The sequence below is a fragment of the Miscanthus floridulus genome, chromosome 2 (assembly GCF_019320115.1).
Source record: "Miscanthus floridulus cultivar M001 chromosome 2, ASM1932011v1, whole genome shotgun sequence".
In the NCBI taxonomy this organism is placed as follows: domain Eukaryota; kingdom Viridiplantae; phylum Streptophyta; class Magnoliopsida; order Poales; family Poaceae; genus Miscanthus; species Miscanthus floridulus.
Genome location: NC_089581.1, coordinates 182,456,570 through 182,594,055, shown reverse-complemented (window position 1 = coordinate 182,594,055; position 137,486 = coordinate 182,456,570). Strand labels below are relative to the sequence as shown.

Sequence of the window (137,486 nt, the reverse complement as noted above, 5' to 3'; positions counted from 1 at the left end):
GGTCTCATGGAGCATCACCTTTGATCGGGATGACCACCCCGATTATGTTCCAAACCCCGGGCAGTACCTGCTTGTCGTCGACCCAATCGTCGGCAACACCTGGCTCACCAAAGTGCTCATGGACGGAGGCAGCGGCCTCAACATCCTCTACGTCAACACTCTGGAGCTCCTGGAGCTCGACCAGTCACGGCTCTGAGGCGGTTCCGCACCCTTCCACGGCGTCGTGCCAGGAAAGCGCACATGACCCCTTGGGCGCATCGACTTACCCGTCTGCTTTGGCACTCCCTCCAACTACCGCAAGGAGGTCCTCACCTTTGAGGTGGTTGGATTCAAGGGGCTTACCACGCCATCTTGGGGCGCCCGTGCTACGCCAAGTTCATGGCGATCCCCAACTACACCTACCTCAAGCTCAAGATGCCAGGCCCCAACGGCATCATCACCGTCGAGTCCACGTACGAACATGCATACGACTGTGACGTCGAGTGCATCGAGTACGCCGAGGCCATCATGGAGGCCGAGACCCTCATCGCCGATCTCGACCAGCTTGGTAGCGAGGTTCTCGATGCCAAGCGGCGCGCCGGGACCTTCGAGCCCGCGGAGGCCGTCAAGCTCGTCCCCGTCGATCCCGCCGTCCCCGACGGCCGAGGACTGAAGATCAGCGCCACCCTCGATGGCAAATAGGAGGCCGTGCTCATCGACTTTCTCCGTGCGAACGTCGATATGTTCGCGTGGAGTCCCTCGGACATGCCGGGCATACCAAGGGAGGTCGCCGAGCACGCCTTAGATATCCGGGCAGGCTCTAGGCCGGTAAAGCAGTGCCTGCACCGATTTGACGAGGAGAAGCGCAGGGCCATCGGCGAAGAAGTGCAGAATCTCATGGCAGACGGGTTCATCAAGGAAGTATTCCATCCAGAGTGGTTGGCTAACCCTGTATTAGTTAGAAAAAAAAGTGGCAAGTGGAGGATGTGCGTGGACTACACTGGTCTAAATAAAGCGTGCCCGAAAGTCCCATTCCCACTACCACGAATTGACCAAATCGTCGACTCCACTGCGGGATGCGAAACCCTCTCCTTCCTTGATGCATATTCCGGTTACCACCAAATCAAGATGAAAGAGTCCGACCAGCTCGCGACTTCTTTCATCACTCCATTCGGCATGTACTGCTACATAACCATGCCGTTCGGCCTCAGAAACGCAGGGGCTACTTACCAACGGTGCATGATCCAAGTCTTTGGCGAACACATCGGGCGAACCATCGAGGCCTACGTGGATGACATTGTAGTCAAGTCCAGGAAGGCCGGCGATCTCATCGGTGACTTGGCGAAAAAGGCCTGCCCCTGTACTGCCTCTTGAGAAAGTCTGAGCACTTTTCTTGGACCACCGAGGCCGAGGAAGCCCTCACCAGGCTCAAAGCACTGCTCACCAACCCCCCGTCCTGGTTCCGCCCACCGAGGGCGAGCACCTCTTACTCTACGTCACCACGACGACCCAAGTGGTCAGCGTGGCCGTAGTAGTCGAGAGGAAGGAGAAGGGACATGCTCTACCCGTCCAACGACCTGTTTACTTCATCAGCGAAGTGCTCTCCGAGACTAAGACGCGTTACCCCCACATCTAGAAGCTAGTTTACACCGTAGTCTTGGCTCGACGCAAGCTGCGTCACTACTTCGAGTCCCACCCGGTGACTGTGGTGTCGTCTTTTCCTTTGGGAGAGATAATCCAAAACCGAGAGGCCTCGGGTAGAATAGCCAAGTGGGCTGTCGAACTCATGGGGGAAACCTTATCTTTCGCGCCTCGGAAAGCAATCAAATCGTAGGTCCTGTCCGACTTTGTAGCCGAATGGACCGACACACAGCTGCCACCCGCTCAGATCCAATCAGAATGCTGGACCATGTACTTCGACGGGTCTCTGATGAAGACTGGGGCTAGCGCGGGCCTGCTCCTGGTCTCGCCCCTTGGGATACACATGTGCTACATGATCCGACTTCACTTCGCCGCCTCCAACAATGTCGCCGAATACGAGGCCCTCGTCAACGGCCTGCAAACCGCCATCGAACTTGGAGTACGACATCTCGACGTATGGGGTGATTCCTAGCTCGTCGTCGATCAGGTGATGAAAGAGTCAAGCTGCCACGACCCCAAAATGAAGGCGTACTGCGCGATAGTACGTCGCCTGGAGGACAAGTTCGACGGTCTCGAACTCAACCACGTTGCGTGAAAGTTCAACGAGGCCGCGGATAAACTGGCAAAGATGGCGTCGGCACGGGCCCCGGTCCCCCCGAACGTCTTCGCCAGAGACCTCCACCAGCCATCCGTCGACTACGCCTCAGCAACGGAAGAGGGCATATCGGCCGAGCCCAATGCAGGGCCCGAGGCCCCCTCTGCCACCGAGACCCCGCCAGCCGAGCCCGAGGCCATGGCGATTGACGCAGAGCCTCCCAAGGCCGACCAAGGAACGGACTGGCGAGTCCCTTTCCTTGATCGCCTCATTCGAGGAGAGCTTCCTACGGACAGAACCGAGGCCCGGCGGCTTGCGCGATGAGCCAAGACTTACGTCCTCTGCAACGGCGAGTTGTATAGGCGTAGCCCATCGGGTATTCTCCAACGATGCATCACCACCAAGGCTGGGCACTCCCTACTTTGGGACTTGCACGCAGGAGTCTGCGGGCACCACGCGGCGCCTCGGGCGCTCGTGGGTAACGCCTTCCAACAAGGTTTCTATTGGCCAACGGCGGTGGCCGACGCCACGAAGCTAGTATGCTCCTGCGAGGGATGCCAGTACTACGCTCGACAGACGCACCTCCTGGCCCAAGCCCTCCAAACCATCCCCATCACATGGCCATTCGCTGTGTGGGGGTTGGACATGGTTGGGCCTCTGCAGAAGGCACCCGGGGGCTATACCCATCTGCTGGTAGCCATCGACAAATTCTCCAAATGGATCGAGGCTCGTCCGGTCACCCAGATCAAATCCGAGCAAGCGGTGCTATTCTTTACGGACATCATCCACAGGTTCGGGGTTCCTAACACCATCATCACTGACAATGGGATGCAATTCACCGGTCGCAAGTTCCTAACGTTCTGCGATGACCACCACATCCGGGTGGCCTGGTCGGCCGTAGGACACCCAAGGACGAACGGCCAAGTAGAACGTGCCAACGGCATGATCCTACAAGGCCTTAAGCCAAGAATATTCAACCGGTTGAAGAAGTTTGGCAAGAAATGGCTTGACGAACTCCCGTCAGTCATCTAGAGCCTACGAAACACCCCAAGCCGAGCCACGGGATTCACACCGTTCTTCCTGGTCTATGGAGCCGAGGCCATCCTCCCCACTGACTTAGAATACGGTTCCCCAAGGCTACAGGTGTACAATGAGCAAAGCAACCGCACCGCCCGCGAAGACGCCCTCGACCAACTGGAGGAAGCCCGAGACGTTGCGCTACTACACTCAGCCAGGTACCAGCAAGCCCTACGATGCTACCAAGCCCGGCGCATCCAAAGCCGAGACCTGAAGGTGGGCGACCTGGTGCTGAGACTGAGGCAGAGCAACAAGGGCCGCCACAAGCTGACCCCACCCTAGGAAGGGCCGTACATCGTCGCCCAAGTGCTGAAGCCCGGGACCTACAAGTTAGCCAACGAGAAGGGCGAAGTCCTCACCAACGCTTGGAACATAGAACAGCTACATCGTTTCTACCCTTAAATTTCCAAGCATTGTATATTTTGTTTCTCGAAATACATTAAAGAAGCGTCTTTAGTTGTTCAAATTTTTTGAGAAACCCCCATCAAGGGGAACCTACCCCCTTATAGACAAGTCGACTGTATAGAACCTAAGGACAGTACGATCGTCTCAAAGGCAAAAAGGCTGGCCGAGCCGTGAGAACGGCCTACGCCTCCGGGCTATGGCAGCTCCCTCACCACCTTTTCACCCAAAGGACAACGTAGGCTCTGAGGAAGTTCTGTACAGAGAGCTTGTCTATCAATAGGGGCTCGACGTCACAATAGCGCTATAAGGGAGACTCGGCTCTGCCTCTGCAAAGCCGAGCCTCCCTCGGGGGCTAAAAAGGGGGGAACCCCTTAAGTCCCTAACACCGTTTGTTAACGGTCTTTCAAAAAAATTTCTACGCCAAACTCTCTCGCGCTCCGATGGGACCCACACAAGAAACCCAAAGACCAAAAGCTTGTCTCGAGGCCAAAGGGCCGGTCGAGTCGGGAGAACGGCCTACGCCTCTGGGCTACGGCGGCTCCCTCACCACCCTTCGCCGAAGGACGGCTTAGGTTCCGAGGGATTTCTTTGTGGGTTCCCAAGATCGAGACAGAGGGCATAGGCTCGGAAGTAGAACAGAAAACGGTTAAAAGACCCACGTACGCAAATACTTTAAAGGCCTCGACGGCCACAAAAACATCACGATACGGCAACTAACTCAATTCGGTTACATGGCCCCTTTCGACCCAGGTCAAAGCTCAAGGATCGGCGGCCAGCGCGGGAGGGACCACCTCTTCTTCAAATAGACCAGCCAGCACTGTGCCAGGTGCCTCGGCCGCCTCCAACAGCTTTGCGACCTCTGCATCAGCTTCCTCATCATCTTCTGGCAACACGTAGCCGTCGCTGACAGCCTCAAGGTTGATAGCGTAGTGCGAGGAGATGACGGCCAGGGCGCGCTTGATGCCCATGTGCAACGCCCCCCGGAGCCTCTTGTGGACGCGGCCGCTCAACGCAATCAGGCGGCTCCCAAGGGAGCTGGCCGATTGGACCCCCTCGACGTCTAGGGCCTCACAGGCGGTACGGACTGCGCTGCGCAGCACCTCGTGCTCCCGGACCTCAACATCCAGCGCCGCTTGCGCTGTGACGGAGGCCCCAGCCGCCTGGGAGGCCTCTTTCTCCAGATCTACGTCGCAACGAGGGGTCAGGAGTCAAACGCGAACCAGAACAAAAAGAACAAAGAGCACGATTCGACGGAACTTACCCCCGGCCTTGCTCTTCCAGTCTAAGGCCTCGACCCGAGAGGCCTCGGCCGCCTTGGTAGCCTTAGCCAAGGCGACTTTCGTCAGCTGATGCTCGCTCTGCTCCGCACCCAGCTGCCCGGCTATGGCCTTGGCAGAGGCCGTCGCTTCTTGGGCCCGAGACCTGAAGGCGTCTCGCTCCTCCTCTAGTTCCTTGATCTTCGCTACCAGAGGGGCAGACTGCTCCTTAGCCGTGGCTAACTCGGCCTGAATGTCAGCACAACGAAGGCGGAGGTCCTCCACTTCTGCACTCAGCGCTGATAAAAGCCCCTGAGCATCGGCGAGCAGGCCCTTCTGCCACCGGAGCTGGTCCCAGATATCCCTTTCCCTTCGTAGGAATACCGATTTCCCAAGGGATCGGGTCTCAAGCTCCTAAAGAGGCAAAATAAAAAACGCGCGTCAAACATTGCGAGGGGGCTCGGAGAGAAAACAACGCAGCATGGGAGAGGAAAGTACTTACCTGGGTGACACCGAGCAAGTCCCATCCCATAATAGTCATCGCTATCTGCAGCGACCGCACTGCCAGTTGGCGGTACTGCTCGAGGGTATCCCACCGCCCCCCCTCTGCGATATCTTCAAGGGCGAACACAGGCTCCCCCTTAGGATCAGCCCGGTCCCGCCAGAAAACACGTGGGAAGTTCCACCCATGGGGCTCGGGCCGTAGCCGGGCAAGGGCCGAACTCCCCTCAGCAGGATCTGGGACTGGCTGCTCCGCGGTACTGGCCGCCTCGACGTCCGCTGCCTCCTTCCCTAGGGAGGAATCATCAGACGAGATTGTCTGAACAAGGGGCGGCGCCAAAACTTGCTCCGTCTCCACCTCCATCGCCTCGGCCTCGATAGATCCAGGGGCTCCGACCTCCGCCATCTCTACCTCGGTGGCCCCGGCGTCCACCGCCCTGACTTCGGAGGCCTTGGGGGCTCCGGCCTCACCCTCAATGGCCTCGGCAATGGTGGACGCCCCAGCCTCCTTCGCCCCAAGACTCACGACATCGCGAGGCGTGGGCTCCTCCTCCTCCACTCGCTCCGCGGCCGCCTCGGCACCCTTTTCCTGGGCAGCCGCCTCCTCCAAAACGGCCCCGCCCGACGCCGCGCCACGCTGCACGCCAGCCTGCGCCTCCGCTGCCTGATGGGCGGAGGAGCTAACGTTCACCTTGAGCGCCTTACGGGGCGCCAAGGCAGGATCTTCCACCAGATGCTTCTGGCTGGAAGCAAAGACACTCCCAAGGTCAGCATGCGACCAAGGGACAAACAAGAAGTACTACGGACTCCACCAGAAAAGATGCTTACCACGAATGGGGATGCAGCTGCTTCAACACCGCCAGCCTCCTCTACAACGGCGCTGGTGGTGGCAGCAGCGCGGCCTCGGTATCCACCGGTGCCAGCTGGCCTCCGCCGGACCCCGGCACCTCCTCGACCCTTCGCGGAGACGATGGGGTCGGCCCCACCGTCACTCGCTCCACCTCCACCGTCGAACCCATCGGGCTGACGGCACGCTCCTCCGACACCCGCGCCTCGGGCGTGTCGGCCTCAGCCCTAGGACGGGCCGCCACCGGCCCCGGGACACCTCCTCCTCCTAGGGGCGTCAGGCTCCTTGCCGGCGCCCCGGGCACCATCTCCCTAATGTCGGGGAGGTGTTCCAGGCAGGCCGTCCCCACCTCGCGCCCGCCGCCGTCGCCCGAGGAATCCGACACCGACGACGAGGGAGACGGCTCCAACGGGAGACCGTCGAGCTTCTGACGCCGGCGACGGGCGTCCAGCTTTTCGTGTGTGAGGAGCTTCTTCGTGCGCTTCACCTCCTTGGCATCTTTCTTCTTCTTCTCCTCCTCGACGCACGCCCTGTTCATGGCTCGCAGCCGGGCGTCCTCGGGAATGGGCGGCGGGGAGTCTCGCACGTCCCTTAACCCCTACGGGAATGACGAAGTAAGACAACAGACAAAAAAGGCGGAAAACAAGAAGGCCACGAAAGCGTCGGCAACATCCAACTCACCAGTGAGATGTACCCCCGCGATGGGCGCATCGGGAACGGCATCAAATCGTCGAGCTTTGGCTTCCCGTCTACCGCCTCTCTCACCCGACGCAGGGTCTCATCGTCGGTAAGGGCGAAGGTGGACATCTTGATACCAGCAATCGGGTCGCTCGGGGTCATCTCAAACAGCCGCCGCCACCAGGCCATCAGCGGCAACACCCTCCGGCGGTGAAAGGCCGCCACGACCACGGCCGCCGAAAGGCCACGGTCACGTAACTTCCCCAAGGCCCGCAATAGCGGCTCCAGCCTAGGCTGATCAACCTTGATGACGCCGTATCCCCACTTCTCTGGTTGACTCTCTACAACCCGCCCGGTATAAGGAGGAAGTCCTCCGTCGTCATTGCGGAGGTAGAACCAGCCGTCGTACCAACGACGGTTGGACGATGATAGCTGGGCCGGGATGTAGAGGGACTGCCGGTCTTAGCGCACGTGAAGGGTGCAGCCGCCGGCCCTCTGCACCTTCCGAGCCCCCCTCGTTCCCCCCAGCTTGGTGGTGAACATCGCTCGGAACAAGTGGAGCCACAACTCCCAGTGGGGAGCGATCCCCAAGTACCCCTCACAGACGGCGACGAAGATGGCCGCCTACGCGATGGAGTTGGGGCTGAAATTGTGAAGCTCCATGCCGTAGTAGTGCGGGAGCGCCCGCATGAACTTATCCACCGGCAACCCGAGGCCTCGCTCGTGGAAGACGACGAAGCTCACCACGTAGCCGTCACGTGGCCTCGGCTCCGACTCGTTCCCCGGAGCAATCCACTCCGGCTCGTTAGGGTTGGTGATCGGGCGAAGAAGACCGGCCTCCACGAGCGACTACAGCTTCTCCTTGGTGACGTCAGACCGCTCCCAGGGATCCGCCGGGAGGATGACGGGACCACCAGCCATTGCGCGGTGGAGGTCGCTGCTACGGCGGTAATCTCTCTCTCTTTCTTTCAGTCTCTCGCTCTCGCCCTTCTCCTCCCCGGCGCTCTATGCTCTCAGCAATGGCACAGGGGCAGCGAAAGCGAATGCGGAAAAGGTAAGAAGGGGGAGGGCGAGGCTCTTTGCGTATTTATGCAGGGACGAGACGAAACCACCGGGCGACGAAATCGGGGAAGTTTCCCCAAAAAATCCGGCGCGGTTATCCAGATCCGGTCTTATCGCCCATGCGCCCACTCCCTCCTCATTAATCGCGCGTGCAGGTACGTCCCGTCGGCTGACGCCACGTCGCGTCCGACCACAGCAGCAGCAGGCGCCGTTTCGCCTCCCCGAAAAAGCCGCCTCAAAAGACGCGCCTGCCGTTATTAGCCGTAGGGAGAGAAATAACCCCCCCGATTCCTTTCAGGCAAAGGAACTGGGCACCGAGCCCGCTACGGTCCAGGGGTTCGAAGGCTGGGCCCTTAGGGGTTTCGACAGCTGCCCCAGGGCAACAGAGTCAGGGGCGACTACGGGCGAGCCTATACGAGGCCGAGGCCCAAGCAAGCGAAACGCTTGGGACGCCCCGTGTCGTGTCCGAGACCGGTGGGGAGGTCTCCGAATGGGATCCCATCGTAGGGAGGCACCGAGCCACCGAGGCCCAGCGAACGGCCTCGGCACCCACTAGAGAAACCCTCCGGTACTCTTGGAGCACGTCTCCGGACCGCTAGCCGACCCCCAGCGAACGGGGTACGGGCCTCCACTCGGACTTACCCGATAACAGCTCACCGGAAATGCCATCGCTCGCGCCCACCGAGGGTAGCGCGGCATGTTCCACCCCTCCTTCCGAGCGAAAAGGAAGCGCGAGGGTCGAATAAAAAGTCAGGAGAATCCCCGACGGCCCTCTTGCTCCACGCAGAGGCTAAGGGACTCTTCCTGCAAACCATTGCCGAGGCCCAGCGACTTGTGCTCGCACACGAGGGGGCTCGGCAAAACAAACCCTCCTTCCGAGCGAAAAGGAAGCGCGAGGGTCATTCAAAAAGCCAGAAGATCTCCTGACGGCCCTCTTGCTCCGTGCAGAGGCTAGGGAGCTCCTTCTGCAAAAGACGCCGAGACCCCACGACCTAGGCTCGCACCCGAGGGGGGCTCGGCGGACAGACCCTCACGCGCGAGGGGTGAACCAAAAGCCAGGAGGACCTCTGACCGCTCTCTCGCTCCGTGCGAGAGACTCGGGGGCTCCTCCTGCAACTTTGCCGAGACCCAGCGGCTCAGGCTCGCACACGAGTGGGCTCGGCAAATAGCCCCCCCGTCCGAGCGAAAAGGACATGTGGGGGACGGACAAAAAAGTCGGGAGGACCCCTGACCACCCTCTCGCTCCGTGCGGAGGCTCGGGGCTCTTCCTGCACCCAAGATAAAGACAAGCGACCCGAGCCCAGTTACGGTCCAGGGGTTCGAAGGCTGGGCCCCCAGGGGTTTCGACAGCTGCCCCAGGGCAAAAGAGTCAGGGACGACTACGGGCGAGCCTGTACGAGCGCGCCCTGTGTCGTGTCCGAGACCGGCAGGGAGGTCTCCGAATGGGATCCCACCGTAGGGAGGCACCGAGCCACCGAGGCCCAGCGAACGGCCTCGGCACCCACTAGAGAAACCCGCCGGTACTCTTGGAGCGCGTCTCCGGACCGCTAGCCGACCCCCAGCGAACGGGGTACGGGCCTCCACTCGGACTTACCCGATAACAGCTCACCGGAAATGCCGTCGCTCGCGCCCACCGAGGGTAGCATGGCATCTTCCACCCCTCCTTCCGAGCGAAAAGGAAGCACGAGGGTCGTACAAAAAGCTGGGGGAACCCCTGACGGCCCTCTCGCTCTAGGCGGAGGCTAAGGGGCTCTTTCCGCAGCATCGTCGAGGCCCTGCGATCCGAACTCGCACCCACGGGCCCGGCGAACACGATGAAAACCCCTCGCTCGAGAGAGAAAAAAGCCTCCGAAGAAGTGAAATCACTCCTCCAGGGCCTCAGGGGCTACACCCGACGGGTGCGCTCGCGCGCACCCACCGAAACCTCAAGTACAAAACACCATCCCAACAGGGACTATCAAGAGCCAATTCTCGCCAGAACCTCAGGGGGAGTACCTCCACTCCCCCCAAGGCTCGGGGGCTACTGTCGGATACAGTGAGAAGGGGTACCCTAAGCAAGAACCAAAAAACGACTGCTTAGACTTCGTAAAAGTCGAAACCAGCTAAATACCGCTGGCCTCGGCTGATTCTCCGACTCGCCCGAGGCCCCCTCACCGCTGACCTCGAGCGATCCCCCACCAAAGGCCTCGGCCGGGCCGCCGACCCTCCGTCTCACGCGAGGCGGGCCTCGGCAGCACTCCGCTGCCTCTTCCTTCACCCGTCCCTCTGACAAAACGTCGTGTCGCATTAACTCAGCCAACTGCTGCCCCTGACATCGGCCGCATGCTCGGCACTAGTACAGCAGAATGGCCGAATGGGACAGGAGGCAGGACTGGGCAGAGGTTACCCGCCACTGTGCTAACCACTATGCACATGGTTGACGCCCATGCCTCACTGTGCTGCCAACTCCTGCTCCGAGAACAACGCAGCGTGGGGAGCCACGTCTGAGATACTGTGGCCTCGGAATCAGTACCCAGGACCAATAATTCCCCCCAAGGCCTCGGCAGTTTGCTTCAGGGGCTCGGCAGCCTGAGGATCCATGTCCGCCGAACCCCCCACGATGGCTCGGCCCTCGCTATCTGCAGAGCCACAGCTCCCTACGACGTCATCGCACGATGACCAGCACGTCGCCCGCCATGTCCTGCATCAAGCTGTACTGGAGCCCCACGACGCACAAGATCAAGTATGACCGGCGCGTCACTTCTGCACGACAAGGACGGGGCCACTCCATCGACCATACCACAACAGTGGCCGGCTACAGGGCTCGGACACGCCACCCCCATTTATAGAGCAGGAGGTCTCGGCACCCTGACGCCAACTCCGCTTCGCGCGAGGCTCCCCAGGGAAGGCCTCGGCAAGGAACGCCGTCTCCGCCCCGCCCGAGGCTCTCCACGGAGGGCCTCGGCAGGAAGCGCGTTCTCCGTATCGCGCGAGGCCTCTCGCGCGAGGCCTCGGCAAGGAGCCTGATCTCCGTCTCGCGCGAGGCCTCATTCTCTATGTCGCTCGGGGCCGGCTTGTCCGTGGTCCGTCGCCCCCCGCCTCGGTCGACCCTCCCGACAGCGCGTCACGTCTCATCAATACTCCCAACCACTCCCGCAATCTCAGCCGGACAGCGGCTCAACGTCACAAAATGGCCGACGTGACCCGAAGTCGCATCAGCGCCGTACCGGCTGGGACGGGGCACGGTGGGGGTTACCGGCAACTGTGTCCCAGCACTGTGTCCACGATCAGCGCCTGGGACAGAGTATGACGGGGGTTACCGGTAACTGTGTCCCAGCACTGTGTCCACGATCAGCGCCTGGGACAGGGTATGACGGGGGTTACCGGCCACTGTGTCCAAACGCTGCACCCGCGACCCGCCGCCTGCGCAAGGCCTCGGCACTGTACACCGGGGCCTCGGCAATCTCGGGGTTCGTGCCTGCCGAGACCCCCCACCGCAGTACAAGCCTCGGCACCGACCAGGCCTCGGCCTCACGCACAATCTGTACACCAGGGCTTGCACGTTCGCCGTCACGTCCGTTCCGAGACATTCCCGGGGCTCCCACGACGCACAGGACCTGATGGAACAACCACGCCGCTCCAGTATTCCAAGGATGGATCGCTCCTACTGGCCACGCCGCCACCAGAACGGGCCACAGGGTTCGGACGCTGCCACTTCTATTGGCACGACGTCGCATAGTGATACATGTACTACCTTCGTTCTCCCTTCAACTATAAAAGGAGAGGACTTGGGCCTCGTAGGGGGGAGGAGAAAAATAGACGAACACACCGATAGAACTACACACTTCTACGCTGCTTGAGAACAACGCCTCAAGCAGCCCGCACCACCCTCGCCGAGACCTGGGGCTAGCTCCCTCTCTCACCTAGCTTGTAACCCCCTACTACGAGCACTCCGGTGCAAGGAACATAAGATCGATCTCTCAGACTGGACGTAGGGCCTCGATTGCCTGAACCAGTATAAACCTCGTGTCTCTTTGCATCACCATCCGGGATTAGGGGCACGCAGCACAAATTCACTCGTTGGTTGAGGGACCCCCGGTTCCAAAACACCGACACCAGCGTCCTGTAAGTCCAGCAAGATCAAGGAGATGTAGGTCTTGCTGAACACGCCGATGGAAACACCATCATCTCCGAGGTCTTTTTCCCCGCAAACTTAGTATTTTATTAAAAGAAAGAGAATTACATGACCTAACTATAAAAAAAACCTCGCAGCGTAGGTTACAGACCACTAACGCAGTTAGGGATGAAAACGAATCGGATTCACATGAAATCAGATTCATATCACTTTTTAACATATTTAAATTCGAATTCGAATACATATGTAGCCATTTTTTAATACAAATACAAAACGGATGTCTCGCATTTAGATTTCTATCGAATATTTACTCAATTCAACTTAAAATGTATAATGTTAAATTCAACATACATTAATAGAATTTTACTCCTAAGTTCATCGATGACCAAAGTGAAATGAAATCAAAGTACACTTCTAATAATCTCCAATGTCATAGTGAATTAAATTATAATGGATAATATTTAATAAAATGATAAGTCAAGTGAAGAAATTCAAATAAAAATGGTATCCATTTTACTTTATCAATGTTTTTGTAATTACAAAATTATTACACTAGTAGAGATCAAAGTATATGGATATATAACATAGACAAGGATAACTCATAAAAAATAATATAATTATCAACAAATATTTAATAATTAAATGTATCAATTAATCAATCATTATTTATATAATATCTATATCATGAAATTATAAATTATATAAATTCTATCAAGTAATTCACATCAGTAGACAAATGACTTTAAGTATTGAAATAATTTACAACAACAAATATATTAGGTTTAAACTAAATTAGAAAAAATACTAAAATATATTTAATCTTTATATTATATCATCAATAATATTAAATTAATATTGAAAGTTATTTATAGATATACTATTAAGTAGTTTCCGCATTTTTAGTGATATTAAAATTAAATAATAGTCATCTCGACGGCAAGGCATCCGCCGTGGCAAAGCCAACACGATCTCAACCATGAAAGCCGAATGACGGCGGCGAAGCCTCCACCTGATAGGACTATCCAAACAAGCGCTACGATATAGGAGAAACCACTGCGAAGACGGACACGAGGCATACACAGGCACAACAAAAAGATCCAATCCATATCTTAGAGTTGAAGCTATACCAAACATACGCTACGTTATTGTCGGCATAAATTATAGAAAAGTACAGGTTTGGCCCATGCAATTACATGGCTTAAGTGCAATAAAATTATTTCAAATATGTGACTACCGAAAACAAACAAGATAATTTATATACATGAGTGCTTGGCTATGTAACTATGTTTAGTAGATCATGTGTTTCCGATGACTCTACTCCTGTTGCAACGCACAAGCACTTTTTTTTTTTTGCTAGTGATATTAATTTACTTTCAGCTCTTGTCCGTAGATCGGGTGGTGAAGGTTCAGTACCGTTCTAGCATTTTGCATCAGGCAAAAAAGATTGAATAATCAACAACCTAACATGTCACTTTCCGAGTTATAGAAGCAGGAATGCAGCACTCAAATCACGTGAGTGCAGAAAGACACTATGACCAGTTACATATTCTCTTGCCCGTCCCAAAATAAGTATATATCTTATACTTCGAGTACTGAATCAAGCACAAATTTAACTAAATTTATAAAAATTAGTATTATGATCTCGAAATAGATATATTCTAAAAATATATGGTGTGATTAATTTAATAATATTTATTTGGTATCTTAAATATTTATTTTTTTATATTTGGTCAAACTTATGATTAGTTGATTCGTCAAAATGTGACATGTTGAAAAGTCCTAAATGACTATAGGGGTGAATAACCTATAAATTTTTTCTACAACAACACTAAGATAACTTGTTAGTCAATTAAATGGCAAAGTGAATGTTGCGTTAGCACTACAAGTGTTGCAAACCACCTATCCACAAGTCTAGTATGCTACAATCTCTAGTAATCACACAATGGCTATGTTGCTAATTCTACCACTAGTGAGCAACTAAGCAAACAATTCAACTAATTGCATCTATGTTACACTAGAGAGCTACTCTACTAGCTAGACTACCTCTACACAAGATATTACTAGAAATGTAAATACAAGAGAGGTAGAGGGATTGATACCGAGCCGGGCAAGTGAAAAATCAATCACAATGAATACCAATTGACACAATGATTTTTCACTGAGATTCACTTGCTTATCGGCGAGCTAGTCCCTATTGTGACGATTCACCCACTTGAAGGTTTGTAAGGGACCGTGACGCCTAGAAGGAGAATGAATTAGACAACTTAAAATTCTATTTCTCACTAAGGCCTCTAATTTCACCTAGTCAAAACCTATGCAGAAAAGTAAACTATCTAAATATGCAACTACGGTTTTGCTAGTGTGTTGCTATCTCTACCGTAAAAAGGAGTTATGCAACCTAGGTTCCAAACCTACTAACTAGCCTATCACTAAGCTAGGAAAGTAAAGCACAAACCAAGATTGCAATGTAAATGCGGAAGCTAAAGAGTAAGGAAGAGATATGCAAACTCCCGTCGACGACTCCGGTATTTTTACCGAGGCATCGAGAAGCGTGCAAGCTTCTCCCTAGTCCTCGTTGGAGCCCCTCCCAAGGGTCAAGCACCCGGTCGGGTAACTTCGTGGATAGCCCCGAGCCTTCCCTACGCACAAGTGGGTCTCCGGTGTGCCTTCCGGTAAGCCTCTCTCGGACTGCTCCCCGCCGTCTTCATTATCACGCTTCCGGCCAAACCGCCACGGGCCTTGTTCCCTTCGATACACGGTGGCGGCTACACCATAAACACGGTTGGTGTGACCTCGCAAGACTATAAGCCCCTCTGATATACAACAATGGTGCGCACAAGCACCGAGTGGTAAGAGATGTGCAAACCTCACTAAACACTAGGCTTAAACCTAGAGCAAGCACATAAGCGGTGGTCTAACTAACCTAAGCACTTCGCAAAGCACCTACGCTAATCACTGAATGTATCACTAAGTACTATGCATATGGAGATCACTAAAGTGGTGTATCAACACCCTTGGTATATTTTCTTAGCTCTCCACACCTCAAATGGCCGGTTGGGGGGGGTCTATTTATAAGTCACATGGAGAAAGTAGTCGTCGGGGACGAAACGTAGCTTTCTGCCATTGAACAGACGCGTAGGTCATCCTAATCGGACGCGTCCGGTCGTCCTGACCGTTGAAGCCGACCGTTGGCGCTCACTGTTGATCGGACTCTCTGGCGAGTCCGGTCGCTTACCATCTGACGCGTCCGGTCGACGTTTCACCGTTCTAGAACCTCTTTGGTCTCGATCGGACGCCACTGCCTGGCGCCTCCTGTCGTCTACTACTGTTGCGTCCGATCCTCACTGAGTTGTTGCTATGACGATGAACAGTGAAGTCCATGCGTCCGGTCACTACCTCGCTCAGAGTCCAGTCGCTGCTGGTGATGCCTGCTGTTGCCAAGCAACTGATCGAACGCGTCCGGTCCTCATAGGGCCGCGTCCGGTCACCTCTACCGAGCTTGTTTCTTCGCGATCTTGCGTCTGGCTTGGTTCCCATATTTGTGCTTGGACTTTGCTTGATATCTTGGGTCTTCTCTTGTGCTTCTAGGGTCTTGCTTATGGTGTTGATCATGGGATCATCATGTCGTCTTAGTCCAAGTCACATCTTGCACTCTATTGAACTATAAAATAATTACTTGCAAATTTATTAGTCCAATTTGGTTATGTTGGTCATCAAACACTAAAATCCAAAGTAAATGGACCTAGGGTGCATTTTCCTTACAAGGTTCACGCGCTAAATAGGCATTACACACCTAACATGCAACCGGGTGCCGCACAACCAACACAAGATGGGGATCCATAAGCCACGAGCAATCAACTAGAGTTGTCTTTCGTGATCTCCCACGGGGAAGGCACAAGAACCCATCACAATCCACCGATCAGAGCCGAAGACAATTACCTTCCTTTGCTTAACAATCCACATTGCACCAAGCCGTCTAGTGGTGACAACCATTAAGAGTAACAAGTGAAATCAGCAGTGAAACACAATCACCCTGTGTCTGATCCTCTCTAGTCTCACTCTAGTGCGCCACGTCATGCTGATCGGACTCAAGAACAATGTTCTGCTAGAGTCCGGTCCTCTCCTTTAACCGGGTCCAGTCATCTCGGCCAACGCAGCCGAGCCTGAGGCTGAACATCGGACGTGTCCGATCACCCTAGTGACCAACTTTTTAACTCCTTTCACTTCACCCATGCTTCTATATTGCCAACCACAAAGTGTCTCACCATAGTGCATGTGTGTTAGCATTTTCACAAAGCATTTTCAAGGGTGTTAGCACTCACTAGAATCTAAATGCACATGCAATGAGTTAGAACATCTAGTGGCACCTTGATAACCGCATTTCACGACGAGTTTCACCCCTCTTAATAGTACGGCTATCTATTCTAAATCCACTCACACCCACTTAGTGTCTTGAGTGACAAAACAAAATGCTCCTATCAAATATACCTTTGTCTTGAGCCATATTGTTTTTCTCTTTCTTCTTTTCCCAAGCTTGAGCATTTGATCATCACCATGGCCATCACCATCATCATGATCATCATCCATTTGCTCCAATGCTTAGTGTGTACCAACCTATCTCATATTCAAGCCAAAGGTTAGTACCTAGGGTTTCATCAATTATCCAAAACTAAACTAGAGCTTTCACATGTGCACTCAATAAGTGGCAGGTCAAAATTTGCATCATCTTTCCAGGACTCCTACAGGAAACCTTAACTTATGACTCGGGATGAGATTAGCGCCCGAACATCTAGAACACGGCGTCCGTCTGGACGCAGCCCTACACCCACGCCTAACGCACACAACTCTCTTCGCCCCATGCCAAATCTCGCTACTAAGGCAACGCCCGTCTGGACGGAGCTCTGCGCCTGCACCCGACGCCCGCCTACATCGCATCCCACGCCCCGCGCTCGCCCGCATCGCGCGTCAACATCTAGAACTACGCCCCTGCGCCCGCACGTGAACCACGACGGCGCCCAGGCAGCAACACTAGGCCTCTTGCACCCATCACGTGCCCGCACGTGAACTACGGCGGCGTCCTGGCAACAACGCCAACCACCCACACACATTGCAACATGTGCAACATCCAATCTACTTTTGAAACATAAAGATGAAGCATTTACAACATACAACTGAAACAGATGAAACATTTGAAATATGCTCTTGAAACATGCGTGTATAGCTATATAGCAACATATGCAACATCCAGATCCACTTTTGCAACATAAGTATGAAAATCTAGAACACATAAAAACAAACAGTTGAAACATGTGTGTGCAGTTGTAGCAAACGTATGCAACATCCAGATGAAAACACTTAAAACAGACGTCTGAAACAACTGAAACTCTTTGAACATAGGCTTGAAACATACGTACGTTGTCATTGCAACATATGAAACATCCCAGATCTACTTTTGCAACATCCAATGAAACACTTGAAACATAAGTCTGAAACGCCTAAAACACTTAAAACACAGCGTCGGCGGCGGCCACAGCCTACCTGGTGGGGAACTTCGGTAGCCAACAAGCTCGGGTTAGAGAACATTGAGAGCAACGGTCCAGCGTACACCCCAGGCGCAGCGCGTATGCCTTCCCTTCCTGTTGACGAGCGCGCTGGATGGGGATGCAGGCCTCCCCTGCCTCTCCTTCCACGATGGGTGAGGTGGATGGGGGCATGGTATGGGGGCGCAGAGTAGCGCAGGATGTGGTCGGGCGTGGCGGTGTTGAGGAAGGCGGGCATGCGGGGCGCAGAGCAGTGCGGGATGTGGTAGGCACGGCGGCGTTGAGGAAGGCGGGGGGGGGGGGGAGCGCAGTCACGGACTCGTGACGCTGCGGCGATATTTTCTTTAAGAAATTGCGGTGCCAGAAGGGGAGCGGGTAAGAAAATCGTGTGGACATCGTGGCCCACCAACGGGGCCGTATGTTCGGACGGACATCCTGGAGAGAGCATCAATATGTGAGGTGGTGCCTGCGATATGTGGTTATTAACATGAGACAACTCCCATCAAATAACAGTAAGGCCACCCAACTGGCGCCAAGGAAAGATGCTGCAGCTGTAATCACATCCGGTGCTGACGTGCACTGCACTGCTATAAAAGATTACGCTTTATTATTACATAGGAAAACAAAGGACAATGCTTTGGTGTTTGGTAGACCACTCTTGAGCATCAGGTCACTGCTGCCCGATTCCTTGTTTGTTGATGGATTCCCTCCTTCATTAGCTCTCCGCCTTCTATTTTTTTTTATTTCCCTCACAACTTTGCTTTCCCTCTGCCAGCTCATCACTCCTCTGCGCTGCTACAGCCAGCCCATCACCAGCTCGGAGACTCCTTCCCGGCGTCAATCTTGTATTGCGCAGCGTTGGCAGCAGCAGAGAAACAAGTTGTGTCTTCAGTCTTCAGCTTCTGCACTTCACTTGGGTGAGGAACACATGCATGCATGCATATATGTAACTAAGCTAGCGTTGGCCGCAGCATCATTGTTGATCATGGTTTTGCTGTTCCTATATGATGCGTGCAGCTTCTTCAAATAAAGATCTGCCGGCGGCTGGACTGGCACCAGTGCCACGCTAGCTCAAGGACGTCGTCGGCGCGGCGGAGGTGACAAAATCACAAGAATGGAGGTCGCCGTCAGCGCCGCGCGCTGGATAGTGGGCAAGGCGCTGGCCCCCGTGACGGGCGGTTTGCTAGAGGCATGGGCGGCCAGCAACGGGCTCGGACCCAACGTTGACGCCCTCAAAGATGGAGCTGCTATACGCGCGGGCCATGCTCGACAACGCACAAGAAAGGGAGATCCGCAGCCCTGCGCTGAAGGAGCTGCTGCACAAGCTGCAGCAGCTGGCCTACGATGCCGACGACGTGCTTGATGAGCTCGAGTACTTCCGCATCCAAGACGAGCTCGATGGCACCTACCATACCGCCGACGTGCACGCCGGGGGCTGCGTCCACGGACTCGCCCTTAACGCTCGCCACACGGCCAGAGCCACAGCTGCTAAACTCAACCTCTCCTCTGGCTCTAGTAGTGACATGAACGTCCAAGTCCAGGGTGATCCTGATAAGCAAGATGGTAATAATGCAAAACAGGGGTGCCTCTCTAGTGTCTGCTCATGTGGCGGGCGGACTGTCAGCTCCTCGCCGCCATCTCCTACAACCAGCCAGGATGACGGCAAGGTTCACGGCGGATGCATGCAAAAATTGGCTTCTAGTAATACCCACGCCGCCTCATATATCAGTAACCGCCTCTTCCCATGCCGCCCTTTATTGACCATAATATCATCTGTTGGTGCACACTCTGACATGTCTGAGGATCATCACATGACAGGAAATGGAGGGCAATTCTTCGGTGGCGTCTTGTGTGGCAAGCGTGAGGGCAGCTCGTCAACGACATCTCCCACTAACCGCAGCAAAAAGAAGGTTGGCGGTGGATGCCTGCTGAAGTCAATTCTGCTGCTCGCAGTACTGGCCATGCCGTTGGTAAATGCCTTCCATGCTGCTCCTTCTCATCCGTCGATGATGGTAACACTCACCCTGGCATGATGGAGAGTCCAAACATGCCAGAGGATCAAAGGAAATTTCTCTGCTGGACGTCCATGGCACAGCAGAGAACAAACACTACACTAGCACCAGAATTGAAGTTTAACAGGGTGGGCATATCTGCAAAGGTGAAGGACATCAGAGAGGCACAGAGCACCTCAAGCCTATATGTGCTAAGGTCTCCAACATTCTGAACCTAGAGTTCATAGGCACCAACCGTATCACTGAAAAAGACATTGCTAAGAAACGACCTGTAACCACTTCAGGCATTACAGAGAATCAATTATATGGGAGGGACATCCAAAAGAATAGAATACATGGCATTGTTCATCGCAACTGTTCTGCTAATAATGAACTTGTTGTGCTTCCAATTGTTGGTCCTGGGGGAATTGGGAAGACAACTTTCACACAACACATCTATGCAGAATTGAAGAGCCATTTTGAGGTCACAATTTGGATATGTGTCTCCCTCAATTTTACTGCTAGTAGGTTGGCACATGATGCTGTGAAACAAATTCCTAAAGTTGACGGTGAAAATAATTACAGTAGTGATCAGGAGCTAATTGAACAAAGATTGAAAGATAAACGGTTTTTGCTTGTGTTAGATGATATGTGGGCATGTCATGAGGATGAATGGAAAAGACTACTGGTACCATTTGGAAGAGGGGAGGGAAAAGGTAGTATGGTTATAGTGACCACTCGAATTCCTGAGGTGTCAAAAATGGTTATTAAGGCAGTAGATTGTCCAATAGAAATGGAACGCTTAGAGGGTGAAGATTTCATGCATTTCTTTGAAGCATGCGTATTTGGTGATCACCAGCCATGGGAATGTCACAAAGAATAACGTGAAGTCGGGGAAAAATTGTGAGCAAATTGAAAGGTTTTCCTCTTGCAGCAAAGACTGTAGGAAGATTACTAAGAAACCAACTTACTTTGGAACATTGGACTAGAGTTCTAGAAAGCAAAGAGTGGGAACTCCAAACCAATGAGAATGACATTATGTCAGCATTAAAGCTTAGTTATGACTATCTTCCTTTCCATCTTCAGCAGTGCTTTTACTATTGTGCTTTGTTTCCTGAAGACTACGAATTCGATAGCAAAGAGCTGGTTCACTGGTGGATAGGACTAGGCATTGTACACCCATGTGACCTGAACAGAAGAATTGAGGATGTTGGACATAGCTATTTAAGTGACTTGGTTAATCATATGATGGTCGTACTTATTTTGTTGTCCATGACCTACTACATAATTTGGCGGTGAATATTTCGTCATTTGAATGTTTCGGCATATGTAGTTCTAACATAAAGTCAATTCAAATTCGCCAAGATGTATGCCACTTGTCTATCATTGTAGATAACAAAGATGTCGAGGACATAAAAGAACTTCAAGTACTATAAAAATGACTTGAGCACATTTGATAAAAGGTTGAAAGTTGAAAACCTGCGTACATTGATGGTATTCGGAGAACACCATGGAAGCTTTGCCAAGACTTTCTGTGATTTATTTGAGAAAGCAACAGCCCTCCGTACTATTTATTTGTCTGGGGCGTCATATACTGTGGAGGATATGTGCTGCAACCTTTCAAAGCTTATTCATCTTCGTTACCTAAGGATCAAATCAGTTTACTTGGGAAAGTCGGCCGTTAATCTTAGTGCTCTCTCTAGACTTTATCATTTAGAGGTCATAGATCTGCAGGAATGCAAAGGCTGCTATGGTTTCACAAGACATATGAGCAACATTGCAAAATTGTGTCACTTTCTGGTGCCAAATTATGAGCTTCAATTTCACTCAAACATATTTGAGGTGGGAAAAATAAAATCATTGCAAGAGTTAAGGAGCTTTGAAGTTGGAAAAGAAAGTAAGGGTTTTGAACTAAGTCAGCTTGGGAAATTGGCAGAACTTGGAGGTTCACTTGCCATTTGTAGTCTTGAAAGGGTACGAGCAACGGAGGAAGCTACTGAGTCCGAAATGGTACACAAAAACAGGTTGCACAGTCTAACATTAGAATGGGATGTCAAACAACATAACAAGGATCATATACAAGAGGAAAATGTTCTAGAAATTGTGAAACCACATAGCAATATCCGTGGCATATGCATTAGAGGGCATGGAGGTACTAACTGCCCAAAATGGCTTGGTGAGAACCTCTGTGTTAAAAATCTAGAATCTCTTCATCTGGATGATGTGTCTTGGGAAAATTTTCCACCTCTTGGAGGACTGTGGCTGGTCAACAAGCATGGTGAGGAGCATTTGGGCTGCATATCACATAATAGTTTTCGAAATTTGAGAAGGCTAGAATTTAATAAGCTGCCAAGATTTAAAAGATGGGTTGAAATTGACCCTAGTCATCTGTACTCTCACTTGGAAGTGCTCATCATCACACATTGCTCTGAACTCAGAGAGTTGTCGTTTACCCATTCTACTTGCTGTCAGCAACAGAACGAGGCAAAGATGAATTTGTTTCCTAGACTACGGGTGCTCAAAATTGTAAACTGTCCGAAGCTGTTGTCCTTTCCTCCTGTTCCTTGGACCAGTGCTCTGTGCTCCACTCGGATAAATAGAGTTGGTTTGGGCTTTGAGGAACTGATTTGTGCAAAAAATTATTGACTTGAATATAGCTTGACAATTTTAGGGAAGGATGATCTTGATAGCTCGTTTTGGAACACATTGGCCTTTGATAATCTAACTGAACTAAAAGAGTTGGTGATGGAAAGATGCCCTCCTCTCCCACTGCATCAATTTCAGGTTCTATCATCCCTAAAGACCCTCCAGCTGCGGCATTCAAGCGGCATTGTGTTCTCGTTGGTTGAAGGTGAGAGTTGTGCCAAATATCACTTTCCAATCGAATGCATGGACATCACCAGGTGGGGTGGTAGCGTTAAGGAATTGACACAACTACTCAATTATTTCCCCAAGCTCTCAGAACTGGACGTGTGGTCATGTGACAAGATAACAGGTCTAGGTGTAAGAGAGAAGCAGGCCGCAGCAACACCTGAGCCACCATCTTCAGCTAACAAAGTGGATGATGCACAAATCAAGGAGCACCCACAAAGGGGAGAGGAAAAAACAGCAGCAGAAGCGATGCTGCTCTTGCCTTCCGAATTACAAAAGTTGAAGATCTGGAACTGCCCAGATCTGGGCCTCCACTCCAATCCAGTTCGAGTCGACGACAACAGACAAGTTGGACGAGCCGGTGGAGGACAAGGACTCCAAGGTCTGCGATCCCTCCGATCATTGGAGATAAGTGGTTGTCCCAGTTTCTCTTCATGTTCGTCATCCTCTTCTTGTTCAGGTTTCCCCTTCCCAACCTCCTTGGAATATCTCTATCTTGGTGCAGTGGGCACCGATATGTTGTCGCCTATCTCTCTTTTTTTAACGCAATGGCAGGAGCTCTGTCTTTCAATTAAGATAGAGAAAAAGGGTTTATGTACAAGGAAGGAAGACACTCCAAAAAGGGTATTAAGGACCCCAGGTGCACATGAAAACACCACCAAAACACATTCCTCGCGGTTAGAAAAAGGGAGATTGCTAAGTGTAAGCGAAAACCCTCTTCCTTTGCCCTATGTCCTCCTTGATTCTTGTGCCCACTTGTGGCACCGTCTCTGCGGTATTGTTGAAAATTCTCATGTTTCACTCTTTCCAAATATTCCAAAATGTGTAGATCACTACCCCATTGAGTCGTTTGCGTTCAGTGGTTGGCACTTTTTTTGCCGCTTCTTCCCACCATGCTCTGATCTCGATGGGGTCCCCCTGAGGCTGTGACTAGAGCACACTGAAGTTCTCCCAAGAGAGGATTTGGTCCAGACCGCCTTTGCAAATGGGCAGCACAAACAAAGGTGTAGGGCGGTTTCTAAGGACCCATTGCAAAGCATACAGTGATCTTGATGTGGCCACCCTCTCTTTTGTAGGTTTTGTGCCGTGAGAATTTTGTCTTGCGCTAGAATCCAAGGGAAGATCTTGCATGTGTTCTCTACCTGTGCTTTCCAAATTATGTTAGCACGGAAAAACCGGAATGAACCTTGGAATTGGATTCGGTAAGCTGAACGGGTGGAGTAAACCCCATCCGGGGTCCATCGCCAAGTGATGGAGTCCCGAACGCCCTGCTGCAGATGGGCGTCCTGAATTCGTATCCAAAAGGACACAAATTCTTCAATGTGGACAGCCGAGGTGATCTTTTCCCTTAGCGAACGCATCCAATTGTTGTTCCAGAGTTCATGTTGCACCGATTGGTTCTTTCTTGAAACAAGTCGAAACAGGTTTGGAGCTAGGTACCTTGGAGCTTCCCCATCTAACCAATTGTCGTGCCAGAAGCGAGTCTTTGCGCCATCACCCAAAGTAATTTTGATTGAAGCGTTGAAAAGGAGGCGATCCACATCACTACATGGGAGTTCAGAGCCTAGCCACGGCTTGGAATCCTCCACCCATTCATGCCATAGCCAGCGTAACCGGAGAGCTCTTCAAAATCTATCAAGGTCAGGCACCCCTAGGCCTCCTAGGTCTTTGGGTCTGGTAACTGTTGGCCAGTTGACCAAGCAGTGTCCGCCATTGGTGTTGTCTTCCCCCTTCCAAAGGAAGGGTCTCCTGATTTTATCAATCTTTCTTCTAGCCCATGCTGCCAAGGGAAACACCGTGAGGTGGTAGGTTGGCATGGAGAGGACCAAAGTGACTAGTGTGAGACGTCCCGCTTTGTTCAACCATCGCCTTTTCCATTTGGGCAACCTTTGCCCAATTAGCTCAATGAGAGGTTGGACATGGACTTTCTGAAGTGATCTGGTGTGGAGTTGCAGCCCCAGATACTTGCAGGGGAAGGCGCCCCTGCTACCGGTAAAGGGTGACAGGACATGGTCAAGGTCAAACATATTCACACCGGATTGGATGCATAGAGCTTTTTTCTAAATTGATGTGTAGTCCTGAGAAGGGCAGGTCTAGTGCAAGCGGTAGAGTCTTACCGCCTGTGACCGGAAGGTCCCGGGTTGGAGTTGCGGTCTCCTCACATTGCACAGGCGAGGGTAAGGCTTGCCACTGACACCCTTCCCCAGACCCCGCACAGAGCGGGAGCTCTCTGCACTTGGTACGCTCTGATATGTAGTCCTGAGAAGCTGCCAAAGGCTTAGAGGATAATTTTGAGAGCTTCTACATCCTCTATTTTTGGGTTGATGAAAATAGCCGCATCATCTGCATACATGGAGGTCCTCCATTTTGCCGCCGTAAGGGGTAAGGGGGTGAGTATCCCATGTTGGGTTGCCTGATCAAGCAAGCGCTGTAGTGGGTCCATGGCCAAAATGAAGAGCATGGGTGAAAGTGGATCTCCCTGCCGGACTCCTCTGGCATGGCTGAAGCTGGGGCCACGTTGCCCATTGAGCAGCGCAGTCGAGGAGGACGTGCGGAATAGGATAGAAACCCATTCACGCCAGCGTGGTCCGAAGGCCAGGGCTTGTAGGACCTCTAGCAAGTACCCCCAATTCACCGTGTCGAAAGCTTTGTGGATGTCCAATTTCATGAATAATGTCGGTATCTTCTGCCTATGTAGCTTTCGCACTGCTCCCTGAATATAAAGGAAATTGTCATGGATGCTTCCTTTTTTTATGAATGCGCTCTGGCAATTGGAGACTAGGGAGTTCAGCCGAGGGGCCAGCCTGTTAGCTAGCAATTTGGAGAAGATCTTCGCAATGCTGTGGATGAGGCTAATTGGCCTAAAATCGGTCACCCTCATTGCGTCCGCTTTTTTGGGCAGTAGGACGATGCACGCCGAGTTGAGCCACTCAAATCCCTGGGCGTTCATTGTGAACAGGCTGTTTATGGCAGCCATAACATCGTCTTTGATAATTCCCCAGCATGCTTTAAAGAAGGCACCTGTGAAGCCGTCCGGACCTGGCGCTTTGTCAGAGGGCATGGCATTTATTGTATTATGAACCTCTTCGTGGGAGAAAAGTGCTTCAAGGTCCGAGAGGTCATGCCGGGTATAGCCTAGGGATTGCCAATTGATGGTCGTCGATCTCGGAGTTGCGGAGCCAATGTGGTTTTTGAAATAATCCCCTATAACTTTTTCTTTTTCTTCATGACCAATCGCAGTCCCCTCATCTGTATGCAGACAATGTATGTAATTCTTGTCGCCTATCTCAAACCTCACCTCTCTCACAAGATTAACCATGGTGGAATGTGAGGATTTAAGAGGCAAGGGGCTGTGGTCTCTCCTCTCCCAAGATCATCTCGCTCTCACTGAATTAATCATCCGTGAAACTCCCAATTTCTTTGCTGGTTCCAAGCCCTCACTGCCGCGGGAACAAGAGTTCCCATCCTCTTCCTCTTCCTCCCAACTGCTTAAAACAGATGATGTCGCAGGAGTTCTTGTTGCGCCCATCTGTACCTTGCTCACTTCCTCGCTCACCTCACTGCATCTTTGGAGGGTAAAAGAGGTGGAGCGATTCACAAAAGAGCAAGAGGAGGCCCTTTGTGCTCCTCGTCTCTCTTGTGGAGATCACATTTAGTGACTGCCACAAGCTGCAGTGCCTCCCTAAAGGGCTACACAGACTTCCCAACCTCAATATTTTAATCATCTTAAATTGTGCAGCCATAATGTTGCCCAAAGATGGCCTCCCAAGTTCACTGAAAAGGTTAGGGATACACAGTTGTCCAACCATCCGGTCTCTACCCATGGATTGCCTGCCAAGTTCACTGCAAGATTTATGGATCATAGGCTGCCCAGCCCTTCAATCACTGCCCAAGATAAATGTTCTTCCAAGTTCATTGTGAATATTGGATGTCAGTTCTGGCAATAGCAGAGGAGCTAAGAAGGCAGTGCTGCAAGTTGATAGGAACCATTTCAATAGTCAAAGTCTGACTAACCCAAGGTAACTAAGAGGTGGAATCATCGTATCCACCATCCCATGCTTTTCCTACCACCATACACATCAGTCATTCTCCTTTTGTTTATTTGGCTACAACTATAGTTTTCTTCAACTAACCCACTTGTTTTCATCTGTTGTGCAGGCCTCGTGTTGAAGTTGTACATTCTTCTAGCCTCCGGATTCTCTTTTTCGAAAGATCTAGCCTCCGGATTCACATTGTATCTATACATGATTATGAGTTGCCAAGCATGAACATCTCAGGATGTGCCTAACCTTGTACACAAAATTGGTTAGTATCTTACTAGCTCATTAACCCGTGCTTCAACACGGTCTAGAATATTATGTTACATAGGTTTCATGGATAAATAAATTACATAAAACTAATCCAAATTGGTTTCCTTTACTCTCTGTCTATTCATTTCTTTAACACGATATCCATTTATATACTCCTTAATCTCTACACAAATTGTCAATGCCTTTGGTATGTGGTTTGTTCAACGAACTTTTTTTCACGGTCATAAATTACCAAAATATATGCTTATCGTTATCGCTAACGTATGCATGTATAGTTAGTATATCGATGACACATAGCATTTATACTTTGAATTCAAGAATGGTAGAACTGGGCAATTTAGAAACATCTATTTATAGTTATTTAATTATTTTTCATAATAGTTTATATTGGAAATTTAGATATAGATTTAAAGGATACTTTAGTTTATACTTTATAATGGTAGTCGTGGGTAATTTAAGTGCAAATTAAAGGGTTACTCTAAATTATCTTTTATACTTGCAGAGGTTGGATTTTGGCTAGCGGGGATTATGTCCAGATGTTTTTCCATGATCACAATCTTCAGCGATATCACTTCTGTTCATGTAGCTTGAGTTCGGACAAGGTTTATTTCTTGGTATCTGTCAAATTCTTGCAAGGATTGCAGGAACAAAGCAAGTTTAAGCATCCAGAGAAATCATGCTTCCAATTAGATCTAAACAGGGGTGATAGTGTGACACTAGCCGACTTCATCCTCAACATTGAGTAGGCCCAGATTCAGAGCAAGGTTTCGTAAGGGAAGTGTTCAGCAAAGAGTAGTTTGAGATAAATTGAATCTTTTGAATTTTCCTCCCGTACCGTACCCACTTCTATGAACGCAGAAAAGACCATTTCCACTGTATTTAGAGAGTACCATTATCTTTCCCTTGCAATACATCTTTGAGAAATTCAATATTATTCATGCGCTTTTCTGCAACATTTTTCGTTTGGATTCTATAGTGTATGGGGCCGATCTGCACCCCGTGTATTCTAACTCCCTCAAAATCTGAGGAAGCAAGAAAGCAAATCTATGAGCTGAACTTTACACAAGACTGTAGAAGAGAGACGATATGCTGCTTGCACCAACTAATGGCATCGATGTGTTGGAGACGCCTGAATATTTGGACACGCAAGTACGCAACGTCATCATGCACTGGAATACAGCAGTAAACCCCGGCACTGGAGCAAGGCTGCACGTTGTTGTGTCATTTTGGGTGCAAGAGGTAAAGCCCACGTTCCAAACCTGCGTACCTAGAGAAGCAGTAGCCGCTCTGCTAGTCTGCTAAGATTTCCATGCCTTACCAATTGGGTTACTATGGAAAACTAATAGAGGAAGAACGAGAGAAAGAGACAGATCTCACAAACATGGGTTAACCCATCAAGCAAGTATATAAATGTGTAACTTTGTATTATGTGTGGGAAAAATAGTCACAATGGTAATGTTACAGGGGGGGGGGGGGGGGGGGGGGGGGGAGAACTGCTACAAACTTGTCTGGGTGACAATGCCGTTGGCCCCCAGGGCCTTTTCTTGACTACCTTGAAGAAGAACAGCTCTTTTAGGGTTGGAGAGCAGGAGTTGTTGCATGTCTTTCGGCAGGACATTGAATGCTGCTTGGAGGTCTACCTTCAATTTTTGGCATGCTCCTATTGAATCAGCACTTCCTTTTCCAGGGTTCTGGAGGAAGAAGACATTAACATTAGGAACTTCGCTTGATAAATGTCTACAGAATATATGGCCAAATGGCAGAATAGGGATGTTGAGCATGTTAATGGCACAAGATATTCCTTTTGCCTTCAAATTCTCTAAATGCTATAAACCATTAAGAACCATGCCCATTTCCGGTCAAACAACCTTAGTTGCTGATGTAACAAGTGACAAAATATATACTTCCTCAGTTCCAAATTATAAGACGTTTTGGCTTTTCTAGATACATTGCTTTTACTATGTATCTAGACATAGTGTATATCTAAGTTCATAGCAAAAGCTATGAATGTAGAAAAACCAAATAGTCTTATAAAGTTATAATTTGGAGTGGAGGGAATACTAAACACCAAGATGGTGAAAGGCTGAAAGCTATAAACCATCAATGTGAAGTCAGAAAATTAACAAACTTTGGATCAGAGAACATATATTGGGAATTAGTTAGTCCAGAAATATCTGTGTACAGATTACAGTTTTTAGCCTATCACCCATTATCCATAAGGAACATCATTTTGGTTAGTTTATTGGTGATACCAATGAAGGCAACTACGAGATGTTAGAAAATACAGTATTCCTCTATAGACATTCAATATAGAATAATAGAAAACAAAACCTATGGTTAATATAGTCCTGTACTCCTGTACAGTAGAATAGTCATTCAAACACTAACCCAACATGGTGTTCTTCAAACAAAGAGGCAGTTAACATTGCTCTTATTAGCTCCCAACAGGTAAAGTAGTAATTCTTCTAAAACATAGTAATAAATATTCAAGCTATATGAATTATTGTGGAAAACTAGATTTCTTAAGGCATGGCAGTCAGAAAACAAAGGGTTCCTTTAATACAGTACCAAAGTCTTCATCAAAATTTAAAATACAGATGTCCTGCCAAATTTTTTGTGTGGAAGAGGAGTGTCTATAGTCAAACTAACAAAAACATGGCAGACTAGCATCAAATATACTTATGCTCTTGGTGCAAGATGGTAGCTTGAAATATACATTTTATCAGCACTAAGGAAACAAGCTATTCTTGTGGCAGCTAGCGAAAGCAATTATAGGATATTAGTATTTACTTTTCTTTACAAGAAGTTAATGCGAACTGCTAGTGACCACTAATCTGCTCATTATAAGAACTTCACTCATGCTAATTTTGATATATGCAACATGAATAAATGATGCTGAACTTTTTCCTAAAAGGGATCTGACTTTCTGAGTATTGGAACATTTGATCCCTAAGCAAGATCATTCTCAATTAATTACCGGTACATATTATTTCAATTGTTTCAGTTCCTAGAGTCCACAGATAATGCCAGGATGCCCCTTATCTCACCTCTTAGTATTTGAGTCTAACTCCAACTTAAGCAGTCCCAACAAAAAAAGGTCTAGACTCAGACAGTTAAGTCTTATTTATGTTTCATGTTAGGATAAGTTTGCAGCCTTCGGTGACAAATTCATCAATACAAACATATGCAATTCTTTCTTCTTTACTTGATATGTGTATTCTGAGCTATTCTTGGCATTATATTTGTCAGAACCTTGATTGCTTCTGATGGGTTTCAACTCTAGCCTACCCCAACTTGTTTGGGACTTAAAGGCTTTGTTGTTGTTGTTGTTGTATATTTGTCAGAACATAGAACTTGTCCAGGTGATCAAACTTAAATTTGCACACCTAACTTGCAGAATAAATGCCTTACTAATGAAATGCTGTCATGTTAAGAAATTGCAAAACTTAGTAGGTCAGATGTAACTAAGAAAGTTACCTCCATCTCTCTGAGAAGATAATGCTCAACAGCATTAAAAGAATCAATCCTCTCTAATTCAGACATATTTGACATTAGCTTTTCAATGTCAACATTCATGCGAGCCTGCCTCCAGAGCCTCTGCTGTTCTTGGTCTGCAGCAGCACGTCTTTGCCGGAACCAAGGCATGAAATTGGGGCCTTCGAGGAATCTCCTGTTAAATATGAGAAACACAGGTTATGCTTCATTATTATGCCAGAAATTCAAAGAAGACACCTAACAAATTTATTCACAAATACAAACAATTATAGCTTACCTGTATAGGTCCAACCAATTGGACCTCATCCTTTTGTACAAAAATTTCCCTGTACCTCTAGCAGCCAAACCATTGACAAACTCATCTGCGTGAAATGGTGGTAGCAATGGTGGGTCAACAAAAGGTGAACTCCCTTCTGATGGTGTTGTAGTTCTCAGATACGGCCCAAAAGGTGCAAGGAAGTTGGTCGTCAGCTCCAAGAAGTGCCGCCGCAATATCTCATTGTTGACTACTGACATGGACTCCTCAATCCTTGGTGACACACCAGCGTCAATGAGCCTATTTAGAACAGATGTATTGGGCTTTGTGGTTGGCGAATATGTGCTCCATAATGCTTCTTTGTGCTCTGTCATGAGAGAAAGAGGGCCTTCTCTTCTCAATTTGATGGAATTCAATAGGCTAGTTGGAGAGAACTTATTGATTGCAAGTTTCTCAAGCTTGAGCTTCCCAGGTGTCCCATTCATTCCATTTCCTGGCGATTGGCCACCCACTGGTAGCACCCTTGTTGAATTTGGGTTTGGGCTTCCCACCGATACAACATTGGGAATGCTCTTAAGACTCTTCAAGAAAAACAAGTTGGTCACTCCAAGTACCATCTGCGGGAACACCTCACCTTCTGCAAGCGCATTCAGGCGAGCAAAATCTGGATCATGGATGGTGAAGTACGGCCTGAAGTCTACACTGTACAAAAGTGGAGCAACAAGGCTAACAAGCCCAGCCACAGCTTCCGAGCACTGAGCTGGGGTCGGCGCAACAACCAGCACGGGCTCGCCAACCACCATGAGCTCCCAGAGCGTCCATAGGTGGAGGAGTAATCCACGGAACGCGGCAAACAGGTCGGCATCATGGAAGAGTCCGTACGGCACCGAGGGGTTGGCGGGCAGCAGCGCAGGCGGCGGACCAGGGTCGTCAGCCGCAGGCGGGAGGTGCACGCGCAGCGCGGCACTGCCAATTGGAAGCTCCATTGGGCGCCCTGGCGCAGGCGCGGGCCACGCGGCGACGTGCGACGCCACCATGGCCAGCGCGGAGGGGCCGACGTCGAAGCAGAGCGGGCCGAGGATCTGCAGCAGCAAGCGGAAGAGCGAGGAGTAGGGGGCGTGGGAGAGGATGACTACGGACTTCTGCTCGCCGCCGCGGGGGAGGCGCTCGTCCTGGCGCTGGCGGTTGAAGACGAAGCCGTAGAGGAAGGCGCGGCGTGGGGAGGACGGGTCCGGGACGCGGAAGGAGAAGAGCGAGTCGTGGACGGAGGAGCGGTGGTGCGGGAGGTGGTGGGACATGGAGTCCGGGAAGGAGGAGAAGGCGACGAGGCGGTCGAGGCCACCGCCGGGCGCCGTCAGCGCGTCGGGCGGGTAGCAGGCCTCCACCAGCTGCCCGCGCTCCAGGTCGAACCGGATGACGCAGAAGGCCCGCACCCACCGCGACAGCGCCGCGGGATCGGGGGGCGGCGACGCCGCCGCGGCGTCCTCGTCCGCCCCGCCCCGGAGCGAGATGGACAGGATCCGGTTCATCACCGCGGCCTTTGGGGCAGGGAAAAAAATTGGGGATTTGGAGAGCCGCTGCCCCGGCAGAATTGGGGTTGGACTCGGGGGGCGGACGCCGCGGCGGGCGTCAGCGCGGAGGTGCAGGCGGAGGCGCGGGAGGGGTAAAAGGGAGAGGCTCCGGCCGGATCGGGTGATGTCGGCCGGGAAGGCGGGCGGGTGGTGCGGTGTTTTCTCGGTGGTGGGCGGGCGCTGGCTGGCTGGTGCGTGCCTGCAGCCTGCCTGATGGAGTGGTGGGTGAGCGGGCCTGGATCAGCGTGTGTATATCCCGTTGTTCTAGGCCTTTAGCCTATTCGGGAGGCCGTATCGTATCGTGGATTATTTACTGCTGGTTGGTTTGGTGTGAGAGAAAAACAATGTTCCTGGCTGAAAATTTACGATCGTTTACGAGCAAGCGAACAGGCTGCTTAACCAGATACTAGGTAGTTGCTAGGCTACTCGTCGGCCCGCGAAAGGTGACGAGGCGAGAGCGAAAGTATGTCGAGACAGGAATGACGAAGTGATTCCATGGGTAGCTGGTTTCAATACTCGTCATCACCCTTTACAATGACCCCCAAAGGTGTATTTATACATGTCGTAGGCTTTACACATGGCCAAATTGCCCTCACATCTACTTCAAATTCGGAGTATATCCTAATAGATCTGAGGTTATTTGGTCCACCAGGCTCCCCGACCCTGGATGGCACTGCCGTCGGTCAGCACCTCGGCACCCCTCTAACACAAGGAGGGGACCGCGTGGGCCAAGCAACCTTCGGCCTCCACGGACGGCGCCTTCGTTCTTCGACAGGGCTTCCTTGTTTCGCCCAGGACGCCCCGTCTCCTTTCGCCATTCCAACCATAGTTACAGCAAAACCTGGAGATTACCTGCATACAAGTGACGTCCACAAAAGATGGCGAAATGGAAATTATTAAGGTTACGGAGCGGAGTCACTGCCCAGGCCTATGTTATCGCCCATCGGTCCAACCTCCTAGTGCTCTCACCATTTGGCTTCTTCTTCGTCTCAGGGCTTTTGGGACGCTTTGGCAAGTAGTTGAATTGATTGAGCGTATGGACGGCAGAGGACAAAGAGAGGGTGACCAAGTTATCCCCACCCAAGCCTCTAATCTTGCCAACTATCACCATCAATCTATCAAACATCTCTTGAGGGTCTTCTCCATCCTTGATAATAAACCTATTGAGTTGAGACATCAATAGATCAATCTTGGACTTCTTTACCTTACTAACTCCTTCATGTGCAAGGTGAAGAGTGTCCCAAATCTCCTTAGCAATCTCCAAACCAATTACTTTGTTGAACTCTTCTGGGCTTAATGCACTTAGAAGAGCACTAGTAGCTTGAGCATTGCGATGTATCATGCGGATCTCTCTTGGTGTGGGATTTTTGGGATCAACGGGATCTTCAAAACCTACACACACAATATTCCACATCTCTGGATGGAGTCTAATAAGATAAGCCTTCATTATATGCTTCCACTTGGCAAACTTAGTCCCATCAAATTGGGATAACTTGCCCGTGGGTATGTTGATGTGAGTGTTAGTAGGCAAATTTACGGAATCATAATTAAAGGATACAATCGAATATGATCTCTTGGTGTTAGACTTGAGTGTCCTCTTTGGTAGCCTTTGAGTATAGTACTCATCATCATCTCCATTCTTCGACTCACTGCTTAGTTGTGGACTTGATTGCACCTTTCTTCTCGCTCTGTGTTTCTTCTTCTCCTTGTTTTTATCTTGTCCCTTTGCTTGTCTCCCTTGGAGGACCCCTTAGCACCAAGCTTGAGCTTTGGAAATTGCTCAAGCGCTGCTGTGGGATCATCCTCAGGAGCTTCGGGTTCCTCTTCACTAGGAACATCCTCAAAGCGGTCCTCTCCATCTTCCTCCGGTACCCTTTCTCTAGGACTTGCCATTTCCTCACACGGTTAAGTGCTATCACGAGGAAACCTGCTCCGATACCAATTGAAATGATCTAGCAAGTGGCCTAGAGGGGGTGAATAGGCCTTTTTCTGAAATTTAATTAACTTAAAAATAGTCAGAACACGGAACCTCTAGGTTTGAGCGTGGAGGTTCCGGGACTGAGTGTGGAACCTCCGAAGATCAAAGTAGGAAATCGATCTATTGTAGAATTTAACAAAAAAAAATAGATCGAATGTAATACCAGCCTTTCTGGGAAGTATGTTGAGCTATCCAAATAGTCAGTTGCACCTAGAAGATGAGAAATTCATAGATCGGATGCAAACCCTAAAAATCAATTCAAATCACAAGTAATAGCAACAACAATAGCAATGATAGTGAACACAAGGGTTTATCCCGTGGTTCAACTCACCACAAAGGCTTGTCTACGTCCACGTTGTTGAGGTTAGCCACAAAGGCTATGGAGTCTCTTTCAACTCGCTCCTCTTCTCTAACCTATCACTAAGGCAATAGATTAGAGGGTTCCACTAAGTCATAAAGGGTAATACAAACTTCCCAATGCTCAACAACAACGGATTAGGAGCTACCGGGTGACCGCTAACCGTCTAGGAGCTAAGCTCCAAGAGTAACGAACACACCAAGCAGCTAGGGCTTCACCAAGTGCACAAGAACGAAGGAGAAGGAACTTCTTGAGCTTTCTCACACTCTCCAGAGCCAAATCCCTCAAGGAATCTCAAAGATTTAAGCAAAGGAGTTTGAAGCACCAAGCTTGGGAGAGAGAGAGCTTCTGTTTGTTAATATTGAATCAATGGAGAAGATGATCGTTGGGGCGAAGAGGTATGGTATAAATACCATCCACATCACCCACAAAATGGTCGGATCTGATAGATCCCGGAGCCTTCACGTTAGGACGCGGAGGTTTCGCGCCAGAGTGCGGAGGTTCCGCGTAGGCCAGAGCAGATAAGAATTTAGCTCGGCTGGCTTTTTGTGGCTGGGATTATTTGAAATGTAGATGGAGTTTTGAGCACTTGGTTCCACCCAACACACCATTAGCATCCCCATTGATAGTACGGCTTGTCCTATGACTCAATTTCAAAATATAAAATGAATTAAACTAGCTCTTGGAGCCATTGCAAGCCATCCATTCGAGTTGGGGGTCTCCTCCTTTGTTTATTTGCATCCACGATTAAAGATATGCTGTCAAACAATTGTCAAAGCTATTAGTCCTTTAATTATGTGGTCAACATCACCAAAACTCACTTAGAGCTTGATTGCACTTACAGTAACCTTGATCCTGTTAGATAATATAGAAATAACTATTCAACATGAAGCAAGCCAAGCATATAGAGCAGAAAGTTGTATTACTTTAGAGTAATTATGGAAGGAAGCATTACTCTAATACATGGTAATATATAGATGACATTGGTGAGGCTATATTTTGTGTTTAGATAATACCATTTACTTTAAATTATTTGTAAGTCATCTCTCTAAGGGTAGACATGGTATTGTTTCCTTTTGAAATTATAGTAGTCGGTATCCTTTGCTTTTGGAAGAAACCATCTTAGAGTGGGCCTCTGGTTTGTACCTCTGGTTGGGGAATGTTAGCATAGATGACATTGTCCTATTGAAAAAGAATAGCAACATATTTAGAGTATGCAGCAGTAGTTTTGGTTCAAACAGCAGCACTGTAAGGGTGAAGTGGCTAAAAATGTCAGCAAATCTGTGTGACTGCACTAAACGGTGTATACAGAAATGATGAAGTCGATAGCAGTATACCTTCTCATCAGCAAGAACAAGATCAACGCACAGGACTGGTCCATCTAAGATGCTGGCATCATAGATCCATTTTCTGGTAACACGAACACGAATAGTTGCTTTTTTACCTTGTGGTGTTAGGTCTGATGGAAGAGTATGCAATTTGGGCCCCTGTAAAATGGAAAATAAGCTGTTGAAATATACACGAACAGTATCTGAGGTGTCAAAGCATGTCTAAGGTAATATGCATGCAGAAGGTAGGGTGTAACTTGCAATCTAAGAAGCGGAAAGAAAGAGAAAGATTAATGCACCTATAGAAAGAGCGACTTGTGGCAGAACCATCTAATCTAATGCCTTCTAGGAGTACTTGTCTTCCATTAGACACTAACTACTCAGGAGAGGACCCAACTACGCAGTTCCGTCGAGCACACCTCAAGGGAGGACTCGAAAATCTATATTTTTCCATCAGGATCATAAACGAGAGAATAAAACTTACAATATTCTTGAGCCATTTCTTACATCACTTTATTACCGTAACTAAATATTACCTCAATTGATTATAACAACGGGATTTAACAAGGTTATCGAAGTTACAGAGGAAACAAGGATTAATTTAATGATATGGTGGAGCATTAACGTAGTGGACATTTATATACAAGAGATGCTAGCAGATTTTACATCTTTTCTTTTAAAAAAACTTTAGTGAAGGTTATAAATAAATACTACGATTATAGCGAGAAGGAATCCTCGCTGAGCCCACCAGGAGGTTTCCACCCACAAGAGTCAGCTCTAAGTATCTTCCAGTCACCTGTAATAGGGGGAATAGAACCCTGAGTACTCGATTATACTTAGCAAGACTTACCCGACAGGAGAAAAATAAAAGACTTCAAGGATATGCAAGGCTATCTGGCTTGTGGGTTATTGCATCTACAGGAAGCATTACTAAACGTGCATCCTTATAGTCAATTTTATTAGCAGTCATCATTAATTCATTAACTAACCATTCTATGTAAGCACATATGCTACTTTCAAGCAGGTGGTGAGCAATCAGAACCATTTTATCATCTTTCATATTCTAGTTCTTACTATGGTGCTAGATCATAGCTAAGTCGTACCGTCTTATAGAAACGACAATTCGTGAACCAATGTATCATAGTTGGGTACCCCAAAACACACGCCCTGTTTGTACCCTAGGCATAAACAAGATTAACCCATTACACTCCTGTCAAGGGGTCTAGGTTCTCATCCAAACTTGGACTCCAAGCCCCCACACTTGAAACCCAGTCTCAGTATGGTGCTTAGACCTCTACCTTTCCCCGTCTACAATCAGTCGGTCCAGAAAGAGCCAAAACTCGCGATAAGAGCGTAATGAGTCTTTCCGCTCCCATAATCAAGTATGTGCTCAGGATAATAAGTCTGTGATCTGACTACCATCCACAGCAACAGACGGTCCTCAATCGACACAGGCGAAACAACTACAATCCGAGCCTCGCTCGAATACCTAACCAAGTCCAGATCCAAAGTATCATTCCGCCCGGTCTTCAATTATCATCCATATATATTCTATATGATAATAATATAATAACAACAATAATATTTTTCCTATCTCTCGCGAGTAACAGGTAATCACTCGACTTCTACCGAATCCTATAGCCTAGCAATCTACATAATCCTAATATACTAGTAGGACTCATAGGATAAGGATATAAGGATATATATATGCAAGTGGTTTTCATTCAACTTCTTAAAATTTAATGCACAAGCATCAGATAAAGTACAGAATAGTAGGGGTTATGCACTGGGGCTTGCCTGGGTAAGATATAACCAAAAGTTAACATTCTATCATGGTGACACGATCATCAAGCCACACCATCTTTTTTGCTACTTCAGTCAACTTTCTGATCCATCGTTGTTCCCATTATGATATACGTGGATGCAACATAGAGACACAATTAATCAACGGTAATCGCAACTCTTAAATATATGATTACGCTCCGCAAGCTAACGAGCTAGCTTTAATGACTAACGTACTAGTCTACGTATCCACATCGTCAAGTAAGACTTTGTCTCCGGAAAAATATTTTAGTTCTAAAATCCCGTGGTGTTTCGGCATTTTATTGATTAAACATATATTTTCGAACTAGGGCTCATTTAGGTACCTAGTAAACTAATTATTATAGAGCTATAAAAATTATAGTGAGCACCTAATAATGTTAGGAATTTACTGTGAAAGTTTCAGAGCCAACAATATCACCAATTTATCACAAAAATTCCTATAAGTTTATATTTTACAATATTAAGCATCCCGAATTAATTAGATAACTCTAGAAAATATTATAAAACTATGTGAACAAAATATACTAGTAGATATATCATGATTTTAGGAACTTAATAAAATTGGTTTCACAATTTTTGGTTAACTACACAATTTTATCTTGAATTTACAAGTTTATCTTAGAACTAAATTAGAAAATGCTTAGAAAAGGAAAAAGGGCCGGTGGCCACCATTCGACCCAGCAGCCCGGTGGCCCAGCGCGGAGCGCTGCCCACGCGCGAGATGGCCCACGGCTGATACTTTAGCAAATAAGCCCTCAGACTTTTCTCGAACCATATCAAGGTCCTAATACTATTTCTTCTTTTCTCTGACGAATTCACTTAACCCCTTGGATTTTTCCAAATTTCCCCGCGCGCACCCCCGGCCATCCCGTGCACGACGACGCAGCGAGCGGCGGCACTAGGCGTCCACACCGGCCACCAAGGGCCTGCGCGGACCCATGTAGTGGGTCGGTCGCCATCTATGGCTAAACACGCCTAGATGAGCGACGGTTAGGGACTCGGAGGCGCACTGTCGTGGGATGCAGCGGCGAGCGATTACCCGCGATGGTAGCTCGACTATTCCGACTAGCCTATGCCCTCTTTTAAAGGTAAAGATAGCGGAGAAGCATCAGTAGCTCACCGGGATTCGTTCTACGGTGACGGTTAAGGCAAGGAAAAGCTAAGGTGGTCTAGCCACGTGTGCCCGGGCACAGCGGCGATGCCCCAAGCTGGACACCGATGCGTCACCACATCGCCGACGAGTTCCTAGGCCAAAACAGTGCAAAGCACCGGATAGAGGGAGTCAAGGCGAGTTCAGGGTTACAACCAATTGAACTGTTACCACTCCTACATGCCTCACCTCCTAACCTATCGATTCGGTGGCGTCTATGACCGGTGACGAGCAAAAGGCCAAATTACCGGTCGACAGGGCATGACCGAGCTTGAGAGGAAGGAGACGGCTAACCTACTTCCTAAGCTACCCACTAGAGCGAGGAATTGAATGGTGGAGCCACTAGCGCTAGGAGAAAAGGAGGAGCGGTGGCTCTGCGCTCAACGCGGTTGTGAGGGGGTCACATGAGTGAGCTCGAGCGGATTAAGACAAGGCGGCCCCGATTGATGGCAACAGTATGAGCATACATGCATAGACGCCGAGACCAAGAGATTTGGCACGATGCTTTTGAATTGGAGCGGCCCACTCGAGCAGGGATCACCGGCGTCGGCTAGCGGAACAGGGCGAGGCAGGGAAACATCCATCATCGCTACGTTCGACCCTCGACTCGTCACGTCGGCAAGGTTCTAGCTTAAGGTCCAGGCGGGGTAGGTAGAACGAGGGGCGGGGCGAGCACCAGGTCCATCGCATGATACAGCCGCAACCACAACGCGGCCCAGTGGCCAGCCGTGCGAGCATGGCGTGCGTGCAGCAACGGGACCAGCCACAACCAGCTAGGACCAGCCAAGGCCAGGCCATAGGCGCTGCGCGGCCTCACCCGGGCGCGCGAGCTGGCCAACGGCAGCAGCCCGACCATGGCCTGAGCTCAGCGCCAGCAGCGCCCACGCGCGCGGTGACTGATAACCCGGGTCGAGAGGTAGCAACTAGTGACATGCACGTATTTTAAAGCGAAGTAAAAGCTGGTAACGATCACAATCGAGGCTCAACTAATTTCCCTACCCTAAAGTTGATACTAACACCCAGCTAACGAAGCAAACCTCACTTCTAGAGAGCGACCAGAGAGGGAGATAGGGAGGTGCCAACATGAGTTCGTCACGCTGAATGCTGGTTCATGAACCAAGCACCGAATCAGGGTTCACAACGCGTTCTAAAGAGGTTTGGACAATTTTTACGAGAGCAATATGACACCCAACACAACAACCATCTATGCCATGCTCAAGTACTCACTTCGATGCAATCAACAATACCAAAACATGTAGCTAGTGTTTAAATATTTTTGTTAGAAATTAAATATCAAAATAGCATTGTCTTACTACTTTTCCATACTAAGAAAAGTTAAGGATTTCGGTTGGGGCTAAGTAACTATTAACTCTTTTGTCGTAATTTTTAATAGGCCTAAACCTTGTTAACTTCAACCAACAAATACTTCATGCAATAGTCCATACCTTATACTAACCCATATGAGCAAAATATTTAAGCACCATTTAACTATTTTACTCAATATAATTTGCCAAAAATGATATTTTAATAATAGTTCAAGTGTTTGCCGACTTAACGAAAAGAGCTTATCTTAACGTCAAATTTGATTTTTGAGCTCCCAAAACACTAGTTAACAACATCTATTTTTCAAAAGTTAAAGTTGCATTTCCATCTACTAAATTTGTACTTCAATTTTTATTGAAGTACTAAATACAAGTTATGTTTGATCCTTGTTCCTAGAAATTATTTTTCGCCTCGCGTGCGTTATAAATTTTTAAAACCCAGAAACTTGTTAGGCTAATCCTTCTCGGACTTAAATCTCGATGCTAAGTAAGTTCGTAACATCAGAGGTGTTACACGACTAATGGTGCGTAATAGCTCGTCAAATTTCAATCTTTTGCACAAAATGGACCAAGCAAATTTAAGCAAAAATAAAGAAAGATATAGCAGAAAAGGCATGATATATACTAACCTTCAAACTGTACTGACTAGTAGGGGCAGTGTAGCTTATTTTCCCCATAGAACCAGGAGGAAGGGCAACGTGGTGTTGCGTAAGTGTATTGCGAGAAAGTGGAGAGAGATGGATAGGAACAAAATCATCATTGGCAATGGGTTGTATTTTTTTACCACAATGCAGATACGTAAGTCGCTTGCCCCTGCTTTTATTACTTGTTTCCTATATACTATTCTAAACGCTACCATATTTGTAGTTTCTTTTGTCATGGCTACCCGTTCAAAAATATATGCTTTACGTTTTCGATTAGAAGGAGAAGATGCTTATCATGATTGACCCTAGACCTATTGAAGAGTGGTGTAATGACACATCAGTGCTGATGTATGCCAGGAACACTTTTGAATTTACCTTGCAGTACACGGCCACAGTGAATGTACATATTCCTGGATAGAAAGAGGATGTCTTCAAATAAAAATTTAGACGGAAAGAAAACATTGCAGAGGATATAGGTGAGTAACTAACTCAGAGTCACTGTGGCTTGCAATAATAATACTTATGATTTAACTATTTCTATATATTGCTGATTGTGAATCTTGTCATAGACACTTAAGTTGATATCTTATTCTACAGTATATATCTGCGTGGAATAGACCAAAAGCCACACATATTTATACGGTGAGTATAACACTTTGTTTTAAGTTTTTGTGGAAGATTTTTCAAGAGACGTAGTATTACTCAAGCGATAGGTACTAATATTGATATATATACTCAAGCCTGTGTACAGGATGGTATGGAGATGTGGCAGAACTTATTCATGGATTTATTGACGGATGAAAGAAATGGATATCGGAGATTTCTTTCTGTCGATATAAAACATTATCTTAGACGCATCACGGAAAAGTCTATAAAGTAGAGTTTGTGAGCCTGCGACGTCGCGCTTTCCGTGACTGTGTTAATTTCATAAATTTTGTTTTTTTTGGATTAAATGTCACTTTAATGTTGATATTTAATTTTTACAATATTGCTATCTTATCATGCGATCCGTGTGTTTTAGTATAAAATATTAGCTATTCCGTAGCAACGTATGGACGCGCTACCTAGTCGAGTAATATGTATAAGGGGATGTTTGGTTTCTACAGGAAAATTTTAGTCCATGTCCCATCGGATATTTGGACACATGCATGAAGTATTAAATATAGACGAAAAAATAACTAATTGCACAGATTGTGGCTAATTTGCGAGACGAATTTTTTAAGCCTAATTAGTCCATGATTTGACAATGTGGTGCTACAGTAAATATGTGCTAATGATGAATTAATTAGGCTTAATAAATTCGTCTCGTAAATTAGTCTCCATCTATGCAATTAGTTTTATAATTAACTCATATTTAGTTCTCCTAAATAACATCCGAACGTCCGATATGACATGAACTAAAATTTAGTCCATGGAACCAAACACCCCCTAAACACTAAACATCCTAAGTGTTGAATGTACTACTTATATATTATGTCATTGTTGTAAATAATGTGCAGTGTATAACCTATAATCCATTTTGTACAAAATATAAAATGTGCGTTTTTAAATAAAAGGCGCAGAGAGCACTAAATTTTCATTTCAAATAAGGATAGAAACTGTATAAACTAGTGAAGGCCCTGATTTGGTTTTGGTATTTGAGTGCTAATTTTAGCTGGACTAATATGTTTCATATAAGATGAACAGGTACTTAGTCCACACACTGGGTTGAGCAAACTATGATAGCCATGGTGAAAAAATGTCTTATGATGTGATGCAAATGCTCAACAACGAAGATAAAGGAGCTTATTGAATATGAGACATCGTAAAGACATCCTTGATGAAAAATATTATATAGTACTTCCTTCGCTTTAAAAATATAAGACCTTTTTTATTTTTCTACATATATATATAGCTTTTACTATACACTTAGGTATATAATAAGTTTAAAAACATATTAGAAGTAATCTATAACAATTAAAATACCTTATAATTTAGAATGAACGAGTAGCAATAAATCATGACCTTTCTTGTACAACTCTCGTAAACTTATATATTTGTTCTTAGGAGATGAACTTATATATTTGGCGCTGCACAATGTGAAGTATATATGAGCTATAGAGGTAAGACAAAATAAAGAAAGGCAGCAGACTTGATCCACTTTGCATTTCAGTGCATAGCTGGACCTTTTTTTTTTAATGCTGCATAGCTGGACTTAATAAGCTCCGACGCTCTCAACTGCCAGCTGCAATGCTGTCTGGTTCGTGACAAAACCCCCGGACACAAACACACGTCTCTTGACCTCTGTTCGCATTCTGTCCGCGTCCCTACTATCCCGTGTTTGCTTCAAGCAGATTCTTCTCCATCCTGCGATGCTAACCCCTTTTTTCCTCGACTGCCGCTTTCGGAAATGATCCGATGCGACACCGCTTGTTGGCTCCATAGTCCACACCAGTAGCTCTCAAAGCTGGCTAAAGAAACCGGGAAACGATGGCCGGCGGGGGCGGCGCCGCGGCGGCCTGGGTGGCGCGCGGACGGCCCGAAGTGGGAGGCGCGGTCGTTACGAACGGACGGATTAGAAAACCACGCAGACGCGCCGGAGCCTGGGAGTGGGAGGAATCCGTTCATCAAAGGCGAAGAGGCTACCGAAAGCTGTGTCGGGTCGGTGGCGGGTGGGGGCGCCGCGCCGCGGCCGCGCAATCAACTCCCATCACCTTCCAGCAGCCCCCTGTCCTGGCCTTCCTTCCCTCTCGTCTCGGCTGGTCCACCTCTGCCGCCCGCGCACGGCCGCTCCCGGCGCCCGTTTCGCCACCAACGGACGGCACCGCCGTACTACTGCAACGGATCATTCGTTCCAGCTCTTGTACGTCCTTCCGTTGTGCCCAACATCTCCGCGATCCGTGGCTTTCAATTCCCCATCAACAGTCCTAGCAACCGTCCTACGGTGGCGTAGTAGCCGAGAACCGTCCTTCTACCGGTCCTCCTGTTTGCTGCTCCACATCACGTAGTGTCTGTTTGGTTGTCTTCCTATAGTTAGCCCAACTTACATTTTAAGCCAGGTAGTCTAAGACCAGCTTTAGCAATGCACCGGCCGCCGTCCCTGTGCCCTCGCGCGACGAGGGCCTCATCACGAAGCACCCGCGGGCCACCCCCTTGAGCGCCTCCACTGCACACCCCGCCTTCGCCCTCATCGTTGGTCCGGGCTGTTTTCGTCGCCGCCTCCAGGGCGCGCGCCGAGCGAGAGGGCGAGGTGTGCGTCCTCGCCGACCAGGCGGCGCACATCGACCACCTCCAGGTGCGCGCCCTCGTCAACCGGCTCTAGGGCCTACGGGAGAAGCTCGCACACAAGTGCGGTGGAGGCAGGGTCCGCGGGAACCGACGGAGGCGGGGCTGGCGGGATCCAGCGGAGGCGGGGCCGGCGGGATGCGGCGAAGGCATGGGCCCAGCCGAATTCGACGGAAGCGTGGGGGAGACGTGAGCAGGGACAGCGGCGCAGCACGAGAGCGAGGAGGGAGGAGAGCGGAGGAAGGGAGTCGCCGGCGTAGGGGCAGGGGTAGGAACGACAACGCAGCACGAGGCCGAGGAGGGAGGTGAACGGAGGACGGGATACGCTAGCCAAGGTGGCTAGTGGAAAACGACTTTTGCAATCCGTTTTTAGGAAACCTAGCTAAGGGATTCTACTTAACTTAGCTAAATCTGGCTACGTAGCCAAACCAGACAACCAAACATCTCGCAGCTGGTCTACTAGAACCTAGCTAGAGGTTAGCCGGTAGCCAAACAGCCGCATAGGGATCGGTACTCACGTTAGCTTGCTCTTTTGCAGGAATGGTAACCGTTGTCTTGCTGTTGAAAATTAACACTACACAAGTGCTAGTGGTCGTATTGCATCACGTGGGAGCCATTGAGTGTGTGCGCGGAACCGTATGGCAAAAGATATGGAATTTTAGATCCGATCCCAATCGTGGCACGTTTATGGGCTCTGGCTCTACAACTGCATTCATGGAGCCTAGCTGGTGCCTCGTCTTGCGTCCTTAGCCTGCCACATAACGGCTTTTTGGCTGGCCGAAAAAATGGCTAAGGTTGATATTGATGTTAATTTATTGTGATAAAATACTATTATTTTACTAAAAAGATATGACTGATAAATTCAAGCGAACACGGTGGACGGGAACACGGCGGACGCTTCTTCGGTTTTCCAGCCTACTACTAGAGGATATTTGTGATTCGTTTCCCCCGTATATGAAACGGACACAACTTAAATAATATAAGCTACGGAATCAGAATGTGGTGAGCCTCCAGGCTCCAGCTGCCTCTGTCGTTTTTTTTTCTATCACATTGCAAACTACAGCAAGCACGTCTGTCTGGCTACGAGTGTACCACTACGAACGGGCATCGGATTCTATTGGCGATGCCGAAATGTAAAAAGCCTCTTCTGTGATTCAGAGGAGAGCAACTCTTTTCCTGTCGATGCTGTCCTGTCAAATCGCTTATGCGTTCTTATCTACGTCTATACATGTTTTATAATCTCTTTGTGACAGTTGACATGCATGTTGATTTTTGAGTCCTAACCGCCAGCCTTTACCCTCGAGAGGACGAGACCAATAAGCCGGGCCGGACTGCCCGGTCGTGCGTGCTCACCACTCACAGACGCAACACAACGCAGCGCACGGCGGTCGCGTCACCTTGGCCGGTGCACCATTTCCACCGACCCACCGCCCACCGGCCGCATCGAACAGGAAAATTGTAGTATGCTTGGCGCCTAGGCCCCCAGAACTCCGACCTGAAAAAATCAGTTTTTTTTTTATTTTAACCTTTTTTAAATATAATTTTAAATCTAACGCTGTTGGTTTTTTTAAACTAACACTTTTGGCCGCGTCTATTGCCCTGGCACGGCCAAATGCCTGTGCCGCATCATGCATGGTGGCGCGGCACAGGGCTGACGTGGCGCGGGTCGGCCGGGGGGGGGGGGGGGGGGCGCTGACGTGGCGGGTCCTGACGCGCCACTGACCGAGGCGTGGCAGTGCCGCGCCCTGTTGCGTGGCGCGGCTGGACCAACCATACCGCACGAGCATCCACACCACCTGGTCGTTGCGCTTGTCGTCGGTCCAGGCTACCTGGATGGTAGAATCGAAACGCGTCGCGCCTGTATTTTGTTGAGTTTTTTTCACGGCCGAATAGAGAATTTGATAAGCCAATGATTAGCTTTTCGTCTTTCATAATACGGTTATGCACCATTTTAACTAATCAATTACGAAAAATTACCACCGGTGTCCAGATACGTCGGGACTGCCGGTTCCCGAACGCAGGGTACTTAATCTCGTCGGCAGTGCTGCCACGACTCAACAAAACGAATAAGAAGCAAGTTGACAAGCTGCCACATAACATATTCATTGTTTTGACATAAGTTTGACATAACATAACCAAATAACCCCGCAAGTTTCGGATGCCAATATTCGTTTGACCTAAACAAACTAAGACCCAGGAGTTTAAGGATCCCTCGGACGCATCTATTTCTTTGGATTTGTTGGCAACACATTGGGAGTGTAGCCAGCGTCGGTATGGTCGCGTCGACGGTGCGTACGGCTCGTACCCTACAGGTATATGATACGCACGATTACTTATAATTCTTTATGATCGTTAGTTCATGGAGTCTACGTATTGAAACAAACTATCTTTGTTAGTACCCGTGAGGCTCCTTGGGTGCCAAACGGAGCACCACCTAGCTGAGACATGTCGATCTCGTCCTGCGACCATTCGTCCCACTGGCCGTGCTGTCCACGGAAGCCCGGGGGTTCATCGTCGTCGTCATCATCCTCCTCCTCGTCCTTGGTTGCAGGGTCCTTCCCAGCGCTATGATGTGGTGGTGTACGTACCGCGGAAGTGGCACCCTACGTCATCGGCTGAGAAGAGCCGGCTGGTGTCCTTAAAGAGGCTAAAGACGTGCCACCCGACCACGCGGGGAGTGGTGGCTCCTCATAAGGAGTGTCCATGCAGCTCAACTTCTGAGCTAGCTTCCTGTAGCTCTTCTTCACCTTCTGCATAAATAGACGTTAAAGTTAGTTCATTAGCCAAACGCATATACAATAAAGACATATTTTCGAAACAGACAAGTTTATGTTTACCTCCACAAAAGCCACGAGAACGTCTGGCCCCTGCCCTCTAGACTCGTAAAGCCGGAACGCTGCTTCGTTGGACAGCCTTGCCAATTGTGTCGCCTAGGTACACAAACGCGGTTGGACAGTTTTAGTACACATACTTAATACCAAAAGGATAACAAATTGTACCATTCAAGTATCTTACCACGTATCTTTAAAGCGGGGCTCTCTGTAGCTGTGTGTCCTCCCTAGTGGTAACGTCGTACACATCTTCGATGACATCTTCCTCCGAGTCCTCGTTAATCGTCACGTTAGTGTACGGAGGCTTGATATGTGTCCTCGTAGACCTGTGAAGCCACTGCAGGTACTCATCGAAGGTGTGTTGGTCGTGTGAGGACCCACAAGGACCGCATGTGGTACCCTGGTCTGCCACAAATGGATGTACGAGCTGTGTGTCACACGCCAATCCTTGGTCTTATACCTCTTCCTGCAGTTAAACCTGCAACAAAACAATATTAGTTGTACCAAACACACATCTGAATTGTAGCATTGTTATTAATCGATAACGCACTCGTGCAATACTTGTTTGATAGAGTAAAGCGGTGGTGGGTAGCCTGTCATTCTTTTAAACTGTCTGCAGACCCGGATGGGCAAGTGAATCTCAATCACATGGAAGAAAATAAGAGGGACGTCGCAGCGATACTCGTGTGACTCGTCCCTAGTGACAGGACTCAGATAATCCTAGAGCTCCGGAAAATCCCAAGGACACCAAAACACCTGAAATTTCGTAATTGTGTTAGGTTGTGATATAGTGTACATCAAAGAAGACACTGCTACAATAGTATAGAGAGCGTAACCTGATGCTGTGTCAAGATGTCGAGATCGTTCGTATACTCCCTGTACTTACGCCATGCATTCTCTCTAACTAACTGTGCTTCCGTCCAGATATATAGAGCTATAGGGAGTGTATCATACCCGTTCCATTGCTGCATTGAACACGATAATGAATTAGCAACAAATAATCTCATCATATCTAACTGCCTGGAAGAATATAATAAACCAAAGTACTTACCGGTAAACCATTATTAAAGGGCCTCTCAATGGGCAATTGTTCCCAACACCAAACCTGGAGTAGGTAGGAGCAACCTTCAAGGTTCGCATGTCCTGAGGTGCAACGGCAGGCAACGTATAGCTGTTGATACGTCCATGTCAGGACTGCGCTGCCCCAGCTGTACCCCATTATGTTCTCCCACGGCTGGCGAAGTATGTCAAGGAAGATCCAGCTGATGGTGTTGCCCGAGGCGTCTAGGAAGAGGAAAGCACCAAGAAAGCGTTAGAGCCACACTCGAGCGAACCTGTCGATCTGTGCCTCCTTAGCTTGTGGGTCCAAGTACTCAAAGCGCTCTGTGATCCAGGACGACGAAACACGGGAACTTTTTCTGTAATTGATCAAAGAAAATGAGATCCGATGTCAGCTGTAAAGCAATGTAAGTATTAAATAGGCTTGAATTACTCACTTATTTTTCTTGGAAGCATCGTTGTTCGGTGGAAGAAAACCAGTAAACTGAGCCACCAGCTCCCTCCAGTGATCGTTGTCAACTATCCCTGTCACTGTAAGTCTCCCCAACCGAAGGCCTAAAATAGCCTTGACGTCCTGCAACGTCAAGGTCATCTCACCACAAGGTAGGTGGAACGTGTGGGTCTCAGGCCTCCACCTATTATAAGAATAGAACGACTGTTAGTTGCCTCCAATTTGTTACAAGAAAGTTTACGTACAAAGAATGCACTCGCACCTGTCCACAGCTGCAGTAAGTAGTGCTGGATCAAGGGGCGGAAGACCGTGGTTGACAACACGGACAAGCTCGAGAAAGTCGGCAAGCCATATGTACGACGTATAACGCTCGTCCTACTGATGCGCCCTGGTATGAGTGCGGGGCCTCAAAGGAGACAAGGACACCTCTGCGTCGTTGTCACTCAAGATGTGTGCTCGGTGCTGGTCGTCGTACTCCACCTCCAGAATAGGGTACAACGGGTGCTACGTGGGAGGGGCCATCCTGTTACAAATTGATAAACAAAGCGTTAGAGTATTCAAATTAATAAAATTCAAGTTAACATTAGTAAGTTCATAAACAAATTCACTAACCTAACTAGCCTAAATCTCTAAATCCAAAATCCTAACTATACTAGATAATAAATATATAATCAATCCATATAAAACTTTGGTTCTAAAATTATAAGTAATCTCTCCATCTCAAAATAAATACACATCTTGCTTCTCGAGTAGTCAAATATGTTTAAGTTTGATCAAAACTAAATAAACGGTATCAATATTTCTATCTTCTAATAAGTTTATTACCAAAGTATACTCCATGCTTAATGTAATAGTACATATTATGTATCATAAATATTAGTACGCTATTATATAAATTTGGTCAAAGACACTAATAGTAGATAAAAAAAATACTAACTATACCACATAATAATAAAAAAAATATGAAATCGAGAGAGAGGTACCTTAGGAGCGGGTGGCCTTAACGCACCGGCGTTCGTGGCGCGACCGGCTAGGGCGCTGCGCGCCGGGAGTGGCTGGGCGCGGCGTGGGCAAGCGGCCGAGGCCGGGGCGAGGCGAGGTAGGCGCGGCCAAAAGTGTTAGTTAAAAAAACGACAGTGTTAGATTTAAAATTATATTAAAAAAAGTTAAAATTAAAAAAAAAATCAAAAATCAAGGCTTTTTCTTTCGTTCATTCATGGGGTCCAATGGCCCGACCTTTCTCCCTCCAAAGGTGAAGAAGGCGAGAGCCAAGAAGCTTCAAAACAACTCATCCATCATCCTGCCAACCCGGCACCTGCAGCAACTCTCCCCCCTGCCATCTCATTCCCCCACTCTGCCTTTGCAGGTGGCCACTCGCAGCAAGCATTCCACATACTTTCCTCCGGTCTCGTTCGGCGGCGAGGCTCCGAGCAAGGTCGCGCGCGCTTGTCCATGCCACGGCCGTAACCATAAGGGCGGTCGAGCGAGGAAGAGAGAGCTAGCGCGAGCGCAGAGCCATGGCGGCGTCGGCAGGTAAGCTGGCGGCAGCGCTCCACCGGAGGACGCGCAGGGTCACGTCCGCGCTGGCGTACGCGGCGCTGGAGTGGGTCCTCATCGCGCTGCTCCTCATCAACGGCCTGCTCGCCTACGCCATCGCCAGGTTCGCGGACTACTTCGGCCTCAGCCCGCCGTGCCTCCTCTGCTCCCGCGTCGACCGGCTCTTCTTCCAGGCGGAAGGCGGCGGCGACGAGGCTGGCGCCGCGCGGTGGCTGCGGGACTCCCTCTGCGGCGACCACGCCGCGGAGATCTCCGCGCTGGGGTACTGCCTCCGCCACCGTCGTCTCGCGGTGGCCAGAGAGATGTGCGAGGGCTGCCGGTCCGAGTGGAAGGAGAAGACAAGCGATGCTGCAGGTGCGTGTACCTGCTGCAAAGCTGTTGTACGGACTTCTTTGCGCGAGCTAGAAGATACAATTACAAGGGATGAACATGTCTTGGAGAAGGTAACCGAGGAGGTAGAAGATGACGACCGAGGCTATGTTCTGCTGGCTCAAGATGATCACGAAGAAGAGCAGAGCGAGGTGGATGCCCAACAGCAAGAAGACGAGGTGATGGCTGCCGTTCAGGATGAATCCTTGGAATTCATGGATCAGGTCGAAGACATCACCGCGATCGAGGACGACCGATTGGTGTCGGTGGTGGCACTTGACGAGATGACCGTCGCCGATGATTCGGGTTTTCATCGGGATGTTGAAGAGGAGGACGGAATGAATCGTGTAGTAGAAGATGAGCAAGATGCGAGGGATGTGGATATCGGAGTGGTTCTGGAGGAGAAGAGGATGTTGGATTCCTCGGTTGCAACGCGAGCTGATGTGATCGAGGACTCCGTCGTGCCCATCAGCCCCGTACCTTGTCCTGAGACTCTGTCGTGTCCAACAAACCCATCTCATCCTGATCATAACTCCATTTCCCAAGATGATGGAGATGTTCCTGAAGATACTTCAGAAATTGGCGATTCCACGGCCGAGGAAGAACACATCTTTTTGCCTCAAGGTACTTTCTTCATGTGCTTCTCAGTATCATGTTCCATACATTGCAATTGGTAACCATCTTTTTTTTTCCCCTTCAGTACAAGAAGCCATTTCTGAAGATGACAACAGAACAGCTGAGGTGGACACGAACTGCGAAGTATCAATCGGAAGCGATATATGCGAACGGGAACAAGATGACCATGTCGTTCGATTTCAAGATTTGCAAGAGTTTGAGGAACCGGTTGTTCCATTAGCAGCTGCAGATGATCTGCCATTGCCATTGGAAATTCTAGAGCCACCTGACCAAGGTAGTTAAGTGATTGAACGCTACTTCACCTCCCAAAAAAATCCCCACTGATATGTAGTAGTTGATAATTGGCGCTTTTGTTGTACTAAATTTAATTTTAACTTTTGTTGGATTGGAAGCAGGTGAAGTTGAACAGGAGGAGGTGACGACGAGCACGGGATTAGACCTCCAGCCAAACGAACAGAACGAGGTCGAAGAAGACAAAGCACCTGAGACACCGACGAACAGCGCCGCTACACAACGCTCCGACAGAATGTTTTTGCTGGAGAGGAAACGGTCGCTGTCGCTCTCTCTGGACGGGAGCGTAGCGAGCGAGATGGAAGGCGGCGAGCCTTCCACAGTGGACCAGCTGAAATCGGCGCTGCAGGCCGAGCGGAAGGCGCTGGGCGCGCTGTACGCCGAGCTGGAGGAAGAGCGGAACGCCGCGGCCATCGCGACGAACCAGACGATGGCGATGATCAACCGGCTGCAGGAAGAGAAGGCGGCGATGCAGATGGAGGCGCTGCAGTACCAGCGGATGATGGAGGAGCAGTCAGAGTACGACCAGGAGGCGCTGCAGCTGCTGAACGAGCTGGTCACCAAGCGGGAGAGGGAGAAGCAGGAGCTGGAGAGGGAGCTCGAGCTGTACAGGCAGAAGGTGCAGCACTACGAGGACAGGGAGAGGAGGAGGACGGCGAGCTTCAAGGCCAATGGGGCAAGCGTAAGCCCCAGTGGCAGTGGCACTTCCGTGTCCTCCAGCGGCGAGGACAGCGACGGGCACTCCGACGACTACTGCGAGCTCGGCGAGTCTCCCGACGGCGGCAACGTTCAGAGCTCATCGGATGCTGCTCTTGGCTCCATGAGGGATCAGGACAGCACGAAGCACCTATCGGCTCTGGATGACTCCTTGACGTACTTTGAGATGGAGAGGCTCTCCATCTTGGAGGAACTCAAGACGCTGGAGGAGAGGCTCTTCACACTGGAAGACGACGATATCAACACCAGCAAACAAGTTACTGGCCATTCCTCGAGTGATTTCGATTTGTCGGCCGATGGCCTTCAGTCGCCTGAGCATGTTGTCACCGGTGACAAGGCAAGGTTCGGAGGAAGGTCCTCTATCAGTAGAGGGAAGAGTCTTCTGCCTCTGTTCGATGCAGTCGGCGACGAGACCTGTGATCAAATGCCGTCTGCAAGAGTAGGAGAGGCAGATCAAGCCGATGATTCGGCAACAAAGCCAGTATCAGTGTTTGTCAAAGAGCAGGAGAGGCTGGCAATCATAGAGGAGGTTGATCATGTCTATGAAAGATTGCAGGCGCTGGAGGCGGACAAGGAATTCCTGAGGCACTGCATCAAGTCCCTGAAGAAAGGAGACAAGGGCATGGACCTTCTCCAGGAGATTTTGCAGCATCTTCGCGATCTCCGCAATGTGGAGCTTCACGTCAAGAATGCCGGTGATGCCATCGCTGCAAATTCAGCCTAGCAAGTTCATCTATATGCGGTAACGGTAAGCACCTTCTGTCAAATCTAGATGTCAATTGAATCAGAGTGATTACTGAAACTGTCTGTATATCCTCAACATAGCATCTCCCTTAAAAGTTCATATAGTCACACGACTTTGGCAGTTTCCAGCAATAACGTCCAGCAACAATCATGCTTTGCAGATTAGCCTAGCTTGGAATCGATTGAGTAGATTGGATTGGAGTAATCCAAGGCACTGCATTGGTGATGGTCCCTGGAAGGTACTGCCTGATTTATAGGAGGCTCTGCTCATTTTGTCTGTGGGCCGGAAGCAAAGCCCTCGCTTTTGTGCTGGTCCAGCACCGCCAGCTTTTACTGTTGTGGTGGTCGGTCGTAGGAATCATTAGGCCTTCCAAAGCTGCACAAAGCTGAATCATGGTGACAGTTTCTGTGGCATGCACGGGGCAAAAGAAAAAGGTTAGCCCAAGTGGAGATGTGGATGCTTTTTTTTTTGTTATTTTTCCTTATTGGATTTAATCTTTTGGTTAACTTCGGATTTGTTTTTGAGCTGAGGTAGGGAGTCCTCATGTATTTGTTGTATTTTTTTTGTGAGGTTGTAGCTTGAACGGTTGGTACATGCAGTTTGCTCTTTGTCTATAGTCAGATTTATGATGAAATCCCCCTGTGGTAAAGATTATCTCCTTTGGATCCTAACCAGAAACACCGGCGCGGCTTTCCATCTTTCATACATTGTAGCCCAGCCAATCAATCTTGTTTTGCTTGGTTGTTGTGCTTTCATTCTATAGCTCAGGAATGTACCTTATAATGGAAAATTTACAAAACATAATAATATGATTACAACCATTGACAGATAGCATGGAGGAGAGATAAGTTCAGCTGTTATGGCATTCTAGAATTGTAGGAGTAACTTGTGCTCTGTTATTCGAGTAAACTATGAAACATTAGGACAAAATGGCATATGTACTTTCAAACATATAAGAGTAGCAGCCAAAGAGGAGTCTGATTTCTATGCTGATAATTTCAGCTAACATCAAATCCCACTTTCGCGTGCAAGCAGAAATAACACATGGCACATGGGAATGCAGTTTATATAAGAATGAAGGCATCCATATGAGGTTCTCTACTTATTGGAGGAGTCTTTAGCTTGGCAAATTCACAACAGATCCCAATGAAAGATCCTTTATTCATTCTTTTTTTGACAATGTCTGGTTTATGTTGCTGGATTGATCTGTAGCAATTGGCACTATGATTATTTTCTCACCCGAATTAGTAGTTCTTACAAGTGCAATGATATAAAAAAAAGGTATGTTGTACCAAAAACAGAGGACACAGACTCGTTTCTCAAACTTCTGAAGCCGTCCAAAACAAAGGGGAACATGGTTACAACATTTAAGCAAACAATTATACAAACCACCATGTTTCAGAGTTTCAGTATTATGATAGCGTATTGTAAGATACTTTTATTATTATCTTACTTTGAGATATGGCGGTTTGAGTTTGTTGGTGTCAAATGTATACATCATGAAAAGATTACAAGGACACATTTGGTGGGATGACTATTTTTATAATATTGGATGTAATTTTATTTAAATTCTTATTATTTGTAGCTCGTCATTGGCTCTTTTTATTGATATATCAACTTATGTTGTTTGGGATATATCAAGTAAATCAATTAGTGAAGTTTATTATACAGAGGATATGTAGCATTTGCCTCCCTTGTTTTCTTCCCCTGTTAATGATAAAGAGAGGTTGTTGGTATTCTTTTTTCTTCTTCTTCTGATAGAACATTATATAATTACAACCAGAGGTCTATAAATTATATGTTATGCTAACTAAGAGGAGTTTTCATCTCATTTTATCAAGCATATTTATATAAAATCCCCTGCTAACCTTTAAAAAAAAGCATATTTATATAAAATCTAAGAGATTTAATTGCTCTGACACTGCCATAACAAATATGCTAATGGGTTACTCAGTTTGAATGCATACCTGATAAATAAAACTGTAAGCATATTTATATAAAATCTAAGAGATGTAATTGCTCAACACTGCCATAACAAATATACTAATGGGTTGCTCAGTTTGAATGCATACCTGATAAATAAAACTGACTCCCCAGCTTTAAGCTGTTTTGCCCCAACAAAACGACTATATCAAACTTTTAGATGTCTCTTTGGTTGGCCTGCAAGGAAGATCAAGTCAATAAAGTTTTAACTATGAGGGGCCAATGATATAGCTGTAACTTTCAATCCATGAACTAAAACCAAAGAAAACACAGTATCTGATCCTACCAAGATAAACCTGATGGAATGTACACAGGTTGTTATGCAAATCAAATGATACACTTAAGGCCGTGTTTGGATGCGCATGTATTCATCTCAATCCACATGTGTCGAAGTGGATTGGAGTGGAACTACACTAAATTCCATTCCATTCCACTCCAACACATGTGGATTGAAGTGAATATACATGCATCCAAACAAGGCCTAAGGAGGAATCATGCAAATGGAAACCACGTGTGCCTGTACCACCACTTGCAGTTTTTTTTTGCATGAATATATAGTAGGATGTTTACTTTGGTATGAGCACCAAGAGTTGGAATTAGGCAGATGGCAATTTCCTGAAATCGTCAGCATACATAAAGGCTCATCAACTTCTGATATTTTTCGATATCCATCTTTTTACAGTTGGTACTTATCAGAGATTAAATTTGACCCATGCTTGTAAGTGTTTTTTAAGTTACATATATTTGGAAGGCAAACTCTGAAACTCATTGGGCGATGCAACATTGTACTTACAAACTGTGCTGGTTGCAATGCCTTAACTATTGCTGCAATTCTCAACATGACTTCTGTCGGCTAAACTATCACATTCAGATAATAGTCTTAGACATGCACATATGGTCACAAGATATGCTAGCCTCTACCAAGTTGCCTTCAGGATTCTCGCACACAAGAGTTTGGATTTTGTATTAATCTCCAACCTTGCTTGGCTAGCATTGACATGTTAAAAGGAATGGGATTTATGTTTCCTGTTTTCGCGCCGGTGGTTGGGATGCCCTGCGTTGTTGAAAGGATCTAAACAATGCCTAGAGGGGGGGGGGTTGAATAGGCGTATCTAAAAATTTCTATGTAATCTCAAAGTCAAATGTCAGTGACAGTCGAAAGTCCCGACAGTTTGAGCCAGAACTTCCGGCGGCTGGGAGTTCTGGCACTTACGAGAATAGCACTACAAGTGTTAAAACGAACTTTGAGTGAAAAATATCTTACAACCCTACTCCTTAGTAGTAAGATGAAATGTTGGGGTTGCTCCTTTAACGCCGGAAGGTCACCACTCCGTAGATCGAGTTCAAACCCTAAGAGAAGAGTTAGGGAGTAAGAGGAACCAACAAGAACAAATATGATAGTACAAATCACAACAACAACAAGCACGCGGGACACAATAATTTATCCCAAGGTTTGGTAACCCCACAAAGGAGCTCCTACGTCCTCGTTGTTGAGGTGACCACAAAGGTCGGAGTCTATTCCACCTCCTTGCCTCTCTCAGAGCAACCACAAAGGTCACTCAAGCTTTCCACTAAGAAATTAAAGGTAATACAAACTTCCCAAGGCTCTTCCACAAGATGGAAGCTCTTGGGCGATGCCTAGCTGGCTAGGGTTCCAAGAACCCAAGAGTAATAGACGCAAATCCAACCGGCTTGACGAAGAAATCAAGTGCTCAAGCCTTGCCAAAGTGATTCTCTCACTCAATCCACTCTCTTTTCATTAAAAATCCTAGGGGAATCGAAGATTGGAGCAAAGAGGAGAGGAGGGGGAGCCTTAAATGCTTGGGAGCTATTTTGAACGAAGGTTGGTGAGTAATGAATGAGTCATTGCATTAGGATAGAGGAGAGAGCTATTTATACTCAAAGGCAAATCCAACCGTTCAGATCTAAGTCAGAAGTTACGACACAGATCGCTGGAACTTCTGGCTCAACGCAAAACACTGTTCACATAGACAGTCCACTGGGCTTGCTCGCATATCGTCGGAACTACAACACACTCGGTGTTACACCCTAAATCATTTACTAAAACATGTTATGAGCATCATATTTATGTGTTAATGCATGTGATAGATTGCGTAGATAAATTTCTTATAACTTAAAATGATCAATAAAAATGCTAAATGAAAGTTGATTGAATAGTTCATGTATATCAAGTAGGGTTTAAAAACAATTTTTATTAAGCAAAAATACTATAGAACATGTGTGTGATACTTAAATAAAGTTTGACAATGAAATACTTGCTGTTGAAAAATGATAGTACTAGCTAATATTTCTACTAGCCTAGAAATTACAAATTAAAATCAAGTTCAGCTTAAAAACTTAGAAAAGTTCGAAGTCTGTCAACAGCTAGACATTGCTATGTTTAGCAAATTATTTTGAGAGATTGGGTTAAAGGATGGTGTAGTATTATAGCTTGATTTGACAATCTCATATGCCATCTTGAGTATGGTGAAGATGGTTTAGGTCAAGAAGCAACTGTTTAGTTTTTATAGGCGCTTTAAAATTCGTGCATGACACTTCTCAGGCTGGCTCGTCGGGTGGACGCGATCACCAGGCTCGGGCGCTCGGCGTCACAGCGCTGGTCACGTGTGCGCGCGCTGCCTCGCGTGGCCAGCCTTGCTGCCTCTGGCCTGGCTGTGGCCCAGCCGCCGCTGGTCCCGCCACGCGGAGCAGCCGCTGCCACCACCTGCCCCTCCCCACGCCGCGACAGAGCCGCCGCCGGCGCCATCACCTCGCCGGCGCGTCCGCATTGCTGCCCTGACTCACGTTGCCACTACCGACGCCACTACGACGCTATGATACGCTGCCACTCGCCTTGTCCCGCACGCACGTGGTCGGTCCCGGCTGACTCGCGTCGTCGCCTCACCTTAATGGCGCTGCAGCCACGCATGTCGCTCCCCCACCTGCCCCGTGTGCACGCACGTGGTCTGGCCACGTTGTCGCGTAGCGGGTGCGCAGACGCTGCCTCGGGTCCGGCCGGGTGTTTGCCGCCAAGGCAAGGACAAGCCGAGCTAGACTTGCCCCTCCCTCTTTGCCACCGCAACCGGTCGATCCCGCTCGCTTGGTTCGGCATGGTTGAGTCACCATCGCTCGATTCATCACGTCCCTGGATTCTCCATTAAGCCATCCAACCCCGACCCCCACCTAGCCTTGAAGCGAGCACGACCAAGCTCCAATTTGGAGTTTTTTCCACCGTCGTGCCATAAGGCCGTGTCTGGCCGTGGATGTGGGCAGCTCTCCTACCGCCCATCCCAAGCCAATTTGTCTACATCACTAGCTTCACCTCATCTCCCTCTCCACCTTACGCACGCCTACGGAACCGCTACCACCTCCCCACCGTCGCTGACGTGATCGTGCCGCCACGGTGCGCCGCCGCACGGCTCGGCAACACGTGGCCAACCCTCTTCCGTCATCTACCACCCTAATTGTCACCTCGCCCTAGTCCAGGGTAACCTCCTGATGCTCACGCGCTAACCAATTAGGCATGTAGCTACCTCAGCTCATCGAAATAGTGGCGCCGCTGTCGCGGATGGCCGCGTGTCGCTGCAGCCTTCCCTAGCCAGTCGTGTCACCCCACACCGCCGCTTAGCATAGCCACCAAGATCGGAGATGGTGATCGACCCGTTAGGTGGGCCCACGTAGGTCCCAGGTGGCCGACATAGGCGCTCAGTGTCGCTGCTCGTCGCGTCACCGTGCACTGAGTTGCCGGAGGTGCGCGTGGGGGAATTCCAGGAAAGTCAGGGGGTTAAGTGAGAAGGTTTGAGAGAGGGGGAAAATAGCGTTAGGACTTAGTTGAAATTCAGGAGAAGTGCGAGGTCTATTTTGCAAACACGCTAGCGTGCGCAGGATTTCCCCTCGCCACGGGTTGTTTCGCGCGCGGGCTAGTCTCGCGTGGGCCGCACGTGTGGGCCATGCGGGAGAATGTGTTTTTCTTTTTCATAAGGAATTAGAAATATTTTCTAATTTAATTTTTGAGCTGATTTTTGGTAAATCATATAAAATCATGTATGTGTCCAAAAATTATGAAACAAATTTTGTTAGGTTTCTAAAATTATGCTCTATCTGTTAGTGTATTTAGTTCATATATATATATATATATATATATATATATATATATATATACCAGGAGCTATTAAATCATTTGAGAGTGCTTAATATTATTAGGTTAAATATTGTAGGAATTTTTGTGGTAAATTAGTGATAGCTTTAGTCCTAAAATTTTTATAGTAGCTTCATTGTATTATTATGTGCTCACTATAATTTTTGTAGCTTTAGAATAAACTAAGCATTAGGGTAGTTAAATGCTCTTTGTTTCAAATATACATTAAATTATTAGTAGAAATAAAGATATATCCTTTATTTGTAAAGCTTAGTGTTTGTTAGTTGAACCAAACACTTTGCTTGGTAAAGATGATAGTTAGCTTAGTACCTTAGTCATTAGAGCTAGCTTAGTAGTTAAGTATGCGTATTCTTAGTTTAGGAGTTGCCATTGCTTAAATGCTAAGTGTTGCATCATCGTCGTATGCATGTAGAGAACGAGTTGGCGGAGATCGTGACCATCGGCGATCGTGAGTTTGAGGAGATCATCGAGGAGTACGAGAAGGAGATTCTCATGCAGGAGGAGGTCCCGGAGCCATCACTGACTGACTCAGCTGACACCGCGCCTGCCCAAGGCAAGCCTAGTGCATAATCCCTTATTTTTGGATAATCACTGTTTATATATGTTATGTGCATTTACATTATAGGAATTTTATAGAAATCACATGCATAGATATACCTGTCCTAAGAGTCTTACTAGTGTAGGTTTGAGTAGCTGCTATGCTTAGGTTTTTGGTAGCATGAGTAACCTGCCGTTACTCACAATAGGTGATTATTATTACTCACATAATAAAATAATGAAAGGAAAAATAGAGATAGGACAGTGATATGGTATGGATATTGGTGGGTATAAGAGGTTGTGTCCCGCGATTAATGGGACTTAGCTTGGTTACACTGTTTTCCCTGTTATGTTAATTAAGGACCATCCGTTGCTGTGGATGGTAGTCAGGTCACAAACTTATTATCTAGACAACATACTTGTTTATAGGAGCGAGAAGGCTCGTTATGCTCTTATCATGGGTTTCGGATCTTTTTTCGGACCGATTGATTGGAGACGAGAAAAGGTAGAGGTCTAAGCACCATACTGAGACCGGGTCTCAAGTGTGGGGACTTGGAGTCCAAGTTTAGACAAAGACCTAGACCCTATGACAGGAGTGGAATTGGTTGGTATTGTATGTGCCTGGGGTACAAATGGGGCATGTGTTTCGGGGTACCCAGCTAGGATACATTGGTTCATGAATCGCCATTTCTGTGAGATGGTATGACTTGGCTATGGTCTAGCTCCGTAGTAAGAACTGTAAGATAAAAGATGGTAAAATTGTTCTGATTGCTCAACCCTTGCTTGAAAGTAGAACATGTGCTTACCTAGAATGGTTAGCTAATGAAGCAATCATGACTGCTAATAAAACTTGACTGTAAGGATAAACTATTAGTAATGCTTTCTGCAAACAAAAAAACAGCAAACCCATATTGCCTATTATATCCATGAGAGTCGGGAAACTATTTCCACTAGTCGGGTAAGTCTTACGAGTACATTGCGTATTCAGAGTTTATTTTACCTCTGTTGCAGGTGCAGCTTGAGGAGTAGCTCTTGTGTGAAAGATTCTTCTGGTGGGCACAGATGAATCCTTGTATCATTTCCGCTAGATGTTTATTTTCATTCCGCTATTTAATTATTGCACTATAAACTCTGGTATTGTAATAAATAAATTTCAAGAACTCTTATTGTATAAAATGGACTAAGTATTGTAAGCTCGTACTCATTATTAGATTTTGGATGTAAAACGTGGATTGTTTCGAGTTCTTCCTTGGGTGTGCTCGATGGAGCTGTCCGATATAGCTCACTTTCGAGGTGCTTAGTGTCTGGTGGAAGACAAACGCCTCCAAAAGCGTGTTATTTCGGGCGGTTCTACCACAGGAACTCCCGACAGTCGTCTTCCGAAGGTGCTCTTCGGAGGCCATAGAACCGCCTAAAATAACACACTTTCAGAGGCGCTCTTCTTCCACTAGACACTAAGCACCCTGAAAGTTAGCTATATTGGACAGTTCCGTCGAGCACACCCCACGACGGGCGGTGACACGGCCCGACCGCCCCGGCCACTAGAGGCTCATGTTGGCCCGTCAGTCAGGCCGACCTTTAACTATGGTCCAACCACCTACACCAAGCAGCAATGCAGGGCGGCAGGATGCATTGGCGCGAGCTACAGCGATGTGTGGACGTCCGCGACGGTGGCGCACCCGCTCCGGTGAGCTGGGGCTGCTACGGACCTAATTAGCTAGCGAGTGAGAATTAGGAGACTACCTTAGACTAGGACGAGGTGACGGTTGGGGTGGAGGATGGCGGAGGAGGGGTGGCCACGTGCAGCCGAGCCGTGCGGTGGCGCACCGCGGTGGCATGATCGCGTTAGCGACAACGGGGAGGCGGTAGCGGTTCCTCTGGCGTGCGCAAGGTGTTGAGGGAGGCAAGGCGAAGCTAGTAGTGCAGGTGAATTGGTTTGGGGTGGCGGTAGGAGGGCTGCCTTCGACACGTACCGATCATGGCCTTATCGGCCCGACGATGGGGAAAGCTCCAAATTAGAGCTTGGCAGTGCGTGCTTCATGGCTAGGTGGGGTTGGGCAGCTGGAGAACTCATTGGCGGGGCTGTAGACGGGTGAAATTGATTGGATATGATCTCTCGTTGTCTAACGTGCTGGCGCGGCTTCGACGGCGGCAGCAAAGGGAAAGAGGGACGGGTCCGAGCTTTGGTCGTCCTCACCTTGGTAGCTAGTGGTCAGCCGGACTTGCGACCGTGCCAGCGCACTCGCTACACAACACACAGCCAAACCACGTGCGCACGCGGGGAGGCAAGTGGGGGGGCGCGGCCTGCGCGGCCACAGCGCCATTAAGGCGAGGTGATGGCGCGAGCACAGCCGGGACAACCCACATGCCCATGGTGGTAGAGTGAGCGGCAGCAGCACAACATGGTGTCGCAGTGGCGTCGGTAGCGGCAACATGAGCCAGGGTAGTAGGGCGCGGATGCGACGACAAGGTGATGGCGCCGACAGTGGCTTTGTCGCGGCACGGGACGGGGCAGGCGGCAGCAGCAGCTCCGTGCGGCGGGGCCAGTGGTGGCCAGGCCACGGCCAGGCCAGAGGCAGCCACGGCTGGCCACGCGTGGCAGCGTGCGCACGCACGACCAGTGCGGTGACACCGAGCGCCCGAGCTTGGTGACTGCGTCCACCCGGCGAGCCAGCTTGAGAACGTGTCGTGCATGCATTTTAAAGCGCTCATAACAACTAAACGTTTGCTTTATGAACCAAACCATCTTCACCATGCTCAAGATGGTATGTGGGGCTATCAACCCGAGCTAAAACACGACACCACCTCCTAACTCGATTTCACAAAATAAATCATCAAACATTGCATTGTCTTGCTGTTTATAAACTTGAAAATATTCTGTCTTTGAGCTGAACTTGATTCCAAGTTGCATTTCTAGGATATTAGAAATATTGGTTAGCAATGTTATTTTTCCACGACAAGTATTTTATTGTCATCTACAAAGTTCATATTCCAAACTTTATTTAAGTGCTACATATATGGTCTATAGTGTTTTTTGTTCAATAAAAATTAGTTTTAAACCCTACTTGATACATATGAGTTATGGAATAGCGTCTCATTTAACATTTTTATTGACCATCTTAAGTTACAAAAATGTTATCTATACATTCCATCACATGTATTATCACATAAACACGATGCTCATGACATGATTTAGTAATTTGTTTAGGGTATAACACCGAGGGTGTTACACTACGGCTAAGTCAACAAGCGTCGGGACTTCCGGCACCAAACGTCGGGACTTCCGACTATCAAAAGTCCACAAACTATGTCCAAGTGTTCGTGAGATGATTTTGTGTCTCTCTTTTGATTTCACTTTTATGTTTGAGCACTCTATCTTTCTCAGACCACGTAAATTAAGAAACCAAATCTGTCTTATGTAAGGTACATACAAATAATATGATGTAACACAGGTGGTTGGACACCCAAGAAATACATGTATATATACCTATAATTGGTCACAAGTTGTGGAGGAAAAGCTCGATCAGGACTTTGCTGAACTCTGCCCCAACGCAGAGCCTTATGCCGCCCCCAAATGGCATGAAATTACTGAGTAGAGTGCTCTTGTTGTCCTCCTGCATTTCCTCCGGGTTCATGGTCCATTCTTGGATGAATAAACTTGAATTGCTCAATTGTAGGCAAACAAATACTAGTAATTTATTAATTGATAGCGTTTGTGTTTAATGGTACTTTCTAGGGTAGTTGTGTCCAAAATCAGGTATCTTGGCATATTTTGAAACCCAAATTAAGATCCTCAATTTTTTTTATAAACCAAAAGAAGCTGCAAGTTTAATTTTTTAGTTCTCTTATTATGTAGTCGTTTTTTTTTTTTGCATTACAGTGACATGTCGCTTAAATTAGGGGAGGAAATGGCAAATCAATGTGTTCGGTGCTGACGACTGACCTGCCACCTCCATGGGTTGAAGGTGAGTGGATCTTCAAATGATCTAGGGTTCAGATGAACTGCCATTGGGCTGATCATGACCAGCCAACCAGCAGGAATTGTATAGCTGCATCAAGAAAATTAATTGAAGTCGTTAGTGTAGTCAGTCAGTAGATGAAAACTTGTTTGCCTGGGCTGGAATATGGGATGATGTTGTCTTCGGTATGAGTATGAATGCAGTACGGTTAGTGAATTGATCTGTATTAAGCTTTATCGAATATGATCTGTATTAAGCTTTATTGAAAGGCCAGTTTGCACCTCAAATAATCCTAGAGTTAACAGCCAAATTCTTCTGCATGCTTGCCGTATACTTTAGCATAAGGAATATACTTACCGTTCACTTGGACATCCTTGAGAGACTTTCTGAAAATCCCAGGAGCCACGTTACCCACTCGAGTTATCCCATTCATAACCTTCATCAAGTCAAACAATCCAATCAGTTTGAAGAGCTAAAGAGGATCTATGAACGGTTCATTTAAACATTACGGTGCTGTTTGGTTCGCTCGTTTTACAGCGGGACCTGTTCACAGCTAACTACTTCCATTACTTTTTGTTTGTTTAATATGGGATGTAGCCCGATGCCACGGTACCAGATGCCGCGCCTTCAGAAACCTGTTCCCCTCGATTTTAGGCGGTAAAGGATCCTAGTAATGATTTGAATGCCCGTCTGCCCAACCAAACAGAATAAGTAATCATCCATTCCATTCCCATTACCCAGGTCCATCCATTGCCTTTACATTACAGTTGCTATTTGTGAACCAAACGGCACCTACGTTCAAGGCTTAAAGTGAAAGAAACCATTATAGGTCATGTTTCTGGAAATGAGACCACCGGTAGAGTTTCTTACATTCACCGGAAAGAAATTTACGCTCGGAGTTCCCTCAAAAAAAAAAAAACGCTCGGAGTACCACAGAAATGGCAAAAAAAATCTTTGCAACGAGCACGCCGTCATTATGCATTTTAGCTATTTATAGCATCAAATCACCTGAGCAGTAAACGTCACGGACTTGTACTCATCCCATGTGATTGAAGAATTCACGCCCTCTCGTTTCTTCAATATTGTCTCGTGCTCTTCCTGCAAAAGTACGACGATGTTTTCATTATGCACTCGCTTAAAATTAAACCAGAGTGCTTCGAGCCTTCTACAGAGAACTAGATTATAAAAATATAAATTTAAGTAGAAAATCAAAATTTTATTTTTTTTATTTTTGAAACGAAATAAAAATTTGATTGTCTCCAACAGAGCAAGAGTATAGGAATTCAAGCACATGGGATAATTTGCAATTATGATGAGACTATATACTGTAGCCAGAGCCACAGGAGCCGGAAAAATGAGCTCCCTCGTCTCCGTGAACAGTGAGATAAAAAGTAGGAGGGAGGAAAACAACTTTGATGAACAGTGCTGCTATAGTGTAGAAAATAGAAAAACGGCTCCATCAACAGTGCCGGGTCAGTGGAAGCCGGAGCCGCGTGAGCCGAAACAAACGGGGCCGATATGCTGTCTGCTCCCAGTATTTTCTTAGTAATATCCATGGGGATGGGACAACGCCCCATAATGACCAGTAACTAGTAAGGTAGCGTTTGGTTGAGAGACAAGGTGGGGTGGGATGGTCCTATCTCTGTTTTGTGGGACGGGATGAGTCCATTTTTTGTTTGGTCGAGGGAAAATAGGACCGACCCATTTTTTGTTTGGTTGAGAGACAATAAAAGTGGGATGAGCTGCTGACATATGGGGCCCACTTATCAGTTTTTTTTTCTTTTTCTTTCTTCTCCCTTATCTCCATCGTCCCCAACCGCACAGAGACAGAGGTCCCGCCCGCGCGCTGCCGCCGCCTAGCTCCTGCCTCCTAGCACTCGGCCCGCCCATGTCCGAGCCTCGCGTCGCTGACCCCGCTCGCGTTCGAGCCTCGCGCCGCTGACGCCGCTCGCGCGAAACCCTCGCGCCGCCGCCCTCCGGCGACCGAATCCCTCGCCCGTGGCCGCGACTGGAGCCTCGCCGCCCTCTTCTTCAGCACCGGTGGCTGCTCCCATGGAAACCCTCGACCTCTTCTTCAGCACCGGCGGGGCCGTAACTCGTCCGCGCGGCCGCGAGGCCGGAGCTCACCCGCGCAGCGGCGGCAGCGCCTGAGGCTAGCCGTGGCCGGACCTTGCCCCTCCTCTGCTCACCTTCTCCTCTCTTCTTCCACGCCGGCCAGTGAGCGCCTCGTCCCACTTGGGACGGCCCCCGTCCGGGAAATCTGAGGGGACGGAGTGAACCCGAATCTCATGCGAATATTCCCGAGTGGGACGTCCTCGCTCCCGGGAGACTCCCAACCAAACATCAGTCATCCCAGGACCGTCCTGTTCCATCCCACCTCGTCCCTCCATCCAAACACACGGTTAGAATACAAGTTGGAGAATCTGACGCCAACATTTTCAGATCCAGAAACAAGAGAGCAGAGGGTTCACCGGTGATGTCACCGGTGACGAGGAGAAGGTGAGGCCGGATTGCTCGCACCGCGGTACCAAGGAGCGCGAGTTCGGCGGCACGCTTAGGGTTGTAGGTGCTGATATGGAGGTCGCTGACCTGCACCACCCAGGCCACGTCATTGTCCATGGGGAACACCGACCTCAAGACCAACGCGTCGTCGTCGTCGACCGGTGGCCACGAGGAGCACGGCGTCGGCAGGAGGACGAGGAAGAGGAATATGAAGAGAGGGAGCGGGAGATCGAAAGCCATGGCTGCTGCCTGTGGGGGTGGGAAATCGGCGAGGAGCTGAGTGACGGAAATGCCTGCTGGCTGCTGGCTGCTGCTGTGCCAGTGCCTAAATCCGAGGTAGTTACAGTAAATGAGGTACGTAGCCATAACTTTCACCTCTCCAACAGACCACCGCAAGCGCACATGGCACCTCTTGTATTCTCTCTCCTCTTTCAAACGCCATGGCCGTTCCCGTCTCAGCTCACCTGCGTGGCCTCCGCGCCATGGCCATCCACACCGCCGCACTGTGCACATGCTCTCCCACCCCCACCCCCATCACCTGCGCTCGAGCTCTGCGTAGAGGGCTGCCCTGGCAGTTCCACTTCTGCGCCCCGACGAGTCCGCCCCCACTCGGCGAAGCTACACTCCGGCGCTCTGGCGAGTCCGCCCCTGCCCGGCGAGGCTTCACCGCACGCGTGCCCATGGCGTCGTCTCCCCTACATGTGCCGGCATGGGGGCGAGCTCTTGACCCGTGGCCGGCGAGATCCAGGCGCGCGCGGCAGTGGCCCCCCGGATCCAAGCGACGGCGGCTCCCAAAGCTCGCGCGTGGCGGCGGCTCCCCCGAGCTCGCGCTCTTCTCCACGGGCGGCGAGCGGCCCTTGCCAGCGGCGCTGCTCCACCGTAGGCAAACCTCGCCGGCGGGATCCTCCCTCCCCTGCCCGATGCCGCTTGTCCCTGCTCCCACCGACCTCCATGGGCGACCGCAACCCCTCCCCTGCTCCCTCCGATGGCCGCCGCAGCCCCTCCCCTGCCCGATGCCGCCTACCCCTGCTCCCTCCTCCCTCTCTCTCTGCAGTGTTTTGCGTCGTCGAGAAGGACGACTTTTTTTTTTGCCTTCCGAGTCGGTTGCTACGCAAAATGGCTACCGTGTTTGCGTTCTTCGGTGGACCGTGATTTTGCGACCCAAAACACAAAAACACTGTGCACCAGGCCATTTGCATTTGGGTCGTCGTTTACCTACGCTGTTGAAGACAGTCTTATAAGGAAGAAGAAGAGTGTTCGGTCCGCAAAGCACGGACGAACATGGGCCGTGGGCTGTGGGCTGCGGGCCTAACGCTGGATGGGAGAGAGCGAAAGGGTAGGCCTATCTATGTCTGGCTGTAGTAGGCCTTTAGGCGGCCTTTGGTTTGTCCATCTCTGGCCGAAAACCCCTGAACAGTTTCTTCGGAGCCACTCGCCGACGTAGGGTTGCCTAGCCAACCGGCCAAGGGGGGTCACTCCACAATTCCATTCCTGTGAACGTTCACCCAAAAATAATCTGGCGAACGATCCGACCAGGTCGTGAATGTCCACTGTCCTCACCTACACATTTTTACATATTGCTGATGTCATCTAAAAAATACAGTATATTTATTTCAAAATGATATAACTTTTCAATGGTGTATCCGTTTTTAATTCCGTCTGCACCGATGTGTTCTACGTAACGAGACGAACAAAACTAGATCCCACTTCCATATATTTTAGAGAATTTTTTAGTAGCAATTTATGTGCATTAACTTTTTTAAAAATATTTATATGTATTAACTTATGACATATAACTTATAAATTACAATTTATGCACACAAGTTGTATTTAATAACTTTTTGTTAGTTGGATTTGTTTGGTAGCATGACTACACCTGGACATTCCTTTTTTTATTTTTTTACCATTTTTTTCTCTTTTTTGCTATATATTTCTAAGTTATGCTACATAGTTATTTCCGTACATAGTTTTCATATTTCTACTAATATGTTATGATATTAATTTATACATTTAATTTCTTCAACATAACTTATACGTCCAACTTTACTCTATGTCATTCATCATGTTATATATTTAAGTTATACAAACAAGTTATACATAAAAGTTTTGTGTATAATTTTTGTAGTTTTCTATGAAATTATGTTGATAAATTTATTCTGCAAAATATTATACGTAAAAGTTATACGTATAACTTTGTCACGTACTCCCTCCGGTTTTGATATTAAGGTCGTTTAGGACAAGGTTTAGCATACCAAGGTGTAATTAATTTGGGTCTATTTTTCTATGTTTGCCCTTATTAAATATGTCTCGGAATCATTTTAGTACATCAACATCTCTCTATTCGAGTGGCTAGCGCATGTGTTCAGTCTTCTGAGGTCATAGGTTCGATCCTTGAGCTGCTCATTTTTCTAACTTTTGGCGATTTTGCATGGCACTGTGCCGCTGTGGACGCGTGCTGGTAATGTGCATGGCGCCTTTTTTTTTTTGTTCCCTGGCGCTCTTTTTTTGTTTCGTGGTGCTGATTGCATGGCCTGACGCTCTCTTTTTTAGATCTGTGGTGCTGGTTGCATGGCGCTCCTTTTTTTTTGCATGGCGCGCTCTTTTTTCGTTTGCGCGGTGCATGGTGCTCTTTTTTTCTTTCCATTCCGTCGCCTCAGTTGCCTGCTGAACCTCCTATTTAAATGCGGGTTAGGGAAAGGAGTTACAAGAGAGGTAGCATCTCAGTTTGGTTTGCATATTCGTACTGTTTAGAAGATTTGGAAGAGAGGAAAAGAGTCATTAGCTCAAGGCATTGTGATCAATGTAACAAGTAGAAAGAGAGGTCGTTCAGGCCGTAAGGAAACTCCTATTGATTTGGAACCTTTACGCAATATCCCTCTCAATGAAAGAATGACTTTAGAAACTATGAGTAGGCGCCTACATGTTGGCAAGGCAAAGTTGATTCGGTGCATGCGTAAAGGACTCCTTAGGCGTCATTCAAACAGCATCAAACCTTACCTAACCGAAGCAAACAAGAAGACTAGGTTACAGTGGTGTGTTGATATGCTTGATCCGAACATCACACCTAATGATCCATGTTTCAAAGATTTATTTGATCATGTGTTCATCGATGAGAAGTGGTTTTTCCTTACACAAAATTCTGCAAAATATTACTTGCTGCCTGAAGAAGATGATCCGCATCGTTCTAGTAAAAGTAAGAACCATATTCCACGCCTAATGTTTTTGATTGTATCAGCTCGGTCAAGGTTTCATAATGGAGTTTGTATTTTTGATGGAAAAATTGGATCATTCCCTCTTGTGACTTATGAACAAGCTAAGAGGAGTGTGAATCGGGAAGCTGGAACATGGGAAGTTAAACCAATTGCTCACATCACAAGACATGTGATTAGGGAGTTCATGATTGAGAGGGTACTGCCGGCTATTAGAGAAAAATGGCCAATGGAGGATATTCACAAACCGATCTACATTGTTAAGGACAATGCACCATCTCATTTAGAGGTTAATGATCATTTATTTTGTGAAGCTGCTAGGCAAGATGGATTTGATATTAGACTTATCCATGGCTTCAATGACCGTTGGACGAGCAGCAATGCCGTGCGCGCGAGCGAGAGAGGTGGTGGTGGTGCCTCTAGCGCTCGCGGTGGTGAGGCGGTGCGACCATCATGGCGGTCTGCAGCGCGTCCACGCGCGACCCCACCTCGATGGCCTTCTTTCGGATCGACGCCACGGACAGCGTGCCGCCGTTAGGCTCGCCGCCGCGCGCGGGCTCCTCGCCGACCATCATCGCGGTCTGCAGCATGTCCACGCGTGACCCCACCTCGATGGCCTTCTTCCGGATCGACGCCGCGGACAGCGTGCCGCCGTCAGGCTCGCCGCCACGCGCGGGCTACTCGCCGCCCTCCGCCATCGCCAGCGCACGCGAAGAAGTTGAGCCATGCTGACGCTCGCGGAGGTAGAACCCGGCGGAGAAGACGAGAGCGAGGGCACGGCTATGGCTGAAGACGGGAGGGCACGACTACGACTAAAGACGGGAGCGCGCGGGGAAGACGGAGGGCTGCAGTTTAATTGCCTCGGGAGCTAGCGAGTTCCGGCCTCGGGAGCGAGCATGCGCGAGGGTAGAAGAGTCCACAATGGACCGAATACCAGATGAACGACCAGTATTTTGAAATCGCAAAATCCTCCCGAACGACTTTAATATCAAAACCAGAGTGAGTAGTTAGTTATATGTATGAGTTATGTGCATAACTTTGTCACGTTGAAGTTATATCTTGAAGTCATGTGTATAAATTATATGTATAAGTTAAGTTATACGTTGAAGTTTGTTCCACAAGTTATATGTATAAGTTATATGTTATAAGATAGGATATATAAATTGTTATTAGAAAAAAAAAATCTTGAAACATATGCTAGTGGGTCTAGTTTTGTTTGTCTCGTCGTGTAGAACATACCGGTGCAAACGGAATTAAAATTGGATGCACCATTGAGAAGTTGTAACAATTTGAATAAATATTTTTTTTATCTAAAGTGACGTCACATCCAGAGAAAAAAAAAGAAAGAAAATATTGGCTCCAGGCGTGAGAGTGCTCGCCGGCACGAGAAAAAGAAAAAGAGATGTGCCGTGCTCGTCACCGTCCGGAAAGGAAGCAGGCGGGAATAATTATTTCTCGAAAAGAAAAATTTGCACTGTCGGAGAATAATTTAATTGTAGTGAAGGTTCGCCGATTTGTCCCACTGGGTTCACTCTCGGCAGCTATTCCTGGATCCGTCTGGCTGCCAAAATGAAGTGGCCTGCGTACACAGCCACAACGACGCGCCACTACGAGCCTACGACTCCCCGGCTCCCCGCACTAGTCCCCTGGTCTCCCCAGCTGGATGCGGCCTTTACTTTGGCCCCTACGCCTCCCCACAGACTTTGGCCGTATCGTTTTCTTTTTTGTGTGAGGAAAAAAGCATCGGCGTACGTGTTAACCAGTGTGTCTACCAACAACTATATGTTTTATGTAGTTTTAATATATGATTTTTTTTTTCGCCATAGAATTAAAATCCAACAGCCTCCATCCTCCTTCTACCTTCAGCCTTCTTCTACCTCTAGACAATCACAAATCACAAGATTACAAATCCACATATCACAAGAAACATTTTTTTCTATGCAAGGACAAAAAAAAAAAACAAATCGGTTTTCTCAAACTTGCAGCTCGTATATATACAGTCAACATCGATCGGTTTTCTCAGTCAGATCGTGGACAATATGAACGAAGTGAAGACATGCAAGAGCTAACATGTACGCCCCGGGTGGCCGTCCGGCCGTAGGTTGGCCAGCGCCGTCACGGTCGACCACCGCAAACCACATGGTACTGGACGAGGACGACGACGACGCTTCCTCCACCTATGAAAAGAGAGGGACAAAAAAATCCATGTGTTTTTTTTTAAAATATATGTGTGTTGTATAATATTTTTGTAAATAGCATGTACAAGAGAACGGAAAGACACTGGGAATTGGGAAACAGAAACTGAGAGAAACAGCGTGTCCAAGAAGCGTCGGACAGGGGATAAGCTGGAGAACGATGTCGTGGACGCCAAGGGCGCGGCCGCGGCCATTGCCAGCGGCGTCACAGCAAGCACCATCGCGGCCTCGTACAACGACCAGATCCGCCCCGCCCTCAACGCCGTAGACCGGCTGCGCCACCTCAAGGTGACCCAGGAGGGCATCCAGCTGCCAACCATCGTCGTCGTCGGCGATCAGTCCAGCGGCAAGTCCAGTGTCCTCGAGTCCCTGGCCGGCATCAGCCAGCCGCGTGGCCAGGGCTTCTGCACGCGCGTGCCTCTCGTCATGCGGCTCCAGGGAGACCCTTCAGCCGACTCGCCCAAGCTCCAGCTCGAGTACAGCAACGGTCGCGTGGTGACCACCACCGAGGCCAACGTCGCGGACGCCATCAACGCCGCCACAGCGGAGATCGCTGGGAGTGGCAAGGGCATCTCCGACGCGCCCATCACGCTCGTCGTGCCCAAGCGTGGCGTGCCCGACCTCACACTCGTCGACCTCCCAGGTATCACGCGGGTCCCCGTGCAGGGGCAACCAGAGGACATCTATGACCAGACCGCAAAGATTGGGGTGTTTAGTTACCTAAAATCAAAACTTTGGCACTATGTAAAAAGAAGATTCTTCGTCATATCAAACTTACGGTACATGCATGAAATACTAAATGTTGACGAAATCAAAAACTAATTGCACAGTTTAGTTGTACTTTGCGAGACGAACGTTTTGAGCCTAATTAGTCAACGATTGGACAATTATTACTAAATACAAATGAAATAATACAGTAACACAGTGATTTTGCCACTGCCGAATCCGGCAACTAAACGAGGGCCAAGGAGTACATCGCCCCGAAGGAGAGCATCATCCTGAACGCGCTCTCGGTCACAGTGGACTTCCCGACGTGCGAGTCCATCCGCATGTCGCAGCAGGTGGACCGCACTGGCGAGCGCACGCTGGACGTGGTCACCAAGGTCGATAAGGCTCCAGAGGGGCTGCTTGAGAAAGTCACCATGGACGACGTGCACATTGGCTTTGGCTACGTCTGTGTCCGTAACCGTGTTGGTGAGGAAACGTACGACCAGGCGCGCATTGAGGAGGCGCGGCTGTTCAAGAATCACCCGTTGCTTTCGAAGATTGACAAGTCCATGGTCGGCATTCCAGTCCTTGCACAGCGGCTAATGCAGATTCAAGCGACCATCATTGCCAAGTGCCTCCCCGACATTGTCAAGCAAATCAATGATCGCCTCATCCGCAGCAGCACCGAGCTCGACCAGATGCCACCGGATCTCATTAACACTGGGGATGCCGTAAGAGTGTTCTTCCACATTGTCAAGAAGGTCTGCACTTCACTGGAGAAGATACTGGTCAGGGGCGAGTTTGGAGGCTATCCGGATGACTGCTACTTCCATGGCACAGCTCGTATTGCAGAGATGCTACATATGCAAAGAAGCTTCCAACGGAATGCCCAAGGCGCAGCGACGAGAACTTTCTGACGGAGGAGATACGTGTTCTGGAGGAGACCATGGGCATCAACTTCCCCAACTTTCTGCCAAGATCGGCGTTCCATGTCATGCTCAAGAAGAAGGTGGAGATGGTTAGCCAAGTACCGCAAGATCTTGTCAACGAGGTGTGGGAGTATGTGGAGGACCTGGTGATGAAAGTTTTGCTTCAGCACTCTGAAAACTTTCCACAGGTGCAGTCGTCATGCCACCACGCCATCCAGAGCCTGATGGAGAAGACCCGGGCACGGTCTGCGCAGCACGTCAAGGAGATGATAGAGATGGAGCTGGTGGCAGACTATACGGCGAACCCTGTGTGAGAGGCAGAGGTCGGGAGAAGGGGGAAAAGGAGGCGTGGAGGAGAAGTTGAGGAGGAAGAAGAACAGGGATAGCGATGATGAATCTTAGTAGAGTAATTTGAGTTCTGTTTTCATCCGTGTACCCTCACGGGTGCTCTCTCCCCTCTTTATATTACAGGGGACTTGCCCCTTTCACGCTAGCAAGCGTTTGCCTCAGGCCCATTGCTCTCCGATGAATCTGGGATTGGGCTTCCTTTGCCTTGGCGATCTGGGCTGGACTTGCGGGCCTTCCCCATCCTCGGTCCTCTTCTCTGTAGTAACAGCAGGGCGTCTACTGACATCCCCTCCTCCTTTGGACACGGCTTGACCCCAAGCAGTGGCACGAGGAAATTCTTGGCGCAGGGCTTCGTAGTCTTCCCAGGTAGCGAGCTCCGACGACAGATTGTTCCATTTGACCAGCACCTGAGACACTTGCTTGTCGCCGCGAGCTGTGGAGCGAGTCTGCAGAATCTTCTCCGGAGCCAGATGCAGGGCAAAATCAGTAGGAAGTATTGGAATTACCTGATGAGATGTCCCCACGACACGTTTGAGCTGGGAAACGTGAAAAACAGGATGTATAGCAGAGTGTGCCGGAAGATCAAGCTTGTAAGCCACCATGCCAACTCGAGCCATAACACGGTATGGACCAAAGAAGCGGAAACTGAGCTTTTGGTGTGAACGGGGTGCCAAGGAAGTTTGGACATACGGTTGCAGTTTAAGGAAGACCATCTCGCCCACGTTGAAGTGACGTTCAGATCGGTGCTGGCCGGCTTGCTTTTTCATGCGACTCTTAGCCCGATTGAGGTGCTGCTGCAGTAACTCATCCATGAACTGACGCCCAGAAGCCCAGTTGAACACTTCTTGATTGGTTGTCGAATTGGGGTTAACAGCAAGCATACGAGGTGGGTAGCCATACAATGCCTCGAATGGAGAACGACCGATGACCGAGTGGGAGCTCGTGTTGTACCAGAACTCAGCAGAGGTGAGCCACTTACTCCATTTGGTTGGTGTGGCATGAACAAAATAGCGCAGATACGTCTCCAGGCATTGGTTGAGACGCTCAGTTTGGCCGTCCGATTGTGGATGGTAGGCTGTGCTTCGGCATAACTCGACATTGGCCAACTGGAACAGCTCCGACCAAAAATGGCTTGTGAAGATACGGTCTCGGTCAGAGATGATGGAGTGAGGCAGTCCATGGTGCCGGTACACATTGGTGAAGAATGCCTTAGCCACGTCCGCTGCAGTAAAAGGATGGCGAAGAGGGATGAAATGTCCATACTTAGTGAGGAGATCAACGACCATCAGGATGCAATTATACGATTGGGAAGTTGGAAGTCCTTCAATAAAGTCAAGAGAAAGAAGTTGTCATGCCGAGTCGGGTACTGGCAGTGGTTGCAGAAGCCCTGGCAGTTTAGCTCGATCATATTTGGATTGTTGACAAGTGACACAAGCTTGGACGAACTCTCTGACAGCGGTCTTCATGCCACACCAGGCAAAACATTGCTTGAGTCGAGCATAAGTAACAGGCACGCCGGAATGTCCACCCCAAGAGCTGGAGTGAAACTGTGTAATGAGGGACTGTTGCAGCCCAAAATCAGCGTCTACCCACACGCGGGAGCAGTAACGAAGGATGCCGGACTGAAAGGAGTACTTGGGAACAGAAGCAGGATATAGTGTGAGTTTGGTGATCAGCTGAGTCGCGAAAGGATCATTATGGTAACTAGCGCTGACCGCCGCTGTCCAGGATGGCACCGCAGAGGAAACAGCATTGCAAATAGCCGGTGGCTGAGGGTGTCGAGACAACGCGTCAGCCGCTCGATTTGCTGAACCAGCCCTGTAAACAATCCGATATTGGAGTCCAATCAGTTTGGAGAAGACTCGTTGCTGCCAATAGGTATGCAGTCGTTGATCCATCAGTTGAGTAAGGCTCTTTTGGTAAGTGAGAATGACGAATTCCTGAAATTGCAGGTAGGAACGCCAAGCTTGGACTGCGAGAAGGATAGCCAAGAATTCTTTCTCGTACGTGGACAGCCCCTTGGACTTAGTTCCCAGAGCCTTGCTAAGATATGCGAGCGGGTGACCGTCTTGCATGAGCATAGCCCCAACCCCTACATCCGAGGCGTCGGTCTCGATGGTGAAAGGTCGTGCGAAGTTCGGTAAGGCCAGGACGGGAGACTGGCACAGCGCTGCTTTCAAAGCCTAGAATGCAGACTCGTGGTCCGGTGTCCAGATGAACAGGGTATGCTTCTTCAACAAATTTGACAGAGGCTTTGAAATGATGCCAAAGTGACGAACGAAACGACGGTAGTAGCCGACCAATCCCAAGAAGGACCGGAGTTCCTTGGTCGACGTAGGGGTCGGCCATGCTACAATTGTGTCCAACTTGGACAGATCAGTCTCCACACCGTCAGCGCTGATGACGTGACCTAGGTAAGCGATCTGACTTTGTGCGAAGGTGCACTTGGAATGTTTGAGCTGCCAATGATCGCGAGCCAAGAGTTCAAAGACCATTCTCAAATGTGTCAGGTGCTCTTCCATAGACCGACTGTACACCAATATGTCATCGAAGAATACTAGAGCAAACTGTCACAGACATGGTTGCAAAGTCATGTTCATGTCGTCCTAAAATGTGCCAGGAGCACCAGTCAAGCCAAAGGACATCACACAAAACTCAAATTGCCCAAAGTGTGTCTAAAATGCTGTCTTATGTTCTTCCCCATCTTTCAGTCGGATCTGGTGGAAACTAGATTGTAAGTCTAGAGTTGAAAGCACACTGGCACTAGCTAACTCATCCAACAGTTCTTCAATGACAGGAACCGGGTATTTGGCCTTCGCAGTGATTGTGTTCAACTAGCGGTAGTCAACGCAAAAACGCCAGGTTTGATCTTTCTTCTTGACAAGTAGCACTGGAGAAGCGAAAGAGCTAGAGCTTTTCTGAATGATGCCTTGCTGCAACATGTCAGTAACCTGTCGCTCGATTTCTGATTTCAACATGGGAGCATAATAGTAAGGCCTGATAGCCACTGGATGAGCACCAGGAATCAACGGAATAGCGTGGTCACAGTAACGGCGTGGTGGTAGACCGGAAACTGGCTCAAACAACAGTGCAAACTCTAAGAGTAAATCCTAAACTGCAACTAGCAAATGAGCAGTAGCTAAATGAGGTTCTACTGAATCCTACACCAAACATAACTGAATGACTGAACCTGATGGCACTATCGCAGACTTGCCTAGTAAAACTGCAGTAGAGCCCTGATAAGGTATGGCCATCCATTGATGAGACTAGTGAACGTGCATAGGGCTAAAACTGCCCAACCAATCCAGTCCCAAAATCATATCATAAGCAGACAATGGGAACAACTTCAAATCAATAGAGAATGAGTAATCCTGGACCTCCCAACGAGCTGTAGGAATATGGGCTGAACACTGAGTGACATCGCCATTAGCTACCTGAACACTGATAGGTTGAGCTAGATTTTGAACACCCACCAACGACTAAGCGAGGGACGCATTCAGAAATGAGTGTGAGCTGCCAGAGTCGACCAAGATGGAGATAGCTATGCCCTAAAGAGATCCCGACAAACATAGAGTGCCCGGTGCAGTTGAGCCTACCATTGCTGACACCGATAGGTGCATCATGATATGGGACGTCGTTGGGGACGCCGGGCCCTCCTCATCTGCATCATCAGAGATTGGCACAATATCCCAAAGTTCCTGAATGAGGTGAAGCTGTACCATCTCGGAGCATCAATGATCTCGGATCCACTTGGTGCTGCAGCGATAATAGAGCCCCTGAGCGCGACGAGCAGCACGAAGGGCTTGCATCTTGTCATCAGTCGTCGTTGCAGCGACATTCACTGGGCGCCTGACCACACCAGGAGCTTGTGGAGGCGGTGGTGGCAAGGCCAAGGGAGGCCCCCACCCGGGCTTGGAGTTGCTGGCTTGATCGAAGCGCCGGTATGGCCGTTTGGTGAGCCCCAACGCTTCCTCCTGCAATTCAGCCAATACGCAGGCAGTATCCAGAGTAGCTGGCTTGTGAACCATAAGAACAACTTTAATTTCATCACGCAAGCCGTCAATGAAACATTGAACATAGTAAAGAGGGTCTGGATGTTTAGCATAAGCTTTGAGTTCATCTACCAGCCCTATGAACTTCTCGATATACTTAGAAACAGGACCAGTTTGCCGGATTTGGAACAAACAACGAAGAAGGAGTTCGTGTTCGTCGCGTGCAAAGTGTGACAACAATTGTGCACAGAACTCATCCCACCCCTGATTTTCAAGCTCTTCCTCAACTAAAGAGAGCCAGCGCTTGGCTGGTCCCTGGAAATGCATAGTGGCAGCAGATAGCCACACAGTGGACTCGACACGGTAGAGTTTGAAGTAATGAACTGCCTGCTTAATCCACAGTTTTAGGTGGTCACCGTCGAATTTAGGAAAATCAAACTTAAACAATTTCCCTATGTGATCCCCTTTGGAATCCCCCTGATGATTGGACTCGTAATGGTGCTGTGGGTGTGGATGTGGTGGGCGAGGCGGAGGACACGGAAGAGGAAACATGGAAGGAGGTCGACTAGGAAACGTACCCTTACCGGGCGGTGGAATCAGAGTGGTGGGCACTCCGAAAGTGTAACACCCCAGGTCTTTGCCACCAATTAAGCAATGGGTTTGAGCTAAAACATGGTATATTAAGTGATGATGAAGATGTCAAGGTCAAACCTATATAAACGAGCCCCAACCTAAACTTGGATATTGCACCTTTTGTTCGCCTATAGACCCCTTTTCAAGATATATGCTTGGGTGGTGTTATTGGAATATCTTCATGTGTCTCACATCAATACCCATCTATATTGATCCATGGAAAAGTTTTGTGAAGTTTGGAATCAAAAAGTCACATGAAATGATAAGTTATATCCTTATTGGAATGACTTTGCTAAGTGCTTGAATTACACTATTAAGTGAATGAGAACATGAAATGTCAACCAAACCTTGCAACCTTGCCAAAATGACTCTAGATGAACTCTACAACAAAAGTCATGAAAGGTTCATGTTGGGCAAATGCCAAGAAAATGCTCCAATGGATCAAAAAGGATAATTTAAGCTTCATCGTGATCCTACTTTGGTCAAAGTAGAACAGTAGGTTCTATACCAGTTTTGAGGTTGGACCTTAAATTAAAGTTGTAGTACATATCATGTAGAACAAACTTTGTTTTTGGACCAAGAGCTAGATCAACTTGGAAATAAGTCAAACAGAGGCTCGAAGATTGAATCAGCGGCTGTTTTCAGACTTAGAATTTTTCTAAGTCTGGAATTCATCGTCGTCGACGTTGGCATGTCGCGTTCTCGTGTTTTTGTTAAGCAACTTGACTTGACCCCAAAATAGAAGTTGGAGCTAATTCATTGGAGAAGATCATGCAAAAGGTTGGGATCAGTTTGACCATGTTTGGACCAAGTAGTTCGACTTCAAGCAGAGCGACACTTAACCCTTGTTAAGTCACTGACAATGTCAACTTGAGGCTTGATTAGCTACTAATCCGAGAGTTTAATGTCTATGCACCCTTAATAAAAGTTGGAGAGCAGCTTGTGGACAACAACTTTGCTACAGGCGCCCAGGTCCGAATCCAAGCCGAATATGCTGAAAAACGCGTCTGAACTCAGGCTCCATCGCGCGCGCCAGGTGTTCGATGGCGGGCCCCATAGGGGACACGCGGATGTCATGCTCGCCGCCGCTGCTCCACGCGTCGTGGGCGCCCCGTCGAAGCCGCCTGCCCCTGCCTGCGTAAATGGGGAGCACCAGAGCGCCCTCACTCGCCTCTCTGCTCGCCCTGCTCTCCTCCTCCCTCGCCCTCTACGCTACACGCGCGCGCCAGAGCGCGCCCGCCATGAATGCCGCCGCCGAGCTCGCTGCCGCTGCTACTGCCTCCACTCCATCCCTCCTCCGTCCGAACCAAGCGCGGCATCACCTTCTCCGTCATGCGCCGCCCCTCCTGCGCCCCTTTTCCAGTCACCTCGACCGTCGTGGCGCCGTCGCCGCCGAGCAGTCGTCGGCGTTCCACCTGCTCACGCGGCCAGCAGGCCACAGGCCGCCTCCATCCATGTCGCGGCCACCTACGAGTGCGAGATAACCCACTGATGCTCCTCCGCCACTCCATCGCCGCCGAACATCCTCCTCTGGCCGGCACCGCGAGCCTCCGACGACCTCCCTATTCAAAATCCCATCAGGGACCTCCTACAAAAATTCGACGAAAGTCAGGGTTCTAACTGCGAAGTCAGTGACTCAGATGAATAGTGCCGATAAGGACCTATTTGTAGTAATTTGCTGAATCTTTGGAAATTCATAGTAATTCATAGGAAATTCGTAAAATAGCAAATGAGGACTTTTTGGAATCCTTGTGAAATTGTCTATGCAGTGGATCTATAATATGGCATGTTTTAGTTTAAATATTTTGCGGTAAAAATAGATTTGTGCAGTAAGGTTATAATGCTAGTTGAATTTGTTATTTTTCATAACTATAGATCTAGGGCTCCAAATGAAGTGAAATTTTTGTGGCATGCTACTCATGTGATAGTTGATGTGTGGTAAAAATTTCATGAGTATTGGATGAAGTATGAGTGAGTTATTGGTTTATCTTGCTCTCACATGAATTCTTGCTTTAGCAACTTGTCTTTTTCATAGAGGTTGCTATACATATCCAAATGGAGTGAAATTTGTACAGTAGACTATTGAGAGGATATGCGAGCCACTGTAATTTTTGTAGAATTTATTATATGCTTTTGGTATATGTTCATTAAGTCACCTTGTTATCTAAAATAAATTAAGAAATGCATTAAAAGAATTTATTTGGTCATGGACACTAGGTTTTCTGGTGTTCTTTAGTCATGTGTGAAATGTTGGTAAAGTTGGTTTAGCCCAATTATGAATTTGCAACATAAGTTAATAATTATTTTCTTGCCGGTGTGGTTTATGGACAGATCTGAGAACTTAGCAAAGTTCTTCATGATAATGTGCTTTGTTGTGAAACTTGTTTATATAAAAGTTGTAGATAATTCAAGTATCTAACTTCTATTAAAATTTGGTGTCATTTGGCCAAGTAGTTTAAGAGTTACAGCTGTTTAAAGTTGGGTTTCAGAAATGGCTGTTTTCTGTCAATTATGGACCAGTTTCTGTAAATAGATATATTTGACTTAGTTAACTTGAGAATCATGCTAAGATGATTAAAGATGAATTGTAGAAAATTTCATAAGCTTTCCAGAATGTCTTCTTGCAAGTCATTTGGATTTGTGTAACTCCAGTTATAGCTAAATCTTATAGCTGGTGTTTGCATATCCAGAAATTGACAGATTCCAATTATAGTTGTTTGCTTGTATATTGCTAAGTGTGGCTTTGTTGATGATCAAGTTATGATACTTGTGACCTTATTAAACTTGTGTCATGCTTGATGTGCTTGCTCTCTATAGTTAGTTGTGTGATGATAGTTAAATAGCTATTGGTGTCTATGTCTTACATAATCTTGTGTTGTCTTGAATGCTTATGTGATGCATCTTGTGTTACCATTTATCACATTCATACACATGCATCTTGCATCTCATTTAGGTACGCTAGATGAACCACGTGAAGGACGTGATGTTGGAGCCAAACCCGAAGACAGTGTTTGATGGATCTGTCCCGAAGATGGATGGGCTAAGCGAGTGCTAGGATCTGAGATGTCACCAGGATGGTGCAAGCTAACTGAACTGACTTGTGTCGGATCCCAGGTAAGCCCCGGAGCATTATAAGTCTCCTAATTTATAAAAGCAATTTTTTCTATATATGAGTTATATATTGTTGCATTAAGTTGTAGGAGTTGATTGAAACCGTTGATGCATTTATTACTATCCTTGCCTACCTTATTACCTTTTTACCCTGTTAGGTCAGGATCGAATAACTGCTTAGCCTTGCTTAGACCAGTAGCGATCGGTGATATCCGGTCACCTACATTGATAGGTGGTTACCGGAAGAATTTAGCTATGGAAAGAATGATATCCTAGAATTAACCATGTGTGATGGAGAATTGGAGACCGGACGGAAAAAGTTGGAGGCAACCAGACAGGGTTCTGAGGTGCTGTTAGTTTCTGTCTGTGTCGATTAAGGACCGACCGTTGTTGGGCCTCGAGTCATGTTGAACGCATGCCTTACATTTAGCTGACCGGATAAAGTACCTTCCGACCGCGAAGCTGGGAGATTTTTTCGGGCCAAGTAGATTGCCCGCAACGCACTGTGCCGGAGCAGGTGTGGTAGGACACGGGGGCGAGATGATAAGACCAAAGTGCAGTCGGTCGGCCCCCGGGTACATGTGGTTCCTGGCAAACTTGAGATTCCTAGAAAGTTGACTCGGTGATCAATATCTCACTTTAGCGGGTGAGTGAGGTTTGTGTAAGGAATAAATCACCAGCTGGTTAGGAATCGATTCGAATCGCCATCGCTCCTGGATAGTGAGCACTTGACTCGAGTTACTTCATCGTAGTAATTATTATGGAACAATGATGGTTATCTGGATAGTATGGGATATGCTAAATCTAAATTGGTAACTGGATGTTATTGGTTAATCAAGTGATTGCTATAGTACAGGTGCTTACCTAGATGGATAGGTCATAATAAAGATGATGCAAAGTATTGAAAATGGTTTCTTCATGATAGCTTATGCTTTTCGCAAATAAGTCAGCTAGCCCACTAAAGAAAGTCTTGCATAATCCTTGGTGTCGCTTTATTTTGGTTTAAGACGGGTAAGTCTGGCTGAGTACATTCGAGTACTCAGGGTTTATCCCACCTTGTTGCAGGTGATGTTCTCGACCTGTTGATGATGGTGGCTAACCACCGGTGGGCTCGGTGATTCTATACTTACTTCTCATCTATATGCTTTTGTCGGATGATGTCACTATGCTAGCAATATATTTGGAACTTATATTAATGTAATCATTTGAAAGCTATGCTGTTTTCACTAAGCGATTTTGAAACCCAAACTTGTACTATTATTTGTTAACCCCTTTGTAATATTATTTCCGCTGCAACCCGATGTATGTGATGTGTATTTGCTTAATCACGCGATCTTGGTTATGATGTTGATTTACCGAGGTCTTTCGGGACACTCGGCGGACTACCGGGTTTATATGAGTGAAAGTATGGGTGTGTCAACGTGTTAGCGGGGACAACCGTACTTGATCTTGTATAAATTGGGCGGTTCTGTCATAGCTGGTATCAGAGCGAGATTAAGCATAATACTGTCAGGTACATAGTTTTAAAAGCTAAGTTTTGGTTTTAAAAGGTCTATTTTAACTAAAACTTTAGCTACAGGCAAATTTGTCAAAACTTATTTGCAAAACTATGCTAGCGACATCTTCCTTTATGCCTAGTTAAGAACTATTAGGTGGCTATCTAGGTACTAACTTTAAGGGATGTACTTTATTGCAATTTTTCTTTCGTCGTCCATACGACGTGCTATTGTATGGATGCCATTCGCTTGAATGGTACTGTATGGATCAATTGCCTCTACGCCCAGGTAAGTGTGAGTTGTGAGAGTATGACCGTCCAACTGTCGGTCTAGGGGAGAGTTAGCTGTGGTTACTGGAATATTTACATATTACACACATGTATATATGAAGGTACTTAATTGCGGGTATATGTATCGGGTAGCTATTGATATCAAAGTATATACATCTGGGGATGTATATATGGAGAGTATCTTAGTTTACTGTTTTCATTATGCGCTTATTTATCTCTTGTGGGGATGGGCTGCAATGAATTTGCCTGCAGGTACGCTAACCACGAATGCGTAGATTGAATGTAGCTGACGACTAGCTATATATCGAGAGAGTACGTGTTATGCCACCGATATAGAACGTGATTGCCACCTTAGGCTGGCAATTTCGTGAGGACGAATAGGATGAGCATGCATCATGATTGTGCTTGTGCATAAATATGCTTCCCTTCCTTTGTTCTGAGTACTAAGTAACTTGTGATCGATGTATTACACTATCTTCCTTGTGTGGAGTTAAACAAGAATGTCGTGTTCCATGTTGTTTGAATAGGAAGTGCTTGAGAAAAGTGTGTGCTTAGCCTTGCTAGAAATAATTGTGGTTACATGCTTAATGTCCTCTAGTTTAGCCAAGTGGTGGGTATGTATGCTTGTTATCTAATTAGTGCCATAGTTATCACCCCTTTTGTCCTCGGTAAGCATACGAGTGTTGAAGAGCGCTATCCTAGAACCACGTCCAAGTTTTGGTAATCACTTGGTGGACACAAGACGTATATAGAAATTTGGCAAGAAGTCCCCTGCTCAGTTGTCTTTGGCAATTAAGCTATGCTCTCTTGCGTTGTGTTTTGATTTTCGGATCCCTTGCTTGTTGACTCCTAACCTTGTGACTACCTTTGTTTGCTATCCCTCCTTCGCATAGTGCTTGCTCCTATGCAACCCAATTTATGCCATGTGAGATTTCTTGTGGGTTATATGTTCAGTAATGGTGCCACGATTAGCGATCTATGGTGCCGCGATGAAACCGAGAGCCTCCTGTGGGTGCGCACACAAGGTTGTGCTGCTCGGCACGCGCTGGTATCGAGGTTTCTAGTCATGATCCATTGCAGAACTGCACCGATATGTTATTCTCACTTGAGCTCTTCCTTGGTTATCTCTCCTTATCATGTCAAGCGATCTATATGTCGAACTAGATGCAATAGGACTCCCTTGTGAAGTCGTCCAACGGTTAACCTTTGAAGAACAGGTCACTAATAGGAACATAAACAGACTGCAAGAGGTGGTAGACAAGTGACTCTACTTGACGATCCCTATAATGACGTCGGTCATCTAGTGAGCAACTTATGTCATTTTCATTGGATCAGAAAGGTGCACCACACTTAAGGTTGAACAAGTTATCAGTCGGATGATAAATGGACCAGGAGATTCTATACTTACTTCTCATCTATATGCTTTTGTCGGATGATGTCACTATGCTAGCAATATATTTGGAACTTATATTAATGTAATCATTTGAAAGCTATGTTGTTTTCACTAAGCGATTTTGAAACCCAAACTTGTACTATTATTTGTTAACCCCTTTGTAATATTATTTCCGCTGCAACCCGATGTATGTGATGTGTATTTGCTTAATCACGCGATCTTGGTTGTGATATTGATTTACCGAGGTCTTTCGAGACACTCGGCGGACTACCGGGTTTATATGAGTGAAAGTATGGGTGTGTCAACGTGTTAGCGGGGACAACCGTACTTGATCTTGTATAAATTGGGCGGTTCTGTCACAGAAAGCACCGTCCCGGGTCCCAAAATCGAAGCGGTGCCCGTCGGGCCTGTTGGCTGATGTTCCCGCAGATGTGCGCAGGGCAGCCTCGAATTCCCCATGCGCGGCCGACTTGTGTGTTGGTGACGGCGCAGGGGACCTATTCGTCGGAGTGCGCGGGGAGGACTTGACGGTGGGGAGTGGAGCCACTGGCGAGGGCGGAGCCGATAGGGGCTTGGGGGCGAGCACGTCAGGAACGGACCCGTGCACACCCAAAGTCGGAGATGGCCCATCCACCATGGAGCGCTCCATGTACTTGGAGATCTTCCCGACCTCAAGCTTCAGGGAGGAGAGGCGCTTGACCTCCACGCGCAGGTCGTCGATGAAGCCATCGACGCCAGGGCGCCACTCATCGAACGAGCGGGCAGCGCTTTCCAAGGCATCGAGTTTGGATGAGGAGGAATCGGCAGAGGCGTCGAGCCGGCGCTCAAGACCGTCGAAGCGGGCGGCGATGCGCTTGTCGATTTCATCCAGGAGGAGCTTCTAGTTCGGATCCATGGCCCCGAGTTTCTTCTGGCGGTGGGTATAGTGTTCGTGTGAAGAGAGGGAGGCTCGATCCAGATCGACGCACACCACAAATTGCGATTCCTGGATCGGAATTACGGAATCCCCGAATCAAGCTGCAGTCCACAGGCCTCGATTTAGGGTTAGACCAACCAAAATCTGGTGGAATTCAAGCGATCGATAGGGAACAGTGGGTCGAAAACGGAATCGAAGGCCGAGGAGCGTTGTCTCTGATACCAATTGTGAGAGGCAGAGGTCGGGAGAAGGGGGAAAAGGAGCCGTGGAGGAGAAGTTGAGGAGGAAGAAGAACAGGGATAGCGATGATGAATCTTAGTAGAGTAATTTGAGTTCTGTTTTCATCCGTGTACCCTCACGAGTGCTCTCTCCCCTCTTTATATTACAGGGGACTTGCCCCTTTCACGCTAGCAAGCGTTTGCCTCAGGCCCATTGCTCTCCGATGAATCTGGGATTGGGCTTCCTTTGTCTTGGCGATCTGGGCCTGACTTGCGGGCCTTCCCCATCCTCGGTCCACTTCTCCTTAGTAACAGCAGGGCGTCTGCTGACACCCTGACTACATGAAGACTTGGGAAGCCATAATGGAAGGTCAGAAGAAGTTCATGGATTCTGTGGACGACAAGGACAAGTCCAGGCCATCTAAGATTACCCTGGAATGCTTTGGGGAAGTGGACGTGTGTCGTCTTAGGATGCACGCTGACCTAGCAGCGCAGGCATTTGACTTGAGGGCACGGCTGACCGCGTACTGGAAGAGCATAGTGCTCAGGCACGTCGATGGGTTGGCGCTTCATGTCCTCCGCGGTGTCAAGCGGCTCGTGGAGAACGATCTCGAGGATGAGCTGGCCAACGAGCTCCTGGGCAACAACATGGCTGGGGTTGAGCGGATGCTCTCGCCGCCGCCGAGCACCGGAACCAAGCGCGACCGCCTCAAGAAGAGCATTGTCCTGCTTCAGCAATCCAAGGAGGTTGTTGCAAACATCATGGACAGGATTAGCGCGGCAGATGAAGCCTAGGCAGTTATTTGCTTCTGTCTGTGTCTGCCTGCCTTCTTTTGGATGACTATACGTTTTGAAATAAACTTTCTTATCGTGATAACTGGGCGACCTGCTATATGCTGTTAATTAAGGTTTATATATGCATTTCCTATCAGTTCGATATGAACTTTGTCAAGGTACGCTTGTTAACGACCTGCTATTTGCTGTTATGATTGAGCATTTACCACTAGATAGTAAACTGCATCATTAACCATGACAAGATTCAGTGTACGAACTTTGCCATTGTGCTTGTTGGTAAACATGCTAGTATTTTTCTAATATGTTGGGCTCATCACTAATGCATTTCCTTCCATTAGTTAACTTTCTGTTCTTCAGTTCCCGTAACAAGCTTTGGTATAACTGCCATTCTCATAACGGGTGATTATTCTAAAGAGCTTTTTTCTAATTCTTTTTTGTTTAGATTAGAGGTATCACCAAGTTCCAAACTTTTTTGGTACGTAGGTAACCATGGTAATTATTGATGGACTGTAAAAAGGCCCTACTCTAAAATGTTGGCCTCTGAATACCGAGGTTCTTGGAACATCTATAAGGCAATCAGTCTATAATCTGTACACAACAGTTATGTAAGCTGGTGTTGGGATAGTTCATGAAAGTTAGGCGTGTGACTTAAGTATGTTCAATCATCCTAGCTACAAATCATTAGGAAAGAATAATTTTGGATTAGCTAATGAAACATTCACAAAGCTAGTAGTATACTGCTAGTTTGATATATACCAAGATGCGGCATGTTCGCTTGGTCGTAAACGATCGTGGATTATAAGCCAGAACAGTATTTTTTTCTCACACCAAACCAGCCAGCAGTAATAATCCACGATCGTTTCAGCCGAAACGAACAAGCTGATGATCCCTAGTTCGTTTAGGCATGACATCCTTATTGAAATGAATACCTCATCTATATTAAATATCAAATTTATTGTTTCTATTTTTTCTGAAAATAACAATAGCACCAGTATATATAGTAATAGGTTATTAATGGGTAACAACATACCAGGCTCTACACAACACAAGCAAATAGGCTCGCTTCAGGAACGCACAATTTAAAGTGTAGTCCGATTGTTGTTTTCGGAATATACAACATCCAACTAGCCCTGAGTCCATACTCCTAGCAAACAGATAGACCATTAAAAATAGAGATGTATCCTTAAGAATGTTCAATCATTCTACAAATTGCAAAGAAAATGTCCTCAGAGGATGGAAGAACCACAAAATAATAATACTGAAAGTTTGATATGAGGATGACCCCCAGTTTTGCAAGTTAACTAATGAGTCAAGTAGCTTGTTGATGGTTAATGGGTAACATGTACTGGACACTAATATAAAACAGCAGCGAGTACCCCAAACACAATTTTGCCTCAAATGTATCGTGTGGTGATCAAACATGCAATTAGAAGATCCCTCCTTGTCCAGCCACCAGAAAAAATGGATCATCGAGGACACCATGTTGTCATAATTCATTAGTAAAGACCTTGGAGCACCTAGCAGCAAGCAACGGCGGAACCAGAACTTTTGATCAAGGGGGTCGGACAATACGATGACACCTCATAAATATGATAAATCTATACAACAAGAGTATACCACAGTAGCTTTTCAACGTTTTTACATATATATTTAGAACTCATAACAAAAAAACACAATATTATCATAAAAAAAGAGTGAAACAATAATTCTTTTTTACTATACAATTGAATTTTTTATAGGTACTATTTTTTTCAGTGTGCTTGGGGAGGGGGGCACACGGCCCCTGCTGTCCCCCTGGTTCCGCCACTGGTGGCGGACATAGGCGGAGCTCCCCATGCGGCAGGGTGGGGGCAGCTACCCCACCTACCGCCGGAGTAGCACCACTAGTACCCCTCTGTCTTCCTCCCTTTCGGCCAGCGAAGGAGCGGCGGTGTCCGACGTCCAACGCGAGAGAGCGCAACCAGGCACAAGGAAAAACGGGGAGGGAAGAAAATTAGCCCTAATAAGCCCAGCTGGGAGCCGGCCCAAGTGGAAGTGCCCCAACCTGGCAACCCCTAATTCCCACTCCAGCCGGAGCCGCGTCCGTCGCGCTCGCCGCTCACCGCTCGCGACCTTCGTTTGTCCGCGGTCCGCCGACGCAGAGGTCGGAGCTCCGCGCGGCGCCCCAGGCTCCAATCGTACGTGCAGCCCCCAAGCCCACGTGGCCAAGCCGCGCCTTTCGCTGCAGCCGCCCCGGCCGGCCATCCCCGAGCTGCGCGGCGTGCCGGCGCCCACTCGCCACTCGTAATAACGGTGCAAGCATGCCGCTCTGATGGAGGAGGAGGATTTGGTGGGGGCGCGAGCAGATGATAGGGGAGGGAGAGGGAGGAGCAGGCTGAGCAGATCTTGGTATGTTTGAATGTCTCATCATACATCACACACTAAGTCATTAACTAATTTGTTCTTCAAATTTTCTGGTTTCTTAGCTCTTCGAAAGTTGGATTTTGGTCTTTAATATGGACACTTCTTGCTCGGTTGGTGTTTGTTGAATTAATAGATGAGAGGTACCATCATCAATCAATGTTTAAATTTGTCATAGATTAGCTAATGATGTGCGTCCTTGCGATGTCATTAAAAAGTTATGTCTCCGATGCGCCCCACCTAAATTTTTGTTCCAGCTCCGCCACTCCGCCACCAGTGGCGGAGCATGGACCCAAACAACTGTGAGGGTCAGCGTAGCAGCTTATGCAGACTTGCGTGTTTTACAGGGGCGGGTTAGCTTTTGACTTCTATGCATCAGTCACAGCTATTTTAGACTTGCAGTATTGTTTTTCTACTCTACAGTATGTTGCAGGTTTGAACTTACAAAGTATGTGGCGACACTGATGATCCATTGCGTCTTATCTAATGTAATTAATTCACTGGAATATTAAATTCCCCAACTCTCTTTAACTCTCTTTCTAGCAAAGCTCCCTGACACGTTCTGTCTGCCGACACCTAGAAACAAGATCACGCTCGGCCTCTGGTGAGACGCGCGCAGGGTGGTGTTTCAGACTTGGTGTGACCGCGTGGGGGGGGGGGGGGGGGGGGGGGGGGGGGGCAGCATGAAATGGCATGCTCCAACCAGATAGGTATATTTGGCCAATAACCAATTTGTCCATTTTCTGATGCCATGGGATCCCAAAACCACAAGCTCTGCATTAGAAACCAGACCAACCAAAAGTAAGCCTTGAACAACATACAATGGTGCAGGTCAAATTACTCCACGGATGAACATGAAGCATGTGTTCGGTATTCCCATAACTTCAAAAACCAGATAGTTGAGCGATAGGATGCTGGAATTGCCATCTTAGCCTTGACTGAAAAATGGCCTCTGCTCACTTTGAGTGTTTACACCACAAGAATCAAGCACAAAGTACCTGCAATCAGTATAAGTCTGCCGGTCTGCGCCTCCGCGGGCTGTGGGGAATCCGCGGGTAGCGGTGGTGGACCGTGGACTGATGGTGCCGCCGTGCGCCCGTGCCGGTGCCAGTGCCGCTTGCAGAGGAGGAAGAGTGTCCGGGCCTTGGTGGGCTGTAGTGTCTCGTATTGGGCCTGTAGTAGTGCGTCGGGCAGGGCCACTTTTGGCTAATTTTCGCGTCAACGCGCTCCCTCGGGAACCGCAAGCTCCGACCGACGCGTCAGACGCAGAGATGGATCGGCGTGAGCGTGACATGCCAGCTGAGAGCTGACCGATGGATGGATCGGGCAGGAGCAGCCAGCAGCCTCGAGAGACCGTATTGTATCGTGGATTATTTACTACTGGCTGATTTGATATGAGAGAAAAACACTATTCTCAGCTGAAAATTTACAATCATTTACGAGCAAGCGAACAGGCTGCAGAAGAGAAGCCGAACAGACCAATGCGGGTACGCGAGTTGGCTACTTGGCTTCCACCTCACGTGATCATTAATGGGAGCAGCAAACATTCAACGCCTTCGAAGCGATAAACAACGCCCGGAAACCGTGGCGACCCAGGCAGCGGTCGGCGCCCTCCCCTCTCGCCCCGCCCGCGCCGAGGAAGCTGGAATCTCTTGGGCCGCGTGGCCACAACCTTTCCATGGATTAATCAAAGGTCCCGTTTAGTTTGCAAAAAATTTTGCAAAATTTTTCACATTTCCCGTCACATCGAATCTTTGGACGCATGCATAAAGCATTAAATATAAATAAAAAATAAAACTAATTACACAGTTTAGACGAAATCCACGAGACGAATCTTTTAAGCCTAATTAGACTATGATTGGACATTATTTGCCAAATAACAACGAAAATATTACAGTGCTCATTTTGCCAAAAATTTTGGAACTAAACTGGGCCAAAACACACCGGAGGCCCGCACTTCGATGCCATTTATTTCTCCGATCTCACAACAAGGGGTGTTTTGACATAGAACTAAAAAGATGTCACATCAGATATCATATTTATTATCACATCGAGTGTTCGATATTAATAATAAAATTAATTATAGAAACAATGACTAATTCGTGAGATAAATCTATTAAGCATAATTAATCTATCATTAGCATATGTTTACTGTAGTACCATATTATCAAATCATAAACTAATTAGGCTTAATAGATTCATCTCATAAATTAGTCTCAATCTGTATAATTAGTTTTATAATTAGTTTATGTTTAATACTTCAAATAGTATCAAACACGTTTATTGTAGTCGATGTGATAGGACTAAATTTTATGAGGTTCAAACCAAACACCCCCTAAAACTAACTGTATGCGGCAGGTAGTACGTACTGTACAAACTACAGATACTGTAGAGTATTAGACCGCACTAGTCCTACATGGTAGCCAGTATACACAGTTCTCCTGGAGTATATACTATGAGTATGCGATTCCTCAATTTGTAATAACCAAACATAAACCTTGAGTAAACATGACGCGACGTACACCCACGTGCACACAGTTATGCCCTGTTCGTTTAGCTGATAAATCATGACTGAAAATAATATTGGCTGATTTATTATGAAAGAAAAATATTATTTATCGGTCAAAAAAAAGTACGGTTTATAAGTCAAATAAACGGGACGTTAGCTGTTATAGGTTGCTGTGGTTCAAAAAATTTATGTTCTCTGTTACCTTTACCCAGTCGGGTCTTGTCGAAAGTCGAAACAGAGCTGTTTGTTACCGGCCACATCCGCAAGCAAGACCACACGGCCAGCCAACTATCGGCACGATCACGAGCGCTATACTGATAATTCTCAGTACGTAGTACATCTGCTTGGTAGCACGTGCTGCATGTAAACATCACGTCCATATACAGAGTACTCACATTCCGTCCTCTAAAAGTAGTACTAACGATCTTGTTCTTGTGAGGGCAAGTACATTTGCGCTGTCTAACAAGTGGTCTCATAAATTATCATATAATCTTGAGACGATTTATCAGATAATTTTTACAACAGGTTGTCTTTTAAGTTGTCTCGTAGTAAATTTGTGATTCCTAAAATTATGCAGCGGTCAAATAAATGCTATGATTATTTACATCACAACTTTGTAGTTTACTTATTACGCCATTGAGTTGTGTAGAAATTATTCTATAAGAATAAAATATGCTAAATTGCAGATGCCAAATTAACCAATCGGTTCATTCTCTCTCAGAATTATAGAATGCATCCGAAGCACGGATGCCAAGGTCAATCAAAAGTAATAGATGGTTTTCGTATGACAAGCAAAGCTAATCTGTAGTCATTAATGTAATTTTCTCGGAAACATTGAATACGTACCATTCCTTTTTTTTATTGAACTGTCAGAGGCACACGGGACCAGAGACATTTGGGTCCTATTCGTGTGTCCTTAAATTCGGCTTGATCCACTTTTTTTTTATCCGGAGCAGTATTTTCCTCTCACAAATTCCTCCAAATTCATTCGGAATTTCTCCCAGCGAACGGGGCCTTAGTGCAAGCCGTGCAGCGAATCCAGGAAAGAGAAAAAAGCGATTCACGAAACAACGACCAGGACGACAATGAAGAAAGAGTCGTCTCATCGAGCGAAAAAAAAAACGTGGATGAGCTCGTTGTTTCGCCAGGCAACGGCTTGCCTCTCTCTTCTTTCTCTCCCTTCCAAATCATCAAAAATCTTACATGGGAGACAACTTTTGAGACCAATGATGTGTAGCAATGTACCTGCCCTTAGGAGTTACTGCCATCAGCAGATTAACCGTGGCCAGTAAAAAAGTGAGAGCACCCCTCCCCTATGCAGGCCTGCTTATTTTGACCTCGGATTAAACTAATCCACAATCTCGCAATGAGAATGAGATACAGGGTGGCGATGACCTCATGGCTTGGACGAATGCATGCATCGGTGAAACATAGGGCGTGCGTCGTGGTTAGTGCAGAGAAAGCGAGTACAAAATGGTCAAATGGAGGCAGGGAGCGGAGGAACATGAGGGCACCTTTTCCGGCGCCTTGTGCGTTAAGCTGCGCAACCGCACACACATGCATGCTCCGCGCCCTCTCTCGCTCGCTAGTAAACTTGTACTGGTAGTAGGAGGAGGAGGAGGAGTAAACTTCCAAGAGGAAGATGCCCAGGTCGCCTATGAATCCCACGACGATGCACGGCTCCGTTTCAGCGACGGAAACGGAATTGTATATATTCGCTCAAAACAAGGAGCTTGCCTGGCGCCTGCGTGCAGCTAGCATCAGGCATCAGTACAGTTCTCGCTTGCATTTGAAACAGGTTAATTTTCCCACTGAGAGCTAGCATTAATTGGAATCCGTAATTTGGCGTGCGAATCTATGTACTTTCGTGTGTTTCTAAACTGAGGGCCGCGCGCGTTTGAGCCACCACTGCTGTACTGCAGTACAGTAGAATTCCGTGGTCATAACGTCGTAGCTAGTGCTCTTGTCTTGGACTGTTTTGGATGGCGGTGCGCTGCAACGAGCGAGGTGCGCAGGCATAGGCATGCATATGCATCCAGACAAGTGTTCCGTCATTTTTCACGGAAAAGAAGGTCTCTGCGTTTCTGCAATAATCGCCCTATTCGTTTGGCCTTATTTGGTTTATAAGTCGTACTTTTTTCAGCCAATGAACAATATTTTTTTCTTAAACCAAATCAGCCAACAGTACTTTCAGCCATGACTTATCAGCCAAGCAAGCCCAATGTCGTCACTGACACCCATAAACCTCCATAAATGCCTGCAGCAGTGCACTACTACTGCTAGCTTACCCCAAAGCAGCAGCAGTCCAACGGACCATAAAACAAAAATTTTAGCATACTCTACACCGGAAGCCATCAGGTCAATTGAAGCAAAACCAAGGTTCAGACTTCAGAACTTCAGAAGTGCTTGCCCTACTGACCATGTTTACTCGTTTTACCTTTAGAAGAGCTAGTGAAAAATGAAATGACCCCTCAGCAGTCAGCGCAGTGACAACAAATACACAATGAACATATTCCTCTCTGGAGTAACAAATGAGTACATGATCGCTTTTTACTTGACGAAGCATTCAGCATGCATGCCAAACTGAAAGAAAAAAAAACAAGAAGAGCTTCTACCAAGCTACTCCTGCCTAAGTTCGAACACCTATCTGAATCTGAATGCACAAAAGCACGTAACCCTTCTCATTCAGCTTCCTTTCTTCTCACTCGGAGCCCCGGCCCAATCTGACCAACAAAATAGACAAAAACGGGGAGGAAGAAAAGAAGCAGAATCAGAAGCTTACGGCAGTCGTCGCGCCAGCCATCGCAGTCAACCATCCCTCACAATCTCCAGCCCGTTCGGCGGGCCGTAAACGATCGTATACGATCGTAGATTATAAGCTGGAACAGTATTTTTCTCTCATACCAAACCAACCAAACCAACCAGCAGTAAATAATCCACGATCCAGCCCAGCCAGCCGAACAGGCTGCTCATTCACCTTTGGCTGCTTGCTTGTCTGCTCACTCACGAAGAGCACCGTACCTCCAGCGCATCCGCCATCTCTGCTCCAACGTACGGGTCATGTCCTGCTGATCGATCTCGCGTCATCTGTTGTGCAATGGGTTGGAACCTGTGGGCGCTTTCCTCTTGCTTTCCCCGAGCATGTTGTCGGCGGGTGATGGCGCTGGAGCCATCGGCAGCGGGGCCGTCGTCGTCACCACGAACGTCGACGTGCGGGCGGCGTCGACGGCCGTGAAGATAGTGGAGCCGAGGAAGGAGGAGTGTACGAGGACGGCGATGAGGAGCCACGGACAAACCAGCCCGCCGCCCGCCGGCCTCATCACGCCCCGGACCATACTATCTCAGACGACTTTGGACCTGCCAATGGCGGCTGCACACTGCACGTTAACACCAATGCCGCCGCCGCCCTGTGGCGTCTGGCCAGCCGTGGCGGGAGTAGCAGTGGGAGGGCGGAGGGAGAGAATAATATGGCGGCGGCCTGTGGCGCGCCGGCGAGGAGTGCAGGTGCACGTCAACGGGGAGAGCGGGCATGCACCGCACCGGCAGCGCAGGAGGGATGGGAGGAGGCTGGGGCGTGAAAGCGTGATGACAGGGGATTGCGGTTGGACTCGCTCGGTTTATTATCGCTGATCCATTATCCAACGCCAGTGGTGTCCTTGGCGAGGCGAGTAGTATAAAAGTGGCGAGGCGACTGGGGATCTAACGCGATGTGGACAAATCAGATCGCCGCACCAGCAGGTACGGCTGTATTACCGCTGGGCCATCATATTACCCTGGATGCGTGTAAGGGAAAGTCTCTCCGTCGCAAAAATATGAGTGTGAAGGGAGGTTTGGTCAAATGTCTTCCAGCCTACAGACTATATATATGTCCATCAGTACGACTCGCAGTAGTATATATAGACGTGTGGGGCGTACCTACATACTACTTCAGCTAAAACGTATGACATCGCACGTGACATTTGAGCTACCACGCAAACTGGAAATAAACAGAAGAGCCGACTTAATCAAGAAATATAGGAGTATGTTAATATTAACGTTTAGTGACGAAGCCAGGACTTAAGTTCGAGAGGAGCATTTACTCTTTACTTAGTATGGATAAATTCGTTAGATCATTACATGATGTAATGAAAAAACAACAAAGCGACCTAAAAAAAACAAAGTCAAAGGACGTCCTCTCCCTATCATCGCCACTTGTTAATTAACATTGTCACTAGGGTGAAGGCCATGCACGCTGAATCCACTAGGGACGTGTTTGTTTGTCTGGACCGCGGCACTCGCGGGCTGCAGCTGTGGAAACAAAGTCAATTTTTCATTTCTCACGGTGTAGGCAGAGAGGGACACACGAGAATGATTGCCGTGACCTCTGGTGTTCCTTTTCTTCGTTGCCCTTCTTCTGAAGCCTGCCTTTTCGTCGTGGGTGCCAGAACGGACGCCGTGCGCACTGTCGCTGGCGGTACACCACGACCCGGCCGTCGCGGCAAGGAGCAGTGGAGCACCGCCGCCCTCGAGGCGCACGCCAACGAGTAGCGCCACCTCCTCTGAACCTACGACATCACGGCGCGCAAGCTAGAGGCCAAGCTCCGTGCGCAGGACGCCGAGGTCGAGCGCGCACGTGCCGCGCTGACGACGAGATCCACGCCACGACGCCCCCGCCACCTCCTCCTCTCCCTCCCTCGCCCGTGCGAGAAGAGGAGGCGCAGGTCAGAGGACCCAAGGAGATGGGGCGGGGAGGTGCGGAGTCGAGCGAGTGGTGCGGCGACAGGTCGAGCGGGTCAGCGACGTTCTCGGAGAAGGCGAAGAGGAAGGAGGAGTCGACGATGGTGAGCGTGCATTCGTAGGGCCAAACGTGACCGCCACACTGGATGTGGGAGAGATAGGCTGCGATCTGCTTCTTGGTGGACGGCGTTCAACCTGTTTGGTGAAACATCTAAAAGAGGCCCAGTTTGTTTGTCTGAAAAAATAAATCAAAATACTGTTTTGGCTGATTTGTTGTGAGAAAAAAACCCTATTTTAATTAAAAAAGAAGCCAAATAAGTCAGATTTTAAGATAAGGGAACGAAGCCGGAAAGAGAAATACCTGGGTGGTAACTCTACCACGTGCTCGCGCTGGAGAGCTGACTAGGGAAAGAACTGTCGACTACTGTCGTGTCTGCTCGGTAGTTCACGGCAAAATGAAATCGAGCAAACAAAATGGACCGAAAACGAGGATAAGATTAGGGTTGGGTAAGAGTGAGCACAGGGCGGGCTTGGAGGGTCGGGCCCACACAAGACCCAAATGGGGAAAAAAATGTTAGTTAGTTACCTGATTGCTTTAAGATATGGTTAATTTTCTAGAAAAGATATACTGGAGCAGCTCTTTTCAATTATAGGTCTCAAATTTAAGCAAGAGTAGTTTTATAGATCGCACCAGCTAGCAACCCCGTATATAAACCCTGTAGGTAAATGCATCCTCTCCATGGAAAAAAAAGGTATATATTACTATATATGTCCTTGTATGCAGTAAGATACCAATACGCCCAAAAGTGTCTGCACAGGTACCAATAAAATGACCTAGACGGCTAGACCAGGTATTCAGATAATTTTCTTGTGTTCGGTTCCACGGAGTAAATTTTAGTCTCAGTCACATTGGATGTTTGACACTAATTTAGAGTATTATATATAGACTAATTATAAAACTAACTGCATAAATTGAGACTAATTTACGAGATGAATCTATTAAGTCTAATTAGTCCATGATTTGACAATGTGGTGCTACAGTAAATATGTGCTAATGGTGGATTAATTAGGCTTAATAGATTCATCTCATAAATTAATCTCCGTCTGTGTAATTAGTTTTATAATTAACTCATGTTTAGTCCTCCTAATTAGCATCTGAACATCCGATGTGACAGGGACTAAACTTGTCTCTGGAACCAAACACCCCCTCTCCACCGCACCATCGCCCATGCCCCACCTCCATCTTCAACGCCGACGGGGACGAGCTCTAGCCGCCCGAGCACACCGGTGGCATTCCGTGGCTCCTGTCGGCCGGAATGTCGAGCGCCAGTCGCGCCTCGCCTGCGCCGGTGTCCGTGTCCTCGCCAAGCCCCTATTCCCACGGTGCCAGGACAAGCTCATCATCTTGCTACCTCCACGCATCCGCCTGCTACGGCGGCGCATCCTGCCGTCTGCGGCCATGCCTATGCAAGTGGGAGAGATCTTGCAGAGAAGGGAAAGATCGATCTTGCTGTTGGTGCGGGGGTGTGCGAAGGGGACAGAGAGTAAAGGGGACGGAGCGACGCGCCCAAATTTTTTAGTTTTTAGTCCTTTTTCTAAAAAAATTCATAAATATGCCCCTGAAGGTAAGATTTTAAAATCTAGACCCTTTGCTCAGCACCATCGTTGCTGGCGTCGAGCTTACATGTCTCGGCGCCAGCTCTTGAGCTCGAAGCAGACGTGGCGGGTGATTTGGCAGGCACCTCGGTGCCAGTAACCCTGGCATCGAGCTCAGCGCCGTAGATTTTGGCGCCGAGCTCGGCGCCAGGGTTACTGGCGCCCAACCTATCTTATGTATGAACCCCAATCCTTTTTCTTCCTCCCCCTCTCTCTCGCACCTCCCTCACCTCGCCCGAGCAGCGCACCGCCGTCACCGCCTGGGCCCTCTCCCGCCCCCGGTCGCACGCGCCTTGCCACGCCCCATGCCCACGCCGCACGCCGCGCCCCACGCCCGCGCCCTCGCTCGACGTGCCGCTCGCGCCCATGCCCGCACCCACCGCGCCCGCCGCGCACCACCGTCGTCCTCGGCCGCGCCCCCGCTGGCCCCGGCACCTGCAGCGCCCGACCGTGCCACCGCCGGCCCAGCTCGTCGGCCTGACCCACGTCCGACTTCCGCTGCGACCCCGTCGATGTCCGTGATTCCGTCGTCGAACAGGTAAAAATTGTGAATTTGCAATGTGCGTACTTAGTTAGCTTTGATTGTAGTATAGTAGTTTTGTATTTGTTATTTACTAGTTAATGTGATGACTCAGGTGGTTGATTTAGTTAGGGATCTAGTGAGATAGATATGTTGATAGATAGAAACATAGATACATAGGTACATAGATATTGTTAGATAGCTACTTAGATAGGTAGTTATATATTTAGTTAACTAAATAGGATCTAGCTATTTAGTGAGTACACTATATCTATGTATGTAGTTATTATCTTATTTACTTAGTTTGTAGTTAGAAAATACTTGTTAGGTATTATCTATCGTCTAATTTGGACTAAAGGACATATGTTTCGTTACGTGTTTGAAATAGATGGACAACCTAGTGACCATTTATCATGGAGGCACCGTTGAAAGCGATCGCTATAGATATGTTGAGTTTGTTGACATGCAAAGCGTGCCTGTGCTATTCAATGAGAAGCCATCGTTTAGTGAGATTGTTGCAAGGGCTCAGGAGGAGCTACATTGTCTTGGCGATGATGATGATGGCATTGCAGTTGAGGTGTACTACACCTAGGTTCTCCTCCCAATGTCCTAAGGCGAATGATCACAATTGGACGTGCAGATCAGTGGGAGAACAATTGGTTGTGCGTCGGGTGTTAGTTGATCCCATCCCTCATAGGGTTTCCCCACCAATGGGGCAATGGGTCAACATGCACACTTCGACCCTTCGATCCCAGAACTTGATATGGATGTGGAGGTTGCACCTACGGTTCCTGATGCTCAATCTACCCCCAATGAGCTAGTTGGAGATGCTTGTCATACTCATGATGTTGTGGTAGATCCTCCTCATAAGATCCCTTTGACATAGAATCATCCAAGTAAGTGTCTTATCCGCATGGTTATTGGGAGCTTACCCCCTTCCTTACATCCATTTCTTTCATTCTTTTCTTATTTTTCTACTTATGTTGCAGTAGATATTCCTGACAATGTGGATGTGCCCCCTGTTGCTACGTAAGTGTTCTGTGGAGATGGATTTTGTGGCTCCAATAGTGTTGAAATTATGAATGATTCAGAGCCATATGAGATGGCAAGGGCTCTTGATTCTGATGATGATTGCCTTGTTGGAGAGCTGACAGAGAGTGATATTGAGATGCTGAGATGTATCTTTCTGGGCCACCGTAATCTAAGAGTTCACGAGTTCAACGATCTTGCTCATTCCGATCAGGCGTGTGCAGAAGGACATGATGATGAGCTCCTAGAAGCTCATGACGTCTAGTGTAAGTAAATTTTATTTCCCAAACTGGTTTGAAATGGTTTAGTATATCATCTAACATCTTGTTTGGATATGTTGCAGGTGTCGTGGGAGCCATACGATGGAGAGGGGGCACTTCCTTTTAATTTGAGCAACATGTGTGGGTTCGACGACGACTTCTATAGGATGAGGTGCCCTCTAATCTATTTCTATGTTGTCGAGTTCCACCTGTCAGATAGAGTTGCACGCCAATTTAGTGTGAGACAGCTTTAGCCAACGGCTCCGTTCTCGACTGGCGTTAACTTACACAAGTGTTTTGGTATTTCAAATGTCTCGTGATGGTCCATTTCCATTAATATGATGACATGTACATGGATTCAAGTAACGATGACATACATGCAGGTTGGATCGTTAGAAGAACAGAAAGATTTTTGACTACGAGAAGCACCACCAGTACTACATTGAGCAATGGGAGGAGATGCACGACAACGTGGACGAGAACAACGAGCCGCACACGAACCATGAGTTCAGGCAGTACCAAGCTTGGTACCAACGTGCGGCACGTTGCAGGCTGAGGGTATAGTGGACAGAAGATGACTACGCCGACATCGAGTCCTTCGACGATAAAGACATGGCGTATGACCAATCTACTCGTGTAGGAAGGCAAGTGGAGACATGACCAATCTTGGACATAGTGGTAAGCCAATCAAGCCGTAGCATCATTATAATACATTAGATTTTGTAGAGATCAACAGAAAACCTATTGCTATCTGTTTAGAAGTATTTTCATTGAGAACTTTGTTACAGGGCAATACCCTCAAATGCTCCGTTGAAGACATTGAGTGCTTTTGTCCGAGAGTCAGGGATGACGACACGCATAGCTTCCTAGACGTAAGATTCAAAATATTCCTTCAAACATATTATTAATATGTTAGATTCTTTCAGTTAACATAATTTTGTACAACAGAGGCTGTCACATCGGCTACGCCGTGTGGCTGCTCGTTGTGGTTGTAGGGCAGACACGACGCAAGACGTGTATGTTCCTCCCGCATGCAGAGGACGCTTAGGTTCCTCTAGCCAAGCAGCTATAGGGGACGAGAACGGGGATGAGGACGAGGACGATGACGATGTGGACTAGATGCATGAGGACCTTGGCCCCTCTCAGCTCCAGGACGCTCCCTTAACTCAACCTACACAGCCTCTAGGCACTAGGCGACGCCGTCCACCTGACCCTTACACTCCAAGTACCAACGCTCTTGGTCACAAGGGTAAGGGTAAGACTAGGAGGCAATAAGGGTTTGTTGTAGATGTTAGTATGTACTACTATAGATTTTGTAGTTATTTTCCTATAACTATTTGGGACTGTATGGACATTGTGGACTATTTGGATTATGCAGGACATGTTATATTGATTTTGATGTTCGTTGTGGTTGCATTATGCTCTTTGTATGATTAAATGTTTGGATTATATAATGATGTCTCTGTTTGTAACTGTGGACCTGAAACAAGGGAAACTCTTGCGAATTTTTTCCGTGAATCATTAATTATACTACACTGCAAAAAAGGCACAAATGTAGTACCCAGAATAAATGTAAATTCGTTACAATGTGTATAGTCCAATCGTAACGTACAGGCACTTTGTAGATGAATCTAGTTTTTTTAGTAAGAGTGAACGAATCTAGCCTTTTCAGACAATGAAAATAGACTTCTGACGTCGCAGACAGTCGGTCAGCAATTACCCAGGTGTCGGGACTCCCTACTTGGGTTGGGACTTCTGACTGTCAGGAGTTCCGACTCATGTCGAGACTTTTGACGACCATAATCACTGCGTAGGCTAAGTGACTGAGCGTCAGGACTTCCGACATGAGTCGTGATTTCCGACGGTCGAGAGTTCCGGCTTACGTCGGGACTTCCGGCATCAACAGTCACTGAAAAATATTCTATGTGCTCGTGGAGTGCTAGAGTGTCTCTCTTTTGATTTTATATTTATAATTGAGCACTCTATCTTCCTCAGACCAACTAAGTTTGCATTCCTCTTTATAGTGCGGCGGATCCTAAACATAAAAACAAAAATAAAACCTTTGGAGAGCGCATACTGAGTAATAGCTGACATATCTCATTAAGATCACATTAGTCTCTAATTTGGGTGTCATCAATACACCAAAACCCACATAGGGGGTAAATGCACTTTTAAATCCTCAGTCTGAAACATACAGAGCAAGCAACTCATCATCCGAGTACCAGTCCTCTATGACAACCTTATTATCGTGGCTAGACTCACCTGCATTACTCTAACCTATGTGTTGCCTATAGTAAGCGGCCTCCACTTCATCTGTGGCCTCTACGGTCTGAGTAAAGAACGTGTCGTCATCCTCCTTCGCCTGCAAGTCCGCCTCTGCTAGAGTGATAAGCTCGCTCAGTCTGCTAGTGTCATCCTTAGCCTCCTCAGCCTGCAAGCCCGCCTCTGCTAGAGCGATGAGCTTGCTCAGTCTGGCAGTGTCGTCATTATCCTCATTCCCCTCATCAGACAACACAATTGATTATTGAACGATGCGACTAGCTCGTGTTCTGTGCTCATGTAACTTCTTTTCCTCATACCTTGCACGAGCCACCTCTGCGTCATGGTCCTCGCTGCATTCAATCCCTTCATGTATAAAATGCAATCAGTTAGAAACGCGATTATATTATATTTAAAATCAGGCAACAAAAAAAGCCTTTCAAGCACTCACTAGCACATAATTCAACAACATGCTCGTTCAAGACCCGCATCTGTACTCTTGTCTCCTCCTTTGCCTCCTTCCTTGCCCTCTCCTCCTCTAACGTCCTCCGTCTCTCCAATCCCCATTTGTCAAGCCCAACATCGATCGGGTTACGAATACCGCGCTGTCTAGCAAACTCACGCATCTTGTTTTTGTGATGTTTAACGAATAGGTTGACGTAGTCAGGTCCATATCTCCTCTTCTATGCAATTACTTGCCTCCCCTTCAGTTCATCTATGAACTTAGCTTGACCATCATAACATTTCCACCTGCATTTCCTAGTGCTTTGTTCAAACGAAAAAATATATCATATATGTCTTAGCAAAAGAAATAAAATATGATTTCATGTTTATCACAAAAATAACCAACCTTATCATAGTCAACCATATGGCCGCAATAATGGCCTATTTCAAGCTCCGAATGGACTAGACCGTAGTTGGATTTAACACCACATTCGCACTTGACTAGAGGTGCTTTGTAAATTAATCTTTCTTTCTTCTTTTTCCTTTGCCTTTGGTGGCTCCGGCCATTGATTCTTAGGGCCATAGAGCCACTCCTTGAAACGACACTTCGCAAATCCATACACCTAAAAGAGGAGACATTAGTACACACACATAAAGCTAAACATTTAAACATATACACTTTTCATTTACTTCGTGTTTGTTCGGACACACAAACTCTAACGTATTCTCAGTGGTTATCACAACTCGATCTCTGCATTCGCACAGAGGAGGTTCCTCGAGTCGTCTAATTACGGCTAGGTGCTTCACCTTAGCCGTTATTGGCGAGGAATTAGGGGGGGTGGAACCCACCGCTTAAAGTGCTCACGTGTATATCTCCCTCTAAACCAATCGTCGAAGAGGAGGTACCTAGGGTCAAACTTGTTTGCACCATCGATCCACTGAAAGAAAAAGCACCTCTCATGGTCCTACACAACAAGATTCCAACAAAATATTAGTAACATACTTACACAAATAAAGAAAAAAGATAGTGAAAACAATTACTTATATTAAAACGACTACATGTGTAGAAGCAACGCGCCGCTGTGTCTGGATGTCTTGATTGAAACACGTGGGCCGAAAAACCACAGTCACAGTTAGGGACAGGGAGGTCAGGAGGGACGGAGGCATCTTTGCTAGATGCGTCGGGGTATAATTCTCGAGGACGAGCCCGTTTTCGACAAAACTCCTCCCGATACATTTCTTGCATCTAACAAAACGGATGTAATTTAACAAACAAAAATCAAAATATCATAAATTAATGTCAATGAGAACCATAACTACAATACAACCAATTTCGTTCTAAGAACCGAAAGCAATTAATATTAAACCCTAAACCTAGGGTTTGCTATTTGATGCACAACAATGAACCCAAAACACAACTGCATGCGCTGCGATTACCTAGGTTTGCTAGCTTTTCCACGCCTTGACATCATCCTATGGTTGTATAATATAAATATTGAGGGATTGAATGAAACCCTAAGTAATGACGATTCTTAGGTTAAAAAATCCGACTAATATATACTGAATCGATGCGAGAAAAACCCTAAGTTGGAAGAGAAAAAACCCGAGAGGAAGGAGAAAGAAGAGGAAGAAGGCTCGGGCAGAAAGGTTGGGGCCAGGGTTAAAACACCACCTCGGCGCCATAGATCATGGCGCCGAGCTCGGCGCCAAGATCTATAGCGTCAAGCTTGGCGCTAGGATCTATGACGTCGAGCTGCCTGCTAAGTCACCGCCACGTCTGCGTCGAGCCCAAGACCTCGACGCCAACAACGATGGCGCCGAGTAGTGTAAGTTCAGTGTCAGCAACGATAACACCGAGCTAAGAGTCCAAATTTTAAAATCTTAACCCTAGAAATATATTTATGATTTAAAAAAAAGACTAAAAAATAAAAAATTCGGACGAGGCGTCCGCTCACACAGATGAGGCTCAGTGGAGATCGGATGAACAAGTGGACGAGAACAAGCCCTATCGGGTTTTCTTGTTGTTTTTTAATATGCCATCCTTGACCGTACATGGAAAGAGGAAATAAAATAATAAAAATCTAGTGCTGCATTGCTCTGTTGGTTTCGACTGCTGCACGTGTCTATCATATTCAGGCCAACGTGATCGATTAATTTGAGAAAAAGTTTAAACTCCTGGCGTGCAATTAAACTCGGACGGAGGGAGTACGTGTTTGCACCCACCAGCCGAAGGAACAGAGATGGTTAGTCGTGGAAAGGACGCGCAGCGCTGGTTCAGGCTCACAGGAATATACATCAAGATTCGCACAAAAAGATATATGGACGGCCTGCCGCTCGGTGGTGCACGGGAGCTGCGGTGCAGCACGACTGTCCAAGAGAAGCAAGGGCAAATTAGTCTAAGAAGCCTTTTTCTTTCGCTTAACGTTGCCGAGAGCTCGACCGGGCCCATTCTTACACTGGCCCAGAAGATGCTTACAGGGCCTTGGGGCTAAAGGCTAGTGCAAGTCCGTTTCCTTTCTCTCATGTACGCCTGGAAGAAATCTACCATTCCACGGCCCAATAAAAAAAGGTCCATGCATCTATTCTACGGCATGACACAGTTTTTGTTGTTTATTTACTTCGGGAGTCAAGGCACAAGTTAATTCTTTTTATCTAAAATTCCATAAAACACATTTTTAGATAATGGAAAAACACTTTAGCTTCATACATCTTTTAAAACAAATATTAGATCATGCTTATGACAACAAAGTCACAAGGTCGAACAAGAAAGTGTAACATTATTATCGGATACGATAGATAAAAGATCATTCATGACTCCATGAGTGGCAAATAACTATATGGCCGTTGGCATCACATTTTTGTGCCATCTTTATATTTACACTTAACACACTTTTTTTTTATGAAACTGGAGGGGCTTTTGGGCCCCTACACGCCACATTTATTAAAAATTAAAACAGAACAGAGGGGCTTTTGGGCCCCTACACTTAATACACTATTGGTTATTCCTTGAAAATAAATGAATTTGTAAGAGCTCCAAGAATCTCCTTATATCCTTGCTTATAGAGATTTTGGTGAAAAAATACCCTACAACAATATCTTTGACTAGATCTCCAAATATTGTCATCATCTGTTCTAAGTTTCTTGTCAGCAAAAGACGGAGAGTGGGGTGGGCTCTATAGACTATACACAAGATATAAAGATGTTGTTGGAGGATGAAAAATATAGAGAGCAATGTTTATTTAAATGGATCTCCAAATAATGATTTAGGGAGTAAATTTAAGAAAGACTCGAAGATTCTCTAAGATTTTGCTATTTTTATGTATGTTGCAAAATCATATAAAAATGAATTAAAAGTTTGTTTTTCTGCATCTATACTGCCTAGCAACAGCCATGGTTCATACCAATAACAAAGTATTTTGCTCTGACCCGATCTTAGACCAACCATCAAACAAGCGTTGACACTTTGTGGAGGCCGATTCCTAAAACAAAGTGGCAGAGAACTCCATAAAAACTTCGTATATGGTGACATTCCAAGAACAGTTGTTAGATGGTTCTAGTTTACTAAAAAAACAATAAACTTTACATTTGCATCCTTTTAGTTAATTTATCCTTGGTAAAGGATTAAACCAAACACCCCATCCCCTCAAACCACAAAAACCGCCTTTATCATGTGCCATAGTTAAGTAAGATTCTAAACAAAAGGATCCAAACCTTCGTTAAAATTAAGGGGAGTTGCTATATTTTAGGTGCCCTAATTTTTGGAAAGTTTCAGGCAACAACTCACAAGAGACTAGTATAATATAATTAAAAGAACAACTCACAAGAGTTAATGAAAATTATAGGAAAATAATGATAAAATTGCGTGTTACCTGAGTGACAACAAAAAATAAAAAATATAGAATAAATATATAAAATTAAGGGTAAAGTACAATTTTCAACCCTCAACTCACGTCGAAGTTCGATTTTCAACCTTCAACTATGAAACCGGTTAAGAAACACCATCCAACTATCAAAACCGGACAAATTTGGACCTTGACAGGTTTTAAAAGCGGTTTTCTATTTTCGGAAGGCGCCGAAATTTTATATTATTTTTTGAGCATCTTAACGTCTTCAAATGAAAAAACTCAAAACTACAAAGTTAAAAAGTATTTTTATTTAATTTCATACAAATAATATATTAGTGCTCTAATGCGGCAAGCGTTAGTAGACGATTATTATGGTGCTGAAAATTTATATTATTTTTTCGAGCATCTTACTATCCTTAAATGAAAAAAAATAAAACTATAAAGTTGTAGATCCCATCGAGGTCTATAATTTATATATAAAAATTATCTTTATCTGACATCGTATTGAAGGGTTATGACTTTTCAAAAGTTGAGTCTTGTCACACGACAAACAGTGCTATGGCGTGACGAGACTCAACTTTTGAAAAATCATAACCCTTCAATACGATGTCGGATAAAGATAATTTTTATATGTAAATTGTAAACCTCGATGAGATCTACAACTTTATAGTTTTAATTTTTTTCATTTGAGGACAGTAGGATGCTCGAAAAAATAATATAAAATTCCAGCACCATAATAATCAGATTTTTTTAATTTTAACACTTTTTGGAAACTAATTTTAAATCTAACACGGTCGGTTTTTTTAAAACTAATACTTTTCGCCGCGCCAGGACTGTGCCGCGCCATGCATGGTGGCGCGGCAGAGGGCTGACGTGGCGGCGACCGGAATCGCTGACCATTGATGGGGCAGGGCTTGCCGCGCCCTGATCCATGGCGCGGCAGAGCCAAATAAAACTCCCGCCGCGGCCCGCGTGCGCTAGTGGCCGAGCAGCCGCCGTTGCCCGAGTAGTGTAGCAAGGTCGCTTGGCTGCCGCGCCCGTGTCCGCCCATGCCAGCCCACCGCCGAGCACGCCGGCCGCTGCGGCCGCGTCCGCCCGTGGTAGCTAGCCCGCCAGCGCCAGCCCACCGCCGAGCACGCCGACCGCCGCGGCCGCGTTTGCCCGCGCCAACCAGCCCGCCAGCCGCCCGGTGCGGCCGCTGAGCCTGCACGCCAGCGCGCCATCTCCTCCGACCACGCACGGCGGCTACCCGCAGAGGACTGCGCCCGCGCCTCCCGGCCTGGTCTAGCGCGCTGCAGCGAGGTACTCCCCTAATAAAGTTAGTAAAATTATTAAAATATAGTTAGTAAAGTTAGTTAGTTTAGTTAGATAGGTAATATAGTAAGTTAGTATAGGTAGTAAAGTTAGGTATTTTAAAATAAGTACAGTTATTGAGTCTAGTTATATATTGGATTTAGTCTAATTGTTTGTTGTAGTTAGCCTTGTATAGATGTTAATATTAGATTAGTTAGTATAGTTATAGTTAGAATATGTGTTAATATTACTATGAACATTACGCATGATGATTTCGACGAGTTGATAAAGTTTCTTAAAATGCTTTTGCAGATGGATTGTTGTGTTAGAGTTTTGTATGGAGGAAGTGTTAGGAGAGAAGATGGTATGTTTGAGGATATGGAAGAAGAATTGGAATGGTTTGATGAACCTCCTAGCTTCAACGATCTTTGTGTCCGTTTGAATATAAAGTTTGACGGTGATTTCACACTGAAGGAGAGGTTTGATACTGGGAAGACTAGGGCACACTATGTTCTCATGCCCTTGCGCGACCCTGCTCACTGGTCCCGCTACACTAGGGTTCTCTAAGGTTCCAATGTGCCCATAGCTAAGGTAGTGGTAGAGAATGGGTACAGGATGCATGGTGTTCAGGACAGCCCGTCCATTAACGGTGTTGGAGGCAATGAGCAAGAATTGGGGGTCAGAAGGGAAGCAACTCAGGGTAACATGGATTTAGATGGTCAGTTGACACAGAAGCAGTTTCATTCAACTACAGTAGGTTGTATAAGTAATGACTTCGATGTGAATGATTTCAAACAGGAAGAGAAGGAGCAGGAGGAGGAGAACATGATCGGTGATGTAGTTAGCAGTGATTCAGACGATTCTGATGATGACCAAGGAGGTATAGATGCTATGCCAACATCGGCTGATGCCATGCCAGTACCAATTCATACTATACCATTACTAGTACCAATTGAGGTTTTGCATGGTGTCCAGACTCAGGGTAGACTAGTCACAGATTTGGCTGTAGATGATACCCCTATAATTCATGGGCCAGAATTAGCGAAGCACAGCAGTATGTTCCACCACTACCTTACACAGCGACTGAGCTTGAGCAACTAAGGTCCAAGAACATACCTTTCATGGGTGTTCTGAACTATAGGGATGTTAGCATGACGGATATGGCAGTTTGTGACACCGGTCTCCAGATGTGTAGGAATTCATTGTATAAACAGGAGAAAGAAACCCTTAGGAAGGGGATGATATTCAACACAATATTAGAGATAAAACTCTTCCTTTAGGACTATGTTGTGTACCACCATAGGCCGTACACCGTCACTCATTCGGACCAGGAGTTGAGGTACCACGTGATATGCAAAAATGGTTGTATGTGGAGGTTAAATGCACAAAAGAGACAGAGTGATGGCAAGTGGAGGATAACTAAAGTTGTCAAACTCCACACTTGCCTAGACAATAGAGGGAAGGAAAATTATCAGCAACTCACTACACGTTACCTTACCCGTCGTATATTAGGGCTCGTTGATGATAATAATGACATCTCGGTGTCTTCTTTACAATAGTCCATATCTAGATTTGTTAGGTATGATGTGACATACGGAAAGGCTTGGTGTGCTAAGCAAATTACTCTGGCAATTCGATGGGGGTACTTAGGAGGAAGCGTACAACACGGTGTCCCGCATCTTATGTGCAATGCATTACTATAACCCTGGCTTGAAATGATTTGTGGACACCAGAGGGATGTTTTTTGGGACCCATTGAGGCATGTCCTCTATCGTGTGTTCTGATCGTTCGCGTAAATGAAACATGCAATCCAGTTTTATTGGCCAGTTGTACTTGTTGATGGCACTTTCCTGACAAGAAAGTACAGGGGCACCTTGATGATGGCTGTTGTTGTTGATCCTGAGGACCAGATAGTACCCATGGCTTTTGCTTTGGTAGAGGGAGAGAACAATGAATCATGGTCATGGTTCATGCTGCTTCTACCAGGTGCTTGGCCCAACTCGCACTATATGTTTGATCTCGGACCGTCATGCAGGGCTTCTTAATGCTGTAGCTGAGCATATAGATGGGTTTCTGCCTCTAGTACACAGATGGTGCATGAGACACTTTATCGCTAATTTCTGGTGGCATCAGTGGAAGTAGGAGGTATGTGACAAGGTAAAGGTTCTATGTTGTGTACGTACAGAGCACCAGTTCAAGAAGACAAAGAGAGAACTAGACAAGATGGTAAATGCAGCGAAAAAGGCCTGGTTAGAGGTGTAGATGGAACAGAAGGCTTAATGGACGTTAGCATATGATGAGGGGGGGGGTTAGGTATGGCATTATGACCACTAACTTCTCGGAGTCCTTCAACCATGTATTCACTAGAGTTCGATCGTTGCCTGTGTCTGGAATTGTTGAGTTCTCGTTTGATAAGTGCAACAAATATTTTGTGAAGAGGTGGGAACTTGCACAGAGGAATATAGCTGAGCAGGGGTGTTTTAGAAAGGCCGGAGCTAAACATTTGAAGGAGGCCGAGGAATTGGCCAAGCAGCACACCGCCAAGCCGTATGGACCCCGCTACCATATCTTTAGTGTATGGGGCAAGGGTGGCACATGCTTGGACGGCGAACATTATGGTGGATGAAACTAGCAAGTTGATCTTGAAAAGGTAGAGTGCAGTTGCAACGTCCATCAGATCATGCATGCCCCTTGCTCTCATATGGTCATCGCCTACAGGGTTCGCGAGTACAACTATGAGGATCTACCATATATGTCACCCTTGTATCTCCGTTCGAACACCGTTAGTATTTGGGAGATGAGCTTCGAGCCATACCTTGACCCGACACAGTGGCCACCTTATAATTGTTATGACTATGTGCCGCATTCGGATCTAATGAAGGTAGGGAAGGGTAGGAGGAAGAAGAAGAGACTTAAGGGGGACATGGATGCTATGAGAGGGTACGGTGAAGATATGTACATCGGGGGAGACTTCAATGAGACCCGTGGCAGGAATCTTTGCTCTGTTTGTAAACAATCTGGTTACAAGGCTAGCCAGCATAGAAGACGAGGGCAGCAGGTGATTTCGTATTATGTTCATACTATATAACAAGTAGTTCAAATTTTGTAATGCTACATAATGTTAATCTGAATATTGTTAATTTGAATACTCTAACCCTTTTTATCAATTTGTAACAGGATGGCCCCTCCCACGCCGCACCAGCTGTACCCCCTTCTTGAGGTGGAGTACGACGACCCCCTTCTTCCACCGGACGACGAGGTTTCCAAGAGGCGTTCGAGGGATCTTTACATTCCTGGGACTTAGTTCATTACGTCGAACTTATGTGAAACGAATATTGTCGTCGAAAACGTGCAGACTCATAAACCAATGAAAATGTTATGTGGCAACTTATCGTCCATTTATTTGCTTCATATTCATTTCAACTTGCGCACGGTCGTGGCACCACTTGTAGTTTTGTACAGTACCGACAACAACTCAATTGAAGCTGGATGTTGTCTATCCGCGTCACTACTGCGCCGTCGTCTATGGTGCGGCACTGACGCGCCATGTAGTATGGCACGGCACTGACACGACGTGGACTCTAGCGCGGCAGAACCAAGGCTATGGCGTGGCTAAACCAGTGGGCTACGGCGCTGTATTCGAGATAATTTCACCCGATTATGTTCATTTTAGAAATTTTGAACACATGATACAAACAAATGTGATCACTTAAGATCGATCATGGGTAATCCAAGTACATGACACATGGGTACAATACATCAGTAGTTCAAATGGAATATAAGACAACACAATAGAATTTCTACTACATATCTACATTGATCATTAATAAAGCATAGAACTAATAGTCGGTGTAATTAAAAACCCTCAGTCAGAAACATACTGAGTAAGCAACTCGTCGTCTGAGTACCAATCCTCAACCACAACCCTGTTGCTGTGGTTAGGCTCACCTGCATTGCCCTGGTCTGCCTTTCGCCTATAGTAAGCGGCCTCCGCTTCATCTGCGGCCTCTGCGGCCTGAGTGAAGAACACGTCGTCATCCTCCTCTGCCTACAAGCCCGCCTCTACTAGAGCGATGAGCTCGCTCAGTCTGTCAGTGTCATCCTCAGCCTCCTCCGCCTACAAGCCCGTCTCTGCTAGAGCGATGAGCTCGCTCAGTCTACTAGTGTCGTCTTTAGCCTCATCCGCCTGCAAGCCTGCCTCTGCTAGAGCGATGAGCTCGCTCAGTCTGTTAGTGTCGTCCTCATCCTCGTCCCCCTCATCAGACAACACAATCGGTGATTCAACGGTGCGATCAGCTCGCTTTCTGTGCTTATCTAACTTCTTTTCCTCGTACCTTACATGAGCCACGTTTGTAACATGGTCCTCGCTGCATCCAATCCCTTCATGTATAAAATGCAATCAGTTAGCAACACGACTATATTATATTTAAAATCAGGCAACAAAAAAAAGGCTTTGAAGTACTCACTGGCACATAATGAAACAACATGCTCATTCAAGACCTGCATCTGTACTCTTGTCTCCTCCCTTGCATCCTTCCTTGCCCTCTCCTCCTCTAATTTCATCCGTCTCTCCAATCCCCATTTGACAAGCCCAACGTCGATCGGGTTATAAATACCGCGTTATCTAGCAAACTCACGCATCTTATCTTTGTGATGTTTAACGAAAAGGTTGACGTAGTCAGGTCCATATCCCCTCTTTCATGCAATTACTTGCTTCCCCTTCAGTTCATCCATGAACTTAGCTTGACCATTGTAACATTTCTACCTGTATTTTCTAGTGCTCTGTTCAAACGATAAATTATATCATATATGTCTTAGCAAAAGAAACAAAATATTACCACAAAATAACCAACCTCATCATAATCAATCATATGGCCGCAATAATAGCCTATTCTAAGCTCCGAAGGGACTAGACCATAGTTGGATTTAACACCACATTCGCACTTGACTGGCGGTGCTTTGTAAATTAATCTTTCTTTCTTCTTTTGCTTTGCTTTTGGAGGTTCTTCGGGCCATTTGTTCTTAGGACCATACAACCACTCCTTGAAACGACACTTCGGCATTGAATACACCTAAATAACGTGAGATTAGTACATGACACATATAGCTCAACATTTCAACACATACACTTTGCACTTACTTCATGCTTGTTTAGACACACAAACTCCAACGTACTGTTAGGGTTTATCACGGCTCGGTCTCCGCAATGGCACAGAGGAGGTTCCTCGAGTCGTCTAACTATGGCTAAGTGCTTCTCCTTAGCCGTCATTGGAGGAGGGTTAGGGGGAGGTGGAACCCACCACTCGAAGTGCTCTCGTGGATGTCGCCCTGTCCACCAATCGTCGAAAAGGAGGTACCTGGAGTCAAACTTGTCTGCACCGTCGATCCACTGAAAGAAAAAGCACCTCTCATGGTCCTACACAATAAAAATTCAATAAAATATTAGTAACCTAGTAATACAAATGAAGAAGAAAAATATACGGAAACAATTACTTACATTAAAACGACTGCACGTGTAGAAGCAACGAGCCGTTGTGTCCAGATGTCTTGATTGAAACACGTCGGCCGGACGACCACAGTCACAGTTAGGGACAGGGAGTTCAGGAGGGACAGGAGCATCTTTGCTAGACTCGTCGGGATACAATTCTCTAGGACGACTCTGTTTTCGTCATAACTGCTCCCGAAACATGTCTTCCATCTAATAAAACAGTTCAAATTAAACATCAATCAAAACAACTCAAATTAATATAAAATATAATCACCATTCATAATTTTCCTCCTAAACTTAGTTTCCATTCATAATATACTATCCACCGTTCAAACAAAAATAAAATGTGCGTCATTACCTTACACGATGACGAAGAGGGAGGAAGGCGGTCGGGGAATGGAAGAGAAGGGAGGGAGGGAGGCGGCAATGGAGGGTCAGGCGGGGGCTAGGTTGCCGGCATTCGTGGCGTGGTGGCCGGCGTGCTTGGTGGCGGGCTGGCGCGGGCGGACGCGAGCGTGGCGGCCAGGCGGCCTTGCTGCTCGGGCAGCGGGACTGGCAGCGGGGGTTTTATTCGGCTCTGTCGCGTCATGGATCAGGGCGTAGCAGTGCCGCGTCAAGATCGATGGTGTGGCATGCCCTACCCCGTCAGCGGTCAGCGATTCCGATCGCCGCCACGTCAGCCCTCTGCCGCGCCACCATGCATGGCGCGGCATAGGCATTTGGCCGCGCCAGGGCAATAGGCGCGGCTAAAAGTGTTAGTTTAAAAAAATCGACCGTGTTAGATTTAAAATTAGTTTTCAAAAAGTGTTAAAATTAAAAAAAAATTCTAATAATCGCCTACTAGCGGTAGCCGCATTAGAGCACTAATATATTGTTTGTATGGAGTTAAATGAAAATACTTTTTATATCAATGTTGTAGTTCTCAATGAGATCTACAACTTTGTAGTTTTGAGTTTTTTTATTTGAGGACGTTAAGATGCTCAAAAAATAATATAAAATTTCGGTGCCCCAAAAAATAGAAAACCGCTTTTGAAACCAGCCGATGACCAAATTTGTCCGGTTTTGATAGTTGGAGGGTGTTTCTTAACCGGTTTCATAGTTGAAGGTTGAAAATCAAACTTCGGCGCGAGTTGAGGGTTGGAAAGTGTACTTAATATTAGTTACTTTTTATTCCTTAGATCTAGTAGTACAAGTTGTAGTATCTAAACGTACAACCAAACACACGCACGCACACACCCTTGTGGTCCATAGGCGTCTGAGGTCCCTACAAGGAGAAAGTGGGGGGAAAACCCCGGTGGAAAACTAGTGCCGAGTGAGACTCAAACACTGGCCAGTAGGAGGGCAGCCATCGGCCTCTACCACCCGCGCTGCGCGCGGTTCCCTAATATTAGTTACTATGGCAACAAAGCTTTGCCACTCCACCCCATTTATCTCTGGTTAAAGCTCTTTAGAATGAGACATTAAGCAGATTCGTGGTAAGAAGTTTTTTTTGCTACTAGTTCAGGTACAGCTAACTAGGCCATCACATAAGTGGTGTGACACTAGTGAAGGTTTACAACTCTAAATTAAATGAGAGACGACAAACCAAGAGACGAAAGAAGAGATCTACGAGTGAGAGATTATGGACCGAGGTACTTTTAATAACAATTATCAGGCTATTCGGCTAGCCTGAAAAATAAGCCAAAATACTGTTCCGGCTGGATTGTTGTGAACAGTGCCCGCGTGAGTGGGCTCGCCAGCACCAGCCCAGCCAGCCACCAGCCGAACAGGCGGTATAATAACATCTAACATTATAAGGTATAGATTTTGGCTTTTCTTCTTGAGGGCCTCTTTTGTTTTATTTACCAACACAAAATGGGCGGTATTACTTTAGCATGGTAGTCCATTTCATTCCGGACTTGCACGGGTTCTGAGTCCAACTTGATCTGGCTTCTCACACTTTCCATTTTGGAAAAGGAAAGTACAAAGGGGCCAAAAGGAACTACAGTGTGGAGACTGCGGTCCGAATGACTGCTAAGGATCGTCCGATCTTTTAATTTTCCGTGATGATGCGTGCGCGGAACATAAATACTCTCACACTGTAGCACAGCGTCAGCGCCAGCGAGGGGCGACGTGCCAGCGCTACGAGCCGGGAGCAAGCCCAAACAAGGGCAGAGTGAATGCGTTGGAGCCACGCCATGATGAGCTCTCGCCGGTCGTTTTGCCTCTGCCGGCTTCCGGCTACTAGTCGCCCCCGCCCCGCCTCTGAAACTGCCACTGCCAGGCGCGCGCTGGGCTCGGGCGCGTCACCGTCACGTTGCATGACGCGCACATGGCCCAAGGCTGCGTGCCGTGCCAAGCAGATGCAGATGCAGAACCTTTCATTTTGCAAATTTTTTTAAGATTTCTCATCACATCGAATCTTTAAACATATGCGTGAAACATTAAATATAAATAAAAAATTAAACTAATTACATAGTTTAGACGAAATTTATGAGACGAATCTTTTAAGTCTAATTAGACTATGATTAGATACTAATTGTTAAATAACAACGAAAGTACTACGGTCCCTTTTCGCCGGCTAAACAAGCCCTGAATCGTGCTCTGATCCCGATTCGATCGATGCATGCGTGCGTGGCTTCCTCCGTCCGCTCCCGCTCCCCGGCCCTCCGATCCGCCAGGGCGCGCGGGCACTGTGCCGGCGTACGAACGCAATCACGAAGGTGCGCGCGGGGAGGGTCGAGGGACGCGACGCGATATCTGGGGTGCGGAACGAGGCTGCTCCCCGCGCGCGCCTCGTTCGCCGGCCCGCGCGAGCGGAGCGGCACAGCAGCATGATCGTGTCGTCGACGACGCGCGCGTCGCGGCAGGGCGGGGCGCATCATGGCGCCGGCATGCATGCAGGAGCCGGCGGCCCGCGGCGGGATCTCATGCTCATCCCCCCCATCCCCATTCGCTCCTCGCGACCTCGCAAGCTAGCTGCCTAGAGCGCGCGCGCGCGGATCGGAGAGGGCGCGGGCGCCGGGCGGGCCTTGTTGTAATCATGGGCCAAGATTTGAAGCCACTTGATAATCGCGACGCGGATGATTAGTGGCATTAGCCTGCCCTTTCGCGCGGATCCTGTTTTGTTCAATCCTGCGCCCACGCAGGCCGGGATTAGAGTAACAAGCCTATCTCTGCCGCTAGCTGCAAACCGCGCGCGCGCAGGCCGGCCGGCGAGGAGTGTATTCCAAGACACAATGATTGTGTCGCGCGGGGAGGCGTGGATTCGTAAAGTGGACGGGTGCTCGGCTGCTCGCTCTTGCCCGCTCGCTCGCTCGCCGCTGCTGCATAACATGGGCCTTGACCGAGGCAGGCGTTCAGTCAGGCATCGACACACACACACACACGCCATGAGGCATGACACGAGCGCTTTCTTCTCCCCCGTCCTGGCCACTCCACTCGCCTTCCAGTCCAGGCAATCTTTTGCCCCCTCCGCCTCCCTCACAGCGCGTCCCCCCTTTTGGTCCTGTTCCAGGCCTGATCGATCAGCTTCATTTACACGCCCTTTTCCCCCTCCTGTCTCCGTTGCTCCAGCCTAGTAATTATATTACCCTACTAGCCTTTGCCCCCACAGGGCCATCGAAAGGCGTGGCAGCCAAGTAATGCTATCAGCTGGAGGTCAGGTCGTCTGGAGGGCCGGCCTGGCCACCGGGAGCGAGCGAATTCAAGCGAGAAAAAAAGGCGAGGCCTTTTGCTGTATGTCTCTGTGTGTGATCAGCAGGCCAGGGGGAGGTCGCCATGATTCTTGCGAGGCCGGGCGAGATCATAAGCGAAAGACAAAAAGGCCGAAAGGCGCATAATGCTGCCACATGACACACCCTATACAAAAGCTAGCCCTAGACACACCAGGAGAAGCATCCATCCATCTCGCTTCCACGCCAATTAAACGTAGTAGGTGTAGGAGTACACCGCAACCTTATTTGAGAGCCAGCTGCTGCTAGCTCCTCCTCCAATCGGAATCGACGATCGATGGGTGGTCATGGCGACCACCACCACCAGGAAGTTGGAGTGCTCGTCGACGAGGAGGAGGAGGAGCTCGAGCACCACGCGAGGGCGGCCTGTGGTGGCGCCACGAGCGGAGTGGTGGAGCAAGGAGTAGGCGATGGCGGTGGTCAAGACGCCGCGGGCATGGTGTTCGAGGCGAGCAGTAGCGTGGGGAGCGTGAGTGCGGCAACCATGGCGCCGCCCCAGATCCTCTGCTGGCCACCGCCGCCGCCCGCGCCGCCACAGCAGCAGCAGCAGCTCCACCAGGACCACTACCACCACAGCGCTGGCGGCGGCGGCCAGCATCAGACCCCGTTCTTCCCGCTCCTGCCGCCGCTCCCCCCGCAGCCGCCCCCACCGCCGCCCTTCTTCTCCGACTTCTACGCGCGGCGCGCGCTCCAGTTCGCGTACGATCACCACCATTCGGGCGGCGGCCCGTCCACGTCGTCGGACCCGCTCGGCCTCTACATGGGGCACCACCACGGCGGGTCCGGGATGATGATGCCCCCGCCGTTCGCGTCGTCGCCGTTCGGAGATCACTTCGGGCGGATGACCATGCAGGAGATCATGGACGCCAAGGCGCTGGCCGCGTCCAAGAGCCACAGCGAGGCCGAGCGCAGGCGCCGCGAGCGCATCAACGCGCACCTCGCGCGCCTCCGCAGCCTCCTGCCCAACACAACCAAGGTAATAATCGACGTCCTCATGCAGCTCGATCGCCGTCCGTCGTCACGACATACATACACGGCCGGATCGAGTGATCTGCGAATGCAAGCAACTTGCAACGCATGCATGTGTCCGATCCGCGTGCGCGCGAACATCATTGCTAGGCTAGCTGATGCTGGCTCTCCATCCGATAGCACTAGCACTAGCACAGGTGTAGTGTAGGGCTGAGGTAGGAGGAGACATGGGGAGGGAGGGAGCCGCCTAGTTGACGCGGAAAAGAGAGACCGGGAAGGGAACAAAAAGCTCGCGATGCGGGAGTTACTGCCGGCCTCTCCGAGGAGAGACAAACACGCGAGCTCGTGTCAGTCTCGGACATGAACAGTGGAAACAAAAAGCGGCTGGCCATCTCGAGAGATCCTCCTCTCCATCCGGGCTCCCAAGCAACACACACTCCCAAGGATCCGAGCCTCTGTTGATCCTCTCTGCAGAACCTGCATCCCATTGTATGCCACGCCACTAACAAAAACTCTAGGAGTACACTGTACGTACTCCTCGTGCTGCACTGTTAGTTCTTAGTGCACCACAAAGTACTATAGCAGCTTAGCAGTAGTAGGCGCATGCACTTGCATTTGACCCCAGGTAGGCGCGATAGCATAACATGTATAAAAGAATCGGGAGTGGTGATGGTCTGATGCCCCACTTGTGTGAGACCGAAAAGCTAGAGCGACGACGACATAGATCGCTTGTGGAAGCGTGCGTGCGAGCACCACTAACAGCGCAACAACGACACCAACCTATGCGTTGCACTAACATTTTGTATTGATTACCAGCCATCTTCGTGCTCCAAGTAGGAGGGGGCCGGTGAGTGAGTGAGTCCCACGCTCGGAAGCATGCATGCCCGGCCACGGCACGCATGGCCTGCTTTTGGCCTGCATGCGTACACCGCATACTTCCCCCTCTCATCATTCTGGCAACTACGACGCTAGTGCTGGCCGGCCCGTGTGTGGTCTTTCTGTTTAGCTAGCTTAGCGTTGTTTTCCTTGTGATTTACTCCTCCTCCTCCTCCTCCTTGTGGTTTTCGATCGGATCGATCATGTGCACCGTGTCACATGTTGCAGACAGACAAGGCGTCGCTGCTGGCGGAGGTGATCCAGCACGTCAAGGAGCTGAAGCGGCAGACGTCGGGGATCACGGAGGAGGCGTGCCCGCTGCCCACCGAGTCCGACGAGCTCACCGTCGACACGTCCAGCGACGAGCACGGCCGCCTCCTCGTGCGCGCGTCGCTCTGCTGCGACGACCGCGCCGACCTCCTCCCCGACCTCATCCGCGCGCTCAAGGCGCTCCGCCTGCGCGCGATCAAGGCCGAGATCACCACCCTCGGCGGCCGCGTCAAGAACGTGCTCCTCATCACCGCCGACGACAGCGCCGGCGGCTGCGAGGGGGCGGCGGCGGATGACGACCAGCAGCAGCAGGAGGAGGCAGCGCCCATGTCGCCGCAGCACACGGTCGCGTCCATCCAGGAGGCCCTGCGCGCCGTCATGGAGCGCACGGCGGCGGCGGCGTCGGCCGCCGAGGAGTCGGGAGCGGCGGCATCGTCAGGCGGCGCCGCCGGGCTCAAGCGGCAGCGCACGACGAGCCTTTCGGCGATCCTAGAGAACAGGTCCATCTAAAAGCTACTAACATATATCCACCATCACTTGATGAGATGTGCAAAACGAAACAACAGTAGAACGAAACAAACACCACAATCTCACAGTTGATCATAATACGCATGCAACTAGCTAGCTACTTATGGATGATAATGCATGTTTGCCACGACTATTTTTTTAGTTTATTTTCATTATAGCCTTTCTTCTCTCTTGTGTATTGATCTCAAATCGGTAGTGTGTCTATGCATGCATGGGATATCCTCATCAATCAAATACAACGATTCGTTTTTTCTTCTTCCTCTTACCAGCAGCAAATCAAATCGTCAGTCCTTTGGAGCACAAGCTTGCAGGCCGCTATATATAACTGAGGACATTGAACGAGTAGAGTGACTTCATAACTAAGATTTAGTTCCTTTCTTGATATTAGCTGGTCATTAGTCAAACACTACTAATAATGTAGAAGCTGCTGTTACGAGCTGATAGTGTTGAGGTGGCTATGTTCCCATCCGGATAATCAAGACATGTTTCGTAGGAGTAAGCGACACTATACTACTACCACTCTAGTTTTTCCAGCAACAGGCACAGGGCAACATCATTCATCTCTTCAGAATGGAATTAGAGCTGTACATGTACTCTCCTGTTTGACGTAGGGCGCTTCTGACTAGGCGTGGTCCCTAAAATCAAATCAAACATTGGTCGACATATACCATATATGAACCTGCATACTTCAGTCATGAATATAAGGCCATTCTCTCATGCTGGGTTTTATATATATGTTTCAAGAGTGTCACATGGATATATAGTATTTTGTATTTAATTGATGGATGAAATAGTACATGCATGCACTGTTACATTGTTTTTGCTTCATATACCATACATACAAGAGGCAAATGTGTTGGATACAATGTATGCATGGTTTCATCTAGATGAAACAGTCTTTCTGTTCATTATTAATTTCTTGCCACATCATCAAAAACACTGACATAACACTCTATTTAATGAGAACTTTATTTTTTAATTCATAATACGACGTAGAGACTCATATACATGCACACACATCTTATTCCTAAAAGCATTTCTGAAAGATTGAGCCAACATATTTCGAGATTAACGAAGTGATCATAAACATCTTGCTGTCAAGAGGCACGTCGCCTACTGCATCCTCTTTCCAAAGTAGTTCATTAATGATCAGAGGAATCTTGTATGTATGCAATTAAGTGTCAATCAAGAAACAATAAGTTGTTTCTCATACGGCATATCTAAAGGCGAGACATGCCAGTATGATGAGTGTGTGAGTGGTAGTTTAAAGGTAAGTCACTGATCGAGCCTAAATAGTAAATACAATGAAACAACTAAAAGGAAATAATATGATGATGTATATTATGTTCTATAAAAATAAGAGCCCATATATAATGAATTTTACATAAATTTCAACCATTTAAATTCCAAAGGAATCAGGGAAATTCACACATCCCATTCAGGCCGGGCCAAACTTATCAGTCCCATGCGTCAAGATGGCAACGGGTACCCGAAACCCGAGTACCCGACGGGTTTTACCCGATAAGGAGGTGGGTATGGAAGACATTTTGCACCCGCGGGTACGTTATTGGACGAATTCTTGTACCCATCGGGTATGCGGGTACGGGTGTGGGTGTATACTACCCATACCCGCATACCCGCGGGTAAAAAAAAACCCGCATAAATAATATCCAACCTCTGCAATTTTAGCCCATATAAGCATATAGCCCATATTTGGCCCATATAAACATATGAGTATATATATATTCCAGAACTCTCTCAAACCCTAATCCTCATCCTCACTCCACTCCACCGGCCCATATTTCTGTTTTGCTGCTCTATTGTTGATTTGTTTTGCTGGAAGCTATTATATTTTGGTGTGTGAACTCGGGTATATTGTCGGGTAAGAATTACCCGTCGGGTGCGGGTATGGAATAAATTTTCTATCCGCCTGCGGGTACGGGTAACCCGACGGGTAAGATTTTGATCTGGCGGGTGCGGGTACGGGTGGCCAGTACCCATCGGGTACGTACCCGTTGCCATCTTGACCCATGCGCACGGGAGATCGAGAAAGATCATCTGTAGGTTTATTCGTAACTGTTGCTTATAAATTTGAAACGATTCTTAGTTGTGTTTTTATGCATGTACTATGAATAGAATATGTCATGAAGAAAATATTTATTTTGCTTCTTTTTCAACAATAATAAGTTAGGCTTACATTTCCTATTCAATCTAGCTTAACTTGTTTATAACAAATCTTTTCTTCTTCTTTTCTGCCTATGGATCAGTTATCGTATGCCTTTCTCATAGACTAAACTCAAAAAATAAAAAATAAAAAGTTACGAAAATAAAGTCCAAAGCCACCAGCAAGTTGCTGGTGCTACCTAGCTCCACTGTTCGTCTAAACGGCCGTTTAGCCCGTTTAAACACCGTGTAAACGCTATACGATGGTACGTTGTTTCTGTTTAATCATCCGTTTAATTTGTCGTTTAGCCTATTTAATGGACTGTTTAGTCTGAATAATGGTTAAACGGTAGGTGACCGACTGACGTTTACGAAAACATTGCCTGGCTTTCATGTTAGCAAGCTAGAAGCGAGTAAGAACGATTAGTATCGATTTCATCATGACCAATTATTATATATGTGGGCTGTGGGCAGAACATTTCTGAACATCATTTCGTGTTCTTGAGAAAAGCGGCTCAACTCTTTTATCCCTTTATTAATTAGAAAACCTTTTGGGGTCCGATCCCTTGGACACAGTTCAGAGATTTTGCACTACTACGAGCAGTCGTCCTCTCCCTGCAAGAAGGGAAAGGAGGCAAAAGGCAATTGCTGGATGGACTCCACAGGTAGTGAATTGGTAAACCATAAATATGCAATCGTGAAAAGATACTAAGGCCAATAGGGCGGTGCTCCGTGTACTCGTAGAAGGGAAGCATAAATGTTGCCGAATTGTTTCATGATGAGCTTCTTTGGCTGTTTTTGCTCGGTTTTCTGATATCTGGAACCGAAGACTGCGCTGTGCTACTTTGGACGTTGAATGACGCAATCTGTACACTCATGCCTGCCCGAGGATACTTTCTTCAATTCCGCCTGTGACACTGCCTTGCAGTCTTGTGCATGGACCACCTAGATAGAGTGGAAGGTGTCATGGGTGTGTTTGGTTGGATGGCCAGCTTCTAGCCTAGCTAATTTTGGTCTGTTTGGTTGCCTGTAAGGGGTCTGGAGGTTGGTTTGGGCTGGCCATCCGTATGCTTGGAGCCTGGCCCAGGTTGAACGCCCGATTCGGCCATTCTTTCCTGGCCAGGCCCTAGCCAGCCATCCCAGTGTTCCCGTTACCCCCCTCTCAGACTCTGCAGTGTTCGCGTCACCCCCCTCTCCGACTCCGGTGGCCGGCATCTCCATGGCCGCAGGCGAAGCTTCCCTCCTCCATGACCGTCGCAAACTTTCCTCCATGGCCGGTTGAATCTCCATGGCCGCGGACGGAGCTTCCCTCCTCCATGACAGGACAAGCGGCTCGAACACCTCGGAGGTCATGCGGAGGAATCAGATCAGCACCGCACTCACTGCCTCGCCCCTCACCTCTGCTCCTCCGATTCGCCTCACTGCCCTGCCCCTCACCTCCCGACGGCAACAACACATGCGCTCAGCGATGCGTGGAGATGGTCCCGTGCGGCACGGAGGAGGACAAATCACGGTGGTCCATGCGGCGCGGGTGGAGTCCCCTGCTCCTCCTCCCCTCCGTTAGTTCGTTCTCCATCAATCGTCTGAGATCCCTTGCTCCCTTTCCTCTCCGTCAGTTCATTCTCCATCAGTCGTCAAAGGTCCCTGTTCCTCCTCCCCTCCGTTAGTTCACTCTCCATCAGTCATTGGAGGTCCCCTAGGCGCGTGCGAGTCGTCCTGGATGCCGGCGTGGCGCCGCGCGACGGTGGGCTCGTCCTGGATGTCGGTGGTGGCGGCCAGCAGAGGCAGCGCGCGATGAACAATGCCGGCGTGACGGAGGCGAGCTTGAACACGAGCAGTGCCGCTGCCTTGTTGTCTGTCCCAGCAACCGCGCGCGGCAGGTAAAGCTATAGCAGGAGCATACGAGCAGCGCCCATGTATGCTTCTTCTTGCTGTCGAAATGATTGGAGAAGAACACCAAAGGGTAACCTTACCAATTCAAATTCAGAGAAGTGGTGACTGTATCAAAACAAATTAGGCAACCAAACAAACCCTAGGGCTAGCCTAGCTAAGATAGTACAGACAACCAAACAATCAGGAGTTGGCTTGATGGGAGTAGGCTAAAGCTGCTCAGGCTAGGATTCTAGCCAGGCTAGATGTTAGCTAGAAAACAAAACACATCCTATATGTACTGTACGGAGGCGATGTCCTAGTTCAAGAGCTTTTGTGTTTCTTTTTTCCCCGAAAAGTCGGCAAGAGCCGCAAAACCGAAGGCTCTGTTCGACTGGTATTTTTGTTACTGGATGGCTGGCTGGGTTGGTAGCACTGCTGATCAGCCAACAAGGGCCAATCAACCAGCTTCAGCAGTGGAACCAGCCGGGCCATATAATGCTGATGTTGTTCAACTGAGGCGATGCTCACAACAAATTGTGGGCAGCTCGGCGTCTCAGGCAGGGATTAGCACTCGAGTCAAAAGTTATTATACAAATGATACCAAAACAATTTCATGAATCCACAACGATTGGGTTCGGCAACAAAGCGTCACCGTCCACTGCAGTAAGCTGCCATAAGAACAATGGCACCCAGAGCAATCACAAAAACAAGTTTAAAAGCTGGTAATTCATGACAACATAAAATTCAAATCAATTATAGTAGACCTTCACTCGGTTGCTAGTTAAGCATAAAAAACTTTGGTGGCCAAGTTATAGACAAAAAACAAAACACTTGTAAGTGTCACCAAAAGCACCAATGCTTTTCACTGTGCTTATAAGAGAAATGACACCTTCATCATTTGTTTTTTATCTTCATCTTTTTATCAGAGATTGCATCTCAAATTACAGTTCATTCCAACTCCTAAGAACCCATTATAACCGTGCATAACAACCACCTCATGCTTACAAGGCATCTCAAATTAAAGTTGTTTCATCCATATCACTAGTACTTGGGATTAGTGAAGACTTTACAAAACTAGCAACAGTTCCACCATACATGTGAGACAACTACAAAAACACAGCCATACAAATCTGCTGGTGTATTCCACATACAACAATGTATTCGGGTGCATGTACCTACAGTAGCATACAATCCTACTATTTACAATTGCTACCATTCCTTTACAACTGTCAAATGACCTAAGTGGCATATGTACAAAATTTGTACCCTTTTCAAGGCACATAAGAATGAGCATGAAGGCAGCTCCCATGCAAAAGTCACTTACCCATCCATATTTGGGTCTTCAAGCCATCCTCCAATCCACTTACACCTCTCCTCCACCTCACGGCCTCGCCTACAAAAAAGACAACACAGTCAAAACCTGCATCCAAACATACAAGGGACGACTATCTTCAATTCAACTACTTTGCATCCTAATTCAAATCACCTTTGCTGAATCAATCTCCCCAGAGAGCCACATATATGTACTCCCTCATTGCTGTCATAATATTACTTGCATTGAGCTGCACCTAGGCAGACGGTGGGTAGGTAGGCGATCCAAATCCATACTCCCGAATGAATAAATAATTATTTAGTGCAAAGCATGACATAATAATTATCTTTTGCTTGACCCTATGGCAGTAAGGTACCCCATGCAGAATGTGCCACCGGCCTTTCAGAACCCCAAATATTCGTTCGATGACATTGTGTAGCCTCGATGCGTCAAGTTAAATTTCTCCTGTCAGGACATACTCTCAATAGGTACACCCCTAAAATAATCCAGATGGTACCTTGTATTTTTGAAAGGATCCATGTATACAGACTCCAGTGCGTATCCAGCATCCACCAGATAGTAGTAGCCTACACCACATGAACCATTTGCACAATTAGTTTTTCTTTTCTACCCAAGCAACTAAAAAAATGTAGGTCAACTAATTGCATGGCAGTCGTCACTAACCGTGTGGTGGATGCGGGAAGTTTGGTTCCTCTCAACATTCTTTCAGGACTGACATGTCATGCATCGAATCCGTCATCCCCACACCGACATATGTGAAGCGCCCATCCATGTCTACAATGGCACAAACATTCATAGTTACATCTCCTTTCATATTTATATGGTCAATTTTGGCCTCCTTATTCACCTTAACTTTGACGTGTGTGACATCCAAAGCCCCGATGCATCCATCGAAGAATGGTGCATATGTGTCAAGTTGCCATTTCACTCCAGCATAACTGCAATCAGCTGGAACAAGAACATAGTGTGCCCACCTACACATAACCTCGACAACATGACTCATCTTCCTACTAACTGTATCCAAAGACTGTTCAAATCTATCCCTGCTCCTTCTAGTTGCCTGGTTGTGCACACAAGTCCACACATATATACCTAAACATTCTAGGGATCCTATCTATTGTGTACCCTTCAGGCCAAACCCAAGTAAAATGTTATGCAAACGCAGCAAGTTATCAGGAGACATACGCAAGTTGTTCAAGCACTTCCATTCGTTTCGCAGATTGACTTCCATCCACTATCGCTCGGTCATCTTCTGGAAGGAGAGGTCCGGGTTCACCATAGGAGCCTCATTGGCTACTGCTGCTTTGTACTTTACAAACAGGACAGCAGCAGCTGGCAAGTTCAAAATGGGTGGTCCTTTGCTTGAGCTATCGCTGTTAGCGGGATCCTCAGTGCTGTTCATCTGCAAAAGCAAGATTTAGTCCTAAATTATGAGGTAGTGAATATTACTGCAACTTGAAACTAGGAAGCTCAGGTTACAACATAATTTTTACTTTCCAACTATATTATATGTCCAATCTGATATATTATCACTTCACATGTTGAACACTTGTAGGTTCTTCAGTAATCAGTAACTTTATTTTTAATCACTCAGTCCAGCTCAATGAAACAGAAATACTTGAATTGTCTACATAAGTTATTTGATTAGTGAACCCGAGACCAAGTCCCAGTACAATGCTTTTAATTTGCAGCATGGGAACATTGCTGTCTACAGCGTCATACACTGAGGCAGCGATGATTTATAATTGTAGATGAACCTACACGACCAATTAAGTGCAAGTTAGGAAGCGAGGAACATATGCTGCATATGTGTAAACAAATGTAGAGAAGGATTTGTACCTGGGGACTCCATGATGGCTGCAACAGCTACCTTGTCCTGAACATGAAAAACCAAAATGTCTGTTGGACAAAGCAATTTACAACACAAAAACAATTTATTTGGGTACTTAGAAAAAAACAGCACACAATGTTTAGGCCACAGGCCGCATTACAACGATGGAACTTCAACAAATGTTCTCAACGACACAATACAACTCAACATCAACGTAGTAGGAAGTGAAATAACATAGACTGCCATAGTAGGAGGGCTTGTTCAGATAACATCTACTTGGATCTGGTCCTCCTATCCTCCTAGCACATCTGCACAAAGTGGATATGACCTTGTTTTTGTTTCCATGCTAAGGAAGTTCCTACGGTGCAGTGTGTTCGTGCAAATAATTAAAGCCTGAGCATAAACAACATCGGACTCTTCCAAACCATCTTCTTTCATAATTTTCACCACTTTGTTCATCTCCTTTTCCTGCTCGCTCGTACGGGCCTTCTGAAGCTTATGGTCTTTAATGATGTTGGTTAGGTCGTTAAGGCACTCATCAATGGAAGCACTCTTCTTACTGCATGGGCTGATGATAGAGAAATCCCTAGTGGATCTCTTGGAGGACTGACCAACACTCTAGACACCTACGGGGTCCGGTGATATCTCGTGCGGACTACCATGGCTGGCATTACTGGGTGTCGTCTCACGATGATGGCCACCAGAAGACAGCAACGAACCCCTATCGTGGGGAGTGTGTCCCCATAGAGTTATCAGTTGGTCAAGGCATTTGAGCATTTTGGTACGTTCCGCAGTAGATTGGCTATTTTCCTGCACGGGTGCCATGGATCCAAGGGTTAGAATAAATAGAATGGGAACATCCCTAGCATTGGTTATTGGGAGGGTTAGAAAGGAATTAGGTGGAAGTTAGTACCCCGTTGCCACCCTTAAAGAACGAGGGATCAACTGTGACGTCTCCTATAGTCAGGTCTCGACTTAGGCCAGTGTGGGTTTGTAGGTCACGCCAAAGAAAATATGACCACTTCATTTTGTTGAACTTGTTCTGCAACTGTTTTTTGTCATACGGCAACCCTGTTTTCTTTGCGAATGTGGATATACATTTGCCCAGCCCACGGTTGTGAGGCCTCGCTGGCTCTAGTGCAATAGGTTTTTTTTCTGTTCTATCACTAGTTCCAGAAAGGTCCTCATGGTGGCGTCATCCTAGTTAGTACGATCCGTGGACATCTATTGCCATGTTTAAAATGTAGGGTATGATGAATGCAGTATAGACACAAAAAATAGCAGCTCTTAGCATGACAAACAAGAGAGTTAGGGCGAAAGAAATGTGGACGTGCCTTGGGCAGAATGCTTGGTGCATTTCGAACGAAGGTTGTAGTGTCTGGCTTTAGGTGATGAGCACGATGAAGTGGAGGATGCTGCCAGCATGGGCAGCGTTGAGAAGCACTTGCGAGCGGTGCACTGAAAGACACAAACAAAAAGCACCTTGCTAATGAAAATATATGTGCACAATTCGAAATCATAGATACAAAAGCAGGCCCAAAAAATCGGCAACCCATTTCGTGTTTCGACATAACTAATTGTCATATCAAATTTGCATCTGAGACCATAGACACAAAAGCAGCAAGAAAAAAAGTAGTAGTAGTTGTTGAAATGATGTGAAGTGGTGGTGACAAGGTGAAGCGGTACGAAATAGCAAAAAGCAGCTCATAAGATTTTAAGGTTGACAAATCATAATTTGAACAGACAAATATGAAGATTTTCATCACTGTAGAAAGTAATCAGAGTATGTAATGATGACATGCACCATTGCTAGCAATTAGCAAGCATTGCGCCACATAGGCATGTCCACTCAGCCATATCAATTTTGCAGTAAAATTGACTAAAGTATTGTGACTAAACTTTAGGAGGGGTGCACCGAATAGGCCCTTAAGCATTGAAGGGTGTATAATCATCAGTAATAATCATAATAATATCGAACGATCAACTTAAGCAAGATGTACTACTTCTGTTCTTTTCACCTTTTTCAAAGAAACAGGAGTATTTTGTTTGGCTTTGAAAGGTATATAATCATCACTAATATCAAAGGTTCAACTGAAGCAAGGTGCACTCCCCATCAATTGATCCATTACAGTAGGAAATGGCAAGTGTTGGCGACCACTCCGGTCATGGCGCCCACGCCCCGCCACCAACCTGCAGTTGGTGCTGGCCTCCACAAACCGACGGTTAGCTACTCCGGCGCCGTCGACCACCAACTTCCCCTAAGGACTAACGCCGCTTAGGAACCCTAGGTCAGGATTTCATTGTGGCTGCGCCTCATGTACGAGTAGTTCACCTTCGTTTTTGCCCTCTGATCCGGACGCATGGCGACGGCAGGAGATAGCGGCAAGGGGGTAGGGGTGGAAAGCCCAAACCCTAATGTGACGGAGCTGTTGCGGTGGCTGAACCTGACAGAGGAAGAAGCGGCCATCGCAGACTTCACCGAGGATGAAGAGGATGAGGAGATACCACAGGTGGAATGGGCTATCGTGGGTAAGGTGCTTTCCCCGTCGCCGGCTCACGTAAATGTTAGTTTCAATCCCGAGCACGATCATGATCATGATGTAAATAGGATTAGTGCATTGGCATGTTTACATTTAGGTTTAGTCTTTCAGTTAGCTGGATATGGCTCAGTCGGTGTAGCGCCAGAACCATGCTGCATTCACGGTGCGACGACTAGGTCTCTCGCCACGCACGGATGTAAAATGGCCCCACGCATTAGGCGGGCACGTCGCAGCGTGCACGGGCGTGGCGGGGATAGCGGATCTGAGGATCATGCAAACCATTCAATAAAGAGAACAAAGCAAGTCGAAAACGGCCGCAACAGTGTGCGGCGGAAACACTCTCTCTTTTGCGTTCTATGTGTGTGCGTGTTCTGAGAGAACCGAGAGCTCGCCGGCGTTGCCGATCGCCGTCGTGACAGCCATTCTGGCACACGGTGTCAACATTTGGCATCGGAGCGTTGCATGTTCTATAGTGGCTCGGTGAGCCCACCGTGCGAGCCAGCCCAGAAGAAATTCGTCATCCCTCAGAGGAGCCCGGCGGCAGAGGAGATGGGCGACACGGGAACGTCCGGCGGCGCAGGAGAGCGGGTTCGCGAGAGCTCGCTCATGTGGCCGATGCTCACCCGCTCGAATTATGCAGAGTGGGCGATGTTGCTTCAATGCAACTTTGAGACCCTTGAGATCTGGGACACCATTGATCCTGGCAGCGAAGGTGTGAAGAGATCGTGGGACCGACAGGCCATGGCCGGCATCTTGCGTTCTGTGCCGCAGGAGATGTGGCAGCTGCTCGGCGCAAAGAAAACTGTCAAGGAGGCGTGGGAGGCGGTGAAGAGCATGAGGGTCGGCGCTGATCGCGTGAAGGAGGCCAATGCTCAACGCCTATTGAAGGAATTCAAGAACATAAAGTTCAAGGATTCCAAGACGGTGGACGAGTTCGCCCTGCGCATTGGCGCACTGGCGGTGGACCTGCGCACATCTGGCGAGAGCATCGACGACGCCCGAGTGGTGAAGAAGATGCTACGCGTTCTTCCCCAACGATACGCGCAGATCGCGATCTCGATCGAGACACTACTTGATCTCAAGACCCTCACTATAGAGGAGTTGGTTGGCCGGCTCAAGATGGCGGAAGATCGCCTCAGGATCGAGGCCGTCACTGACAAGGTCAGCAACCTCCTGCTCTCGGAGGAGGACTGGGTGGCGAAGTACCGGCACCGTCTCATGCCAGAGTCCTCTTCATCTGGAGGGAACGGGAAGAAACCCTGGAAGCCGAAGAATGGTGGCGGTGGCGGGCGAGCAGATCACGGTGATCGTGGCGACAAGAAGGGGCCCGTCGTCAAGCTGACGTCCATGGGCACGCCGAGGCGGAAAGGGCGCTGCAGAAATTGCGGCATCTATGGGCACTGGGCGGAGGACTGCAAGAAGCCCAAGAAGGAGTGCAAGGAGGAGGCGCACCACGCCCAAGCCGATGTCGATCATCCATTGATCTTGCTGGCCACGGTGAACGCCGTGTGCGTCCATGCGCGCGACGTCGAGCCGGAATGGGGGTGCGCGACGCGTCACGTCGTGCATCTCAATGAGAAGAAGGTGCATCCAGCAGACGGAGATCAAGATCGTGATGACTGGGTCCTTGACACAGGGGCCAGTAATCACATGATGGGGCGTTGAGAAGCACTGGCGTCGCTGGACACGACAGTGCGTGGCACTGTTCGGTTCGGTGATGGATCGCTCGTCGAGATCGAGGGGATTGGCTCAGTGATGCTCCAGTCCAAAGCTCAGGGACACAAGGTACTCACAGAGGTCTATTACATTCCTAAATTAAAGAGTAATATTGTTAGCTTGGGTCAACTTGAGGAGGGTGGTTGCAAAGTTGTGATTGAAGATGGTTTCTGCAATGTGTATGATGTCGAACGTGCACTGCTAGTTCGAGCACCAAGAGTTAGAAATCGTCTGTACCTGTTGAAAACTCATCTTGCAGCACCAGTGTGTTTAGTGGCCAAGGCTGATGATATGGCTTGGGTATGGCATGCAAGATATGGCCATCTTAACTTTCGAGCACTTCATGAGCTTGGAGTGAAGAACATGGTGGATGGCATGCCTCTGATAGACAAGTTGGAAGAGTTCTATGATGGATGTGCCCTCAGCAAGCAAACACGCCATTCATTCCCTCAGGTGGCAAAATTCAGAGCAGACAGTCCATTGGATTTGTTCCACACTGATCTTTGTGGGCAGATCAGACCAAGGACACCAGGAGGAAAGAGCTACTTTCTGCTCATAGTAGATGATTATAGTCGTTTCATGTGGATTGAGCTCCTGGCAACAAAAGATGAAGCCTTCAGATGTTTCAAGAAGGTGAAGGCACTTGCTGAAAATGAGAAAGGCAACAAACTTAGAGCATTTCAGAGTGACAGGGGTGGTGAATTCAATTCAATTGAATTCAGGGAATTCTGTGATGAGCAGGGCCTGAAACACTTCACCACTACACCTTACACACCGCAGCAAAACGGAGTTGTAGAAAGAAGAAACCGTACTGTGGTGGAAATGGCTAGGTGCCTTCTGAAAAGCAAGAATATGCCAGGAGAGTTTTGGGGAGAAGCAGTAACTACAGCAGTGTATTTGCTGAACAGGGCCCCAACCAAAAGTCTACAGGGTAGGACACCATATGAAGCTTGGTACAACAAGAAGCCTAGAGTTGATCATTTAAGAACATTTGGGAGTGTAGTTCATGTGAAGAAAGCAGGTCCTGGTGTCAACAAGCTGTCAGATAGATCAACACCTATGGTGTTAATGGGCTATGAAGCAGGGACAAAAGGCTATCGTGTGTATGACCCTGTGGCCAAGAAACTCCACATATCTCGTGATGTCATCTTTCAGGAGAATCGAGCTTGGGATTGGAAGCAAGAAATCCAATCAGACAGAGAGGCATCAGGCCTTGATGTGGAGTATTTTTCTGTTATCGGACAAGGAACAGGAACTGAACATTCAGAAAATGCAGCAGAAGCAGCAGCTGATCCAGTGCAGTATGATCAAGGATCACCTTCTCAAGTTGATTGGGAGTTCAACACTAACTCAAGCAATGCATCCAATCAATCAACACCACCAGGAAGTCCAGCTGGGCAAGATATACAATTTGCAACTCCACCTACAGGAGAATCAGTTGATTCAGAAGGCAGGCAGATGAGGTTCAGAACATTGATAACATTAATGAAACAACTGATGCCATCACTGATTTTGAATACAGTGGGGTGTGCTATCTTGCTGCAGAGGAGCCTAAAGATGTTGATGAGGCTCTGAATGAGGAGTGTTGGAGGAAAGCCATGGTAGCTGAGATGGATTCAATTCAGGCTAACAGAACATGGGAGTTGTCAGTGTTACCTGCAGGTCACAGAGCCATTGGGCTAAAATGGGTGTTTAAGGTCAAAAAGGACCCTGAAGGCAAAATTGTCAAGCACAAGGCTCGGTTAGTGGCTAAAGGGTATGCACAGCGTGAGGGGGTGGATTTTGATCAGGTGTTTGCACCAGTGGCCAGGATAGAAACAGTCAGACTGCTAATTGCATTGGCTGCACAGCAAGGATGGAAAGTACATCACATGGATGTCAAATCAGCATTCCTTAATGGTGATCTGAGAGAGGAGGTATATGTTCAGCTACCTCCAGGATTTGTTGTCAAAGGAAGCAGTGGCAAGGTACTCAGACTGAATAAAGCACTGTATGGACTTCGACAGGCCCCAAGAGCCTGGAATGAGAAGTTGGACAGTGAGCTACTGAAACTTGGTTTTGTGAAAAACCCTTTGGAGCATGCAGTCTACAGAAGAACAGATAAGCTTGGCTATCTTCTAGTAGGAGTGTATGTGGATGATCTGATTATCACAGGATCAAGTGAGGTGGCAATTGATGAGTTCAAAAAGGAGATGAAGAAAAGTTTCAGTATGAGTGACCTTGGTTTACTCACTTATTACTTGGGCATTCAGGTTGAACAGAAGGAGGGAGTGACAACACTTTGTCAAGGCTCGTATGCACTGAAAATTCTAGAAAATGCAGGCATGAAAGGATGCAATCCTTGTCATGTGCCAATGGAGAATAGGCTGAAATTGAGCAAAAATGATAAGTCACTACCTGTTGATAAGACCAAGTATAGGAGTGTTATTGGTAGCCTCAGATACCTAGTAAACACAAGGCCTGACATTGCTTATTCAGTAGGCATTGTTAGCAGGTATATGGAAGACCTAAGAGGAAGTCACTGGTCAGCAGTCAAGCAAATTCTAAGGTACATAGCAGGTACAGTGAATTATGGTTGCATTTACAGAAAGCAAGGGACAACTGAACCAAACTTGACAGGGTTCAGTGATAGTGATCTGGCTAGGGATGTTGATGACAGGAAAAGCACCAGTGGATCAGTGTTCCTGCTTGGAACAAGCCTAGTGACTTGGGCATCCCAGAAGCAGAGAGTTGTGGCATTATCATCTTGTGAAGCCGAGTACATTGCAAGTGCAAACGCAGCATGTCAGGGCATTTGGCTTAGCAGGCTGCTGGGAGAGCTGTTGGGGGTTCAGGCACCAAACGTGAAGCTGTTAGTTGACAACAAATCGGCAATTGCTCTAAGCAAGAATCCAGTTCATCATGACAGGAGTAAACACATAGATACACGATACCATTTCATTCGTGACTGTGTGGACAGAGGAGAGGTTGACATTGGCCATGTGAGTACTCATGAGCAACTTGCAGACATCCTGACAAAGGCTCTTAGGAAGATCAGGTTCATGGAGCTTCGTCAGCAGCTAGGTGTGATAGATGTGCATCGGGATCAGGGGGTGAAATGTTAGTTTCAATCCCGAGCACGATCATGATCATGATGTAAATAGGATTAGTGCATTGGCATGTTTACATTCAGGTTCAGTCTTTCAGTTAGCTGGATATGGCTCAGTCGGTGTAGCGCCAGAACCGTGCTGCGTTCACGGTGCGGCGACTAGGTCTCTCGCCACGCACGGATGTAAAACGGCCCCGCGCTTTAGGCGGGCACGTCGCAGCGTGCACGGGCGTGGCGGGGATAGCGGATCTGAGGATCATGTACACCATTCAATAAAGAGAACAAAGCAAGTTGAAAACGGCCGCGACAGTGTGCGGCGGAAACACTCTCTCTTTTGCGTTCTGTGTGTGTGCGTGTTCTGAGAGAACCGAGAGCTCGCCGGCGTTGCCGATCGCCGTCGTGACAGCCATTCCGGCACACGGCGTCAACAGTAAATACGGTGCGATCGGCAATGAGACCGGCTTGGGGCAAATTCCGGGCGATCGGGGAGAAAGTAGACAACTTGTTCATGGCTGAGTTCGGAAGTAGCGTCGACATGGAATGGGCGCTGGCTGGCATGCCACGGATGGTGGGTAGATATGCAACTATCTTGCAGAATTACGATGAGAAACTCAGTGCGTCCGAAATTGTTTTCGACCGAATGGAGATATGGGTGCGCATCCTAAATTTGCCGCTTGGATGGATGGATCAGACAAGGGGCTCTCGGGCTATGAATCTGATCGGCCGCGCGGGTGGTTAAAATGGATGTGGACTCGGACGGAAAGGCCAGCGGGGCGTTGCTACGCGCTCGTGTGGCCATGAAGATTGACAAACCAGCTGTGCGCCGGGGGGTGCTACTACGGATGAGCAAGACGGAGGAACCACGTTGGTTTCAAGCTCAATACAAAAAGCCCCCGTATTACTGCTTCGGAGCTTGAATGTCAGCATCCGGTCGTTCGGGATGAGTATGGCAAATTACCTTATGATGTCCAACTCCGGTCACCAGAGGAGAGGAAGAGATGCCCCCAGTCCTTCGGGGGGGGGGGGGGGAGTTTGGGGCGGCAGCTGAGTCTTTTGGCAGTGGCTCTTCGTCGGCCCCTAGACCGCTAAAGACAAAGCACAGCAAATCCGGTGACACCCGGACTTCTATGGGAGATGACGATTCACGTCATTCGCCTGTACATGTGGGGGAATCAGAATCAGATGATAGCAGGAGGCAGGAGGTTCAATCACCTCTTAAGCAACAGGATGGGGCAGCACATATACAGAAGGAGAAGGATGGTTCGGGGGTGAGCTGGCAACTTGATATGCAGGTTGAGACAGCTTGACAAACCAGGAAGAGGAAGTCGAAGGTGACCAACCTGGCCACACGTACCCCTGATCTGAACGTTCCTCTGGAGATTTCAAATGCTATTCCTGGGTCAACCAACTAGACACTAGGGTAGAGAGTAGTGGGGATAGCATGATTGAGACGTTAAAGAAACAAAAGCGAGGTAACATCCAAACTGCAAGATCGGCGACGGCTGCGATCAACGGCCCCCGCCGGGCACAATGAAACTCTTGAGTTTGAACTGCCGGGGCTTGGGGTGGCCCGAGGCAGTTCGTGATCTTCGTAGCCTCTGCGAGCTACATCGTCCCATGGTGGTGTTTCTGTCGGAGACCCGTTTCTTCTCGAACAGGGTGGACAGCTTACGAAATTCTCTTGGCTTTGCTCATGGTGTGGGTGTTGGAAGCCGAGGGAGAGGTGGGGGTTTGGCGCTGTTGTGGAGAGATGAGGTGTGTGTCAAGCTTCAGAGCTATGACAAGCTCCACATTGATGTGGCAGTGCTAGACGCGGTGACAACAGAAGAGAAATGGGGCTTCTCTGGCTTTTATGGCGAGGCCAGATGGGAGTTAAGATACAGGAGTTGGGATTGTCTGAAGATGCTCAACGACCAAAGCTCTTTGCCGTGGATCTGCGTTGGTGGCTTCAATGAAGTCCTACACGCCAACGAGCAGTTCGGGCAGGGGGGGGGGGGGGGGGGGGGGTCGCGCTGGAAGGAGTGAGCGGTAAATGGAGGGATTCCGTGAAGCGGTGTCTGTATGCGGCTTCAAAGACTTGGGCTTCATTGGACTACCGTACACATGGGATAATCGCCAAGATGATGATCACAATATCAAGGTGAGACTAGACAGAGGGCTGGCAACTGACTCCTTTCACAGTTTGTTCAAGGATGTGAAAGTATGGCACGTCTAAACCACGACTTTAGACCACTGCGCCTTGGTGGTAGAGTGCCTAGAACATTCCCTGAATCGAAGGAGGAAAAGGAACTTCCGGTATGAAAACATGTGGCAGAGGGACCCTAGCTACATGGCTCTCATCCGAGACGCGTGGACAGGGGCGGATCCAGGGCCCGGGCTGCAGCCCAGGGCGAGTCCATGTAGCCCCTTTAACATATGTGGTGTTTAGCCTAAAAAACCATGATCTTAATTAGACAAAAGAAGGCCTAGAAAGCAAGATCAGACTATTTTGAACGTGAATCAGCAGCTCAGCCCGGGGCGCAGCCCTGTTCTGGATCCGCCCCTGCGCGTGGACACCGCAAACTGGGACTGTCGGGCTAGGCAATCTGCAGTCCTCATTGTGGGACGTGCAGTCCACATTAAACAGATGGGATCAGAATGTGTTTGGGTCAGTAAAAAAGTCCCTTGCTGTGCTACGCAACGAGCTAGAAGTGGTCCAAGGGCAATCGATGGGCTCTGGACCATTGTGGGGGATATACCCCGGGTACCACAAGATGGTACATGGGCCGCACCATCCGAGGTGGCCCGGCCCGTAAGATCGAGGCGTGTACAACAAGATTACCAGTTGTACTAGATATTGTAATAGTACCAAATATGATACTTTACTTATAACCCTCCACCTCCAGACTATATAAGGAGAGGCAGGGGTCCCCCTCAAGGGAGGACGATCCATCTAGATCTCAATCAATACAGAATAATAAGACACAGGACGTAGGTATTACACCGACACGGCGACCGAACCTGTATAAATCTTGTGTCTTGTGCCTCTGTAACCATCTGGTTCCTTATTACACGCACCGACTACCGACAATCTACCATCATGGGCATACCCCTAGATGGACTGCATATTTCATCGACAGTGGCGCGCCACGTAGGGGGTGTGCGCGCTGATCCTTGGCAAGCCAGATGGACCTCAACATCAGTAACATCTACAACGATTCGGTGGCGGCGTTTAACGTCATGCGCGACAACATCGTCACCGTCGTCGCTCCCACGAGGATCCTCGTCCACAACTCGGTCACTGTTCCTGTCGTCAACACGGCATCCCGAAGTAATTCGTGGTGGTACTCGATCATACGAGAAGACGTGGGGTCAATCCACGGTCACCAGCGTCCAGCGGGACAGTTCTACGCCGACACCTGATCGATCTGCTGGGCCAGATCTGATTCTACAACAAAGCCAGGAGGTCTACCGCACGATGGATTTTTAGCAAAAGCAACAGTTTGTCATGTAGATCACCACGTCGACGGCGCCCTGTCTCCATGAGACGGCGAGATCCGATCTAAAGCCCAAGTATCGTAATCAGAGCACAAGTCGGACTACAACGCCGTCTCCATCTCCAACACGGCAGTCAAGGTTTCGTCGATCAAGACTTTCCTACTATTACGAGCAAACAGGAAGCAAGCAGGGACAAGGCATATATGGATATATGCATGCATCGTATATGGGTATATGCATGCAAACGTCATGGCCATGCAAGCAATCAGGAGCTACACGTATTCATGTTTATGCATATACATTGCATATTCGGCCACGCCTCTTGCTCACTCGTGGCGATGCTCGGCAACCTCTCACGCCCGTGGACTATGGCATCAGATCAACACGAAGCAAAGCAGGCAAGGACGTATGACAACATCACCATGAAGCCGACGCAAGCAAGCAACGCCAAGGCGTATACGGGTACATACATGCATGAATAGGTCATCCGAACCACGTCCGACTCCAACTCAGACACGACGGGGGCTTCGGCTTCCGCGCTGATTGCCTCTGCTACGACAAGAGTCCGACGTCTTCACGACATGACCCAATCCGGCATGCAAGCA

General features: G+C 47.9%; 5 protein-coding genes and 3 pseudogenes across 6 annotated transcripts; 7 read left to right on the top strand and 1 right to left on the bottom strand.

The window, feature by feature from the left end:
- Positions 1 to 18,349: 18,349 nt before the first annotated feature.
- Positions 18,350 to 20,011, top strand: LOC136535965 (uncharacterized; annotated as a pseudogene).
- Positions 20,012 to 22,225: 2,214 nt separating this feature from the next.
- On the top strand, positions 22,226 to 23,529 carry LOC136535964 (uncharacterized). Its single transcript, XM_066528413.1, has one exon. It carries the CDS (start codon positions 22,432 to 22,434, stop codon positions 23,485 to 23,487), a length of 1,056 nt encoding a protein of 351 aa, XP_066384510.1. The 5' UTR covers positions 22,226 to 22,431; the 3' UTR covers positions 23,488 to 23,529.
- A 2,326-nt stretch (positions 23,530 to 25,855) lies between these two features.
- On the top strand, positions 25,856 to 27,734 carry LOC136535966 (uncharacterized; annotated as a pseudogene).
- Positions 27,735 to 28,350: 616 nt separating this feature from the next.
- Positions 28,351 to 32,385, bottom strand: LOC136540918 (uncharacterized). Its single transcript, XM_066532961.1, has 3 exons — positions 30,640 to 32,385; positions 30,345 to 30,537; positions 28,351 to 28,558 (listed from the first exon to the last, which is right to left on the bottom strand). The coding sequence occupies exons 1-3, from the start codon at positions 32,145 to 32,147 to the stop codon at positions 28,364 to 28,366; spliced, it is 1,896 nt and encodes a 631-aa protein (XP_066389058.1). The 5' UTR covers positions 32,148 to 32,385; the 3' UTR covers positions 28,351 to 28,363.
- Positions 32,386 to 49,674: 17,289 nt separating this feature from the next.
- Positions 49,675 to 53,367, top strand: LOC136540917 (myosin-binding protein 3-like). 2 transcript variants are annotated; one of them, XM_066532959.1, is made up of 4 exons: positions 49,675 to 50,948; positions 51,025 to 51,234; positions 51,353 to 52,716; positions 52,874 to 53,367. In XM_066532959.1, exons 1-3 carry the CDS (start codon positions 49,916 to 49,918, stop codon positions 52,690 to 52,692), a joined length of 2,583 nt encoding a protein of 860 aa, XP_066389056.1. In that variant the 5' UTR covers positions 49,675 to 49,915; the 3' UTR covers positions 52,693 to 52,716; positions 52,874 to 53,367. The 2 variants fall into 2 exon arrangements, with proteins under 2 accessions (XP_066389056.1, XP_066389057.1); XM_066532960.1 differs by having other exon boundaries at positions 49,676 to 50,948; positions 51,356 to 52,716.
- Positions 53,368 to 69,515: 16,148 nt separating this feature from the next.
- On the top strand, positions 69,516 to 86,086 carry LOC136537543 (dynamin-related protein 4C-like; annotated as a pseudogene).
- A 30,312-nt stretch (positions 86,087 to 116,398) lies between these two features.
- LOC136540916 (transcription factor bHLH30-like) lies at positions 116,399 to 119,080 on the top strand. Its single transcript, XM_066532958.1, has 2 exons — positions 116,399 to 117,194; positions 118,292 to 119,080. The coding sequence occupies exons 1-2, from the start codon at positions 116,496 to 116,498 to the stop codon at positions 118,841 to 118,843; spliced, it is 1,251 nt and encodes a 416-aa protein (XP_066389055.1). The 5' UTR covers positions 116,399 to 116,495; the 3' UTR covers positions 118,844 to 119,080.
- A 10,069-nt stretch (positions 119,081 to 129,149) lies between these two features.
- LOC136537542 (uncharacterized) lies at positions 129,150 to 130,265 on the top strand. The gene has a single exon (XM_066529476.1). The coding sequence runs from the start codon at positions 129,150 to 129,152 to the stop codon at positions 130,263 to 130,265; it is 1,116 nt and encodes a 371-aa protein (XP_066385573.1).
- Positions 130,266 to 137,486: the final 7,221 nt, after the last annotated feature.

Excerpts from the sequence above, each read along its gene's own strand:
- LOC136535964 (XM_066528413.1), top strand. The coding sequence starts at position 22,432 with ATGGAAAGATGCCCTCCTCTCCCACTGCATCAATTTCAGGTTCTATCA.
- LOC136540918 (XM_066532961.1), bottom strand. The coding sequence starts at position 32,147 with ATGAACCGGATCCTGTCCATCTCGCTCCGGGGCGGGGCGGACGAGGAC. Across the intron at positions 30,538-30,639 it reads AATTGGTTGGACCTATACAG|GAGATTCCTCGAAGGCCCCA; the intron begins GTAAGCTATAAT and ends CATATTTAACAG. Across the intron at positions 28,559-30,344 it reads ATCTTCTCAGAGAGATGGAG|AACCCTGGAAAAGGAAGTGC; the intron begins GTAACTTTCTTA and ends TTCTTCCTCCAG.
- LOC136540917 (XM_066532959.1), top strand. The coding sequence starts at position 49,916 with ATGGCGGCGTCGGCAGGTAAGCTGGCGGCAGCGCTCCACCGGAGGACG. Across the intron at positions 50,949-51,024 it reads ACACATCTTTTTGCCTCAAG|TACAAGAAGCCATTTCTGAA; the intron begins GTACTTTCTTCA and ends TTTCCCCTTCAG. Across the intron at positions 51,235-51,352 it reads TCTAGAGCCACCTGACCAAG|CAGGTGAAGTTGAACAGGAG; the intron begins GTAGTTAAGTGA and ends TTGGATTGGAAG.
- LOC136540916 (XM_066532958.1), top strand. The coding sequence starts at position 116,496 with ATGGGTGGTCATGGCGACCACCACCACCAGGAAGTTGGAGTGCTCGTC. Across the intron at positions 117,195-118,291 it reads TCCTGCCCAACACAACCAAG|ACAGACAAGGCGTCGCTGCT; the intron begins GTAATAATCGAC and ends CACATGTTGCAG.
- LOC136537542 (XM_066529476.1), top strand. The coding sequence starts at position 129,150 with ATGGGCGACACGGGAACGTCCGGCGGCGCAGGAGAGCGGGTTCGCGAG.